This window comes from Panicum virgatum, chromosome 4K, assembly GCF_016808335.1.
Source record: "Panicum virgatum strain AP13 chromosome 4K, P.virgatum_v5, whole genome shotgun sequence".
Lineage (NCBI taxonomy): Eukaryota > Viridiplantae > Streptophyta > Magnoliopsida > Poales > Poaceae > Panicum > Panicum virgatum.
Genome location: NC_053139.1, coordinates 47,589,593 through 47,728,742, shown reverse-complemented (window position 1 = coordinate 47,728,742; position 139,150 = coordinate 47,589,593). Strand labels below are relative to the sequence as shown.

General features: G+C 47.9%; 10 protein-coding genes, 1 long non-coding RNA gene, 1 other non-coding gene and 1 pseudogene across 24 annotated transcripts in view; 8 read left to right on the top strand and 5 right to left on the bottom strand.

Moving 5' to 3' along the window:
- Positions 1–42,067: 42,067 nt before the first annotated feature.
- On the bottom strand, positions 42,068–42,968 carry LOC120704574 (cypmaclein-like). The gene is made up of 3 exons (XM_039989021.1): positions 42,740–42,968; positions 42,569–42,617; positions 42,068–42,483 (listed from the first exon to the last, which is right to left on the bottom strand). Exons 1-3 carry the CDS (start codon positions 42,821–42,823, stop codon positions 42,296–42,298), a joined length of 321 nt encoding a protein of 106 aa, XP_039844955.1. The 5' UTR covers positions 42,824–42,968; the 3' UTR covers positions 42,068–42,295.
- A 413-nt stretch (positions 42,969–43,381) lies between these two features.
- On the bottom strand, positions 43,382–46,550 carry LOC120704572 (delta(24)-sterol reductase-like). Of its 2 annotated transcripts, none has more exons than XM_039989019.1 (3): positions 46,319–46,550; positions 44,171–45,433; positions 43,382–44,066 (listed from the first exon to the last, which is right to left on the bottom strand). In XM_039989019.1, the coding sequence occupies exons 2-3, from the start codon at positions 45,410–45,412 to the stop codon at positions 43,623–43,625; spliced, it is 1,686 nt and encodes a 561-aa protein (XP_039844953.1). In that variant the 5' UTR covers positions 45,413–45,433; positions 46,319–46,550; the 3' UTR covers positions 43,382–43,622. The 2 variants fall into 2 exon arrangements, with proteins under 2 accessions (XP_039844953.1, XP_039844954.1); XM_039989020.1 differs by having other exon boundaries at positions 44,171–45,669; positions 46,319–46,491.
- Positions 46,551–50,332: 3,782 nt separating this feature from the next.
- LOC120702295 lies at positions 50,333–52,769 on the top strand. Its single transcript, XM_039986013.1, has 3 exons — positions 50,333–50,972; positions 51,047–51,101; positions 52,667–52,769. Exons 1-3 carry the CDS (start codon positions 50,453–50,455, stop codon positions 52,767–52,769), a joined length of 678 nt encoding a protein of 225 aa, XP_039841947.1. The 5' UTR covers positions 50,333–50,452.
- Positions 52,770–52,961: 192 nt separating this feature from the next.
- LOC120704571 lies at positions 52,962–56,050 on the bottom strand. 2 transcript variants are annotated; one of them, XR_005687605.1, is made up of 4 exons: positions 55,392–56,050; positions 55,227–55,303; positions 53,932–54,088; positions 52,962–53,725 (listed from the first exon to the last, which is right to left on the bottom strand). It is a non-coding gene; the product is annotated as an uncharacterized LOC120704571 (long non-coding RNA). The 2 variants fall into 2 exon arrangements; XR_005687604.1 differs by having other exon boundaries at positions 52,962–54,088; positions 55,392–56,035.
- Positions 56,051–56,546: 496 nt separating this feature from the next.
- On the top strand, positions 56,547–56,618 carry TRNAP-AGG. The gene has a single exon. It is a non-coding gene; the product is annotated as a tRNA-Pro (tRNA).
- Positions 56,619–56,834: 216 nt separating this feature from the next.
- LOC120704570 lies at positions 56,835–59,406 on the top strand (annotated as a pseudogene).
- Positions 59,407–63,174: 3,768 nt separating this feature from the next.
- LOC120704569 (uncharacterized protein At2g02148-like) lies at positions 63,175–67,700 on the top strand. Of its 4 annotated transcripts, none has more exons than XM_039989015.1 (8): positions 63,175–63,448; positions 63,899–64,022; positions 64,116–64,454; positions 64,533–64,695; positions 65,328–65,448; positions 65,516–65,578; positions 66,871–67,146; positions 67,429–67,700. In XM_039989015.1, exons 1-8 carry the CDS (start codon positions 63,323–63,325, stop codon positions 67,528–67,530), a joined length of 1,314 nt encoding a protein of 437 aa, XP_039844949.1. In that variant the 5' UTR covers positions 63,175–63,322; the 3' UTR covers positions 67,531–67,700. The 4 variants fall into 4 exon arrangements, with proteins under 4 accessions (XP_039844949.1, XP_039844950.1, XP_039844952.1 ...); XM_039989016.1 differs by having other exon boundaries at positions 63,179–63,448; positions 66,886–67,146; positions 67,429–67,684; XM_039989017.1 differs by lacking the exon at positions 63,175–63,448 and adding an exon at positions 63,469–63,651.
- Positions 67,701–71,868: 4,168 nt separating this feature from the next.
- On the top strand, positions 71,869–75,979 carry LOC120704565 (putative disease resistance RPP13-like protein 1). Of its 2 annotated transcripts, none has more exons than XM_039989008.1 (2): positions 71,869–72,041; positions 72,422–75,979. In XM_039989008.1, exon 2 carries the CDS (start codon positions 72,457–72,459, stop codon positions 75,697–75,699), a length of 3,243 nt encoding a protein of 1,080 aa, XP_039844942.1. In that variant the 5' UTR covers positions 71,869–72,041; positions 72,422–72,456; the 3' UTR covers positions 75,700–75,979. The 2 variants fall into 2 exon arrangements, with proteins under 2 accessions (XP_039844942.1, XP_039844943.1); XM_039989009.1 differs by having other exon boundaries at positions 71,879–72,038; positions 72,420–75,979.
- Positions 75,980–76,123: 144 nt separating this feature from the next.
- LOC120704567 (protein argonaute 1D) lies at positions 76,124–84,211 on the bottom strand. Of its 3 annotated transcripts, none has more exons than XM_039989010.1 (22): positions 83,885–84,211; positions 81,943–82,610; positions 81,636–81,844; positions 81,395–81,544; positions 81,186–81,319; positions 80,842–80,951; positions 80,160–80,266; positions 79,900–80,038; positions 79,649–79,765; positions 79,430–79,537; positions 79,200–79,271; positions 78,640–78,762; positions 78,391–78,556; positions 78,178–78,299; positions 77,966–78,103; positions 77,746–77,888; positions 77,596–77,658; positions 77,426–77,489; positions 77,195–77,330; positions 76,881–77,049; positions 76,763–76,794; positions 76,124–76,649 (listed from the first exon to the last, which is right to left on the bottom strand). In XM_039989010.1, the coding sequence occupies exons 2-22, from the start codon at positions 82,570–82,572 to the stop codon at positions 76,432–76,434; spliced, it is 3,150 nt and encodes a 1,049-aa protein (XP_039844944.1). In that variant the 5' UTR covers positions 82,573–82,610; positions 83,885–84,211; the 3' UTR covers positions 76,124–76,431. The 3 variants fall into 3 exon arrangements, with proteins under 3 accessions (XP_039844944.1, XP_039844945.1, XP_039844946.1); XM_039989011.1 differs by having other exon boundaries at positions 76,142–76,649; positions 81,943–82,654; positions 83,885–84,169; XM_039989012.1 differs by lacking the exon at positions 83,885–84,211 and adding an exon at positions 82,885–82,908 and having other exon boundaries at positions 76,142–76,649.
- A 3,322-nt stretch (positions 84,212–87,533) lies between these two features.
- On the bottom strand, positions 87,534–89,321 carry LOC120704568 (CBS domain-containing protein CBSCBSPB3-like). The gene is made up of 7 exons (XM_039989013.1): positions 89,258–89,321; positions 89,118–89,176; positions 88,920–89,029; positions 88,722–88,849; positions 88,558–88,640; positions 88,221–88,310; positions 87,534–87,893 (listed from the first exon to the last, which is right to left on the bottom strand). The coding sequence occupies exons 1-7, from the start codon at positions 89,304–89,306 to the stop codon at positions 87,591–87,593; spliced, it is 822 nt and encodes a 273-aa protein (XP_039844947.1). The 5' UTR covers positions 89,307–89,321; the 3' UTR covers positions 87,534–87,590.
- Positions 89,322–91,755: 2,434 nt separating this feature from the next.
- LOC120704564 (phytoene synthase 1, chloroplastic) lies at positions 91,756–95,173 on the top strand. 3 transcript variants are annotated; one of them, XM_039989005.1, is made up of 8 exons: positions 91,756–91,955; positions 92,047–92,176; positions 92,280–92,728; positions 92,804–92,854; positions 93,436–93,608; positions 93,995–94,230; positions 94,336–94,528; positions 94,645–95,173. In XM_039989005.1, the coding sequence occupies exons 3-8, from the start codon at positions 92,302–92,304 to the stop codon at positions 94,816–94,818; spliced, it is 1,254 nt and encodes a 417-aa protein (XP_039844939.1). In that variant the 5' UTR covers positions 91,756–91,955; positions 92,047–92,176; positions 92,280–92,301; the 3' UTR covers positions 94,819–95,173. The 3 variants fall into 3 exon arrangements, with proteins under 3 accessions (XP_039844939.1, XP_039844941.1, XP_039844940.1); XM_039989007.1 differs by having other exon boundaries at positions 91,833–91,955; positions 92,050–92,176; positions 94,645–95,169; XM_039989006.1 differs by lacking the exon at positions 91,756–91,955 and having other exon boundaries at positions 92,002–92,176; positions 94,645–95,169.
- A 38,993-nt stretch (positions 95,174–134,166) lies between these two features.
- Positions 134,167–136,956, top strand: LOC120705270 (MLO-like protein 9). 2 transcript variants are annotated; one of them, XM_039989721.1, is made up of 10 exons: positions 134,167–134,436; positions 134,548–134,778; positions 134,908–134,968; positions 135,102–135,190; positions 135,333–135,407; positions 135,494–135,847; positions 135,947–135,982; positions 136,065–136,132; positions 136,252–136,312; positions 136,470–136,956. In XM_039989721.1, the coding sequence occupies exons 1-10, from the start codon at positions 134,167–134,169 to the stop codon at positions 136,734–136,736; spliced, it is 1,512 nt and encodes a 503-aa protein (XP_039845655.1). In that variant the 3' UTR covers positions 136,737–136,956. The 2 variants fall into 2 exon arrangements, with proteins under 2 accessions (XP_039845655.1, XP_039845654.1); XM_039989720.1 differs by having other exon boundaries at positions 134,167–134,778.
- Positions 136,957–138,611: 1,655 nt separating this feature from the next.
- Positions 138,612–139,150, top strand: part of LOC120705269 (monosaccharide-sensing protein 2-like) — a 2,745-nt gene continuing 2,206 nt past the window's right edge. For both annotated transcript variants that reach the window (XM_039989718.1, XM_039989717.1), the window contains exon 1: positions 138,612–139,150. This exon is cut by the window's right edge. In XM_039989718.1, coding sequence (XP_039845652.1) covers positions 138,792–139,150 — 359 coding nt within the window. In that variant the 5' untranslated portion in view covers positions 138,612–138,791.

Genomic DNA, 139,150 nt, shown 5'->3' with positions numbered 1-139,150 from the left:
CTTGGCTCCAAATGAAAAAGTGTTGAATACCACTTTTGCTCAGTTTTTCGAGATCTACAACTTTCGTGTTATGCACTTTTTCATTAGAGCAAAGGTTTGAGAGTTATTTAATTATTTTCAAAAACTACCATTTAAAGTACTTATCATTTCATGTGAATTTTGGCACTTTTACTCCTAGGCCTCAACTAGGTTTTTGTTTATCATGACATGGTGAATATGTCTATTTATTTTCATATGCATGTTTGCATTGGTTTGAAGTTATTTTAACTTCCTTAACACTAGAAATAGAACTCCTATTTATTTGATTTGTTTAAATCTTGAATTTGCCAAAACGTCTTTTAATTTAAACTATGTGTCACAAAAATATGAATGTGTCTTTTAACTACATTGTTATGACAAGTTTAGCTTGAAAGTTTTGAGAATATTAAAGTAACAAGTTTTCTATCCACACATACTCCTATACAAGGATGCATTAGTGTTTTTTTTTTATAAATCTTTGTTATCATGAGCCAAAGGAATGTTTAACCTTTTGTTCGAATTTTTATTTTGTTTAAACTAGTAGCTCTTCATAAATCAAATAATGGTTCTATTGATCTTTGCATTTGAGGGCTTTCCGGTTTGGATTTGATTTGCACAGCAAGTTTATAGCTCATTATGAGAAGTATATTTATTTTTTTTTATTTTTGCCTTATTTACCACACATGTCAAGTCAAGTTTAAAAGGGTACCAATTATTGTGTTTCAAACACATTGCACTCAAACACATGCACACATACATTTACACACAGGTTTGCAAGAACTAGATATAGGGTTCTTATTTAAGTTTTCTTAGCTCATTTGTGTGTGAAGTTATGTTAATTGCCTAGCTTTGGTTAAACTGACACCAGCGGTGTCACAGCCTACCCCCCTTAAAAAGAATCTCGCCCCGAGATTCAGGTGAATAAACTAAGTGTGGACAGTGTACGTGCCTTTGGTTGGTGAAACCAGAAGGTAGACATTATTACCGACTTCGAGTTGCAAAGATTTTCTTCTTTTTATCCAAATAACTCATTTGGCTAGAGTGGTCAGCTCGAAGATTTGCTTGTATTACCTTTGGTAGTTATTCTGCCTAATGATCAAGTCTGGTCCAAATATTTAGTGGTCTTCGGTTTGTGACAAACCCAGTGGAGTTTGACACCTTTGTCCAAACGAGGCTTTAAATAGTGCCATTTTCAAGCTTGCTTGATAGCTGGGTGAGAACTCTGCTAAAAACAGGCGTTTGTGTTCATGGTTGTCATAATGAATGATGTAAGATCTTAACATGTCTTTTAAGATTCGGTCCACTTTTCAGTTTGGCCGTCGGTTCGAGGATGATAAGCTGAACTTAGGATCAGTTTGGTGACAGGAGAAGATTGCAAGGGATTTCCCAAAAAGTGTGCTAGGAGTTGAGCACTATTATTGAATTTAATTGTATGTGGTATGATATGTAGACCACAATGTATTCAAGAGGAATACCGGTACACTTCTTGGTAGTATGAATAGTGTGTAATTGAAGAAAAGGTGTTGGTTGTCGATAATGATCCAAATGGAATCAGGCCTTGGAGAGGTGCTTGGCAAACCAATCATGAAATCCATAATCGGCAAAAATTGGAGTGTAACGGATATTTATAAGTGGTCTCGTTATAGCATTATGATATATATTTAGCGAGAAATTTTGCCTAGGGTCTTGATATATTTCGTTAATACCCAAGTGACTGGAAAGCTTTGGAAGCGGGGACCTATCAAGAATTGGTTTTCAAAGATCACGATTCAGTTGATCCACTTTGGAGATTCAAACCATACAACTCTATCCTTGTTGCAGTAGGCTTCTCCACTCTTTAAGAGAGCTTGTACTTGATGATTCTTTTGCAAAACAGATTTTGGGTAGTTGATAGAATTTAGCATAACTGATGAATCCAAGGTCGAAAAATTCTCAAATTTTTACTGGGGTTCCTAAGATAATTGTGATCATTTCCTCTAGTCAACTCCAACTCAGAAACAGAGCTTAAGATAGTCAAATCCTTAAGTGTTTGCAGGAAGGTTGACCCAGATTTCAGACTGAACAGAGGGCTAGTATTTTGACTGTAAGTACCAAACCACTTGAAAACAAATTCTCAAAATTTTTCAGTAGCTTCTAGACTCAGTTCTCCACAACATTCATGTTGAACGTTTTCTCAGGAAAGGCGTTTAAGTGGGTCGAAAAATTCATGTGGCCAGACTGCTACAAGTTGACAGAATCATAGGGGTTTACCAAAAGACTGGATTTTGAGGGTTACAATTCTCCAAAAATTTTCAAAATTTTACAGAAGTAAGGAGATTTGTTTTACTACATTTGGTTCCACAGGGTCAACATATTTTGAGGTAGTTGGCCAGGTCTAAAAATTTGGATTTCTCTTTTGTACCTGCCGGTCCGCTTACATTTGACTGCGTTCTAGGATGGAGATTGCAATGTGGCAATGCAGATATGTGGTTAAATGAGTGAAAGCACCCATGGGAGATAAGTTTGTGTCGACCCATACTCCTAAGAAATATGCCCATGGATTGGTGCATTTGTCCTGAGGTAAGCTAGTGGATGTGCGGTTCATGGTGTGATGGTACACATGGTTTATGCACATAATGTGGTACACACAAGTGTGCTGAGTATGTGCCTGGGCATGCGTTGCACATGTTGCAATGCAGTGTACTGACCAAGAAAGTTATGCAAGTTCTTTATATTTCTGTTGACCTTCATGAATTTCTTCAAGAGTGGTGAAATTGATCCTTCCTTGTTCGACCTGATCAGCCTGTTTCTTGCGCTCATCCCGCAATCTTTTGCGCATGCTTTTATTTGTTTGGCTAGAACCTTGGTCCCGATTTTGCTGTGTGGCTTGAGGGCATCTTCGAGCGAAGTGGGTAGGGCTTCTACAGATGAAACAACGGTTCGTCTCACTCGGACCACTGTGCTGTTTGCATTGTAAGGATGTCATCACTGGCATATCTACTAAACCATTCTCGGGTATAGTGCACATAGCTGGGTCCAGGGTTTCACGGACAGGCGAGCGAGTTCTCGCTCTTAGGACTGTGTTGGCAACAATAGCATTGCGGGTTTGCCTTTTACCCCGGGGAACGAATTTCGTGCATGTAATTTCCCATCCAGTCAAGTCTATATTGCTTGAGCCATGCTTGGGGGTCAGACACTTTACTTGGTCATCCTTAAGTTTCATCGGAAGTTGTGATGGCGGCATTAGGGAATCCGCGTGAACATCCTTTATTTCTTGTGTCTCTTCCTGGAGCTCTTGATAGTCTGCAACTGGAGATTGGTGGACCTTGTGCCCATCTAGTTGAAAGTGTTGTTGCTGTAGAAAATGAGAAATCGCTTGTTGTCCCTGAACAAGTTGTCGAAGCAACTCATTTTGGGTGGCAAGTAATTCCTCAAGGCCGGGTGGTGGTGGCTGCGATCTGCTACCACTGGCACCGAAATTATCTAGAGTACTATGGGTTGCTCTCACCATCTGAAATATATGAGTTCAAGCATCAGCGATATGATTCGTATAGCTTCCAAGATGCAATGAACAAGTGTGCAACACAATAGAACACAACAAATGCTGTGTAACCAGTTTGTGCAGCGTTAGTCGTTACAAAGAAATTTGTAACTTTCTTTTGGTTCATCGAAACTTTCTGAAATTTTGATAGCAACTAGATAATTTCACGTGCTACCTCTTTGGTAGTCAACTCAGAGGCTAATTCTAAGAGTAAGATGGTCGAAAAATTCCATTACTACACCTCTGGTTTTCTGAACAGAGTCTCGGTATTTTGGCCATAAGTATTACTATATACATCTAATGAAGTTGAAATTTTGTAGGCATGTAGATTAGGATGTTTGTAGAAACTTTGGTATTCAACCCCAAGGCTGGAACAATGGTTAAAATGGTTGAAATATTCGGTCTTTGCTTCTCGGTTCTGGCTGTTTTCAGCAGGCCGGGCAATAGTGTTTTGCCTATAACTTGGAGTATTCTAACATTAAGAAGATGAAAATTTGTGAGAACCTAGATCATGTAATTTGTGACCACTTTGGTATTCAACTCATATCCAAGAAAAGTCATCTACAAGGGTGAAAATTTTAGCAATATCTCGTGGGGTTTAGACTAGACAATGAGAGTTCAATTGTTCCGGAAGCAACCTTAGAGTTTCATAACTCGAAATTTAGGGGTCCAAAAATTTTTGAAATTTTTTTTTTCTAGGACATGGATTAAGTAATTGTGCACAACTTTTCTACTCAAGACTAAGTCTAATTAAAACCTTATGATGGTCTTTTCCTTAAAAGTTTTCCTCACTGGATGTCCAAGAAATTCAGCAAATAGAGAGCTAGTGTTTTCTTCTCCAAGGACAATATACTTGGTCAAAAATTCTCAAACTTTTACAGAAGATGCCCAAGGTAGTGAGGAACATTTCATCTAGTCAACACTAAGGCCAGTTCAGATCCTAACAAGGTGATATGCTCAAGGTTTGGAAGTGATGTGAAACCAGAAAACAGATTGTCCAGAGAGTGAGTAAATTGACCATATCTCCCAAACCACTGGACAAAGATAAGTCAAAATTTTACAGTGAGTTCTATATTAAGTTACCTACAACTCTTGTGTTGAATGATTTTTCAGATGAGCAAATTAAGATTGTCGAAAAAAATTCACTTTAGACAGATTGCTCTAATTTGACAGATTTGCAGAAGGTTACTATAAATTTGAAAACACTAAGGTAGGAAGCTTAAAAAATTCTCAAATTTTTACAGCAGATTTGAATTTTATGTAGCTATATTTCATATTACAGACCAAACTTGATTTGAGCAAATCTTCATATCTTAAAAATTCGAGAAATCCAGATTTTCCAGATTACACAGATTTGCTAGATGATCCTTAAGGATGGATTTGTGACCTTTTCGATTACAATTTCTTCCAAAGGTTTCTTTGCTGAAGATTTGAGAATGAATGCAGAGCCTATTCGTCCTCACCAAGGAAAACAATTGCCAAGTAACCTTGGTCTTACGTGGTTAGCTTCGGTGGCATACATAATACGTCTCTCGCTATATAGCTACTCGATATAGATATCTAGCTTAGGATTCGATTTCGAGTTAGCGTACCTGCAGAAGATTGACAGTATATAAAATGAACCTTTCGTGCCAGCACACATGAAAGCGTTCCCATTCATTACCGATTACTATAGAACCGGCATCCATACAATTACCGCCGTATGGACAACGTTAAGCATACGTTATCGAAATAACGTATTGACTGTGTACCGTCTTTGACGGGGAATTGAATTCCAACTTTCGAACCATTACTCCCCATATACTCAACCGAAGTTGGTATATGGGCAGCAGCTCAAGTAGGCCACTGCTTGAGCTTCAGCGTTCGGCTCGCATCACCGAAGGGAAGGTCAGACTCCCTCAGCTGACTGAGTAAGCATACCTCCGCGGCGATGATGTAGTTGCAGAATTTAAATTACGGAATTTAAATACTGAAAAGTAATGTGCTGGAAGTTAGCCATACAAAATAAGCCACCTGATTATACCCATAAGATCCCCTAGGGCTTTACGTTCTAGACTTGTCCTTGGAGATCCTAAACTTTTTCAAAGACTTAAATAGTTTTTAAGTCAAGTTTTAAGTTTGTTGTTAGAAAACAAGGTTGTCATCTCTGGTAGGCTGTCTGCGAGCTCTGATGCCAGCTGTGGCGGAACCACCCAAAACTACTGGGCCCGGGTGCACTGATCTTTGTTGCTAAGCAACTCTGACCCAAATTGGCACTCACCGGTAGTTCCTCGAGTGAAGCCTCGATAAAAGCCACGCTCTTCCAGGATCAGCAGACAACACTCACACGAAGGTGAGCCCAGAGATTACAACACAGAACATTTCATATATCTCAGAGTGATTGCAGCGGAAAAAGAAATTTATTACAAACCATGTTCAGAGTAGCCAAGTACTACAGAATTCCTTCTACTCAAATTATTCAAGTCTCATTGTTCAGCGGAAGCAGTAAAAGATAACTAGCGAAATAACGTGACGCATCGATAAAGCCCGTACGAAAGCGTCACTCAGCGGGAGGGTGGTCAGCACCAGCTGAAGGACCATCCCACTCAAAAGACCAGCCCGGAGGAAAGGTACACGGCCAAGTAAGACTCGCAACCAGATCTTCAAAGTTAGTACCTGAAAAACAGTGCCACAAGCAAGGCTGAGTATACTAATACTCAGCAAGACTGACCCGTCACCGGATATAACATAGTCCGATAACTAGACATGCAAGGCCTTTTGGTTGGTGGGGTTTGTTTTGCCAAAAACGCCACTAAATGTTGATCCTTATTTTCAGATTTTATTTAGCCATCTTCTAGTTAGATTAACCATTCTAAGTTTGCATCCAACTCTACACAAACATGGTAGAGCAATCATTTAATCAACCAGCAGTATTATCATCATCATGTTCCACTTGTTACTCTATGTGACCGAAATCATTAAGCAATCTCATGCCGTGAGAGGCGGACGATTCCGAATCGAATTTCAACCTGGCCAGGGGAACCTAGACCACACGTATGGGAACCAAGTCACCCACACAACATTTCCCCTTTCTTTCCAGTCCGTGGATCCGGGGCACCCTCCCCGACTACAGAGCCCGACGTCTCTGCACCCGTACGTCCGGACAAAAATAAACCTACTTCTACCAAGAGGGTGCAAGGTCGTTCCACTCGCCGGTCCAATCAGGTACTTCAGCTTACCGATTACCATATTTCTCGGCATGTGGCTAGTACTTTCAAACGCTTAACGAAATGAGCCACACCCCGCGACCTTAGCCATTTTTGACTACACCAGCGGGGTATCACAACTACACAACCCCGCCCGTTGTCCTTATATTTCAGCAGGAATTAAAGTCAGTCAACTCCTATAATCTCGCGAAAGGCAGGAAACCTCTCGACTTTTACCGTACCTAGTTAGCGGGGCAACTAGTCGATAAAAAGATCCGGATAACAAACATAGGTACCTAGGGATCATGCATATAAGGTTTTCGATCAACTCCTAGAAAACGTAAATGTGCAATAAAAATTATTACAACATATACAAATAGTAAGATGAATATAAAGCGTAAAAATAATGGGATTATGCACCGGGGCTTGCCTTCTTGGGCACTGTTCAAAAGTAGCCTTGGGCTCTTCCGAACATTGGTTCGGGTCTTGATTCGAGCCAGTACAACTAAGGGAGACACTCTCCGGAGTGGTAGTATTCGCGGGCACCAACTCGTAATCACCGTCGAGTAGATTTACCGTTTCTATATGCATGCAGAAATGATATTGTTACAACATGATATAACATATTTCTTTCCTTCACTATAAAGTTGTAGTCCAGAATAGCACGTGTTTGTTGTGGTGGTCTTAGTTAACTTTATTTTCTGGGCAATCGTTTATAGAGTAGTTCTTAATTTCACTTTACTTCATAAAAGAGCTGTGTGTTTTGATTTTTATTCTTATCATTAAAACATAGCAGACTTTCACTATTTCATAGGAACAAATCTACTCATGAGCTAGTGATGAAAAATTAATGTAACACAGATCCGAATTTAAGCATTCATGTATAAATTTCAGCATCTAACCATAAAGCAATTACCACTACTAACTCATGTAGGTAGATTACTCTAGTTGCTTCACCTTTTTGCACAGAAGGTTTGACATGGGTTCTGGTGCTACAAATTTTATGGGAGCATCTACCAAGCATCTACTCAGTACTGTAATTTTTCCAGATTTTATTCACTTATACAGCTGAGGTAATAAAAAGAACAAAAACAACAATCCATTAACTAAGATTAATTCTCCAAAGAGTTGTGCTAGGGATATGATTCTCAAATTTTTACCAGAGCCTAAAAATGGACTAAGCATGCTTCAGTAAAATTTTTAGGCATTATTTTTAGAAGATGAATTACTCATGCATTAAACTAGATATGAACATGCATATTCATTTGGACTTTAACATGACTAGTACTGCATATGAAACTTTTACCATAGCTACTTATCATTATAACTAGTAACATGTCCAAAGTTGAAGGCCAAAAATGACATATTCCTTCCAGAACAAAAATAGCAAAACTAAACATGATATCTCAAGCATGGATTATAACTGTAATACTATTCAGTAAATGGTGCTCAAACTTTGTAGGAATGTTTATATGACTAAACCAAGGTTTCAGAAATAAACCTAGATTTTTCTAAGCACAGAAACTATATATCACAAATAAAGCCTACTTATCAAGCATTAACTCAAATATATAGTTAATTAGTTCAATAATTTCTCAAACTTGCACAACAGTAATGATTTAGTAACATTCATACACAGAAAAAGTTTCATACATAGATCACTAACATTTCTACCAGAATTAATATATGAGCAATACTAGTAGATTTAGGAATCTTGATCATTTGAGCAAGCAAACAACTTCAAAAAGAGCCCATATTTTTACCAGGTTCTTCTAACAGTACTAAGTTCAACATATCCAAAAATCAAGCATAGTTGCTGAACCAAACTCCTAGAACATTTAAGTGTCATTTACTTTAATCTTTTTCATAGATTAAAATGTGAGCAAAATATGAACATGTGACTGTAACAAAAGTTGTAGTTCTTGTTCTAAGGATTCCAGAACAGTTGAGTTTGCATTTTTACGATTTTTCTACGATTTTCTAGGAATTTTTGAAGTTTGCTGTTTTGAGGTTCATGGACATTTTGCAGTTGGACCCCTGGAAATTTTGGTTCTTCTCAAACAAGGTCCCTGGCGGAAGTTCACAGAACAGGGGAGGTTTGGCGCGGCGTTTCCCGGCGAGGAGGTTGGCCGGCGGCGAGGGGAAAGTGGGGGAAAAGGATGAGGAGCTCGAGAGCTACCTTTGGGTGGCCGTGGCTCGTCGGGAGAGGGTCTGAGGAGGCGGGTCCACGGTGAGGGGCGGCCGGCGGAGGTTCTGGTCGCCGGTGGCGCCACTCCGGCGAGGGAAAGACGGCGGGGCTGGGCCGGTGAGGTGCAGGGCGGTGAGAGGAACCCGTTCAGGGGCTCTATTGGAGCCGAGGAGGGGCGGAACGGCGGCTCCACGGAGCTCCGGCGGTGTCCGGCAATGGTGGCGAGGGCCGGCGGCCTTGCTGGGCACGCGCGAGGGGCTGGGGCTCGTTTTATAGGCGGCAAGGAGAGGGAGGGCGAACTGGGGAGGGAGCAGCCGGGGCAGGGCGCGAAGCCAGGGGAGGACGCGGGCTCGGCGCGTGGCGCGGCGGCCATCCTCGTGGCGCGCGCAGGAGAGGAAAGGGGGGGCGTGGCGAGCTCAGGGGCGCCCGAGAAGGTGGGTTGGGGCAATACCAGGGGCGCGGGAGCGGTTTTGGGCGGAGGCGCGACGCGTGGGGCGGCCAGGTGGCCGGCGCCGGCGTACGGCGTCGCCGTGGGCACGGTGCAGGGAAGCTGGAGGTAGGAGAAGACGGCAGGGGCAGTTTCGTAAATAAACCGAAGTTCAAAACTCCATTCTGTAATTTTAATTTTTCTCCCTCTTCTTGGCTCCAAATGAAAAAGTGTTGAATACCACTTTTGCTCAGTTTTTCGAGATCTACAACTTTCGTGTTATGCACTTTTTCATTAGAGCAAAGGTTTGAGAGTTATTTAATTATTTTCAAAAACTACCATTTAAAGTACTTATCATTTCATGTGAATTTTGGCACTTTTACTCCTAGGCCTCAACTAGGTTTTTGTTTATCATGACATGGTGAATATGTCTATTTATTTTCATATGCATGTTTGCATTGGTTTGAAGTTATTTTAACTTCCTTAACACTAGAAATAGAACTCCTATTTATTTGATTTGTTTAAATCTTGAATTTGCCAAAACGTCTTTTAATTTAAACTATGTGTCACAAAAATATGAATGTGTCTTTTAACTACATTGTTATGACAAGTTTAGCTTGAAAGTTTTGAGAATATTAAAGTAACAAGTTTTCTATCCACACATACTCCTATACAAGGATGCATTAGTGTTTTTTTTTTATAAATCTTTGTTATCATGAGCCAAAGGAATGTTTAACCTTTTGTTCGAATTTTTATTTTGTTTAAACTAGTAGCTCTTCATAAATCAAATAATGGTTCTATTGATCTTTGCATTTGAGGGCTTTCCGGTTTGGATTTGATTTGCACAGCAAGTTTATAGCTCATTATGAGAAGTATATTTATTTTTTTTTATTTTTGCCTTATTTACCACACATGTCAAGTCAAGTTTAAAAGGGTACCAATTATTGTGTTTCAAACACATTGCACTCAAACACATGCACACATACATTTACACACAGGTTTGCAAGAACTAGATATAGGGTTCTTATTTAAGTTTTCTTAGCTCATTTGTGTGTGAAGTTATGTTAATTGCCTAGCTTTGGTTAAACTGACACCAGCGGTGTCACACCTTTGGCTCGTAGGCAATCGAATGCGATCCTGAGATCAGCAACCAGGTCGTCTGCCTTCCTGGATTTCACAACGATGTCATCGACATATGCCTCTACGCTGCGCCCTAGATGGTCTCCGAAAACGTGGAGCATACACCTCTGGTATGTGGCTCCGGCGTTTCTGAGGCCAAAGGGCATCGTGACGTAGCAGTACATGCCGAAGGGTGTGATAAAAGAAGTCGCGAGCTGGTCGGACTCTTTCATCCTGATTTGGTGGTAACCGGAATAGGCATCAAGAAAGGATAAGAGTTCGCATCCCGCGGTAGTGTCTACAATCTGATCGATTCGTGGCAAAGGAAAGGGAACCTTCGGACATGTCTTATTTAAACTAGTGTAGTCTACACACATCCTCCAGTTTCCACTCTTTTTCTTCACTAATACTGGATTAGCTAGCCACTCGGGATGGAATACCTCTTTGATGAATCCGGCCGCCAGAAGTTTCTGCAACTCCTCGCCGATCGCCCGGCGCTTGAGCTCGTCGAAGCGTCTTAGGCGCTGCTTCACCGGCTTGGATTTGGGTCGGACATCAAGAGAGTGCTCGACGACCTCCCTCGGTATGCCAGGCATGTCCAAGGGACTCCACGCAAAGATATCTGCGTTGGCGCGGAGGAAATCGACGAGCACCACTTCCTATTTGTCGTCGAGGGTGGCGCTGATCTGCAACGCCTTGTCGTCGGAGTGGCTCGGGTCGAGGGGCACCCTCTTGATACTGTAACACCCCGGGTGTTTGCACAGTAATTAAATAAGTGTCCGCACAGTAATGGTGTAGGTTTGCTTTGCATCATGTGCTTGAAATGCTTAAAAAGGATCTTTTTGTAATTATGAAAGGGTATATGTGTAATTATGATTTTATGCAAGGTCCTTTCTGCAGTTGTGTTGAATGGGTTGTGTAATTATAGTTTTAGTGGAGGGTGTTTGTGCAAAATTTCAGTGCATTTAATGCATGGTAGTCATTTTGCTTGTAAGTCTACATTTGAAGTGATTTTGCATTGAAAAAGACAAAATTCCTAGAGTTTAAAATCCCTCTTGTGTTTTCAAATTTAGCTCTCTATCCTTTGGTCAAATAAATTTTTGCACAACATCAAAGTTGTAGCTCTTGAAAAATTGAACAACTTTCATGTTGGGCACTTTTTCATTTGAGCTTTAGTTTAAAAGTTATTGCTTATTTATAGAAAGGTCCCTGGAACTTTTGGAAATTGCAAAATCGCCCTTATGACCATATCCCCCTCCCTGCTCTGCTTCTCGCCGCCGGCCACCGACAGCGCCGCCGTGGAGCGCCTTCCCGGCTTTCCCGGCCATTACTTCGCCGTGCGCTGGCTTCCACGCGTCGCCGGCGAGCTCCTCCCCCTCCTGTTGCCTCGCGCTGGAGCCTCCACCCCTCGCCACGCACTCCCACCGCGCCCAGAACCTCCCCGACGGCCGCCACCGCGACGCCGCCGTGGAGCGTCCCCTGCAGAGCCCGCCGCTCTATTCTAGCGAGCGCCCGAGCACTACAAGAGCCCCAGAACTCGATTTCGTGCTTCCTTTCGCTCTCTCATCGCTCCCCCGCCGCAGAACACCATCGCCGCCCCGCTTGAACCCCGGCGAGCTCCACCCCGCCGCGGAGCCGCCACCCCAGACCCGCTCCACCCCTACAGCCCCCACCCTTAGCACCGCCTCGACCTCGCGCAGCTCCCAGGCCACTTCCCCTCGCCCAAACCTCACCGGAGCACCCTCGCCGTTGCTCGCCTCCGCCGCCGACCCGCCCTGCTCCGCCGAGCCGCCACTTCCGAGCCTCTCCCCGCGACCCTAGGCCACCCAGAGGTGCGCCTTGCACCCGTGAAGCTCACGCACCCCTCCACTCTCGCCGCCGGTGAGCCCCTCGCCGGGAAATCGCCGGTCAACCGCCGCCCCCTCTCTCTGACCCGGCCCAGGGACCTCGGGGTGGAAGAAACAAAACTTCAGGGTGTTATTTGAATAGACCTAGACTCATGTGAATAGTGCACTAAGGACTGCTTTGTAATTTTTTTTCAGTGAACTTTGAAATTCTAGATCAATTCATAGAAAATTCGTAAAATAGCAAATCTTGATGTTTTGGAATCCTTTTGGAGAGCTCTATGCAGTAGAACCATAATATGTTAGGCTTTAGTTGCCAGTTTTTGCTGTATAAATGGTTTTGTGTCACTAGATAAATAAATACTAGATGTTTAGTCTTTTTCTTATCTGATGCTTGAAAGCTGTTATTGCTATGAAATTTTGGTGGTAGTTTACTCATGTAACACTAGCTTTTCTGTAAAAATTTCATGGTCAGTTTCCTTGTGTAGCTATTTATTTGTTTTAATCTTTGTTTAGTATACTTTATTTATGGTAAATAGTTTCTGTTTGTAATAAATCATGATTTTATTTTGGCATGTTCTTTTTGAGTAGATTAGCTTGTCCAGGAAGTTTAAGCTTCAGTTCATGGCTAGAATAGGAGTTAAAATTGAATCTTGTTAAACTGGTGTCTGTTTTGTTTAATTTATCTGAATTAATTCCGTGTATATAAAATCATGAAAAATTCACAGTAGCTAGATCATCCCTGTGTAGATCTCCTGTTAAATTTTGAGCTTCTTTTTTGATCTATTTTGATCTGTTTAATTCAGGCTTGTACTAGGTGTTGCCTGCGTAAATGATTTATTGTGATTAAATGGTTATATGTCTTCATATGATTTTTGCAGGATAGCTTAGTATGTTCATGTTCTGTTTAGTGTAATTTTGGTGTAATTTATTTCTTTTTGTACTCTGAGTTGTTGTTTTATTTACAAACCATGACTTAATTGTATAGGAAATCACCCCCACTTGTTTATGAAGTTAGTCAACTTCTTTTGTGCTGTTGATCATGATGCCTTGTGTAGTTAAATTTGTTATTTAACTACTCTATAAACGATTGCCCATGTTTGTTTATAATGTTGTTCTTGCATTACATATAGATACGACTACTTTGTCAGACGGGACGTACGAGTTGATTCCGGAGTCTGACGGAGGTGATCTCGAAGCTCAAGTGAACACTGCGGAACTAACTGAAGCCCCGAACCAAAGTTCGGAAGAGCCTAGCGCTGAAATAGTTAGCAACTACCGAGAAGGCAAGCCCCGGACATAACCTATACTTCAAATTAATATCATTTACTGTATTATTTTACTTGTGCATTTACAGTTCATAGGAGTTGAATTGAAAACCTAGATGCATGATCCTAGGAACCAATGTACTGAACACTAGACTTGAGTTCGAGTAATTGCTAAGCTTATAGGAACGGTAAAAGTCGAGTGATTGCCTGTCACTCGCGAGCCTTATAGGAATTGCTTGTTTACTTTCTGTTATCAATATAAGGACGACGGACGGGGTTGTGTTCGATATCATGTCCTATGTGAGACCCCGTCTGTGTTGATGAACTTGCTAAGGTCGCGGTGTGTGGTAGTGTTGGTTAAGTTTTTGAACGTACTAGCCACATGCCGTAAATATGGTACGCGATAAGCCTAGTAACCGATTGGACCGGGGAGTGGATATACCTGACACTCTCTCTTAGAGATAGGTTTTATTTTATGTTGCGCAACACTACGACTTCTAGGGACAAGGGTGGACCGGGCACGGGTGGACCTTGGAGCCCTGTAGTCGGGGAGAGTGTTCCTATCCACGAGCCGGAAAGAAAGGCAAACGGTTGTTTGGAAATGACCCGACGGTATTCCAAACGTGTGTGTTGGGTTTTCCTTGCAAGGTTGAATTTCGATTCAGAATCGTCCGCCTCTCACGATGAAATGAGACTGCTTGATCTCTTTGCCACACCGAGTAATAAGAGCAACAATATTCTTATTAATCTTGATGTTTGTTTAGAAGTTCCACCATGTTTGGTTAGTAGATGCTTACATAGAATGGTTAATCAACTAGAATGTTGAAGCTAAAACTTGAAAGTAAGGACCTACTCTTTATTGCTTTTCAGCAAAGGAAAACCAGAGCCTTACAAAGCCTTGCATAGTCTAGCTAAGGTAGGCTACTTATACCCGTTGACGGTTAAGTCTTGCTGAGTATTAGAATACTCAGTCTTGCTGTTGAAACCCCTTTTTCAGGTATGAGTTTTGAGGATCAGATCGCTAGCTTAACCTATCCTTGCTCGTTGCCTCCTGGCTGGTCCGTAGAGTGGGATACGTCTTCGGCCGGCAATGACTATGACGAGTGATACCATGCCTGGGCTAGCCTGGTATCCTTTTTGCGACGTGTTGTAGCCGTCGTGTTTTATCTTCCGCTGTTTAAACTCTGAACTTACTCTTATGTTTTGTATAACTGGTTTACTTAAGTTGGTTTTGTAATAATCTTTTGAACTGGTTTGTAATCTTTAATATGCCTGTGTTGTAAAATTGTGGTTGTAATATCTCTGGACTCGCCTTCGTGCGGGGTATGCTTGTTCGATCCGAGAATCGGTGGTTGTATCGGGACGTTACCCGACAGACCAAAAATTGTTCCGTTTGAAGTGCGTTTAAGCTAATGTTGCCTTTATGGTGATGGTTTACGCACTTGAGCCAGGATAATTTAGGCGGTTCTGCCACAGCTGGCATCAGAGCTACAAGCATATACCAGAGGTGTTGGAACCTTAAAAATCGCTTTCCGTATAAAAAATTGGAACAACAGGGTATTTTGAAAAGCTACGTTGGATTCGTTAAGGGTTGTGCTTAGAACGTAAAGTCCTAGGGAATTTATGGGAATTACTAGGTGGTTATTGTTGTTTGGTTTATATTATCTGACTCCCAGCACTTTACATTTTGTCAAACCATACTCACAAGCAACTCTTAATTCTTGTAACGACGCACCTACGTTGAGGTAAGATGGTAAGGATCCTCAGTCAGCTGAGGGAGTCTGACCTTCCCGTCGGTGATGCGAGCCGAACGCTGCCCTCAAGCAGTGGCTTACTTGAGGTGCTTCCAATATACCGACTATTAGTTGACTATATTGGAAGTAAAGTGTGCTCAGTCAGCTGAGGGAGTCTGACCTTCCCGTCGGTGATGCGAACCGAACGCTGCGCTCAAGCAGTGGCCTACTTGAGCTGCTGCCAATATACCGACCTCGGTCGACTATATTGGGAATAAAGGAACTTGTGAATACGCCTCTGAGTAGCGTATGTTAACGTTGGCCATACGGCGGAAATTGTATGGCTGCCGCTTCTATAGTGAGCGGTAATGTTTGGGAATGCTTTCATGAGTGCTGGCATGAAAGGTTCATTGGATATATATATGTGTTCTGTCAATTTTCTGCAGGAACACTAACCGCGATTTGTTAAGATAAGAACGGTTAGAATGTATCGACTAGCTATATAGGGAGAGCCGTATTTATGTATACCACCGTGCTAACCACGTAAGCCCAACCATAGTTGGCAATTGTCTATCTTGTGAGGACGGTCAGGACGTGCATGCATATTTGGTTGATGTTTGATTGGTTTATAATAGTTGAAGTTGCTACATGAGCTTGTTAAGGAATTTCTAGTATGAATCCTTATAAGATAAGTGTTAGTATGCTTAAAACATGAGTGAGTGAAACTCTGATTTTAGTAGCATGCTTGTTAAAATGCTTAGGTTTCCTTGGATGAAAAATATGGTTCCGAGTCATGCCTTCCTCCTAAGCCCCATCTTGTTGTTATAAGGATCTTTTCATTCCTTAGAATCTCAAATGATGAACCAATACCAATGGTGGTTTATTATTATTTGAGTTGGAATCATATCATCTTGTGAATTAGAACACATTTGTTTACCGCAGTCTTCTTAAAGCTTTATTTGAGAAGTCTTGAGATAATTGCATTACTCACATTTGAATCCTTTTTGATTCAGATGGCGACTTGTTCCCAGATCTTTTGGGATGAGGAGGGAAATGCTCATACCGATTGTCTGTACTGGGAGGGTTTTCCGAGGATTCTTTGGGATTCACTTCGTATCTTCCACTACCCAGATCCACCCCAGTACACGGGACGCCAGTTTTCGGAAGATGGAATTAAGAAGAACAGAGTTAAGATGACCATTCCTCAGCACCCCACCTTGGAGTGGCCACCGATTGAGATCGAGGTGATTGGGTACCGTCTTGTGGATGCGTTTGAGAAAGCAGCTCTCAACGCTATCACCACTTTTTGTGAGCACCATCCCGAGGAGGTAGCAGCATATCCTATTGGTTTGTTCCCAGCAGTCAGTGCTGGAAATGCAGAGTGGCTGTTCAGGGTCACACACTTTGGACACTTGATTGGAGATGTAGCGGATGAGACTATCGAGGCAGTAGTCAGATATATGAATGCTCAGTCGCACTACCAGATACTTCAGCAGCGACACATGGACCAGGTGATAGACTTGGCCCAGAGTTTTCAGCGAGGCCTTCGTCTGAAGGATATTCAGATTGGGGGACTTCAGGATGCCGTTGCTGGGAGGGACACTGCTATTGCACAGTTTGAGCATCAGGCTATGGAGTATGGTGCTGAGATAGAGCAGCGCAACACAGTTATCGGTTTTCTTCAGGCGCAGGTGAATGAGCTGCAAGCAGATTGGGCTGATGCTTTAGCACATGTTGGTATGCTCCAGGAGCAACTAGATGCCCCAGCTGAGCCTGCAGCAGCAGAGGAGGACCCAGAGGAGATTGAGGGAGTATCTGACTTAGATTCAGAGCACGCACTTGTTGAGCCTAACCCTCAGCCGGACGACTCTTCTTCCGGTAGTGCCTCTTCTGTGGGCAACCTCGACGACTTCTAGGCGCCTTAGACCAGTCCTAGAAAGTTCGTGTTTTATCTTGTTGTAGCTTGTACATAGGAAAGAGATGTTGTAAGATAGCCCTAGGGAGGAGTACCACTTGTTGTATTATATGTGGTAAGGGTGAGTGATGTTAGGTTGTAAGAAAAATGCTGCTTTGGATGTAATATAAGTAGCGACTACCAGTTTGGAAATCATAATCTTCCTACTTATCAAATCTCTTCATTTGTGCATGTTCACGCCGTTTGATGAATACAAGATGTTGCAATTTTTGTGGCATATGTGCTCATCAAATGTTAGCATGTTGAATCTGTGAGACTAAATTTTAGTCCAACCCCTTCTATGATCTCTGTTGTTTAGCAACATAGCACATGGCGCTGAAGAGTGAATTGCTAGATTATTTTCTTTACCCTTTGCTCTTAGCATTGAGTATCAATACGATGGAGCATGAAGCTATCTAACAGCTGGCCTGTTCTGAGTTTGGTGGGTTGCGCAGTTATGTATTGTGCATATTGTGCTACACCGCATCTAGTTACATTTTTGCTGATTTTGTTTTATCCAAATGTATGATCATTGCATGTACCATTGATTTTGGAAGCGAGAAATATGTATCTAATGGATGTCTTCCATGATTACAGATGGTTGGTCATACACGCGGAACGCCTGATGGCTTTGGTTGTGAAACTGGCAGTGGATCTCAGCAACCACCGCCACCCCCATCAAATCTGGCCGAGTTAATGGCCATGCAAACAGAGTTGCTTCGCCAGCTAGTCCAAGGGCAACAAAATCAGCCACGCCAACAGTATGGAGGACGGGAGGCACAACCAGCGGGTTACCAGGAATTCTTTGGTACCCAACCTCCGCTGTTCAGCAAAGCTGATGACCCATTGGATGCCGATGCTTGGCTTCGTACAGTCAATTCCAAGTTTGCTTTGTTAGCGGTACCATGTATTGATGCAAACAAGGCCCCCTTTGCCGCCCAACAGCTTTGCGGTCCTGCACGTATATGGTGGGATAATTATTGTGAAATGCAGCCTGCTGAACATATCATATCTTGGGAGGAATTCAGAACTGCATTCAGATCACATCATATTCCGGATGGACTAATGGAAAGAAAGTTGAATGAATTCTTGGCTCTAGATCAGGGAACCCGCACTGTTCTTCAATATGCACAGACCTTCAATCATCTGTGCCAATATGCGGGTCATCATGCTGATACTGATGCCAAGAAACGTGATCGTTTCCGTCGTGGCCTCAATACTAAGCTCAAAGAACGTTTAAACTTGGTTCAGCCCAATACCTATAATGAGCTGGTTAATATGGCCATTACACAGGAAGATTGTATTGCTGCACATCGTGCTGAGAAAAAGCGGAAGGCACCAACAGGACCCTCGAGTGCCCAGCCACCGAGGTATCGCTTGGTGCAAAATACTCCACCTAGGCCTCCACAAAGAAATGCCCCAGTGGGTAGGTTTGTCTTTAGGCCGCCTCAGCAACAAGGAGGATTCAGACCTCCAGTGCCTCAGCAACAGCAACAGCAGCAGTTTAGCCCAAGGCCGAATGCCCCACAGTTCAATAGTGGGAATAGTAATAATCGATGTTTCAACTGCGGCAGTGCTTCTCATTTTGCCAAGAATTGTCCACAACCCAGAAGGAATAATCCAGGGCAAAACTCTAATCAGAACAACAACAACAACAACAACAAGGGCAAGGGCAAGAGGCAAATGATGCAAGTCCGGCAAGGGCGAGTTAATTTCACTACTCTTGCAGACCTTCCAGCAGGAGCACCAGTTATGACGGGTACTTTCTCTATCCACAATAAACCCACAGTCATATTATTTGATTCTGGTGCAACGCATAGTTTTATAAGTGCCAAATTTGGAGCCAGATTAGGATTGGATTTTTGTCATACTAAGGGATCTTTTATGATAACAACCCCTGGTGGGAGGATAGCTTCCAATCAAATCACTACACATGTACCCCTTAAGTTGGGTAGTAAAGTGATAAAGACAGATTTGATTTTGTTGAATTTAGAAGGCATGGATGTTATTTTGGGCATGGATTGGATGACTAAACATAAAGTACTGTTAGATATCTCTTCCCGAGCTATCGAGATAGATTCACCACATCAAGGAGCCACCATACTCTATCTGCCGCAACGAGAGTGCATTAACTCTTGTGCTTATGCCACAAAAGAAATTAAACTTGAAGATATCCCTATCGTGTGGGAGTATGCGGATGTATTTCCAAAGGATTTACCTGGAATGCCTCCTGATAGGGACATCAAGTTTGTTATCGAACTTCAACCCGGTACCGCCCCTATTTCTAAGAGGTCGTACCGAATGCCTCCAAATGAATTAGCAGAATTGAAAGTCCAACTCCAAGACCTTCTTGACAAAGGTTTTATACGTCCAAGTTCTTCACCCTGGGGATGTCCAGCCCTGTTTGTGAAGAAGAAAGACAATAGTTTGAGGCTATGTGTTGATTATCGACCACTCAATGCGGTCACTATTAAAAACAAGTATCCTCTTCCCCGCATTGATATTCTGTTTGATCAGTTAGCTGGAGCTAAGGTTTTCTCTAAGATTGATCTTCGTTCTGGCTACCATCAAATAAAGATCAAGCCTTGTGATATTCCAAAGACTGCTTTCTCTACCAGATATGGACTATATGAATATTTGGTTATGTCTTTTGGTCTTACCAACGCCCCAGCATATTTTATGTACTTGATGAATTCAGTCTTCATGCCGGAGCTGGATAAATTCGTCGTGGTTTTCATTGACGATATCTTAATCTACTCCAAGAATGAAGAAGATCATGCTGAACATTTGCGTATCGTTCTCCAACGATTACGAGATCATCATCTTTATGCCAAATTCTCCAAGTGTGAATTTTGGTTGGACAGTGTGAAATTCTTAGGTCACACTATCTCCAGTGACGGTATATCTGTTGATCCAACTAAAGTACAAGAAGTGATGGATTGGGAATCTCCTATTTCAGTTCATCAAATTCGCAGTTTTCTTGGTTTAGCTGGATATTATCGTCGATTCATTACTGATTTCTCCAGAATAGCCAAGCCTATGACGGAGTTATTGAAGAAGGGAGTAAAGTTTGTTTGGAATGATAAGTGTGAAGAAGCTTTCCAAACCCTCAAATCAAGATTAACTACCGCTCCAGTATTGTCTACACCGGACAGTACCAAACCTTTTGATGTCTATTGTGATGCTTCGGGTACGGGACTTGGTTGTGTGCTTATGCAGGACAACCGGGTTATCTCTTATGCATCAAGAGCTCTCCGGGATCATGAGAAGAATTATCCAACCCATGATCTGGAATTAGCAGCTGTCATTCACGCTCTTAAGATTTGGAGACATCATCTTATGGGAACTCACTGTAATATTTACACTGACCATAAGAGCCTCAAATATATCTTTACTCAAGCTGATCTCAACATGAGGCAGAGACGCTGGCTAGAGTTGATAAAGGATTATGATTTAGAAGTGCACTATCATCCAGGAAAGGCTAATGTGGTTGCGGATGCACTCAGCCGCAAGTCACAATGCCATTGTCTATCTGTAGAACCATTCAATGAAACTCTATGCCAGGAAATGATGAAGTTAAACCTAGAAATGGTACCTCAAGGAAGTTTGAACCATATATCCCTTGAGCCTACACTTCATGATAGCATCATCATGGGGCAATTACATGATGAGGGTATCAAGGTCATCAAGGAAAAGTTATCACAAGGTGAAGCAAAGTATAAATGTTTCAGAGTGGATCATAGAGGAGTTTTATGGTTTGAATCTCGACTAGTTGTACCCAAGAATCATGAGCTTAGAAAGCAAATCCTTGATGAAGCACATCTTTCGAAATTTTCGATTCATCCCGGTGGTACCAAGATGTACCATGATCTCAAACAAAATTTCTGGTGGACTCGAATGAAAAGAGAGATCGCCAGATATGTTTCTGAGTGTGATGTCTGTCAAAGAGTTAAAGCTAGTCATTTGAAAGTAGCTGGTACTCTCCAACCTTTATCTATTCCATCCTGGAAATGGGAGGACATCAGTATGGATTTTATCGTTGGTTTACCCACTACTCCTCATAAGCATGATTCTGTTTGGGTAATCGTTGATAGACTCACCAAGACCGCTCATTTTATTCCAGTACACACCACTTATTCTGCCAAGAAGTACGCAGAGATTTATCTCGATCAGATTGTTCGTTTACATGGCATTCCAAAGACGATTATTTCTGATCGTGGGCCTCAGTTTATAGCACGTTTCTGGGAGCAAATGCAGGAATCCCTTGGAACAAAATTGATTCGTAGTTCAGCTTATCATCCACAAACAGATGGGCAAAGTGAACGAATCAATCAAATCCTTGAGGACATGTTGAGGGCATGTACTATTCAATATGGCAAGAACTGGGTTAAGTGCCTAGCACTGGCAGAGTTTTCATACAATAACAGCTATCAATCCAGCTTGCAAATGGCACCATTTGAAGCATTATACGGTCGAAGGTGTCGAACTCCTTTGAATTGGTCACAAGCTGGAGAACGCAAAATTTTTGGGCCAGATTTAGTTTCGGAGGCAGAGGAGCAAGTCAGAATTATCCAGGTTAATCTTAAAGCAGCTCAATCAAGACAGAAAAGTTATGCAGACAAAAGGAGAGATCCTTTACAATTCGAGGTAGGAGACTTTGTATATTTGCGAGTATCTCCTACTAAAGGTGTTCAATGCTTTGGCTTAAAAGGGAAATTAGCACCCCGATACATCGGACCATTTGAAATTATCGAAACTTGTGGACCCGTTGCCTACCGACTTCGTCTTTCATCTCAGTTGGCCGCCGTTCATGATGTCTTCCATGTCTCACAACTTCGGAAGTGCACCAGGGTACCTACTGAGATCCTTGAACCACAGGATATTGAGATTGAATCCGATCTATCTTATAAGGAGTATCCGATCAAGATTCTTGACACCAAAGAAAGAAGTACTAGAAGGGAAAAAGTTAAAATGTACAAGATCCAGTGGAATCAGCATACTGTAGAAGAAGCTACTTGGGAAACTGAAAATTTTCTCCAAAGAAACTTTCCCGACTTCCTTAGAACCAATCCAGGTACCCAGTTTTTGTACCCTTTTCTTTCGGTAATCTCGGGACGAGATTTCCTTTTAGGGGGGGAGGCTGTAACACCCCGGGTGTTTGCACAGTAATTAAATAAGTGTCCGCACAGTAATGGTGTAGGTTTGCTTTGCATCATGTGCTTGAAATGCTTAAAAAGGATCTTTTTGTAATTATGAAAGGGTATATGTGTAATTATGATTTTATGCAAGGTCCTTTCTGCAGTTGTGTTGAATGGGTTGTGTAATTATAGTTTTAGTGGAGGGTGTTTGTGCAAAATTTCAGTGCATTTAATGCATGGTAGTCATTTTGCTTGTAAGTCTACATTTGAAGTGATTTTGCATTGAAAAAGACAAAATTCCTAGAGTTTAAAATCCCTCTTGTGTTTTCAAATTTAGCTCTCTATCCTTTGGTCAAATAAATTTTTGCACAACATCAAAGTTGTAGCTCTTGAAAAATTGAACAACTTTCATGTTGGGCACTTTTTCATTTGAGCTTTAGTTTAAAAGTTATTGCTTATTTATAGAAAGGTCCCTGGAACTTTTGGAAATTGCAAAATCGCCCTTATGACCATATCCCCCTCCCTGCTCTGCTTCTCGCCGCCGGCCACCGACAGCGCCGCCGTGGAGCGCCTTCCCGGCTTTCCCGGCCATTACTTCGCCGTGCGCTGGCTTCCACGCGTCGCCGGCGAGCTCCTCCCCCTCCTGTTGCCTCGCGCTGGAGCCTCCACCCCTCGCCACGCACTCCCACCGCGCCCAGAACCTCCCCGACGGCCGCCACCGCGACGCCGCCGTGGAGCGTCCCCTGCAGAGCCCGCCGCTCTATTCTAGCGAGCGCCCGAGCACTACAAGAGCCCCAGAACTCGATTTCGTGCTTCCTTTCGCTCTCTCATCGCTCCCCCGCCGCAGAACACCATCGCCGCCCCGCTTGAACCCCGGCGAGCTCCACCCCGCCGCGGAGCCGCCACCCCAGACCCGCTCCACCCCTACAGCCCCCACCCTTAGCACCGCCTCGACCTCGCGCAGCTCCCAGGCCACTTCCCCTCGCCCAAACCTCACCGGAGCACCCTCGCCGTTGCTCGCCTCCGCCGCCGACCCGCCCTGCTCCGCCGAGCCGCCACTTCCGAGCCTCTCCCCGCGACCCTAGGCCACCCAGAGGTGCGCCTTGCACCCGTGAAGCTCACGCACCCCTCCACTCTCGCCGCCGGTGAGCCCCTCGCCGGGAAATCGCCGGTCAACCGCCGCCCCCTCTCTCTGACCCGGCCCAGGGACCTCGGGGTGGAAGAAACAAAACTTCAGGGTGTTATTTGAATAGACCTAGACTCATGTGAATAGTGCACTAAGGACTGCTTTGTAATTTTTTTTCAGTGAACTTTGAAATTCTAGATCAATTCATAGAAAATTCGTAAAATAGCAAATCTTGATGTTTTGGAATCCTTTTGGAGAGCTCTATGCAGTAGAACCATAATATGTTAGGCTTTAGTTGCCAGTTTTTGCTGTATAAATGGTTTTGTGTCACTAGATAAATAAATACTAGATGATTAGTCTTTTTCTTATCTGATGCTTGAAAGCTGTTATTGCTATGAAATTTTGGTGGTAGTTTACTCATGTAACACTAGCTTTTCTATAAAAATTTCATGGTCAGTTTCCTTGTGTAGCTATTTATTTGTTTTAATCTTTGTTTAGTATACTTTATTTATGGTAAATAGTTTCTGTTTGTAATAAATCATGATTTTATTTTGGCATGTTCTTTTTGAGTAGATTAGCTTGTCCAGGAAGTTTAAGCTTCAGTTCATGGCTAGAATAGGAGTTAAAATTGAATCTTGTTAAACTGGTGTCTGTTTTGTTTAATTTATCTGAATTAATTCCGTGTATATAAAATCATGAAAAATTCACAGTAGCTAGATCATCCCTGTGTAGATCTCCTGTTAAATTTTGAGCTTCTGTTTTGATCTATTTTGATCTGTTTAATTCAGGATTGTACTAGGTGTTGCCTGCGTAAATGATTTATTGTGATTAAATGGTTATATGTCTTCATATGATTTTTGCAGGATAGCTTAGTATGTTCATGTTCTGTTTAGTGTAATTTTGGTGTAATTTATTTCTTTTTGTACTCTGAGTTGTTGTTTTATTTACAAACCATGACTTAATTGTATAGGAAATCACCCCCACTTGTTTATGAAGTTAGTCAACTTCTTTTGTGCTGTTGATCATGATGCCTTGTGTAGTTAAATTTGTTATTTAACTACTCTATAAACGATTGCCCATGTTTGTTTATAATGTTGTTCTTGCATTACATATAGATACGACTACTTTGTCAGACGGGACGTACGAGTTGATTCCGGAGTCTGACGGAGGTGATCTCGAAGCTCAAGTGAACACTGCGGAACTAACTGAAGCCCCGAACCAAAGTTCGGAAGAGCCTAGCGCTGAAATAGTTAGCAACTACCGAGAAGGCAAGCCCCGGACATAACCTATACTTCAAATTAATATCATTTACTGTATTATTTTACTTGTGCATTTACAGTTCATAGGAGTTGAATTGAAAACCTAGATGCATGATCCTAGGAACCAATGTACTGAACACTAGACTTGAGTTCGAGTAATTGCTAAGCTTATAGGAACGGTAAAAGTCGAGTGATTGCCTGTCACTCGCGAGCCTTATAGGAATTGCTTGTTTACTTTCTGTTATCAATATAAGGACGACGGACGGGGTTGTGTTCGATATCATGTCCTATGTGAGACCCCGTCTGTGTTGATGAACTTGCTAAGGTCGCGGTGTGTGGTAGTGTTGGTTAAGTTTTTGAACGTACTAGCCACATGCCGTAAATATGGTACGCGGTAAGCCTAGTAACCGATTGGACCGGGGAGTGGATATACCTGACACTCTCTCTTAGAGATAGGTTTTATTTTATGTTGCGCAACACTACGACTTCTAGGGACAAGGGTGGACCGGGCACGGGTGGACCTTGGAGCCCTGTAGTCGGGGAGAGTGTTCCTATCCACGAGCCGGAAAGAAAGGCAAACGGTTGTTTGGAAATGACCCGACGGTATTCCAAACGTGTGTGTTGGGTTTTCCTTGCAAGGTTGAATTTCGATTCAGAATCGTCCGCCTCTCACGATGAAATGAGACTGCTTGATCTCTTTGCCACACCGAGTAATAAGAGCAACAATATTCTTATTAATCTTGATGTTTGTTTAGAAGTTCCACCATGTTTGGTTAGTAGATGCTTACATAGAATGGTTAATCAACTAGAATGTTGAAGCTAAAACTTGAAAGTAAGGACCTACTCTTTATTGCTTTTCAGCAAAGGAAAACCAAAGCCTTACAAAGCCTTGCATAGTCTAGCTAAGGTAGGCTACTTATACCCGTTGACGGTTAAGTCTTGCTGAGTATTAGAATACTCAGTCTTGCTGTTGAAACCCCTTTTTCAGGTATGAGTTTTGAGGATCAGATCGCTAGCTTAACCTATCCTTGCTCGTTGCCTCCTGGCTGGTCCGTAGAGTGGGATACGTCTTCGGCCGGCAATGACTATGACGAGTGATACCATGCCTGGGCTAGCCTGGTATCCTTTTTGCGACGTGTTGTAGCCGTCGTGTTTTATCTTCCGCTGTTTAAACTCTGAACTTACTCTTATGTTTTGTATAACTGTTTTACTTAAGTTGGTTTTGTAATAATCTTTTGAACTGGTTTGTAATCTTTAATATGCCTGTGTTGTAAAATTGTGGTTGTAATATCTCTGGACTCGCCTTCGTGCGGGGTATGCTTGTTCGATCCGAGAATCGGTGGTTGTATCGGGACGTTACCCGACAGACCAAAAATTGTTCCGTTTGAAGTGCGTTTAAGCTAATGTTGCCTTTATGGTGATGGTTTACGCACTTGAGCCGGGATAATTTAGGCGGTTCTGCCACAGATACCCTCGGCGGGTTCGAAGCTCCCGGCGTGTCGGTGCGTGAAGTCCAAGGCCTCGCTTGCCATTTTGTCGAGGGTGGCTGCGAGGGCCTCGTCCTCCGCTTGAGCTTCCGCGCGCTCAACGCACTCGACGTCGCACTCGTAGGCGTGCTCGAACGAAGAGCCGATGGTGATGACGCCCTTCAGACTCGGCATTTTGAGCTTGAGGTAGGTTAGTTGGGGACGGCCATAAACTTGGCGTAGCAAGGACGACCAAGAATGGCATGATAGCACCCTCGAAATCCCACCACCTCGAAAGCGAGTACCTCCTTGCGGAAGTTGGCTGCTGTGCCGAAGCACACAGGCAGATCGATCTGGCCGAGGGGTTGGACCCGCTTCCCTGGCGCGACGGCATGGAATGGTGACTTGCTGGGGCGAAGCTTGTCCAATCCGATCCCCATGAGCTCCAAGGTGGGGGCGTACATGATGTTGAGGCTACTGCCTCCGTCCATGAGCACCTTGGAGAAGCGGGTGTTACCGATGATGGTGTCGACAACGAGCGGATACCGTCCCGGATGCGGGACGTAGTCGGGGTGGTCCTCGCGGCCAAAGGCGATGGTGTCCTTCGACCAGTCGAGGTAGGATGGCGTGGCTTTGGTGACGGAAAAGACTTCGCGGCGCTCACGCTTGCGCTGCTGAGAGGTCATATTCGACGTTGCTCCTCCAAAGATGAAGAAGGCGTTCTCCACTGGGGGGAACTCGTCATCTCCACCTTTGTCGCCCGCGTCCTTCTTCTTGTCTTCGTCGCGATGCGCGACGCGGTTGTAATAGTTCTTGAGCATTTCGCACTGCTCGAGGGTATGGTTGACCGGGCCCTTATGGTAAGGGCACGGCTTCTTGAGCATGTCGTCGAATTGGCCACCACCACCTCGAGGGGGGCCTCGAGGCCCTTTGCAGTTTGGGGCGGCAGCGAAGGCCTCCTCGGAGTCCTCTGCCCGCCCCGGCTCATGCTGGTTCGGTGGGACCGGGTTCTTTCCCTTCCTCCCCCGCTTCTGTTTCTTGGCGGGGGCGTTGGGCTTGGTGTTGCTGCCCTCCGCGGGCGCATCGTCCTTGCGCTTGCTCGATTTGTCGTCGAAGATGGCACCAACGGCCTCCTCCCCGGCGGCGTAGTTGGTGGCAGCGTCGAACAGCTCATTGGTGTCGACGGGTCGGCTTCTCGCGAGCTCATGCACCAGGTTCCTGCACGTCGTACCCTCGAGGAAAGCGTTGATGACCTCGACGTGGGTGACGCTAGGGAGCTCGGTGCACTGCTTGGAGAAGCGTTGCACGTAGTCACGCAGGGACTCGCGGGGCTTCTGGCGACACCCTTTGAGATCCCAGGAGTTCCCAGGGCGCACGTACGTGCCCTGGAAATTGCCCACGAAGATGTGGACCAAGTCGGCCCAATTGTGGATCTGATCCGCAGGCAGGTGCTCGAGCCACGTTCGTGTGGCGTCTGCAAGATGAAGAGGAAGGTTGCGGATGATGACCGCGTCCTCCGTCACGCCGCCTAGCTGGCACGCTAGGCGGTAATCATTGAGCCAGACTGCAGGATCAGTCTCGCCCGAGTACTTGACGAGGGTGTTGGGTTGTCGAAAGCGTGGGGGAAAAGATGCTGTTCGAATCTCCCGGCTGAACACCCGGGTGCCCGGAGGCTCCGGTGACTCACCCCTGTCGTGCTCAGGGTCGAAGCGTCCACCCTGTCGAGGGGTGTACCTCATGCCGTCGATGACGTTGCGGGCGTCGCCGTCGCCAGCGTGCCCGTGAGTGTCACGGATTCGCTCCCTTACGGGAACTCTCCCGATGCGCTCGTGCACCGAGGGCACCTTCGCACCGGGCGCTACGGCTGCCTTGCCCTTCCCCGCTGGGGGTGTGTGCACAGAAACCTCGCGGTCCTGACGCGCAGTCCCATCACGCTGCTCCGGGGCCTTCGAGCGCATACGAGACGCAGAACTCTCGGCCTGCTGCACGGCAGCTTGCTCGATGAGCTCCTGTGCCTCGCGGCGCAGGTTGCGGCCCGAAGGTGTCGATGGCTCGGGCATAGCTTGAAGTAGATAGGCCGCAGCGACGAGTTTTTCGCCGGCCATTTGCAGTTCCGGAGATTTGTCGACGTTGTCCTCGGCCAGGATGCGCTCCCGGGCAACACGTCCCGCCGCCTGGGCGTGTGCACCATGCACGGTACACTGCTGCTTGAGTGCGGCGCGTAGCTCCTGGGTTTGTTGACGCTGCTCGTCGAGCTTGGCTTGAAGCTCATTGAGCTGCGCCAGTTGAGCTTGTCACGCCGCAGAACTTGATGAGGAAGGGGCTGCAGGCGGGACCACCGGTTGCTTTGCCCGCACGTCCACCCTGCCGTCCCCGTCGTTGCTTGGTGCATTGTCGTCCTGCTCGTCCGCAAGGTCCGCCATGAAGCACTCCCGGGAAGGATCGAAATCCCCCTCGCTGGAGTCTTCGGAGCAGGTGAAGCAGTAAGCCGTCGCCAGCTGGAACGAGCGAAGAGCGTCGGGGTCGCGAACCCCGGAGTAGTCCTCGGCCGCGAAGTTGTTCATGAAGAAGTCGATGTCGTCGGCGATCGAGCTCGCCGTCTCGGGGTAGGATTCGTCAGGAGACGACGCGATGAGGCTGCAAATCGACCGAAGATGATGACCTGGCAGATCCTCATGCTTGACCTGCCAACTGTCGGTGACCCGACCTGGGGGCCTTGATCCCAACTAGTAAATGTTGCGTGTTTCCTCGTCCCAGATGATGATGCAAGAGGCAATCACAGTAACGCACGGTTTATCCTGGTTCCGGCCGCGGGGCCGTACGTCCAGCAAAGGGGGTGTGTGAGGGCACTGTATTATCTTGCACCCGGAGTGCTTGTAGTAGGGGATACAAGCGAGGCGAGAGAGGGAGGGAAGCTCCCAAGTCTCTACTAGGAGTGGAGTCGGTTGAAATGAGTGCTCAGTAGTGCTGAGAGTTCTCTTGGGAGATAGAAGCCAGAGAGCCCGCTACCAACCACCCGGCTAAAGGAATCCCACCTCCTCCTTTTATAGTCACAAGGAGGGGCGGTGCACATGAGTGGGGGCATGGAAGTCGTCGTTTTCCCCTGAATCGCGGGGGTACAGTGGTTGGACACTGTAGGAAGTACACTGTGGGAAGGCGGCGCGCGGCACTGTCGTCCTGGATTTCGTCCTTGGTTCTGCGAGGATCGCGCCGGTCGTCCTGCAGTGTCCCTGTAGGCGGCGCGCGTCGCCGATGTATGGTCTTCCATATACGGCGCGGTGGCGTTCGGTGGGCTCTGCGGACTAGAGTCCCGCACGCACCAGCGGCAGTGGGGTGCGTGGCGGCCCCGGGGCCCCTGGTCGGAGTGCGGGCGTGCACACTAGGAGGTCCGGGGGACGCGCGGCGGTCCCGGACTCCACAAGGGGGGAGGTCCGGGACTCCGCCCGTGCGTGCTGAGTGCCCCTCTTGGAAGGACACGTGACATCGCCTGACCCCTTCCCCAGTGGGAGGTGAGTCCGGATGGTCGGTGTCGGCAGAACAGTAACGGGAGCAGTGCCGGACCCGTCTTGTCCCGCGTCGCATGTCCCACAGTGCTGCTACAGCTCCGGGACGGCGGAGCGGTGACTGAAGTCAGCGGATGGGACCCCGGTCACATCCACTGTGGGAGTGGTGGCCTGACGCCGCATGTCCTTTGAGTCGTGGCGGAGTAGCTGGCCTTTAATGCCTTCGTACGGCGAGCGGTTGGGCGGCGGGGCCGTTTGTCCCTTGTGCTGAGAGACGGCCTCGAGCGAGGCGGAGAATGAGTCACCGCTGGAGGGTAGATCCGCTACCCTCGAGCGGGGCGGAGGTGCGTTGCGTGATCGAGGGTCCCGAAGGGAGCCCTCGAGCGAGGCGGAGAATGAGTCACCGCTCGAGGGTAGATCCGCTACCCTCGAGCGAGGCGGAGATCATTCCGCGGGCCCGAGAGGGACCCTCGAGCGAGGCGGAGATCGTTCCGCGGGTTCGAGGGGGATGTGAATGGGCCGCGTGCTGGGCTTTATTGAGTCCTTTCCTTTCTTCTAGATTGGAAGGAGGCCATGGGCCTAGTTGCCTTAACAGGTGTTTGTGTTTTTAAAAGCGGTCTTAGTACCCCGATTAGGGTGTCCCTAATTGTGATACCCGACAAGCTCTGTCATGGGCCGGGCAATCTTGGAAAATCCTTCAATGAATCTCCGATTATACCCAACTAATCCAAGAAAGCTTCTGATTTCACTAACATTGGTCGGTTGCTGCCAGTTGAAGACTGCTTCGACTTTCTCAGGGTCCACTGCTACTCCTTCTGCGGTCAGAATATGACCAAGGAAAGTTACTTTCTCAAGCCAGAAGTCACACTTGCTGAATTTGGCACATAGCTTATCTACTCTCAGCTTTTCCAATACTACCCGCGGGTGTTGCTCGTGTTCTTGGACGCTCTTGAAGTAAATAAGTATGTCGTCGATAAAGACTACGACAAACTTATCTAACTCGTCCATAAACACCTTGTTCATGAGATTCATGAAATAAGCAGGTGCATTGGTGAGTCCAAAAGACATCACCGTAAACTCAAACTGCCCGTAACGGGTGACAAAAGCAGTTTTTGGGATGTCGCTTTCTCTAATCTTGAGCTGAAAATATCCTGACCTCAGATCAATCTTGGAGAAGTACTTGGCTCCTTTTAGTTGATCTAAAAGGTCATCAATCCTAGGGAGGGGGTACTTATTCTTGATGGTAACTTCGTTCAGTGCCCGGTAATCTACACACAACCTCATACTCCCATCCTTCTTCTTGACAAATAGGATTGGGGCTCCCCAAGGTGACGAGCTTGGTCTGATGAAGCCAATTTGTTGCAGTTCTTCCAGTTGCTTCTTTAATTCTGCCAATTTAGAGGCTGCCATCCTATAGGGTCTCTTGGCTATAGGAGAGGTTCCAGGGACAAGATCGATGACAAATTCTATATCTCTATCTGGTGGCATTCCGGGAAGTTCTTCAGGGAAAACATCTGGGTATTCGTTTACTACCGGGACTTCTTCCAAGGACTTGGCTTCCATGCTAAACACCATTGGGTCAGATCCACTTTCCCGGGTACGGCAGGTCGCTCGTACTCCTTCTGGGTTCGTTAGGTGTACCACCTTGTCAGTACAACCTATGAGACCATTGTGTCGGCATAACTAGTCCATTCCAAGGATCACGTCTATTCCTTTAGACTTAAGTACTACTAAGTCTGCTAGAAATTCTACCCCCACTTAAATTGATTATTACCTGTAGACAACCTAGTTGACACTTGATGTCACCTCCAGGCGTCCAGGTTAATAGGGGTGTTTTTAGTAGTACTGTAGGTATATTGTGCTTTTCCACAAAACTTGAGGATATGAACGAGTGTGATGCTCCAGAATCAAATAGTACTGTTGCAAGAGTTGAGCTGACTAGGTACTCACCGAGCACTACGCCCTGAGCTCCTTGAGCCTCCTGCGCGTTGATGTGGTTGACGCGGGCTCGTTCAAATGACTGCTGGGGCTGCCTCATCTGCTGACTATTGTTGTTGGTGTTGTTGTTGTTGCAGATGGGCACTCGGTTGGCACCTGACAGAACTGGCCTTGGTCCATTCACCGAGTTGGAGAAGGCTGAGGCTGCCGGCTTGTTGTTGGCATATGGGCAGTTAGCAATGAAATGCTCTGTCTCTCGGCAGTTGAAACAGGCCCTAGCATTGCTGTTGTTGGTGGTGACTTGGCTGCCATTGCTCTGCGGGGCCTTCATGGTGTTTTGGCTTCTGAACTGTGTGTTAGGGGCTTGGGATCCTGTCACTTGTGACTGGGTTCTATACTGCATTGGTGCCTGATATCTTGGTGCCATATAGCTGGAATTCCTTGGTTTCTGGAAGCGGTCCTGCTGGGGGGCCTTGCTTTCCAGAAACTTGCGATTGTTATCCTTTCTTTCTTCCGCTTTGGCCCTTTCTGTGAGAATGGCCTTGTTCATCATAGTGTTGAAGTCCGGGTAAATCTGAGGGGTAAGCAAGGTCCGGAGTTCTGGGTTCAATCCCTTCTTGAATATGTCCTGCTTCTTTTCATCATCGTCCACTTCCTCTGGTGCATATCGGGTCAGCTCCATGAACTGGTGGGTGTACTCTTCTACTGACATGCTCCCTTGCTGCAGTGCGCGGAACTCATCCGCCTTACGCTTCATGGTGGCCGAGGGGATATGATAGTGGCGGAACTCCTTCACAAATTCTTTCCAAGTGATGGTGGAGGCATGTTCGGCCGCGGTGCAGTAATTCTCCCACCAGGCTAAGGCAGTTCCGGTGAGTTGGTGGGCTGCCAGAAGAACTTTGTCTCGATCTTGGCATTCGAACGGCTTGAGCTTCCTCTGGATCACACGCAGCCAGTCGTCTGCAGCCAAGGGGTTGCTGGATCCAGCAAAGATGGGTGGCTTGGTCCTCAGAAAAGCTGTCAGTTTGTCATTCATGGTCTGCTTTCGTGGCCGCTTGTTGACGAGGGCATTTGTAACGGCCCAGGGTTTTAAATAGCCAATTTAGGGTAATTAGAATCAAATTATGCATCATGTGCTTGAATTGCTTGAAAAAGGATCTTTTTGTAAATATAAAGGTTATATGTGTAATTATGATTTTATGCAAGGTCCTTTCTTTAGTTATGTTGAATAGGTTGCGTAATTTTAACTTTTGTGGAGGGTGTTTTCGCAAAATTCAGTGCATTTATTGCATGGCAGCAAACTTTGCTTTTAAATCTAAATTTGAAGTGAAATTGCTTTGAAAAAGACAAAATTCCTGGAATTCAAAATCCCTCTTATGTTTTAAAAATTAGCTCTTGAATCTTTGATCAAATAAATTTTTGCACAACATCAAAGTTGTAGATCTTGAAAAATTGAACAACTTTCATGTTGGGCACTTTTTCATTTGAGCTCTATTTTAAAAGTTATCGCTAGTTTACAGAATGGTCCCTGGAGTTTTTAGAAATTTCGTTTGGGTCCTTTTCCCCTTCCTCCAGCTCCTCTGCTCTCTCCCGCCGCCGACCGACGGCGCCACGCCGCGCGCCGCCGCTCTGGGCCGGCCGTAGGCCAACTCCAGCTTCGCCTTCGCTTCACGTGGTACTTCCACATGCTTCTGGACCCATCCCCCTCGTGCTGGTACCTCCTCCGCTTGCCACGCGCCCGCGCCGAGCTTCGCGCGGCTGCCACGGCGCCACCTCGCCGCCGCCAGTGCCGTGCGCCGCCCGCCCGCCGTGGAGGGCCGCCCCCACGCCACCTCCTGCTTGCCTGGTAGCTTCTACGCGTCGCGCTGCACCTTCACCGCCCTCCTTTGCCTTGAGCTGGAGCCTCCATCTCGCGCCACGCGCCCAGTGAGGCCACCGCCGGCCGCCACCGCAATCCGCCGTGGCTAGCCCGACGCAGTGCCCCAACCCCTCTCCTCTCGCGCGCATCAAAACCAGGAGGACCCCCTCCTTCTTTTCCCTTCGCGCTTTTGCCAGTTCCTCCACCCCACGCCCCGGAACGCCGCCGCCGCTCCACCGAACGCCGGCGAGCCTCAAGCCCGCCGTCGAGCCGCGCCTCCACAGCCGCTCCGCCCAAATCGACCCCACATCTAGCTTCGCCTCGACCCCGCGAAGCTCACCCACCCCTCCTCCTCGCCCAGTCCTCACCGAAGCGCCGCCTCCGCCGTCCTCCTCCGCCGCCGGAGCAACTGCTCCGCGGGGAACATCCAATCCGACCACCCCAAGCCCCAAGAAGACCACCATTGGGTTCGCCTTGGCCTGCTCTCCATTTCCCCCAACCCCACCCTCGCCGCCGGTGACTCCTCTCGCCGGTTTTGGCCGGTCAACCACCGCCCCTCTGCTCTGACCCGGCTGAGGACCTCGGGTGAGAAGAATCAAAAACTCAGGGGGTTATGTGAATAGGCTGTGACTCATTTGAATAGTGCCACTAAGGACTCCTTTGTAATATTTGCAGTAAACTTTGAAATTCCATAGAAAATCGTAGGAAATTCAGAAAAATGTAAAATTGGATGTGTTGGAATCCTTGAGAGTAGATCTTTGCAGTAGAATCATAATACGTTAGGCTGTTGTTGAAAGTTTTTGCTGTACAAGTTGTTTTGTGTCACTAGCTTCATAAAGACTAGTTATTTAATCTTTTTCTTATCTGATGATTAAAAGCTTGTCTTGCAGTGAAACTTTTATGGTAGTTTACTCATGTAACACTTGTTTTTCTATAAAAATTTTATGATCAGTTCTTTGGTGTAGCTATTTATTTGATTTAATCCTTGTTTAGTAGGCTTTAATTATGGTAAATAGTTTCTGTTCATAATAAATCATGAAAATATTTCTGCATGTTCTTCTTGATTATCTTAGCTTGTCCAGGAAGTTTGAGCCTCAGTTCATGGCTAGAACAGGAGCTAAAAATGAATCTTGATAATCTGTTGTTCTGTTTTGTTTATTTTCTCATAATTAATTCTCTGTAGATAAAATCATGAAAATTTCACAGTAGCTAGTCCTTTTCTGTGTCAACCTCCTGTTAATTTTGAGCTTCTACTTTGCTCTAGTTTGACCTGTATAATTCAAGCTTGATCTAGGTGTTATTTGAATGAAAGAATTGTTGTGATTAATTGGCTACATGTCTTGGCATGATTTTTGCAGGGTAGCTTAGTCTGTTCATTTTATATTTAGGGTAATTGTTGCTAAATTTATTGCTATTTGTGATCTGAGTTGTTTATTTAATTAGCAAACCTTGAGTTAAATGCTATAGGAATCAACCACCACTCATTTTATGAAGTTAGTATAACTTGCTTGTGCTGTTGATCATGATGCCTTGTGTAGTTAAATTTGTTATTTAACTACTCTATAAACGATTGCCCATATATGTTTATAATGTTGGTCTTGCATTACATATAGACACGACTGCCTTATCGGACGGAACGTACGAGCTGATCCCGGAATCTGTCGGAGGTGATCTCGAAGCTCAAGCGAACACTGCTGAACTAACTGAAGCCCCGAACCAAAGTTCGGAAGAGCCTAGAGCTGAAATAGTTAGCAACTACCGAGAAGGCAAGCCCCGGACATAACCTATATTTCAAATTATTATCATTTACTGTTATTATTTACTTGTGCATTTACAGTTCTTAGGATTTGAATTGAAACCCTAGATGCATGATCCTAGGAACCTATGTACTGAACACTAGACTCGAGATCGACTACTTGCTAAGCTTATAGGACCGGTAAAAGTCGAGTGATTGCCTGTCACTCGCGAGCTTTATAGGAATTGTTTGTTTACTTCTGTTATCAATATAAGGACGACGGACGGGGTTGTGATCGATATCATGACTTTATGTGAGACCCCGTCTGTGTTGATGAACTTGCTAAGGTCGCGGGGTGTGGTAGCGGTGGTTAAGTTTTTGAAAGTACTAGCCACATGCCGTAAATATGGTACGCGGCAAGCCTAGTAGCCGATTGGACCGGGGAGTGGATATACCTTTCACTCTCTCTTTAGAGATAGGTTTTTAAATGTTATTGTTGATCAACACTACGACTTCAAGGGACAAGGGTGGACCGGGCACGGGTGGACCTTGGAGCCCTGTAGTCGGGGAGAGTGACCCTATCCACAAGCCGGAAAGAAAGGTCAACGGTTGCTTAGAAGTGACTCGACGGTGCTTCAAGCGTGTGTGCTAGGTTATCCTTGCAAGGTTGAATTTCGATTCAGAATCGTCCGCCTCTCACGATGAAATGAGACTGCTTGATCCCTTTGCCACACAGAGTAATAAGAGCAACAATATTATTTATTAATCTTGATGTTTGCTTAGTTTTCTACCATGTTTGGATAGTAGTTGCTTACATAGAATGGTTAATCTACTAGAATCTTGAAGGCTAAAACTTGAAAGTAAGGATCTACTCTTTATTGCTTTTCAGCAAAAAGGAAAACCAGAGCCTCACAATCCTTGCATAGTCTAGCTATAGTGGGCTACTTATACCCGTTGACGGTTAAGTCTTGCTGAGTATTAGAATACTCAGCCTTGCTGTTGATACCCTTTTTCAGGTATGAGTCTTGAGGACCAGGTCGCTAGTTTGACCTATCCCTGCTCTTTGCCTCCTGGCTGGTCTGTAGAGTGGGATTCGTCTTCGGCCGGCAATGACCATGACGAGTGATACCTTGCTTGGGCTAGCTTGGTATACTTTTGCGACGTGTTGTAGCCATCGTTGTCTCTTTCCGCTGCTTTCAAACTCTGAAGTTAAAGTTATTGTTTGTATAACTGCTTTTTAAAGTTTGTACTTGTAATAATATTTTAGAACTGGTTTGTAATCATTTTATGCCTGTGTTGCAAAACTTGTGGTTGTAATATCTCTGGACTCGCCTTCGTGCGGGGTATGCTTGTTCGATCCGAGAACCGGTGGTTGTATCGGGACGTTACCCGACAGACCAAGAATTGTTCCGTTTGAAGTGCGTTTGAGCTAGTGTTGTCTTTATGGTTATGCCCTGCGCACTTGAGCCGGGATAATTCAGGTGGTTCTGCCACAGCTGTGCTTTGGTGCTTCAGTTGTGCTGCCTATTCGCGGTAGAGCTCATCCAGGCCGGTGAGGTAGATGGATAGGTGGGAGACCGTATCTTCTAGGTCTTCTTCTTCTCTCCCGAGTCCTCTCATCTGGGAAATCCATGAGTGTCCTCTTCCTCCAGTAGGCGGGAAAAATCCCATAGTAGTCCGCTGAAGATGATGCTTGTAGACCACACACAGGCGTCGCAGGGCTTTTCGGGCGGCCTTTCGGTAAGTGCCTGGGAAGCGAAAGAGAGTGGTGGAGATGAACCAGGGGTCCATGTCAGGGTAGCGAGTGCTTTTTCCCACAAAGATCATCATGTCGCACCGAAGAGTGCCCGAGTCGTACTCCCGGTAGATGTACTCTGGTGGGTCCACAACTCCGACGCGTTCCAGGCTGAGTAGCAATAACTTAGAAAGGCCGGGCTCTGCGTGGCAGATTCCGCCACTCCATCCATTGTCAGCCATCTGGAACATGGCAAGAATCAGCGGTGAGTGTTTGTGTGGAGAAAGAATTAAGCAAGGAAAGTCCTAATGTGGAAAGACTCGAAAACGGGGTCTCGCTCCTAGGGGTCACGTCCTACGGCCAACTTATGGCTCTGATACCACCTGACGCGTCCCCTCATAAGAGAAGACTTAAAAATGATACAATATCAGTCCCAAGAGCCTGATAACACTTTTATTACATCAGATGGTATATCACCGTACAACTCTACGCGGAAGTGGGCAGTGAAGCGCCACTATCGCGAGGATAACAACTAACACCCACACAACGATATTAACTACGAAGAGGGGGTCATCAGAGTCTTGCGCCATACGGAACTTCCTGCGGGTGACCCTATCCACAAGCAAAGTTGGGTGCAGGACGGAAACCCTACTCAACGTCTTCGGGAACGAAGTCCGGATCCTCCTATGTAAAAATTAAGAATGGGGTGAGTACAAACGTACTCAGCAAGTCCAACCACACCCACGGAGAGGGTATAAATAGAATATAATACACAAGGTAAACCAAGGATAAGGCTAGGGTTTAATTTGCGAAAAGCTAATTGTTATGCATGGGTTTATTTGAAAGAAAGGGGTTTTCAAAAGCCATTATCTTGCACTGAGTAACACGTAGGGTTGATCCACACATGATCCAAGTTTTAAATTGCTACCAGACTCCTCGTCCGCCGTAGCACACGGCACAACTGCCGAACACTTTTCCAAAACAACTCACGCCAACCCATCCATTTCCAGAAGAAACACTAGCCACCACGGGATCCACCAAGGGGTCATCGACCTATCACTGAGGTTTAACCAGGGCATAAGTCACCCAGAGCTTATCCCTTCTCCTTAGTCACCCGTTGCTCTCAGCTCTCCTGATGGCTATCAGACTAACTAGTGGGGTTTATGCTAAGCCGTTGCCCATACAACGGTCGAGTGGTTTGCACGATAGTAGAGTTAGGCAAGATGACACACCAACGCGGTCCTTAATTGTGACAAGATGGATATCTCTCTTCCTTACTCAACCACACAGGTTAAAGCACACCATTCGGCAAATCACACAAAAGTGCCATCCATCCTATCTAAACTCATCTTTCGAAAATTCTACATTTTTCCCTTCCCACACACTCACACATTTTCCCTTTATAAAACAAGTTGTATCGTAATTAAGGTCCTAAGCGTTCTAGCAGCGATTAACGTCCAAACAAATCACATTCAGACATTAATCTAGGTGGTCAAGGAATGATTACAACAATTCAAGGGGTGGCTATCCAACCATGTTTTCAGCAGGCAAAACATATGCAGTTTTGTAAAACAGGCCAATAGGTTGTGTTTATAAAAACTAGGACAAAACATGCATCAAAGGATGGGATTGAACTTGACGTCTTCAAAGCCTTCCGGGAAGTCCTGATCGAGGTTCTGTCCTTCGGGGTCGCGGAACTGGTCCTCGTTCGCTTGCTCGCAGTACTACTCGTCGAAGGGTTCTCCCTCGTTCACACCGTGATCTACGACGCACACAAACAAGCACACAATCAAGAAAAAGAAATAGAAGTTTTATCGCTGAGCTCGATTCGAAAACAATTAAAATATGAGGATAGGAGTAATATTTTTGGGCGGTTTTCTATTGGCATGGTCAAAATTATAATAGGAATGGCGTGGTAAAGTTTCAGGTCGATCGGAGATTGTTTGGCGCATGAAATGATAGGTTACAGAAAGGTTCAAGGGCCTTTTTGTAAATATTTTTGAGGGGCAAGGGCTTGGTTGTAATTTTAGAAAATAACCGGGCTATTCTGAAAAAGGTCAGGGGTTTATTTAGAATTAAGTTTATATGGTGGAAGGGTTTGTTTTGGAATATAATAGAGGGGAGGGTTTCTTTTGCAAAAGGGTTAGAAAGGTGGAAGGGCTCTTAATAGAATAGAGGGAAGGGGAGGGGCCTTTGGGCAAATTTGCACCTCCTTCTTCTACCTCCCGACAGGCAAAACAGGGAGGGGGAGCTGGGCACCGGCGGCGCCTGAACCGGTGGCCCTGGGGCACGACGGCGGGCGGGAACCGGGGGAAAAGGGAAAGGGGCCCGCGGGGAATCGTTTCCCCCTCTTGATTTGGGTGGAGGCGGTCTGCAGGGGCGGCGGCCGGCGTGTGCGGCGGCGGCACTGCGAGGCTCGGCAGCGGCTAGGGCTAGGGGAAAAACGTCGAGGGAGGCGAGGGCATTCTATTGCCCCCTCACCTTGGACTGGGATGGAGCAAGGAGGCGGCTCGTCGATGGCCTACGGCGGCGGGCGGAGGAGCTCGGAGTGCGGCGCTGTGCAGCTTGGGAGGAGGCTAGCGGCGGTGGTCGGCGTTGTGGTGGTGGTGGGCGACGCGATGGGCCTATTTATTGGCGGAATGAGGCGGTGGGGGAGCGCTACGGCCGGCCGGTGAGCTCGAGGACGAGCTTTAATGGCGGCGGGTCCGGTGGTGGCGCTGTGCTGCGCGGGCGTCGATGCGAGCTGGGGAGGCGGTGGCGCGTAGCGGGGAGGGTGGTAGCTGGGAAGGTGCTCGGCTCAGGGGGGTCGATGCGCGGCGGCTGTGCGAGCTCTGCTCGCAGCGTGCGTGAGCGCCGAGGCGGTGGCGCTGTGCCGTGCGGCGCGGCCAGTGATGGGACGGGTGAGCGGAGGAGGCGGCGCTGTTGCTTGGCGACAGGCGGCGCGGCGAGTGCACGTGGGAGCAGGGGACGGGCGCGCGTGGGCGCGTGGGCGGGGCCGGCAAGCGGCGCGTCGCGCGTGCGGGTGCACGTCAGAGGAGAGGAAAGAGAGAGAGGGAGGGAAAAGAAAAAGGGAAAAGAAAAAAGAAAAAATGGGAAAAAAGGAAAGAGAGAGAGATTCGCGGCGGAAAATTCGGCGACGATCACGGCTGTGTCGGGCACGCGCGGCGGTTGCGAGCGCGCACGGAATGAGAGATGGAACGGGGATTGGAATCGGGTGTTGGAAAAGGTTCCGGGGAATTAGGGCTCAGGGGTTTTAGAAATGATTTGAGCTCAACGATGACAGAGATTTGAAAATATTTTTAGCGCGCACTTTATTTGGTAGATTCTTGGGCTGTTACAACACTTGGTTGAAAAATAGTCCTTTACAGGATCAATACCCACAACTTTATAATATAGTTAGGAAGAAACATGATACGGTGGCTGATGTACTAAGTACACAGATCCCGAACCTCTCCTGGCGTAGAGATCTAATTGGTAATAAGTTGGTGATGTGGAACAATCTTGTCTCACGTCTATCAACTGTCGTTCTCAGCCAAGACAGGGATGACTTCAAATGGAATTTAGACCAGACAAGTGTTTTTTTGGTAAAATCACATTATCTGGAATTAATCAATCAGAACATTCCTAATCTAAATAAGAGAATATGGAAATTAAAAGCCCCACTTAAGATAAAAATATTCCTCTAGTATCTTAGACGAGGTGTTATTCTTACAAAGGATAATCTTGCAAAACGAAATTGGCAGGGAAGCCAACAATATTGTTTTTGTCATGAAAATAAAACGATACAACATCTGTTTTTTGACTGCCAATTCATGAGAATGGTATGGGCTTCGGTCTATGCGGCCTGTGGCATACCAAAACCTCATAATATGCCTAGTATGTTTGGGAGCTGGCTTATTGGAATTCCTAAAGAATATAAGCCACTAGTACTTCTGGCCGCGGCAGTCTTGTGTTGGTCTGTTAGGCTATGCAGAAATGTTGTGGTGTTTGATAACAAAAAAATCTTTCTTTTTGCAGGTTATCTACTCAACTACACACTGGCTCAGTACATGGGCTATCCTCCAGAAGCTTACTTTGCAGGACAAACTTGTAGTGGCTTCTCATTTTTTGGCACAGGTGGCCAAGGATTTTTTTTGCCCGGGCATATATATGGCGGTCTAGTGATTGACAGCCATTAGTGTGGAAGGATCTATATCAAACTTTTTTTAGGCTGTGTGTCGTTTTAGGTAGAGGTCGGGAAAATTTCAAGATCGATGTATCATCTTGATGTATTGTGCTTGAAATTAATAAAATTTCCTTTTTTTCAAAAAAAAAACGCATGCCGCAATGTTTTCACCAAGATAGAAACAATAATCAGATGTTGATTGTTGGTCTTTGGGCATCCGGTCCAATCTGCATCTGAATATGCGACAATGTATGTAGAAGCTGAGCGGGTTAGATGCAATCCATAATCTGGAGTCCCACTGAGATAGCGTAGAACCTGTTTGAGCAGCAGAAGATGTGGTTTCCTTGGATCATGCATGAATAGGAAATGTGTTTATTATAAGGAAATATTCCCATTTTTACTATCTTCCTTGTCATTGCAATTGAGCCATTTCTTGCTACTGCTGGTTTATGGTTCTCGACTTGTGGTTCATTCTTGTACACTGAACACTAGGAAATGTGTTTCTTTGTAAAACGTTCTTATAGAAGACTCATTGCACTCCTACTAGGGTATGTGAGCTGATTGCTGGTGCGAAACCTGTGAATTGCCAAAATTTTGGAGACCCAAATAAAGAGTTTGGAGCTGAGCCTGCATGATCTCCATCCAGCCTCTTGGTCTGTTGTATGCTCTCTACTTATATCGGTGCGTGCCATTATCATGTTGCTTTGGTTGTATGTAGATGTGTAAAACTTGTCTTGAATTTCAGGTATTGTGTCGCACTGGATTAGTCGGAGTAGCTCAGATAGTGAGATAGTTACAGTTTGATTTGTGTCATAAACATCTCTCTTACTCACTTACTGGATGGTCATCTTGAAAATGGTTTGAACTAGCTAAACGATAACTACCTGGTGGCATTGACCAAGATCCTGTCTTTTATTTGGCAGAAAACCAGCTGAACACGTTGAACCTTTACAGAGACTATTTTCCCCAATGAATCTAGTGCTCTTACTATTAAAGGTTCATCTTGAGCAGACATGAGAATTAAAAAGGACTCTGGGAGCTTAGTGGATCTGTGGAAGATAGCAGAGGGATCGGAGTTGCTGATAGAACATGAAGATGATAGCACGCGCTGCTAGGCTACGGGCACTTGAGCTTGCCGGTGTGCGGGTTGACCATGGTGTCGTAGCAGGGGCAGAGGTGGCGTGTCTCCTGGCCGGTGCCCGGCGGCACGCAGCTGCAGCGGTTGCAGCAGACATTGCACATCTTGTTGCACATCTGGTTCTTCCAGTTGTTGCCGCAACGCACCACGCAACTCGACGGGCAGTCTGCAGCAGCATCGAGCGATCAGCACACAAAGAACAAGGATGACGTGCAGGAGGAGGAGAGGAGTTAGCGGCACACTGTCGTTACCTATCTTCGGGGGAGACTGGAGCAGGGATCTGATGCTCTGCTGCTGCACCTGCATGCATCACCATCATACATAAGCCAGATCTGATTGATACTTTTTGCGTGCGTGTGTGTGTGTAGGTGGTGTTCCTGTGATCCACGAACGCAAAGCTAATGTCAGATCAACCAACTTACCTGCAGCTCCTGTGGACCATCAGCATCAACAGCAAGGGCCACCATGAGGATGATCAAGAAGAAGAGGATCCGCTGCTTCTTCATGCTGCTTCAACTCTGTCAAGGAATTAGCAAGGGTTTAGGCAGGGTGGGCTGGAGACACTCCTCTTCCCTTCCTCTCTATCTATGGTTGCCTGTGCTCGATATTGAGAGAGAGTGGGGGAGGGGGGGGGCAGGGTGGGTGGCTGTGAACTTGTGATGTGCTGTGAATTGGTTGGGGGCAAGGCAAGAATGAATGCAGGCACAACCAGAGATAGCTAGGTGGCAGATGCAAATGCACTACTGTAGCTGGCAATGCAAGCAGCACCATTCTTTTCCTCTTTGAAAAAAGGGTACGGCAGCCAGACAGCAATTCATGGATGCATGTGATGCGAATGGAATGGGGAATCAGCAATGAACAGGCAGCCCTGGAATGGTCGCAGAGGTCGGCGCGTCAGGACGGAGGGCAATGCCAATGCAATGCAGAATGCACAATCACCAGCAGAATGTAGCAAAGCAAAAGCTGGGGTAATCCGCATCCACCCACATGCTGTCACAAGCGTGTCACCAGTTTAAAACTGAAACCAGCAGTCACATCCCCCGTGGTGCCTCAAGAATTAGACAGGACACAAAACAGAGAGCCATGCATTTAAAGTTCAGCAATTCCATAAGAAATGATAAACACACAATCGCTACAACGGCAAAGACTCACCACCACAGACACACTACGGAATCAAGTTATTCTAAGCAAGCAGAATAAGAACCGAGACACAACATCTCGTTCCAATCCCATCAGGTAAACAAAACAAACTCTGCGGCGGCGGCCCACATCTAAATCACCAGACACCAACATTGCCAGCTAGGATTAGGCCTCGTCGGCATAGGCTGGCTCCAGGATGGCCGCCTCCGCCTCCTGCACCTCCTTCTCCGTCTTCCGCCCCTTCTTCGACTTGTAGTACACGCTCATAAACATCCCCACTGCTCCGTACTTGCGACGGCAGTGCTCATAGTGGGACGCGTCAAACATTCTCCAGAAGTCCTTCTCATTCAGCTCCGACACGGCGTACTGCGGCTGGTAGCTGTGGTTCTCGATCAGCCACTGCTCCAGCCGGTGCACCGCTTCCACACCATTGAACTCCTCGCCCCTTAGCACAGCAGCGGGGGCGTAGTACACACCCACGTCCGTGAACATCTGCGCATAGCTTGTGTCACCCTGCCTGTGCTGGTGCTCGAACCCAGGCTCAGGGTACACCATTGTCTTCACAGGCAGCTTGTACAGACGGTGAGGGCACAGCCACAGCGGATATACCTGCCAAAATAAAAAGTATTTAGTGACTCATCATTCACTGCCAAATAAATAAATTGCAGTGTGTGGTATGCAATAATAACAATCGCTAACAAGATACCACGCACCTCCATCTCGCGGTGGACAAACTCAAGGGCATCTCCAACCTTGTACAGCGGCACCAGCATATCCTGGATCACGTGGCTGTCATGGTAGTAGTTCCTGATAGCCTCACCCTGGGTCGCCTTCAGCAGAGACACCTTCGGCGGCATCAGCCAACCCAGCAGGAACCTGAACCAGAACTGGTCGCCGAAAGGCAAGATCAGCTTCCCCTCCCAGTACAGGCACCGGGTGTGGCGGTGGTAGTACTCTCTTGTCGGGATGTACTCCACAAACTCGCCCCTCTTCAGGGCCGTCTGAGCATGCTGGTAGAACCAAGGCTTAAACCACCACCCGACGCTGTTGATCTTGTTGCCCTTCCTCTTCGCCTCTTCTTTCGAAGAATAAACACCAGTCATCATCACAGCCTCGCTCTCTGTGTACACCATTCCTTCAACAAAGTCAGGGACCTTTGCAGGGTCACCGTCTCTTGGTGCGAAAGAATCAGCATAGGCCTGCGCAATTTCCTTGAGAGTCCCATTGACCGGAGTGTAGGTGAGCTTCATGTATTCCTTGATGGGAATGAGCTTGATCTCAGCAGACACAAGGAACCCAAGTGTTCCCTGGGACCAGGGAATGCCATAGAAAAGGTCAGAGTACTCGTTGTCCTTGGTGGCTCTAACAACCCTGCCATCTGCAAGGACAACTTCCATTGCAACAACCGTGTCAGAGAAAAGGCCATAGAGGTGAGAGCTCCCCTCAATACCATAACCATTGATGAGCCCACCAACAGTGAGGTCGTCGAGCTCCGCGACGACTGCAAGGGCAAGGTTCATAGGGCAAGTAGCTCTGGTAATCTGACCCATGTTGACAAGGGGCTCAACCTTAGCAACCATCCTCTCCTTGTCAATCTCCAGGATGTTCCTGAAGGCAGAAAGGTCGACCTCAAAATGCCTGGCACGCTTGTAGTCCACATTGCGCATGCCAACAGCAATCCAAGGCTTCCTGGCCGTGCAAACAAGACCATCCTTCTTTGGGTTCCTCTGCTTGAGCCGCTTGACAACCTTCTGCACATTGTCGTCATGTTGCTTCTGGCGCTTCTTCTCTGACTTCATGGCGGACCACATGTCGCCCAGATAGATATTGAAGTAGATGAGAGCTGAAACGGGAAGGACCACAAAGATAACGAGGATCCATCGGAACTGCACCAAGTAGTCCACCAAAACTGTCTTCCTCTTGCGGCGCACCAATGGTTCATGCACGTCCGCCATGGATGGAGGATGATTCTTCTTCTGAACAAGAAGACCAACAGTTGAAAAAGAAAAGAGCAGAGTTAGTTGAGCAGTGGTGTTAACCAGTAACAGCAAACAATCATCACTAAAACAGAAACAAATAAGTTTTTTTTTGGTCAGGTGGCATTCATGCAGATGGTTCGGGCTATTAAAAGGAAGTGGCACGGCACATATTATGTACTGTATGAGGTAACATGGAATGTAGGTAGCAAGAGTTGGGCTGGGCCTCCCCTCCCCTGAGAAAATGAATAGGAAAAAATCACTTTTTTTTCGTTGGATGGATTACACTTTGCAACCAAGAAAAAGTAAAAGCTGCCGCCTTGCGCGCAAAAAGGAGGGAATTTTGCCCCCTTTGGTGCTCCTAAAAAAGGGTGGGTTGCTGTTACAAAGGAAGCACGGTGCCCCTTTTGTAAAATAAAAATCTGTGCCTGCCGTAGACATAGACATAGTACTAGTTGAGAAGCAAAGTTTTGGGCGAATTCCAGTGTGTAGAGTGGCAGGAACTTGAACCAGCAGGTCATGCCGCCATTCCTAACTAACCAGAAAAAACGAAGAGAAAGGGGCATTCAAGATGTACGCATGGCAATGGCAACTGGCTAGCTTACAAACTAGGACTACTCCTAAGAAGGATGGATGGATTGGGATTTGGAGGAGGAGAATGAAGACACGAGAAGAGAAGGGGAGGCGTCGATCTCAAGGATGGGTGCAGGTGCTGCTTGGATTTGGGGGAGGGGAAGGGTGGGAGGCGCGATAGCCGATAGGGAGGGGTGTCTCAAGAAACTAGAGTAGTACGTAGTAGGGAACTCAACTACCCCAGATCTAGACTCTAGGATCCATGATGAAATGAAATGAATCGGAGGAGGAGAGGAGGTGCTGTTATCGTACCAGGCTTGGAGCTCCGAGTCCGATCTGCTGCAATCGCAAGGGCAAGGATCCGGTGGTCTGGTCGTCTCCCCTCCTCCGGCGCAGCGCTGCTGCTGCTGCTGCTGCTGCTGCAGATGGGGGGAGGAGCGGTGGGGTGGGGCTTTTAAACGCAAGCAAAGCAAAGCGAATCCTCTGGTACGGTGGAGTGGAGGGCCGGGGGAGAAGAATGAAGAAAGGGGTTTATGCTTCTTTTGCATCCTAGCCCTTGGGGATATCCGTATTTGTCTGTTCAGTGACAGACATGCTCCTGCTGTGATGCAGGCAGAAGACGACAAAAACAACGCTCTCCCTCCAATGATGCATATTATTTTGTTTTCTTTCTTTGCCATTGCAGGCTAGACGACCCGAGCAGGATATTTATTTTATTTTATTTTATTATTACTAGTGGGTGGCACCTATTTAATTTTTCTTCAATAAAGCAACGATGTTATTTTTTAAAAACAACAGTGCATGTCTTTATTTTTCTTTCATAAAATGATGACATACTATGGTGAATGCATATGTAAAAAAAAGTAAAGTGTATGTGCTAAAGAAAAGTAACAAGTGGGTGTAAGTGCAGGTACACAAAAACGCTTGGTGAAGAACATTTTAAATTTTGGTAGTTTGTTGTTGGATCAAATTAATTTCTTTCTCTTTTTCGTCAAATCTTTTGACAGACTTCTGTGAGGGGTATGGTAGATCTAATATTGATGAGAAATAAAAGAGTTTCAATTGTTTTAATTTTTTTATTATTAATAATAATATAATACTCTAAGACTCGTACATTAGTAAAAGGGGGGAAAGCCATTTAATTTAGTACTCGTGACAGGAGGCATCTGATCTCACGGTCACGGGCACACACCACACTGTGACCATGGACGGACGGACTGACGGGTCCCACCCCCAGCAGCTCTCCTGGGAATCTGGACCCACATGTCAACCTGCTTGATGCACGTGCATGTAAAGACGGTGTGAGAGAGATGAAGATCCGATCTGGATCACGATCAGAGATGCAGGCACGCGGCCTGATCCGATCTGGATCTTTTGCTTTGGGTTTTCCACACCCAAATACGTACAGGAGTACGTGGTTACTCTGAATTTGTTCGTTGTGTTGTGGCTGGTGCTAATTTGTTGTGAGAGAAAAATATTGCTGGCTGACTGGTGGCTGCTGATTGGTGCTGATTTAATGTAAAAGAGAAATATTATTGGCTGGACGCAGTGAACAGAGTGTCTACATATTTATTAGTTGATGCGCCTACCTACCGCGCATCACGTGTAGCATCCAGGGTTAACCGAACCGTCGGTAACCGGTCCGGTTTGACCGGTTACCGGTCAAACCGGTCCGGACCGGTACCGGTTTGGTCCGGTATGAAACCGGTCCAAATTCAAAATTTAAATTTGAATTCAAAAAAATGAAAAATTCCCAAAAAATTCCTAAAAATACTTCAAGGTGCAATGAATCTAATGGTGTCAAATTTTCTCCAAAATTCGTTCATTTAGTATGGTTTTCGGAATTTATAAGTTAAATAAAAAAAGAAAAAGAAAAAAACCGCGGCCCATTAAGGCTCATCGCGCGGCAGAGGTCATTTAACGTCGCGTGTCCCTCAGCCGAAGCCTCACCAGCGCCTCCCTCACCCGCTCCCCCCTCACTGACTCCTGTCCGCCGCCAGAAGTCGCCGCCCGCCGCTCGAGGCCGGTTAGCCGCTCTCAGATCCCGGCTAACCGGTCTCCCTCACCGGTAAGCCGGACCGGTAGCAGATCTACCGGTCCCGTCCGGTTTTCCGCCCGGGGAGGCCGGTTTACCGGTATGGGGAGGCGGTAAACCGCCGATTAGCGTCGGTAAGCCGCGGTCAGGTTAGTTTTTTTTTCCCTAGGATTTAGGTGTATTTAGATGTTTTGTTTTAGGATTTAGGTGTATGACTTAGGTATATTTAGAATTTAGGGAAGATTTATTTATATTACATGATTTTTTGCACTATGTAGTAGATTTTAGCTAGATTTAATTTAGGTGTATTAGATGATTTTTGACACTATAACTTAGGTAGGAGTAAGAATATTAGATGATATATTTTTGTTGTGCATGTATGCAGATAGACAATGGCAAGCAGAGATGTTGTGTGGGAACACGGTGAAAATCTTTATCCCGGATGGCGATGTAACTATTGTCGTACGCAGAAAGGAGGAGGTGGTGCGACTATATTGAAACAACATTTGGCTGGGCGCGGGGCAGAGGTGATCCATTGCAGGAATGTGCCACCTGATGTGCGGGACTTCTTTCAGCGTGAGTTGGATAGGGCAAAGAAGGCAACTGCTGACCGGGCCCGAGAGAGGTTGAGACGGGAGAAGGCTGCAGCAGAGGGAAACTATCCCGGTGATGAAGAAGATGAGGAGGCTCAGGTGCAGCGTGCCATGGATCTATCGAGAGCGGAAGCAGAGTTCCGACGGGGGGTGGAACAGAGAGGAGGTGCATATGAGCGTGGAGGGGGTAGTGGTTCGACGAGGGGGAATGTTATGCAGAGAATGTTTCGAAAGTCCACTTCGCAGAGGGAGAGTCCTGTGATGGCAAGTACCTTGATCAGAATGAGCAAGACTTGAAGACGAGGTACGTAAAGTTTCAGAAAGACTGGCCCTTATTTGGCATCACGTTAATGTGTGATTCATGGACTGGTCCGACGAGGATGAGTGTCATCAACTTTTTGATATATTGCAATGGGGTCATGTGGTTCCATAAGTCTATTGATGCGACTGGAAGAATTCAAAATGCTGCATATTTGTTCAAGGTAGTCCCTCAACCTGTTCCATTCACATTGTGTATGTTTTGTCATGTTACTAAAAAATCCGTCTTCCATTGCAGGAGATTCGAAAGGTGGTGGAAGAGATTGGACCGGAGAATGTCGTGCACGTAGTCACCGACAACGGCTCGAATTACAAAAAAGCATGCAATGAACTACTAAGTGATGTGTATGACCACATAGCTTGGACACCTTGTCTAGCACACACCGTCAATTTGATGTTGAAGGATATAGCTCGAAGGCCTGAACATGGTGTTATCATCAAGCAGTGCAAGCGAATTTCAAATTGGTTACACAATCATGGTCAGTTGAATACAATGATGAGGAACGCAATCGGTGGTGAGTTGGTCAAGTGGAATGCCACTCGATTTGGAACCAACTACATGTTCCTAGAGAGCATCTATCGGAAACGTGATCGTTTCATGCAGTGGATGGCATCTACTGAGTTCCAACACAGCAAATGGGCGAATACCGAAGATGGTAGATTTACTCATGCAAGTTTTTCAAGTATGGAGTGGTGGGATGCATTGAAATATATCATCGACACAGTTCAACCAATATACAAGTTCCTCCGCTTCGCTGATCAGGACAAGAAGCCGAACATGTGCGAAGTCGTGATGGCCTACCAGACTATGAAACAGGAGCTGAAGTCTTTCTTTGGAACAAATGTTTCCACACTGAAAGAGTATGTTGAGGTGGTGGACGAGAGGTTGGATGATGTGTTCATAGGCACGTATGTGGGTCCAGGTAAGCACACATCAGTCGTCTATTTTTAAACTCTATTGAAATAATGCTTATTTGAAGTGATTTATATTTTGCAGCTGCTGTCCTAAATCCGAGGTATGCCTATACGATGGAACCAACTCAACAAATGTTTCGTGGACTTAAGGATACATTTCAGCGCATGACGGATCTCCAGAGCGCCGTCCAGGCATTGCAGGAGCTTGACGTGTTTCGGCAGAAAATTGGCGAGTATAGCAGTGATATGGCAATGCGGATGGCGATGGACCCAAAGACATCCCCATGTAAGAGTTGTTCCGTATAAAATTGTTATTTTCTCTCTTCGAAAATATTGCTTACATACTCGGTTGCACATGCAGCGTCCTGGTGGATGATGTTCGGATCAAGTACTCCAAAACTGCAGTACCTTGCCATGAGGCTTGTTTCACAATGTTGTTCATCCAGTGGATGCGAGCGAAACTGGAGTACTTTTGCCTTGCTGCATACAAAGGTTCGCAATCGGTTGTCGCACAAGAAACTTAATAAGCTTGTCTATGTCAACTACAATCTTCGTCTCCGACTCGAGGAGGTCTCCGGCCCACTGATGCGTGAAGAAGGTGATTTCATTGACCAGCTAGCCCATCTTTCATTCTATGATGAGAAAAATCCGGTGCGGGAATGGATGGAATATGGTAGATCTAACCGGGCTCCAGTTCTGGACGAGGATGATGATGACGGCGACATCCCTCTCCCGTCCCATATTGTCAGAGATCAAATAAACGTGTCAGATCTACGTGAGGCTACGGGGAATGATTCCATCAGCGATTGGGCACGTCAAAATATAGGTGACACTCACCTAGGGAAGAGAAAGTTGCACAAGGGGCCTAAGAAGGGTGACTCGAAGCGTCGAAAAGGCAAAGGAACAGCAAAACCAGTGAGCAGCGACACCGAGACTGATGATGGCGAAGGTGAGCGTAGTCCTCCGTATCAGGAGTCCGAGGATAGCAGCTCGGCCGATGATGGTGATGATGGTGACGGTGCTCAGCCTAATGCTGGTGGTGGAGGTAGTGGTGCTGATGATGCTGCTGGTGGTAGTGGTCATGCTCGTGGTGTTCGTTTCACAGGTATATATTGCACATATAAATACACACATATTTCTGACTATTGACTACTAATTATGAAATATGGTTGATTGCAGGGGAAACTCAGTTCACACATGCTACTCAGGACACCGACCATGGAGCACCGCAATCGCAGAGGAGAACAGGTGGACCGACGGACTATGACAGTCCACAGAACTCTTCTTCCTCCTACAGCGATTCGAGGCACTCTTTTCACTATCCCATTCCTGACATCAGCATGCAGCCACCGACGAGATGGGTGTACGAATGGGAAGACCCCCATTTTTACACTATGTTAGTTCAGGAATGGCAGACAACATCGGCGTGGACGGGCCAAACTTGGCAACACTACAAGGCTGAGCTGCTTAGAGTGCGAGGTATCGCTTTGATGTCCACCGCCGAATACCAAACCGCATCTCAAATGGGGGTCTTCCCATTCCTACGTTGAACTTTTCATTTCATGTGTATAAGTGTATGACTCCGTATTTGTATGCACCCTATTACTATTGTATTTGTATGCATAATTATAACTCATTGCTTTGGTAGGGTCATTTACATTAAAATGTGCATAGCTCATGTCGAAATTTCCTTTTATTTCACACCGGGAATCAATTTTTCAAGCGGCGAAAAAATACTCTAAACAACCGGTATACCGGCCAAACCGGCCGGTATACCGGTGTAACCGGTCGGTATACCGCAGTGAGCCGCAACACAAAACCGGCCGGTATACCGGCCAAACCGGCCGGTATACCGGTATACTCGGCCGGTATACCGGTCGGAACCGCCACCACGGTAAAATTTGAATTCAAATTCACATTTGACCGGTTCCGACCGGTAACCGGCCTAACCGGACCGGTAAACCGGTACCGGAGCCCGGCGGTTAGGCCGGTCCGGTCGGGAAATTGAACCCTGGTAGCATCTCGCCGTGAATCAGATCCCGTCCAACAAAACCAATGACTTTTAAGAGTCTGTTTCGCTGGACTTGAGCCGGCTCCGGCTCCATCTTCATGTAGTGTTGTTTAGTTAAGTCTATTTTGTCTCTCCTCTTTTTCCTTCTCGTCTTTATAAAACCACGAGAAGCGATGGAGTCATAAATTGTGGCTCCTCTAACGCTAGCACGCTACAGTAGAGATCATTTTAACTTTTCAATGTATAGTATTTTTTATATATCTAAACATAACATATATCTAAATTCGTATAAAAATCCATACATAAATTAAAATAATATGTAATTTGGAACAAATGGAGTATATTATATTATAGTTGCTGCCGGCCTAGCCACATCATTACATACTACTTTATTTATTTTTACTACTACTAGCGCCAGCTGCGTGCACGACGACACACTACCTGCTGGCATCTTTATTATTATATATATCGTATGTGCAGCTGGACTATAATGATTATATATATAGGACACCGCTATTCCATACCCTGGTGGAATAGCTATTCCATACCCGAGCACACCCGCGAGCGGGCGCCTGGCTCCCGACGCATCCATGCGGGGGCACTGATTTTTTCGGTTCACGCGAGGCTGGTTCTTCCCATGACGGTTTTCCTCCATCACGTCGCATGTCTCCGTCCCGTGCGCTGTTTTTTTTTTTCTCGACGCCGGTTTTTTCCCTCGCGTCAGTTTTCCTGTCCGTCCCGTGCGCGCATGTCTCTGGTTTCTGTTTTTTTTCAATGTGCTGCCCTAGTTTGGTTTCACGGGGAGTCGGGACATACGGGCCGCATAGTTCACTCATTCAGCGAGGAAACAAAGACACTGATCAAGGAACTAACGAAGAAAGCACCGGTTAAATAGAGCAAGCGAGAGGTTAAATAACATTGAGACAGCTTAAAATGTGATTTATGAGTAACAAAGTTTAGGGGTTTTTTTCCGTCAAGCTTTGTCCAACGATAAACCTCCACAAGTTTTTAGATTTGCCGCATCATATTTTTATCGAACAAGAAATAGAGAATGTCAAGCTGAAAGTGGAGGAGAGGATAATGTGATACTGATGCAAGGGCCATTAATATTTTATAATTCCTCAATTGACTCAGTGTTTTTGCATTGCATCAACGCCACAAAGCAACAACGCCTCAGCTAGCCGTAAAGTTTGACATGCTATTTCTTGTGCCCAATTCTTCCGCAAGCCTTCACTCCATCTCTATGTTGTCACCTACGATAACCCAGCATCAATCAGCTGAGGACAACAGGTCTATGCAAAGAAATCAACCAAAAGAATACAGGCGTGGAATAAGCATAGTATAATGAACAACAATATTGTCAAGTCAAAAGCTTCAGAGCTTTTGAATGATTAGCAAGTATATTGATCCAGATATATTAACTTGCATCAGGCAATCCATGCCGCTCCTCCCGCCTCCTCCTCTCCGCTCGGCGCGGACGGCCGCGGGCGGAGCGGTGCGGGCGGAGGCGGGAGGAGCGGCATGGGTGGCACGCGGCCATGGGAGGAGCGGAGCAGCATGCAGCCGTGGGCGAGCGGAGCAGCGCGGGCGGACCGAGCGGCGCGCGCGGCCGGCTCATCGCCGTTGGATACGTATCCGTTCGTGAGTTTCCAGCATCACTGTTGCAGGGATACGCGGACACGCCGTGGATACATATCCCGACCGTATCCCAGGCGTATCCGTGTCGGATACGTATCCAACACGGGATACGCACCCTCCCTGCCGTATCCGTGTTTCTGAGAAGCTCATACTCTCTCCAGCTCTCCTGCGTGATCTCGAACACCACCCTGCTCGGTTGAGAACCAATTCTGCAAATCAACATTGTTTCAATGTCTGATGTGACACACAAAAGAACTGGGAAGGGGGAACTGGAACAAGGATCATGCAGCTACTGCTTGCAACAACCTAAAAGCTAATTTAAAAACTACACACTGGACAAATCATCAGCACCTACCAGGGGAATTCACCAAAACCAAGGGAAATCAAGGATGAGTGTAATAAAAGTAGGTACTACCTGTCATTTTTGTTGCATTCAAAGACACTGACAGCATAAACCATCAGCACATTTCAATGAGGAACCATGACTATAATGATCTTGGAGGATCTGGTCGGCAGTTCTGAGGAGGATCTCTTGGGGGCGACAGTGACGGGAGTTGTGGAGTGTACTGAAGCTGCAAGTATTATAAAATGTAAATACAAGATTCTGAAATAATATAACTAAAGCATGGCACCAGCATGATTTTCCAAAAAAAAAGGACGGATACAGAGAGGCTAGTATCAATTAGACAGCACTCCAAATTAAGTTACTTAAAGAATCTCACCGCCTTATCAATTTGACCATGCAATTGAATCCTCCCTCCAATACTACTATTTAATACTACACAAATTACAATGCTGATTTCAGCATAAGAAACTACAGTGTCGAACACTTGAACAGGACTAAAGAACATATATGAACTTCAGAAGTCATACTGACTCTGTATAGGTATTTTATTACAAAGAAACATGAACAAACTTAAAGCTCCAATACAAAGTTAAGAATATAACCGGGTAAAGGCCTCTATTTCATAAAGGCAAGGTATAGCAAGTCACAACTCTCAGAAAAAAAAAGTCAAGACATTGAATTGTTCTTATAAGATAAGATTGCTCATTTGAATGCCGTAATGATTAAATGAACACTCCTTTGAATAATGTAGTACTACGGGTCTAACAAATCCAACTATAATGCATAGCTCATTGATGCACCCAAGTTTACTCAGAAAGTGTCTTTAAGAAAAGGTTACCTCTGTTTGCATGTGCAAAGAAAAAAACTTAAAGGGAAGGATGAAAAAGCTAGAACAAAGTGGATACATTCATCAGATCCCAACCAGTAAATCCTAAGACATTAAACAGAAAGTGCAAACCACTAAACCAGAAGCTCACGACCACAAACAATGTTCAAGGAAACAGTTACTACTAATTTAATATCATTATATACCACATGTACAAACGAAACATTGGTGCATTATTCCATTGAGAGACACCAGTCTACTCTATTGAACAGGCAGTTAGGCCACCAACTTTTGAGGTGCTCCATGATCTTGCAGGGCAATAATGTCAAATTGCTAATACAGATTGGAAGCAAGCGAAAGAAGCCTTAATTGACTGGAAGTGATCCAATTCAATACGGTCGCACCAAGGCATGGTAACGCAATCTGACGGAAAATAAAAGGTTGTTATAGCTACGATCATTTAATTAAGCTGCGTTCAACAGCTAAATCCAGACGAGTTGCACTCCCAAATCCAATCCAGCGGGAATGCGTAACGTACCAATGTGACGCTTGGCCTTGGGCGACGCGGCGGTCTCCTCCAGGTCAGCCCACGTTTGGGGCTAGATCTCCAGGAACCTAGCATAGCATGCAGCGATTGTGGGTACTAATCAAAACCGGCGTGTTCATCTCGTCGAGTTAACGAATCGCCGGGGGAGCAGCGCACCTGAAGACGGGGCGGTGGAGGCAGCCGGAGTCGTGCCGTCCACAGGTCGGCGTCCGCGGCGGCGTCCCAGCCCGAGGCGCAGCTCATGGCGGTGGATGCGGCGTCGTGGTGTCGGGAGGATGGTGCAACTTCGGGAACGGAAACCCGATTTGCCCGCATCGGGAACGGGAGGAGGATCTCGCCGAGTTGACGAACCGCTGGGGAGCAGCGCACCTGAAGACGGGACGGAGGTGGCCGCGGGAGTTGTGCCATCCACAGGTCGGCGTCCGCGGCGGTGTCCGAGCCCAAGGTGCTGGTGGTGGCGGTGGAAGCGGCGCCGGGCGCGTCGGGAGGAGATCGACGTCGCGGGGAAGGTGCGGCGCTGGGGAGGGTGGTGAGGCATCGGGAGGGAGGAGCGGCGCCGGGGTTGGGGCGGCTTCGCCGACGGCAGGGAGGTGCGCTGGATCTGAGCTGCGCGGTTGGCGGGCGCGTCGGGAGGTGCGGCGTCGCGAGGGAGGAGCAGCGCTGGGGATGGGGCAGCGGCGCCGACGGCAGGGAGGTGCGGCGGATCCGAGCTGCGTGGTTTGGGTGGGGAGGCTTCGGGAGTGGGCTGGGGGCAGGGTTGGTGGTCGTGGGGAGGTGGGGAAAAACCAGGAAAAACCGGGAGTAGAAAAGCAAGCGCGGTGGATCGGGCGCGCTGTGCTCGGGTATGGAATAGCTTATTGTGCATGTTCAAAAATGACAATATCATCAAACGCTTCTGCTAGCTACTTAGATATTTGTGTGTGTACTCCCTCCATATAGAATTTAGATGTCGTTTTAAACAAAATTTGAGTCAAATATTGGAAATATAAATTATTTGAAAAAGTAAAAATTATATGAATAGATTTGTCTTAAAAACACTTTTATAAAAATATATATATATATTATTTTTTACAAATATTTTTATAAAAGTAAGTAGTTAAAGTTATGCTTTGAAAATCGTGTCACTGTTCTAAACGTCATCTATTTTCTATATAGAGGGAGTATATAGTTAAGAGGTGCCTAATCGCTTGCATTGCAAATGACGATCTTTATATAGTTTCTTGTGCCGAGCGGCGGTCGTGTAGGGTAGGGGATGCGACTTACACAAGAAACTAAAAATCCAATCACCAGGACAAAAAAAAGGACATAAGAGGGCATTTGGTCTAGTGGTATGATTCTCGCTTAGGGTGCGAGAGGTCCCGAGTTCAATTCTCGGAATGCCCCATTTGTTGTTGTGTGTTTTTCTTCTTCTTCGTTTTTTTTTGGGCCCAAGGTCCATGGTGACCACGGCCCTAGTTAGCATAGCAGCCCAGTCCTCCAACTGACAAATCACTCAAAAAAAAAAATGGCAGTTGAGTTGGCGCCACCAACGCCTCCTGTCTCCCGCCAAAAACCAAACACGCACCCGCCCTTTCCATTGAATCCCTTTCCCTTCCCCCGGATCGGATCAGATCAGATTCAGATCGATCCCCACAGCCTCCCAGTCTCCCACCCATGGCTGCGGCGGCGCCCACTGGGTGCTTCAAGTGCGGCCGCCCGGGCCACTGGTCCCGCGACTGCCCTTCCGCACCCGCCTCCGCCTCCGCCTCCGCCTCCGCCGGCCAAACCACCAACCCCTCCCGCTTCGCCGCCTCCTATCCCAGCGCCAAGCCCAGGCCACCTCCAGCCTCCACGGCGGCACCGCCCGAGGGGGACGCGGCGCAGGACAACACCAAGAGGAGGAAGAAGAAGGAGCGGGCCACGCGCCCCAAGCTCACCCCCGACCTCCTCCTCTCCGACGATGGCATCGGCTTCGTCCTCCGATACTTCCCCAAGGCATTCAAGCCCCACGCCCGACCAGGCCACGAGGTATCCAATTTTCTTCTTTCTCATCATATTACAACTTGCTCTTGCTGAGTTCCACCCCATCTAGATCTAGTGTGCCTGTGCTTCTGCTGTATCCTTTGGCACCCTAATCTTTACATTTATTTATTTGTTGTACCTACACACACACATTCCAGGTGGAGGACCTTGGTAATCTCATCAAGCTCTACACGGACTGGCACTCTCGCTTGATCCCTTACTACTCCTTTGAACAGTTTGTGCGCAAACTTGAGAAAGTGGGGGCCACCAACCGTGTCAGGGTAAGTGCTCCATCCATGATCACAAATAAAATGAAAGAACCTCAATTTACCACGCATGGCATTAACTTGGAAACTTTGTACGAAATGATTTGTTTTATTTAATCTCTCTCACTCTATCTCTAAGACTCCATCTAAGTGGCATTATCAAAAGGAATCTTTTATTTGCTTGTTGCTAACCACTCTTTGCTAGCTGTTACACAAGAGTTTATAAACATGATGAATGATGGATTTCGAGCACTGCTGCAACAAAGACAGTGAAAAGCTAGACCATAACAGCATATTGAAAATTTAAAATGGACATCTCATTATGTTGAGGAGAACCAGCAACTTAAAAGAAAAGCACTTGTTATGCTTCTTACCATGCCATGGCTGCCCGCACAGATTCGCTCCCATCAATCTATGCGTTCCTTTTCTTTTTGCGAGGGATAAATATTTCTGTTCTTGCTGTAGAATGATATGCTTGTGGAGAAAATGCCATTCAACTTTTCTTTGTTTTAAAGAATCTGTCTCTTCTTTCAATTGCGAAATCTGTTGATTGCTAAGCTTTCAAACTAAGCGATTTCAGTTCTCATGTCATTGATTTGTTTTTCGTAAAAAAAAAGCTAGTTACAAGCCACACACTCACCAGGAAGATGCATTTTCTTTCTCCTTGAACCTTGCCATAACCTTGTTCTTTCTGACCTGTGTGTTCCTTGTTAACATTCATTGTTCCTTAGAGATGCATTTCTGAACTAAGGGACAGGGTTGCCAGAGGAGGTGATCCTACAGTGCTGCACGAGGCACCAGGTGAAGAAGTCACGCAAGCAGGTGAACCTGGTATGAGCTCTTTGTTTTGTTACAACGTGCATGCATCGGGTGGATGGTTGGAGTCTGGTGATATAGGGTAGGTAGATGGTGGCATGGTGCCCATTATTGAGTGGTTTGTCGCTCGTCTCTGTTCTCACCAAGACAGGCTCCAACTCTGTCCTCTGTGAACCTTGAATTATGGCATAACAAGGGTTGATGCGTTACTTATAAAACAAAAACAGCGTGCTGCGTGCATGCATACTTGTTTAAAGTTTCACTACAGCTGCATTTTCCTTCAATGTTTGCTCCCGTGATAGTGATAGTCTAAGGTCTCCTGCAGATGGAACTGCACCTGAAGACCCAATTTTAGGGAATGAAGATAATCATGCCACCAACCCAGCACACGAAGATTTAATGGATCCACTGATGGAGAGCAATGATGTGGATCTAATGCAAGAAGATTTGCTTGATGAAATCTATGAAAGCAGCAGATGTAAGTATTCGTCCCCTAAATTTTTGTAAGCGTTACACAAGCCATAGCCCATAAGCTAATAAGAGTCCACTATATTCTTGCCTGGACATTGGATACACACTTGACTTGGGTAAACTGCTCAACAGGAGCCCCGAATCCCAGCTGGAGAGGGATCCAATAAAGAGGCTTCAGAGCCCTTGGCTCTAAAAGAAGCGAGCTCGCATGATGGTGATGCAGGCAAGACGCAGAAGCAGCAGGACGAAGCAAGCAGCAGCAAGCGTGCGAAAATTGAGCTGACCGAGGAGCAGAGGGCGCGCATGGAGGCTAACAGGCTCAAAGCCTTGGAGAGAGCGGCAGCGGCACGGGCTCGTGCCTCGCAGTCACATGCCACCTAACCAAGATGTGCCTATATATAGTGGGTTGAGATGCATCATTCTGTGGTGTCAGACGCCATGCTGGAACATGATCTAGAGTACTCTGGTTTCCGATAGATTTTGATGTTTTCTAGTCCCTTCCTCTTGATGTTACAGGAGAAAGACGTTAAGGTATGGTGTGCGTTGATCTTGAGCAGGGAATGGAATGTACTTGAAATTAAGCTTCGCGTATGTTAGTTAACTCCTGCTTTCCCACACTTGGCCACCACAAAACAGTGTGGAAGGATCTGGTGTTCTAGCATAAAAGGGGAAGGGTGAATTAGGCACTAATAAAAACTATGACTTATGATTCCAAAAGTTTATACAAAACTTAAACTAAAACATGCTATTTAGATGTGCAATTAAGTTGTTCTAGTATGAAACCTCTATCCCAAAAGAGTTTAGCAACCTATAGTCTTTCCTATCAAGAAACTATTCTATGAAAGTAAAGGCACACAAATTGCTAGAATGAAATGCGGAAGCTTAATGAGCGGGATAGGAGATAGCAAACTCTTGACGCGGGTGTTTATCCCGTGGTTCGGTTAGTCACAAAGACATACCTACATCCACGTTGTTGTAGCACTCACTAAGAGTATTGTTATTCGGCCACCAAGTCTCTTCCGTGAACACAATCATGGTCACCTTGGTCCCGGGTTCCACTAAGGAGCTTCTCCACAAAGGATGGAGGTCTCCACGCCCACCGCACAAAGATGTCGTCGCTGCTCCACACCAAGTCGGAGGGTCGATGACGTTGCCGGCGAGCTTCACGCTCCAAGGTGCCGGCGCACCAAGCTCTTGTTTTGGTTCGCTAATGAACCACAGCACAAAGTCTCGAAGCCTTGCAATCTCACTCACTAAGAGCTAATCCTTTACACAACACTCTCAAAGTGTGCTAAGGGCTAAAGATATGATCTTGATGCTTTTGTATGGCTTGGAGATGTTCTTGGGTGTGTGTGGGATGTCCAGCAACTCTGGCAATCTTCAAATGGTCGGGGTGAGGCGTATATATAGGCCACAAAGTCTTGTAGCCGTTGCTCTAACGGTCAGCAGAAAATCTGCGTATCATCGGATGAACCGATGCCTCTGGCATGGGTAGCGTCGGTTCATCAGGTCACTCTAAGCAACTGAAGTAGCCGTTGGCTTCTCTGACACAGTTGCAGCGACTCCAGGAACCATCGGTTAAACCGATGCTTATGGCGTCGGTTCAACCGGTCTCTCACAGCAACTTGTTGGGCTCTTCTCTTCTGCTGACGTCAATGCACCGACGCAATACTCCGATGCACCGTCGGTTGAACCGGTGCTGAAGAAACTTCTCCTGGGCACTTGACATCGTCTCTGGTACACAGTACGCCCAATGCACCGATGACCTTTCTTGGACCGTCGGTTCAACCGGTGCCTGTAGGCTGACTTGGCTTCGATTTCCTCCTGCACCAAACATCGTAGCGTCGGTTCTTCCGACAAGCGTCGGATGCACCGGTGCCCCTGGCGTCGGTTCTTCCGGTGCTCCTGATCCGAAGAGCTTTCAGCGCGCTGCCCTGAGACCCGCGAGGGGCGGCTCCCCCTCGACCCCCGTCCGCTAACCGGGTAGCTGAACCCCCGTAGGGGCTGCCCTTCGGGCCTTGCTACGCCTATTTTCTTTTTCTCTTTGTCATCACTTGAACCTAAAAGCCTGAGAATGATCATCTTAACAATCATATTAGTCCAAGTGTTGTGTTGTCATTCGATCACCAAAATCACTCGAAATGGCATAAATGGTGTCATGTTCGTTTCACAGTGCTCAAATGCTATCTACCAGAACACAGTTTTTGGATGTTAGTCTACTTCTGTTAATTGCCCAGTCAAAAACGGGTTCAGTTTCCTGGGATCTGTTAATAGCTTCAGATGTCATCTTTCAGCCTTCAAGTTTTGTAGATTAACGATGCTCTTCTTTGGAGAATTTGTTATTCTTATGGAGCAGTGTGTTGTGCCTCTTGCCAGCATTTCCAACTAGGAAGATTGGCGCGCCGGTGTTGCTTGTGAGTTATGAGCGCTGGTGTGTATTTTGTGCGGCAGTCCATGCAACAAAAATCAATGTCTTTCTTAAGGGCCGGCAAACTAATACACAGTACAGATATCAAGTAACAGTGTAACACCCAAGCATAGAAGTCAAGAACTGGCCACGGCATGCAATCATTCATTATAAAGATAGAACAATTATAGTTGTTAATGATGAAGCACAAATAACTGCATATGCAGTGGGTCTGAGGCTCTAAGCAGCCTGCGCAAGATAGTGGCCATTCATTGTCCGCCGCCCACTTAAATTGATACCTGAAAATGAATTAGTTCTCAATTTCTTGAAGATCCGACACATTATTATCTCATGACATCAATGCTTTCAGCAAGGAAGTCAAGGAGACAACATGAGATGAAAAACTATGGAATTGTGTGAGATATGTAATCGTTCAAATAAAAAGAACCAAGATTACTACCTTAATTCATAGAACCAGAAAACATGCAAGAAATAAAAGTCAGCAATGAGAAAAGAAAAGAAACCTTTCACCCAAAGGACCAAACCTTTAGAATCAAAGGCAAAACTAATACGACATACCAATTTCATGATTGCATCTAACATTTCAGAAAAGAAAAAGGAACTTGTTCATGGTTCTCACTCTTTGGGATTGAAATTCATGGGGTAAAGTCTGTAAAGGAAGATCGGTAGATGAAATCAGTAACCCCTTAATTTAGTAATCAATAAGAATAAAAGCACATCGCTGCATATGGTTGATGCCTTGTTGGTGCCTTGAAATGAGAATTCTGAAGGAAAAACAATTGAGTATATATGCTTAAATAAACTAAACTGATGTACCTTCTTATGTTATGAAATTCTAGTATACTAAAATCATATATACTAACTTTAGAGCACTTCAAAACATTGAGTAGCACAAATTGAGATAGAATTAGACACGTAACATTTTTGCTATGCTGACTACTTCAGAACATTGAATAGCACAAAGAGCTGCAATATATGTCGAAGTATGTTCTGAAACATTCTTTTATGCAAACATTTGATATCTGCAACTATCTCTTATGTAAATGTTGGTGGTCACTGTTCCATCTGGGAAAGCAGAGGTAAATGAAACTACAGGAATCAAAGCAACATGATGGGAAACAAAATTTACAAAATTAACAACAATGGACTATAAATTTGACTTTGACTATAAATAATTCTTTTTTGGGTTGAGTTTGAAAATATAAAAGTGATACAAGTAGATTCATTTTGAAATGTAGTTTCTTAAAAGTATATGTTGATTATATTCTATAAATTTTTTATAGTAAAAGTTAATGGTCAAAATTATTTTTTAGACCGTGTTGATGTCCTAAACCACTTTGGGAGTACATATATGTATGCTGGCGATCTTGGCAGAGGAATGGGGGGTGTCTATTCCTAACGCGCACGAGCACTGGCTCTCCTGTCGCAGAAGCAAGGCTCTGCGGACTCCCCACCGGCTGCATGCAGAGCAATTTATTCATCTCGCTATAAAAAATTATAAATATATTTGGATGGCTTATTTAATTAGAGCAATTTGATGGTAAAACACTAAAACTAGAACAAATTTCGTGTTCCACTCTAAAAGATTATAAATGTTTATAGAACAAATAAAAATGTTCTATATGTATTGCATCAAAAATATAAATTGTTCCAAGAAGAAAAATAAAATGTTCCAGAACAAAATAAGTTCCAAAAAGAATTGTTCTAGAACAAATTAAAATGTTTTAAAGAAAATATCATATAAACATAGTCAAGTATGGTCTAGTTTTGAAGATCTCATCGTAATAAATATAACTGTGCAATCAGAATTTAATTTGAGTGATTAGTTTGTGACAGAGAACATTTTTACTTTGATTGCGATGGGTTGGCGTGCGCTCGCATATACGATGAATAGAAATCGCCGCGGAATGGGCCAACATCCGAATACAATTGGGCCGGCCCAACGTAGTCTTCTTCCTCACGGACGCCATGGCTGCCTGCTCCTCCTGCCTCCTGGACTGGAGGTCGCCACCCCTGGGTGGGTTCTCTTGGCAAATCAAATCCCAGAGGGAGTGGGAGGCCTCTCGCCGCTCCCCACCCCCTCTTGCGCTGCTTTCCTGTGCGCGATGCGGGGCCGCGGGTACGACATCGGTGCCGGCTTCCTCGGCGAGGACGTCGACCCGGAGGTCATCACCGACGACGATGACGGCCGCCGGGAGGACAGCCTCGTCGCCGCCGACTCCGGCTCCGTGGTATCCACTCTCTTTCTCTCGCTCCCCTCTCAGCTGACGACTAATCTAGTGCCGACGGGGCTACGGCGCCACGGCTATTTACTAGGCCATTCTTTTTCCTTTTTCCTTCTCTCTTTTGTAGCACGATTGGTATCAATGGTATGGTGCGATTTGGCCATTTGGTGGAGGCAAGTGCGATTTGCTCGGACATTTTTTTTAGCGCAGTTAGTATTCTGCTTCCGCCACTCACCCGATCTACCTAGAAAATTGTTCCTTTTATGGCTGAAATACGCTTAACTTTCATGGGAAGGGGGAGAAAGTAAAGTTTGCATTGCATCGTCCTTGGTCTCATACAAGTATTTAGCTAAAACAATAGGCTGTTTTCTTCTGATGGCTGGAAATGGAACTTATTTCCTTTTAGTGATTTGTATATTACAACATACGACTAGCAACTGTTGTTTTCTCTGCTAGGATTGCATGCATGGATCGTATAGCAGCTCTTTGAGCCTCCAAGTTATCAGAGTTGACGATGAACAATCAGCTCTTGATAACAGCAGCAGGCCCTCTAGTCCTTTTGATATCCTCACACCTCAAGGTAGCGCCCTGTGAATTTTGTTTAGTTTTGTTGGATCATTTTTCACCCTCCCTCCCACGTTTTTGCTGTGACATTGTCCCCCCTTGGTTGCAGATGTTCTCCCTATTGAAATGGCAAGGTCTAGGTTCTTGGACCTCATTGTTGATTATTTTATAAGTGAGCATGTTGTTGAGATGGTGGAATGCTCTGGCTTGGACTGTAGCCAGGTGGGTGATAAATCAAGCAAAAGAAAGCAACAGGGGGTTCGATATGAGGGTGACCCTAGGCTTGCTTTGCCATTGATGTATATAGCAAATTTGTATGAAACCTTGGTAAGTGATGTCAATGTGCGTCTTGCGTCGTTAATTGGGTTCCGTGAGAAGACTATAGGGCTAGCTCTTGAAGCTTCCGGTGGCTTGTACAGAAAACTGACTCAAAGGTTCCCGAAGAAAGGTATGATGGCTCATCATAAATGTTGACTCTGTACAACATTAGCTGGTGTTATGTTCTTAAGTTTGATTCGATGTATAGGCCCATGCAGCTTCAAGAGGAGGGAGTTAGCAACTTCGCATGCAACTAGGACAAAGTTTCCTGAACTTGTGATACAAGAAGAAAAAAGAGTTCGGTTTGTTGTAATTAACGGACTGACAATCATAGAGAGACCAGACAATATGAGAATGGAGGATGCAGAATGGTAGGACTTCTAATTTACACAATCTCAGCTGCTTAGCTTTCTTTGCTTCTAGCAAGGTTGACTCGGTTTCTGGGGATAGTATATGGAAATACCTGAATTTACCCTTTCTGCAACGATTGTCCTTTTGTTATTCATTCAATTTGTGGTAGGGAGTTGGTTCAAGCAAACAAAATCTTTCTAGTGTTGGCATATTTTTTCACAAAATTGCAAGTTCTTGGACCACATGCTATGTTGTTAACATTCCTTTTGAATCATGATGGGCCATTTATCTATTTGTAACCATACATGGTACAGATATTTTGCCAAAAATTTCTAAGGCAAATTTTGGATAGTTCTATATTGCATTAATCTAACTGCTTCCATAGGGATAATCTATAGAATCGATTTCTTGTGGAAGGCCATTCATTGAAATTAGTCTGGCATGACACTGCTCTCACATTTTTCAGTTTAGAATGAACTTCAAATAAGAATTCAAAACTTTTTCAATAAAACCAAAACCTCTAATATGCTTATTTTCTAGGAAAACCTCTGCTTATTCTCTTGTACCATTTCTTGTTCTTTTAGTTGCACAAGAACCTCTGATATGCTGTTACGACTTTGATTTCCTTTTTATCTTATCCCAAAACGTGAAGGTTCAAAAGATTGACTGGTCGAAGTGAAGTTGCTATTTCTTCGAGAGATTATAAATTCTATTCACCCCGTCATAAGTTCAGGCGCTCTCCGCAGGCAGCAATTGACATCCCTGAGACAAGTGTAAGTTGAATACTGGGCTTCAGAGAATACAAAATTGCAGCCAGAATGAGTAGCTTAATTTTTTTAGGCTTTGGCAGAGGATGAGAACTCAACGTTGGTTTGTTCTTCGGGATTCCGCCCACCAAATGAGGTAACTTTATGACTTTACTTCACTCATTGGTAATAGAAAGTAGCAACGTGCATTTACAATGTTGTGGTTTGTGGAGACCCACAGCCGGGTGGCGTAGTGCACCCGCCTAATCCCAGAGTGTGAGTACTTGGGGAAGCGCTAAACGATTCGGCAGGTCTACCTAGGAAGCAAGAACACTCGAGGATTTAGAGTAATTCGGGCCGCCGGAGCGTAATACCCTACATCCACTGTGAGTTGTATTGCTCTTGCGTAAGAATGAATTTATCCTCTGCCCAGGCTGGGTACTGGCCTCTGCCGGGACTTCTTCGGCCTTGCCTTTCTCTAACGGGTGTCTCCCTTTTATAGTCCAAGGGGACGCGTACACAGGCGTTGAGACCCCGACAGGTGGGTCCAACGTGGATGTATAGTATACTGCGCAGAAGGCATTTATGGTGCTACAGTGGTTGAGAATCTCTCCCCGGATACGCTTCATCGCCCTGTGGACTCTCTGACCGAGGAGTGGATTCACCTGTCCCATCGGCGAGGCGCCCGTTGAGGTAGTGTAGGTTGCGGCGTAGACTGTTGGGTCTACCGCATAGGTATCATAATGGGCGAAGGCAAGCCGTCGTGTCCAACTGGCGTAGCAGACTGACATGCGTGGCGTGGGCGGCGCCAGTGGCTGCACTGTGTGCCTTGGTAACGCGCGATCAATAGTGCAACCTGGCAAAAGTCGCCTCGGGCTCTGCCGTGGCAGAGCGCACTTACGTCTCCCGTATTGAACGCGGTAGGTGGGCGAGTCTTCCCGAGGAAGCTTCGCGGCCGCGTGCGTGCCTGCGCCTGCAGACACGTGGCGGCTCCGGACCTGCCCCAGGCGGGGTGTCTGTTCCCTCCCCGCTGAGGGGTCCGGATAGTATATGGGGGTCCGGGACCCCGTGGGAGGTCCGGGGCCCCCGGCTGTTAAGGCGCGGAGCTTCCCCTCCTCAGGGACACGTGGCGTCGCCGGACCCGTCCCAGAGCGGGGAGCGGGTCCGGGGCCGTTGGCCTGGTGAGGTAAGAGCCGGACTCGTGGGGCTCGGCTGCTCCGCCCCTTATGCCGTAGTTACGGATGACTACGTGAGTCCTGCCTTGCTGCAGTAGGAGTGGGTATCCCTGTTACAGGATACCGACATTTTGCCTGCTGCCCTCCTGGTTTGGCAATTCTTATTAGCTTGTTTTTTTGAGACATCGTCAAGTAAATTCTTATATAAGTACCAATAGTCGGTGGCTTGTTCTTCTTGATCTATCAATCAAACTCAACTCACTAATACATATAGCTCAATGTGCTCCAGATACAAGATCAGCATCAGTCAACTTCAAAGAGACATATTGAACAGCTAGAAAGTCAACCTTATTTACACCTTTTCCATCAAGGAGAGGATGATACCATTCAGCAAGTTCAACATTGTACCCAGTTCCCTCCCATTCATCAATGTACAAGCGCCCCACATGTATCAGATAACCCCCAACACCAGCAACAGGCTTATTTATCTCAGCATATATCTTGCTTGCAAGTTGGACAAAGTCATCTTGGAGGACGCATGCATATTATTGTGAGTAAGCTTCTTCATTTAGCATCCGTAGCAGTTGCATGGTGCACCACTTATCAATTTCTTTGTTTTTTTTAGTTTATCGTGATTTGCACTTGAACTGTAATTTTGATCACAAAGTGTCATGTTGGCTGAAATTACTGAACAAGAGATTAGCAACTGAACACAAGTTCTACTGTCCCAATCCTCGTTTTGCCGTATCATGTTGCTGTTGGAGTTCCACTAGATTCATAGTTGCCTTGCCATGCTATCTAATGCTACCTTATTTTATCTTTTTCATTTCAGCCAACCAACCCTGCGAAGTTCTGTGATGAGTGTGGTTCCCCATATTTAAGGGCAACATCGAAATTTTGCTCAGAGTGTGGCACCAAGAGGCTAGGGATGTGACTGCCTTGATCAATGTGTATATTTGGATCTGCTAGTGCTGTATTCTATGTTTGATGAAGTTAGTGCAACTTTGAAGTTCTGTAGGAGGCCTGTCATTGAGATGACTCAAGAGACACTGATTATTTTCATTGGTGAATGGAAGGGAACTAAAATACATCAACATCAACAAAGCCTTTTAATCCCAAGCAAATTAGAATAGGCTAGAGTTGAAACCCAACAAAGACCATTATTATTCATGGTTCTGGCACGTGAATTGCGGCTTTCCAAGCACTCCTATCCAAGGACAAATCTTTAGGTATACTCCAGTCTTTCAAGTCTCTTCTAATTGTTTCTTTCCATGTCAACTTCAGTCGGCACATGCCTCTCCTCATATTACCGTTGTGCTTTAGGATACCATTATGCACTAGTGCCTCTGGCGGTCTTCGTTGGACATGTCCAAACCATCTGAGCAGGTGTTGGATAAACTTTTCTTCAATTGGTGTTATCCCTAACCTATTTCGTATATCATCATTTCGAACTCGATCCATCCATATATGCTCACAAATCCAACGCAACATGCGCATTTCTGCAACACTTAATTGTTGGACGTGCCACTTTTTTGTAGGCCAACATTCCGCACCATTCAACATTGCCGGTCTAATCGTCGTTCTATAAAACTTGCCTTTTAACTTCTGAGGTACCTTCTTGTCACAAAGGACGCCAGATGCTTGACGCTACTTCATCCATCCCACTTTGATTCTATGACTAACATCCTCATCAATATCTCCATCTCTCTGTAGCATCGATCTCAAATATTGAAAGGTATCCCTCTTGTGCACTACTTGGCCTTCCAAACTAACATCTCCCTCCTCATGAGTGGCGCCGAAGTCACACCTCATATACTCAGTTTTAGTCCTACTAAGTCTAAAACCTTTGGACTCTAGCGTTTGCCGCCACAACTCCAGCTTCATATTCACTCCCGCACGGCTTTCATCAACTAACACGACATCATCAGCGAAAAGCATACACCAAGAAATATCACCTTGTATGTCTCTTGTGATCTCATCCATCACTAGGGCAAAAAGATACAGGCTCAAAGCTGATCCTTGATGTAGTCCTATCTTAATCGGAAAGTCATCTGTGTCACCATCACTTGTTCGGACCCTAGTCATTACATTATTGTACGTGTCCTTAATGAGGGCCACATACTTTGTTGGGACTTTATGCCTATTCAAAGCTCACCACATCACATTTCGTAGTATCTTGTTATAAGCCTTTTTCAAGTCAATGAAAACCATGTGTAAGTCCTTCTTCTGCTCTCTATACCGCTCCATGACATGTCTTATTAGGAAAATTGCTTCTATGGTTGACCTTCCAGACATGAAACCAAACTGGTTCATAGTGACCTGCGTCATCCCTCTCAAACGATGCTCAATAACTCTCTCACATAGCTTCATAATATGGCTCATCAACTTAATTCCCCGATAGTTGGTGCAGCTTTGAATATCTCCTTTGTTCTTGTAGATCGGCACCAATATACTCCTTCTCCACTCTTCAGGCATCTTGTTCGACCGAAAAATATGGTTAAAAAGTTTTGTTAGCCAAACTATCGCTATATCACCTAGGCACCTCCACGCCTCGACTGGAATACCATCAGGGCCTGTCGCCTTACCTCCTTTCATCCTTTTCAACGTCTCTTTGACCTCAGATTCTTGAATCCTCCTCACAAAGCGTCCTGATGAAGAAAAAAAAACTCTTTTCGTGACTCCGTTCTGGGAACTGAAACAATCCGCTGTGTTTTTTGGGCAGAAGATCTTAAATTTGCCTTGTATAGGAACAGTGGATTGTTTGGTTCTCCACGGTACCTTTTAATCTTAACTGTGCGTCGACATTGATGACACCAGCTCCTCTATGGGCTGCTAGAAAAGGACGGCAAAACCAGGAGCGTTCTTGATGGAGACCTTTCTTCTGTTTTAAGTTGTTATAATTTTATAGGAGTAGTTTTCATATGGATCGTGCAATGCAATAAGAGAGAGAGGAATCAGAAATAAACTAGTGCAGTGTGATGCTGGCACAAACCGACTAGCACGTACAGGTCGGCAGATTGTTGGCCCCAATTTTATACTTCGAATCGTTGCGGCGTGCCACTAGGCACCACTCCGATTTCTTAATTACCTTAGTTTTAATCATGGACTCTTTGTTTGCAGCGGAAAGAATGCTGTTTAATCTGATCAGGGATGCAAACAAAAGCTTCTCTTAGTTATTCCCTACTAGTGGTAGTTACCAAGGATGAATGAGTTCCCTTGCTCATGGATGGAATCAGTCAAATTGTTGTACCAGGAAAGCTTTCTTTGGTCACCAAAATTCATTGACCCCATTCATTCCACGATTCCAACGTTTATTAATGGGAAAAGTCTATTTTACACCCTCGAACTAGCACGATGGTCCGATTTTCAACCCTTAACTACGAAACCGGGTAACCAGCGTCCTCGAACTGTCCAAACCGTGTGAAATACAACCTTGGTCACTGTAGCAAAGCGGATTTCAAGGCGGTTTTGCTGCCGTGGCATATGGGACCCACATGTCAGCTCCTACACACTTTCTTCTCTTTCAATGACATGTGGACCCCTCTCCTGCTTCGTCATCACCACCCCTCCCCCTCCTGCGAGCCGCCGCCGCTATGCTCTCTTGCCCGGCCGCCCTCCTCGCCCCCGGCCGTCCTCGCCACGTCCTCATCTGTGCCCACCTCCGCCTCATGCTCGGCCATCCTCACTCTCCTGCTCCTCCTCCGCCACCCTCGCTCTCCTGCTCCTCCGCCACCTCCATCGCTCCCCTGCTCCTCCACCGCCGCCGTCGCCACTGGTCCCGGCGAGCCGCACGTTGGTGGCACGGCTACGCAGCGCGGCCGCAGAGCGGCGGGCGGGAAGCGGGCATGGAGCGGGGGCAGCAGCGGGGCCGACTGGTCCCGGCGAGCCGCGTCCGCGTGCGGCATGTCCACAGGGATGGACGAGCGTCGGCTGGCAGTGCGGCTCCCTGCTGCCGTAGGCCTGCGTCACCACCCCCTGCTGCAGCCGTTGCCACCGGCGCTGCTCTTCTGCTGCCGCGGGCCTGCGTCGCCGCCCCCTGCTGCCGCCGGCTGCCGCAGCCTCCGCCTCCTCTGTCCGGCCGCCGCAGCCTACGCCGCCTCCTCTGCCAGGCCATCGCCTCCAGCCGCCACCGTGGGGCCGCCCGGTCGCACCTCCTTTTCCTCCCCGTCGTGCTCCATTCCACCGCCAGATTAGCGCCTCCAGGCGGCAGCCTTGGGGCGGGAACTCCGGGCCACGCCCCCATCCGCCGTGTTGCTCCGGCCCCCACCCGCCGCACTGCTCCGATAGAGGAAGGAAGACGAAGGCGCCTAGGGCCGGCCGCGCCCGCGACGCGGCAAGCTCGCAGGAGAGGGAGGGGTGGCTGTGGCGGAGCAGGAGAGGGGCCCCACAGCGTGCTCACGGCCGGTCGAGCGCCCATGGCGGCCCAAGCTTGGGTGGCGATGGCAGAGCAGGAGAGGGCCCGTGGAGAGCTCGCGGCCGAGCGCCCAAGCATGGCGGCCCGAGCTCGGGCAAGAGAGCATGGCGGCGGCGGCTCGCAGGAGAGGGAGGGGTGGTGATGACGAAGCAGGAGAGGGGTCCACATGTCATTGAAAGATAAGAAAGTGTGTAGGAGCTGACATGTGGGTCCTATATGCCACGTCAGCAAAACCGCCTTGAAATCCGCTTGCTACATTGATCAAGGTTGTATTTCACACAGTTTGGACAGTTCGAGGACGCTGGTTACCCGGTTTCGTAGTTAAGGGTTGAAAATCGGACCATCGTGCTAGTTTGAGGGTGTAAAATAGACTTTTCCCTTTATTAATTTGGTGGTGGAGTCCATGGCCATACCATACAAGGACATGGCTTTGCTGTCATCCGCATCCTTCTTAGTCCGTGTTTAGTTCCACGTGCAAATTTTTTTGTGTTGGAATCTTATTAATTTGAAGTACTAAATAAAGTCTATTTCCAAAACTTTTTGTACAGATGGGTTGTAAATCGTGAGAAAAATCTAATTATGCTAATTAAGCCATGATTAATCAATAATTAGTGGATGGTTACTGAAGCATCACTGTTGCAAATCATGGATTAAGTAGACTCATTAGATTTTTCTCGCGATTTATAGCTCATCCATGTAAAAAGTTTTGTAAATAAACTTTATTTAATACTCTATATATGTTTCGAAACATTCGATGTGATTTTTTTTACGAGGTGTGATGTAAACAGGGCCTTAGTTGTACACGCCTGCCTGCCACCTGCCTTGCCCTCAAAGTTGAACCGTTCCTGACAGAGACAATCAAAAAGGGCAGGCTCCTGCCTCTTCTTGCTTCCTTTTGACAGGGGAGGAGGGGAGGGAGTGAGGAAGGTGGTGGCCGTCGAGGTGGTGGCATTCGTTGTCGCCACCTTTAGGCCCTATCGCCTCCCTCTTCCTCCTGCTCCTGCTTGCCCCCGACCTTCTTCCTCCTCCAGGTACGCAATCGATCTCCCTTTTCCATTATTTTTTGCCTTCTAGTTCCATCTTCCTTTTTCGGCTCCATGTTGATTGTTGTTTAAGCAAGCTGCTCCCTTGATCGCATCGCTTAGAGGATTCTTCATTTTTTTTTCTCTTGCCTCTTTGGTCTGATCTTGATTGATAATTTTGCTATGCTTCCACGAATAGATTTTTTTTTTTACATCCCTATCGGTGCCATTTCCCGAAGATGAAAGTACTGAAATATCCTGTGCAAAATCGACATCCCAATCAATAATTAAGAAATTCCATGAAAACTAGGGACTTGCCTTTCCTCTTTGCTGATCCCTGCAGCGCCTCTGTGCTCGTCTAAAAAAATTGCAACTTTTCCTTGTTCAAGGGCTCGACACCTCCAGGAGCAAGCAGGGGGCCTCCATGGCGATGGTGCTCGACTCCTTCATCAAGCGATGCAGGGCGTCTCTGCAGGACTTCGCCGGCCAGGACGCCTGCGCTGCCCTCGGTGTCGGGGACGACGTCAGGGCCCTCCTGGCCACGCTCTCGCGCATCGACGCCATCGTCTCCCACGATGAGAGGAGGCGGATCCTCACCGCCAAGGTTGACGCGTGGGTGGCGCAGGTCAAGGATGCCATGTACGACATTGACGATGCCATTGATGTCTGTGTCGTCGAGGGCGGAAAGATCCTCGATGATGACGACCGCCCGCCCACGCCCAAGGTCCGATGCTTCTCCTGCTTCAAGCCTGCTGGCCCTCGAAAGTTCCGCCATGAAATCGGATTCACGATTAGGGACATTGATCTCAGGCTCAGGGAAGTCGAGGAGGAAATGCCCAGGCTTCCTGCTGGATCACGACATTCTGATGCAAAAAGGGATTGGTTCAGTCATAATAGCGTCTATAACAACTTTTATTACACGGTTAAGCCGCAAGCTGTCGGGTCACAGGTCCAGAAGGCTGTGGGTGGCCTTGTGCCAAGGATGCTTAGAGAGGGCAAGAAGAAGGTGGATGTCTTTGCCATTGTTGGCGCGGTAGGGATTGGCAAGACAACACTTGCTAGGGAGATCTACAATGATGACAGGATAACTGAAAATTTCCCCATTTGTGTGTGGGTCAAGATGTCCAAAGATTTATCAGAGGTAGCTTTCTTGAAGAAGATCATCACCGGTGCTGGTGCCAATGTCGGGGATACAGAAAACAGAGAGGACCTCCTCGGCCTCCTCAGTTCTGCTCTTTCAAAGAGGTTTCTGATTGTCCTGGATGACTTGGACAACGCAGGCATATGCGACAATCTTCTCAAAGATTCGTCGGGAGATGGTGTGGCCAGAGGAAGAATACTGATCACAACTCGGACTGAGGAAGTGGCGACAAGCATGAAGGCAACTATCCACCGTGTTGACAAAATGGACACCAAGAATGCTTGGGAATTATTGTGCAAGCAAGTTGATCCTGAACGCGATTCAGAGGAGCTTGCAGCATTGAAGGATGTCGGAATTAAGATTGCAGAGAAATGTGATGGCCATCCACTAGCAATCAAGGTCATTGCAGGCCTCCTGAGATCAAGAGGCAACAACAAGGCTGAATGGGAGATGGTCCTAAATAATGATTCTTGGTCCATGCCACCGATCCTTCCAGAAGTGCCACAAGCACTGTATATGAGTTACCTTGATCTGCCTTCTGAACTGAAGGAGTGTTTCCTCCATTGCTCTCTGTATCCAGAAGAATGCCCCATTCAGCGCTTTGACCTTGTTCGGCATTGGATTGCTGAAGGCATTGTAAACGCCGGAGATAACAAGTTGCTCGAAGAATCAGCTGAAGAGTATTATATAGAATTAATAAGCAGAAACTTGTTACAACCTGATCCAGACAATGTTGAACAGTGCTGGATAACGCATGATCTTCTCCGCTCGCTAGCCCGCTTTTTGATAGAAGACGAGAATATCTTAATTTATGGTCAGCAGAAATTGAGCACCTCGCTGTCAAAGCCCCGGCATCTCACGCTGTGTAACATGGAAAACAGCTTGGAGGATCCAATTTCACTGAAGCAGCAGATGAGCATAAGGTCAGTGATGTTCTTCAAAAGCCCAAATGTCAGAGCAATAGATATTCTGGTCGAGTCAGCTCCATGCTTGCGTGTATTAGATTTGAGCAAGACATCAATAGAGGCCCTCCCAAAGTCCATTGGAAACTTGGTGCATTTGAGGTACCTCAATCTTGATGGAACTGAGGTCAGAGATATACCTTCTTCCATTGGATTTCTTATGAACTTGCAGACCTTGAGCCTTCAAGGTTGCCAAAGATTACAGAGACTTCCTTGGTCCATCAAGGCGTTGCTAGAGCTTAGATGCCTTCGTCTCGAGGGAGCTTCCCTAAGCTATGTACCAAAGGGTGTCGGTGAACTGAAGCATCTCAATTATCTGTCTGGTCTAATCATTGGTCATGACAACAATGGACCTGAGGGTTGTGACTTAGATGACCTTAAAGCTTTGTCAGAATTAAGGCACCTTCATATAGAGAGTTTGGATAGGGCTACTTCAGGTGCTATTGCGCTTGCAAACAAGCCATTTCTGAAGGATCTATACCTCTCTGAGCAAGCACCTGTAACAGAAGAACAACAACAAAAGGAAGAGCAGGAGAGCCAAGAGAACAAAGATGAAAAAGGGAAAGAAGAGGACGAAGGACAGAAAGTAAGCAATGGCCAATGCAGTGGAGAGAAATTGGCTGAAGCCAGTGAAAAGATATGGAATGAGCTCACCCCACCCAAGAGCCTCGAGAAGCTAGTTATCAAGAACTACAAAGGAGTAAGGTTCCCAAGTTGGATAAAAGGTCCCAAACTAGGAACCTCCTTCCCCAGCCTTGCGCTTTTGGATCTCGAAAACTGCATGTCATGCACTAAACTGCCTTCACTAGGTCTCCTAAACCAGCTCCAGTTCCTACAAATCTCAAATGCGGACTCAATTGTCACCATCAGTTCGGAATTCCTGGGCACTACTGTAGATTCACCAGGCACTTCTTTCCCCAAGCTTCAGGTTTTGAAGCTCAGGAACATGAAGAAACTGGAAGAGTGGTCATTAACTGTGGAAGAGACCCAGATACTGTTACCTCGTCTAAAGTCACTGCACATACAGTCCTGTCCAAAACTGAAAGCTCTACCGGAAGGCCTAAAGCACGTGGCACTGAGTGAACTTCATGTGGAAGGTGCATATAGCCTAACAGAAATCAGGAACCTACCAAAACTGTCTGATGAGCTCCATCTCAAAGACAACAAGGCACTTCAGAGGATTTCCAACCTGCCCATGCTTCGTTCCCTCATTATTGATGACTGCTCAAAGCTGAAGCATGTTGCAGGCCTTGACGCGCTGCAGCACCTCAGACTTGTGTTCCCCCCATCCACTGAGACATTTTATTTTGAAGAGCTAATCATCTTCTGGAGCATTGCCTTCCCACGGTGGCTGGAACAACTGATTCAAAAGTGCAAAGGCCTGCGAAGGTTTGAGTTGCAGTGCAGCCTTTCGTTACTTAGGAGCTGCCTGGACGGTGGCAAGAACTGGCACATCGTCCAGCAGATCCCTGAGGTCCGCATCATAAGCTGTGATGGCAATAGGTACATTCGGTACAACAAGAACCGTCGCATCTATGAAACAAATGCCCAGTCTGAAGAATGAAGCAATTCTGAAAATATTTGCATGGTATATTCCTTACATCCTTTAGAATCTTGATCCTCCTGTATAAAATATCTCATTATATGTTTGGTTATAACAGCAGCTCACACATGTATTTTGTGTTCCTTATTCCCTGCAAGACACTATTTTGTTTTTGGTACAGCCACACGTTTTAGTTGTCCCTGTCGATTATTCCAGGAGTTTGTGTTTATATTGAAGAGCTTGTATTTTGATCATGACTGATCCATGAGTTTACATTTGTTTTGCGGGCCTTTTGTTTTTACCACTCAACCGATGTATGTAATGGAAATGGTATGATGGTTTGTGGAGCCCTGAGGAGAAGTATGGTTCTCTCTTTTCAGATGAATCAATCTGGAGATGCTATTGAGGCATGTTTAGCACCACAGATTGCAAGCAAAACCGACAATTCAAATGCAAGCCACAGTTCATAATAACAGCAGCACTGAGGCAGCATATATGATCCGGAATGAACATAATAGAGGTGCATAATAACACAACAGTGCATGGGAATTGTGCTTAAACACAACACCGACTCAACTAAATGCAATAGCTAACGTCCACAAGATGACATGACTAGCAATATTGGTAGCAAGCAGATTATTACTGAGGATCAATAAACAACCCCAACGGCCAACACCAAGCAACTCGAATTTCAAAGCAGTATCAAAGCAGCCTGCTGCATGCCTAGCTTGTAGAGAGGCATGGCATGCTCCATCAGCAGTAGAACATGACGCTCTTAACGCTGTCCTTGAGCGCGGGGAGGGGCCTGACAGCTCCACCGGTGGCCGCGCGTGTGCTGCGGGACGTCGACGAGCTGGACGGCACCCTGCCTCCTCGGGCGCCACTTGCCAGTGACCCGCTGTCCGAGCTGTCGGGCTCCATGTAGAATCGGGCACGGAATGCAGCCAGATGAGCGTAGTACGCTGGCGGGACTGAATTTTGGTTTGTTGGTCACAGATTAATAAGTCATTCATTCATCATAAGTCAATGCGTAGCTTCAACAGATTGATCAATTCAATTCTCTTTCTCTCGGAAAACGACTTACCAATAGATACAGAGCGCGTGCACCTCGCATAACTGCACAAGCAATTCGAGCAGTTAGTATCTCTTTAAGCAGCCAGGACACAGTTGACATCCAGATAAACAAGAATTGCCAGGCTTACGTGTAGCAGAGGTTGTTGGTAAGGGTCTGCAATGCATCAGCTGTGAAGTTGTTCTCATCCCACAGGACATGGTAGTGAGCAGGACGGCTTGTGCCCTTGATGCCAGCGTGGCTGCACAGGAAGAAGTCAAACTCTGTAGGGTGGCAGATCTTCGAGTCCACAACTGTACCTGCAAATTCAATTTGCCACAGAATTGCTCTCTAGTTAGACTAGGCAAATCATGGTCCCGAGATGCAAACATGCTAACCACAAAATTTTTTCATACAAACAGCATTACTGAAGTAAAATAGTTGTTCAAAAAAATTAATGCTCACCAGGAAGTATGTTTCCACTCCTGTCAACTGAATTCTGATCATTGTGGTTGTGTGCAAACAACCTTGTATGGTGCCGTTTCTGGACCACGATAAAAGTCACCTGTGGCTGGTAATTTGCTTCCAGCGATGCACACGCCTACAGCAGATACAAAATATCAAACTAGTAAATCTCAACAGCCAGTCTCTCCCTGTCTCTCTTGTCTCCCAAAAAGGAAAACTGAAAAAAGCTACCTTTCGGATTGCATCCAGCTCATGCAGTAGAACTTGGTAAAACTGCCCTTCACTCACACCATCCCTGCCAAAGGTAACCATATTAGTTTGCCGGGAATCCAGTCGCTAGCCAGTTACAGCAGAGTTTTTGCATCAAAGCATGAGCGCAAAGTTTCTGTAAGAGCTCACACCTGTAGAATAGTATCCGCTGAGGCTTTTGACCAGTTGACTTTTTGAAGGATATAAGAAGCTCCCTGCAAATGTGGCCCTCACCTGTATTATTCGCGCTCAAGGTAAAAAAGACAGACAAGAGGAAGGACATGGGGACCATGGTGGAATACCTGATCATGCCACCACAGATGGTTCCCCTCTGAGGATCATGTGTCACCTTATACAAATCCTCTATTAGCTCTTGCCTGTGAGATTGAGCAGAAACTAAACCAGCATACTTTGTCACCTCAGGCCAATCTTGGGAGGCCACAACCTGCAGGGTTATAAAAAACATTCGCAGGTTAATATTCGAATGATCAGTCATAAAAAATGTTTCATAGCTCAACTTACAGCAGCAATGGAAGGGCTGCTATCTTCACCAGGATGCGGATGGGTTACATCCGCACCAAATATGATGGTAGGCCTGTCAGTCACCAAAGGAATGCGTCTCGATACCGCATCAACAAGTACAGTGTTCCTTCCTCCAACCTTTGAAAGAAAAAGTGTTGGTTTCAACAAAAAAAAATGCAACAAAAATAAAAGCAGAGTCAATGAAAACCAACCTTGACATTTATCTTCAGAGCAAGATTTGCCAGTATCTGTTTGTTCATCTTAAAAACTTGCTTTGCGCAGCAGCACTGCGAAACTATCCCAAGGTCTATTTCGCAGACACGCTTCAAATCACCTGATATCAACAGAGAACATTTGACAGCAATTATATGCTCAATAGCACAGGAATAAATTTAAAAGTGGCGCACAGTTTTAAGTTTATATACCATAAAGAGAACCATTGTTGTCAGGAAGTATTCCTACAAGCAAATCAAGTTCCTTGCGCTGTGGTCCAAGCATGTTCATTGCATCATGGAACCTGGCTTTCAGAGCTCGCTCCACTTGATCAGGATGTGCATACATAGGTGGAAGAATAGGCTCCAAGGCAAAGTCCTACAGCCACATTAAATTATTACTTCCATAATCCAGTAGATGAAGTGGACACTAGCTATTTCAGTGTTTTGAGGGATACTTGCCATTCCTGAGGCCTGGCACATGTGAGCAAGTTCACGACAGAATCCACTAGCAACACTCTCTTGCACATTTCGAGCAAAATTGACACAGATCCAGCTCCTGACTCTACCACCATTTACCATTTTCTAGAAAATGAAAACGAAAATAAGTAGTAAATAATGCGGCAAAGTAAACATTTTTTATTGTCTAAGTATCTAATAATGATAATAATTAGGAAAACGCTCAGTGGAGTTATACAATGGCATGAATGATTGAACAGTATTTTAACACAGCAGAAAATTCAAGAGATAAATTGATACTGGTAGCTTGAAAATTAACTACCCGACACATGGTTCATTAAACGAATGCAATTATCTGAACATGAATGTTCAACACAATTGTACTCATAATTTACTGCATTGTGAAGCTAAATGTGAGAGAGGCAGGTGGGCAGCATCTTCAAAGTTGCTCAGAACACAAGGGCTTATGCATACAATTTCCTCAAAAAGATATAACGAATATAACCCTTTAGTTCTACACAATTTAGAAACTATTATTCAGAAAAAGTCTAAATGCTTAGTACCTTGTTCATCATATTCCACTGCCCAACCCTTGGCAAGCAGTCCTTCTCTCTGCCAGTTTCGTTATATTTGAGCTGCATCAATAGAAGTAAAACAAAGAAGATTAGAAATTTTACAAAGAATTATGTGTGTTAATCATCCACTTCCCACAAACATGAGTTGCTATCACAGAACGGTGGTGAGGAAAATGAAAGGTCAAAAGACATTTCAATATGAATGGGTTTCAACCTACCCTAGGAGCAGGTAAAATCCGTGCCTCAACTGAAGCCAAACGCTCACTGATCTTAATGCCAAACTCTTTAGCATAGGGATCTTCATGGTAAGAGTTATGATTCACCATCTGTGGGCACACAAAAGAAGGTTGCATTTTTTGTAAGCATGTGAAGTTGCAAATGGAACTATGGAAGGAGAACCCCCAAAATAACTGAAAAAAGGGGGAAATCAGCACTACCTGAATTATGTCACGCTCCCGATCATGTGGGCGTTGACATGTCTCCTCTAAAAGGGCTCTTATCTGACTCTGGTTTAATCTTTTGGAGTACCTCTGTCCCGCCACTATTTTGCAGACCTGAGTGAACTCATATTTTTAAGCACACATTAGAAACACATGTTTTGCTACCAAAGGTTAAATAGGGATCAAAACAATAGTGTAAAGCTTTGCTACTAAAGAGCAAGAGGAGCAGCTTCAGCCACTAAACTTACCTCCATTGGAAGGTAATTTGGACGCTGCTGATTGCCAACCTGCAGGCACGGCAGGTAGGTATGCTGGATGGCAAAACCATATGTCTCTTGAAAATATTGTATAACAGACTTCACTGTGCCCCCTTGATCAACAGGGAAACTGCAAAAAACAACGTCAGCTTCTTTTAAGAATCAGAATATTATCATGGGATCTTTTTCTCTGACAAATGAGTAAATGACCCAGAGACAGCAGTGCATGAAGAAACAAGGGATGACAGTACGTTAGCTCTCGAGTTGCCTGAGATGTTAAACCAGCTATTCGATACTTCCGCCGCATGTTACCACGGTGGGTAACTTCCACCTTCACTCCTCTTAAGGCCTTCTTGATCTAAAATTGTGAACAGTAACACATAAAACCGATTGTCAAGGTAGTACATAAAGTGGCAGATAAAAAAACAAATATTGGCAGCTCAGATATGGAAGACAAAATAAAACAACAGAAGCAAATATTAAGAATTGGAAAGCAGGAATATATGCAATAAATTAAAGTCTATTTCCAAGAAGAATGTGCTAGACATTTGTTGTGCGATGAACTTAGGTCTTCTGCATTACAAAAAGAAAGGTACCAAATCCCATTTGAGGACTATTTCCCTATGAATCACTGATACTTCACTAGCCGAGTCGTACCCGTATCCGATACTTAACTTCGATACTCTATACCACCACTGTATTGTTTTTCAAAGTCCGTGTTGCCGTACTCATATCACGCATAGGTGATTATTAGAGATATATTGTTGTATTTCCTTGTATTGAGTTTACTTGTACTCCAAGCCATACGGCAATATATAATAGAGGTCACCCCCCTCCTTTGGGTGTGTGGTGTTTCCCAATTCTCTACAGTGATACATAGCTATATCCTGGTGAACTGGTATAATGTGAACATGAAATGTTAGCTAAGCATACCTTGACACGTTCAGCATCTGAGAGGGGCCTTGAGTGGATATCAGTATTTAAAAGCAGTGCAACAAAATCTATCACAGGTAATGGCTCAAAGAAAGCAGTAGCCGACATATCTGAAAAGGCAGAAAAAGTGGAAAATGTAAGTGGAAGCAGAATGTATTTAATGACCAGAACTGTAAGCATTGGAGATGTAATGCTAATAGAAAGTTGTTCACAGAATTAAACATTTGCTTGGCATCACCCAAGTTGTATATCTATTGGATGGGCTTAGATTTGAGTGTTATAACAAGAGGACCCAGTTTAATCATGTATCCTATACATATATCCACAATAGAGAGTTTTTTTACCGATATTCAATGATAAGCCCATCTGAGTAGGACGAATGCTCTGGTAAAACCCACGCCAGCTTTCTATTCCCTCACCAAGGGATCGCCTCCTCCCCAGGTCAGGAGAGAAAAAAGATCGACCAAATGGTGCATATCTGTGAAACAAAGGAGTGGAAAGCATCATGGTACAATTCTCAATGATTATCTGAAACAGAGTTTAATTTAATCACTTTGCTGTTGGCAGCTCCCGCAGGACAATATCAAGAACTTGCAAAGCCTCTTGAGGAGCCTCTGCCTGCCTTCCGGCAATAAATTGCTCAAGACGATGGAGATCAGCTCTTGCAGCAAATCTAATGACTACCTTGTAAGTTTTCTGACGCCTAGATCATAGAAAAGACAATAAGAAATGTCAGACCAGTATGCTCATCCATAGGACGAGAAAACATGTCAACAAGAATGGGTCAATGGTACCTCTCAACGCCAGAACCATCATCTTCCTCAAGTAGAGTGATGTGAAATTCTTTTGAAGTGAATGGCAATGGGCCAGCCGTGTATAGGCTCTTTCTACCATCATAGGCTGGAAGCCGACCTCCCAAGTATGACATCTTGTGCAGCTTCACCAACTCTTCCATCACAGAACGGCTCCGAATTCGTGATGTAACATCTGGGGTGATTGAAACCTGATAGGATACACCGCCATGATTAAAATAAAATCAGGGTAAAGAACATTTAAGTTTATTCGGAATTCAAGAGAATACTGAAGGATAGACCGACACACATCATACTGATGAAGATCCTTGTCAGGCAGTTCAGCAAAGAAGTGATTTGCCTTCACCAAACACCTGGTTCCAATGCTTCCATTTCCTGGACGGTGAGGAAACTTATATGATTTGTGCGACACTGGAAATGCTTGCACAATCTCTTGGCCCGTATTTGATTCCTCCTGTACAGGCAAATCTTTCAGCTGATCTGAGACTTCCACAGTAGAAGCACGTGGTGATAGCTCTGGAGAGCCTGCTTCTGGTGAGATGTTATCTGGTTCATGTGAAGTTTCCTTTGCTTGGCGCAGCTCGGGAGCTATAGCGGACGGGCCTGCCCTGCGTCCAACTCTACCACCACCATAGTTTTGTGGTGGCTGCACTTCTCTGCAAGCCTGACCAGGGCCCAAATACCCTGCAGCAGGGCCAGCAGGACGCCACTGCTGAGACACCATTGCTCCACGAGGTTGAGATGCAGCACCGTGTCCGTGCTGGTAGTAGCCAGCTCCTCGACCACCTTGAGGAAATTGTTGATGGTAGGAGCCACCACGGCCACGAAAACCTCTTCCAGGACCTCTCCCACCACCACCTGGCTCAGCATCCTGTGAACCCTCTCCAAACCCAGGCAGTCTTGGTCTCCAAGATCCCATGTCAGGGATAATGAAACAGTGAGGTTGACGAGCTTGAACTGCCAGGAGAGTAAAACCCAGTTCTTAGAATTTGATCATGACTCTGAAATTTACACATAAAAAAGCGTAGCTTAAAAGAATTTTCGGATAAAAAAAGCTAGCATGAACAGTAGAGATTTGGTTTTGGGTATTAACTATTAACAAAAGCAAGCTAAGGAGGTTCATATAGGCTTTATTTTGACTGGAACAGTAGGCAGGCCCTTACTGAGACCCTTTTTATATATTGCAAGGTTCATATAAAACTTGACTTAGTAGTGTCTTAACAGTCAGTACCTGTAAGAATCTAGCTTTAGTTTAGATAGCATAAGAGAACATATGGCGTTCGAGCTATCATCAACAACAATTCAATGAATCTAGACAAGAAAAGATTGTGTTCGAGAGAAAAAAAAAAGACAAGAAAAGATTGGTCTTGCGAGGGACTCCATACTGAGGTCACAATAAATAAATGAATAAGTGTACTAAACTATTTCGAGCAACTCTAACAAGATACAGGATTACAGTATGAGAAAATAGTAGTAAACTTAAGCATGAGAAAACTTGAAGGGAAGAACGCAGCACTGGGCAAACATGTGTTTTTAGGAGTTGGGAATGGCTCCAAAACAAATAAGGTACATTTATGAAGAACCATAGTTTTCATAGTCCAAAATGCATGCTAAACTAACTAAACGAAAGAAAATCAGAAAAAACAAATAGGACATTGGCAGTTGACAACCCAGAAATTCTGTCATAATCATATCCTTGCAGGAACAAAAATGCAGAGTATTTCCAGAAATTGATGCCAAGAAGGTACGGACCATGGAGGAGAGAAAGGAATCAAGAGCGACTGAAATACCAGGAAAACAGAGAAATGTTGAGAAAAATGAATGTTTTAAGCTAAAGGCCGCAGCTTTTGGCCCCAAAAAGAAAAACTCACAAACCGAAATTTCATGGAAGGACTTGCAACACGCAAGAAAAAACAAAAGGTAACGAAAATGTACAGAAGGCTAAGCAACCATGGAATCGAAAGCATATGCACGATGAGAAATTAGAAAATAAGGTGGGGGAAAACAGGAGGACACAACAGAAGCACACGCATTGGTGTAGTCAAGGGCTCAAGGCCTGTTGTTGATCGAAACCAAAACACATGGGGAACAAACGCAGAATCAAGATTGATTTTCCAGGGAGAAGGACTGACAGAGCCGCGGAGAGGAAAGTAACTGAAAGGAAAGGGGAGGAATAGATGGAGGCATCAGAGAAAGGAAGAAGTTGGAGCATGAACCCCGCCCCGGATCACCTTGGGCAGATGGAGAAGAAGGTTGCAACAAGAGGAAGTAGAGCAGGACCGCTCCCTCTCTCCTTCCTCCCTCCCTCCCTCCCTCAGTCCCTCCCTCCCTGTTCTTTGATTCAGCGGATCGGAGCAGTGTCGAATGCTTGTCTGATATGGAGAGAGAGATGATGGGAAAACGCCAAGGAGAGCTATTTAAGCCCAGCAGTAGGAGTTTCTTGGCCTCGCAACCATTGCAATCTCTTCTCTGTGACCTTGTGTTGCTTTCTTGGTTGGTTGGCTCATTGGCCGGCTGGAGGTGTATTATGTTGGTTGCTGGGATATGTAGGATATTTTACAATGTTCCCTTTTTGCAAATGCGTGTTGTCTTATGTATGCAAGAATCTCTACCAACACCACAGAAATATCAACATTCTTGGTGTAGCGTATGTTGTTTTCGCAAAAAAAAAAGTATTATTGTTGAAAAAATGGTGTAAATTTTATTCAGCCAAATCAAGTCCGCATGGACACTGTCAGCTCGAAACGGCAGCCCGAGCAAGCCTGACTGGAGTGGACCGATTCATGACCAGGAACCGGAGACCCAGGTCCAAGTCCAATTATTTTTTTTAAGGAAAATCCAAGTCCAATTATCAGAATCAGACCGGCCCCCATCCATGTCCCTTTTTTTTTTTAAGAAAGCCATCCATGTCCTCTAGTAGTGCACCGGTTCAACAGTGGTTCAGTACTGTTCCTTACTGGCAGTGGGCCCCTTGAGGTACAGAGGGTGCCATGCCTGGCTGGGTGGCCTGGCCACTACAGGACTACACCAGGCTGCACTGCACCTGCTGCCATGAGTCAGTGAGTGACTATGAACGCACTAGCACTAGCACTAGCAGGACTAGCCCTAGTAGTCGAAAAATGATTTGCTACGCATGGTTAAACAGCAGTTAACTCAACGTTCTAGCTGGCAAAGAAACATGCACAGCAGTGCAGGTTCACTAACCATGTATCGATTCTAGGCAAGAAAAGCTCTCCAATCAGCATGGATAACAACAAGCATGCATCCATATAGTAGAATTTTCTGTATACCCATTAGTATAACAACAGATTGCCAATGCAGGTCGATAGGAGAATCCATTTTACCTCCTTAGCTCAGGCTTGAGGGCAGGTCAGCACTCAAAGCATGGGCGAGCGACGCATGAATCAAGATCCACGACAGAGCCCCCGGAAATGCAGCAGGTCCGAGTAGGGTCAGAATCCATCTCCTTCAATTCACAGATAGAGTTCATTTGCAATCTCCAATCAATGCAGTGGCAGCCGGCCTGACGAAGAAGAAGGAATCGAGGAATGAATGCAAGTGTGCACTGGCCCTCGCATAAAAGAGAAATGCATGCGGTGGATCAGATATTCAGATAAGAGCAACAAAGTCAAGCAAAGTTTTTTTTTTTGAAAAGCTCAAGCAAAGTTTCACAACGTACCAGTACCACACGTACATTACATGCAGTGTACTAGTGCAGATGGGGATGGAGGTTGTCCAAATCACGGGCGAGCCGGGCTGAGGTATGCTGTCTGCCATCATCCATGTGGCGGTGACAGACAGAGAACCGCACCTCCCACCAATTTCACGCCGTCCTTCCACCTTTGCAAATTCGCATTGAGTGAGTGGAGAAAAAAAAAATCAACCGATTATATTGCAACACAACATGCAGATTGCACCTGCACGACATCACATGCCTCCTCTGACTCAACAATTCGGTAGGAAAAAAAAGGAAAAACATATTTACAAGTATTTTAAAAAAAAACATTTTACAAGTATTTTACCTGCCAGTTAATTAACCATGAACCATTCTTGTAACAGCATCAACTCCCATAGCTCTGTGAATCTGATCTCACGAACCAAAATCATGCCAGTTGAAAGCTCGTAATGAGAATCCAACAAGCAGCAACCTGTAAACCATAAAAAAAACAAAGTTGACATGATGTTAATTGGCATAAAGGATAGCAGCCTTGTATTAAAAGAGACAAGCTCCACTGCTTTTCAGTTAATGTGACACGATATTTTTCAGTTTTCAGGCCACCATTGTACTTGGGTGATTCTCCAGGCATGGGCTTCCAGAGATGTACTAAGAAATCCAGTCTTATTGTCCCTTTCTTCTTCCATCATTTCAAATTTAGGTTATGTTGCAGCCACAAGATGTAGTCAACTCAACTCAAGCTTATTTAATATTGGTAATCTTCTCCAAAATGATTAGTATTGGAGCACAGGAAAGCCCTATATATACAAGTTTGTTTGTGGATGGGAGCCTTTATGTTGTGTTATCTCCTATGGCATGCCAGTCAGTCAAAACAGCCATAACTATGTAGAATTTTCCTCTGATCAGCCTTTTGTTCAGCTTTTAAACAAATTTTGTGTACCACGTGACAAGAACAGATGAATTCATGGACCACATGTGCAAGCATATCTCTCATTACCTCATCATCAGATATCCTATCAATAAGAAAAAAAATACAAAAATCAGATATTAATCCAGACCAGGTGAAGCATCTTGTCCCGAAAAGTATCAGAAACATTTTTTTTGAAAGGACAATTTTTATTAATTTCGGAAACATAGATCTTTCAAAAATAAAGGATCAATAAGATAGAAAAGGGGGAAAAGGAAAATAGGTAGCAGAACATACTTTTTTTAGGGACAGCAGTACATACTTAACCATATGATTGGACCTGTTCTCGATATCCTGACCAATCATCAAGACATCAAAACTTCTGATGCATCATATCTGCAGCCACAACAAAGAGCGGATCCAACTAATGGAACTTGATTGCACATTTGAGTTGAAGCAGCTTTTGTTTCAATTTTAGTGGTTCTTTCTTGATATCGTTGTCTTCCTGAATTAAAATGTGAATGTTACTTAAAAGATCACAGTCTGGATACAGTAAAGCGTGGTCTAGATGGAATGTTGATGAATTGATCTTCACATTTCTGGAATGTTATTCGTAGATCATGCAAAGCCACAGCATAAACCAGGATTTTGAAGGAAGGAAGAAGGAGAAAAGAAGAGAAACTGATGGGGAACATGCTAGGGAAGGCCCAAGTCATAGGATGATGGGCCGCACTTGCCCCATTTGCCAGTCAAAACTGTCTCCTGGAAGCTGTTGCTTTTACTTTGACGACAGTTAGCCCCCCTCTTCTCTAAAAGGATTGAGCAGGGAAGATCGATCTTTTATATATATATATATATATATATATATATATATATATATATATATATATATATATATATATAGGCCAGGGCTAATCTCTACCCTGGGTATGGAATACTTATTCCATACCCGAGACAACCAGAGCTACCGTCGCACTCCAGCGCCCAAGCCGCGCTCAGCCGGTTTTCCTCCCTCGCTGCAGCCCCACCGTTCCCATCCCGGTTTCCTCCCTCGCTGCAGCCCCACCGTTCCCATCCCGGTTTTTTTTTCAGACGCCAAGACGTGCGTCAGTTATGACTGAGGCCTCTCCGGTTTGCTGTTTTTTTTTCAGGTGCGCGTGCGGAAAGAGAAAAACAATCAGATGAATCCAAGGCCGCAACGCTCCTAGTTTGCTCTCTCAGTTATAACTCAATTGAATTGTGACATGCAACAGCGAGAACACAATTAGCTCATGGAGTAAACTCATACAAGACAATGTGATACTTTCCGGAGCTTGGATTAATTTTTTTAAGCAGGTCTTTTTAGCCTGCTACATCAATTACAACTGCAACTATAAAGGTTCAATATGAAACTACAACACATAGTTGATCTGTAATCTGCTACTACAATAAACACAACATAGCAAGTTTTCAAATGGGATAAACATAATTGGTGCTCTACTTCTACATTATGGCAACATGATTCCTCTTTAATAAAAGATCTTCCTTCTGGAGGGCAAGTCATCAGACCATAATGAACATCCATCAACTGAATTCCGTGGGATGGTTCTAGCTCTGACAATTGTTGTGCTGCTACTTTGTTTTTGGAATCAGAGTCGTCAATATGCAACTTCAAAGCCTGAAATTACAATTTTCACTCTATCAGTGAGGCAATGGGGTAAATAAATGCCAACTAGACTATTAATAAGCCGCCTGGCCAATTTTTCCAGACTCCAACTGAGTTGGGCTTGATTTGTCCAGGGCAATTCATCATACTAAAATAAATAGGTAAACAATATTTTATTGCTGCACATACATGACATCAATATTGTTTTGTACGGGGTAATGGATACACCTTAATATTAACCATGAAAACCAAAATCTAAAGTGCCACTGTATATGATACACACTCAAATGGCAGTACTTTAAGCAGACAAAAAGGATCCACATCAGAGAAAAGAAAAACCTTTAATCGAGATGATTTGGCATTGAGCACAGCACCAGCAAGATCAGAATCTGTAGTCAGGAGCACCTTGTCACCTTCATCATCCTCATACTGCATAGAACAACAGCATCAAATTTTAGCTGCTGCAATTATAGTATACACAGTATTCTAAAAAAGCTCACACATTAAATTCAGCAGTGCTTGACAACAATAGAATACACAATTGAAGTACATAATTCTTCATGAAGATGCAGTAGTGAATCTAAAATTTGTATATCAGACACAGAGCACCTGGTTCTTCTCTATAAATGCCTACACAAAGTTGAAAGCATAGGGATGTCAAATGAGTCAAGCTTACCAAAAGTTGAACTGTGCTCTTATCACCACCAATGCCTAATCTTTGCATTATAGAAGATATCAACTCATCTAAACTCTTAGACCCTGGAAATTGAACAAATAAGTTTTTAGCTGAAGCAAATGAACCACACTTACATCTCAAATAACTTCAGAGTCAGCACCTACCACAAGTAAATCTATGCAAACGTCCATTCTGATCCCGAAGTTTAAAGACAAATGAATTACCAACAGCAGGAGGATACATACTGCTCCAGCCATCCCCAGCCTCTGATGGCGTTACTAAAGATAAATCACTGCACAAAGCAATAGTTAAGGTAGGCATTGTATTTGAGAGGGAATACAAAAAGGAAATATTAACAAGACCTGTGACTATCAAAATCCTCGTCTGGAAGCTCTAGAGCAAGAGCGGAGTTCCAGAATTTCTGCATCATTGTGTTCGCCACATCATTTGCTGTCCCAGGACCTCCTTCAAACTTTAGACAGAAAAACATGCCATGAACCAAGATTACTAGGAAAGTCGACACAAAAAAGGGAGGGAAAGCATGGGCCATAGAGAGAGACCATTGAAATGGCTGCATGAGTAAGATGCAGAACATCCAAGCAAGCAGCGACCCGGCCATCTGTTCACAGTGGGAAAAAATCGGATGCTCAATATGAATACCAAAGGAGGAAACTTTAGGTCGAGAAGCATAAATGTTTACCTCCATCGAGAACAGGAATATGCAAGAATTTGCCATCATTTCCAGCCATTGCTCTCGGACAGGCCATCTTCCTCCTCGCAGCTGACGGTGGCCGCCAATGAGACGGCGATGCCTGATGTTGAGAAGTGGAGGGGGCCCTAGGGAGATCCAGACTGTACCTTTGATTCCGCATCCTCCCGGCCGGAATCACCGGTCCAGAGCTGCGCCGTGCTCATCCACTTGCTCTTGTCCCCGGCAGCGCCATCCTCCTCCGTTGCCTTGCGATCGTTCTTCGTCTTCGTCCCCGCCTCCGCCTTCATGATATCGATCACTGCGCACACGCCGCAGCATCGCCGCATAAAAAAACCGCCCCCAAAAAGGAAAGGCACAAGAACAAAAGAACGAAAAAGAGAGTAAATTTCCTCACCTTCGGCGAGGAGGCGCGCGCAGAGCGGGAGCTCCCACCTGAACATCTCGATCTTGCCCCGCTCCTCCTTGAGGCGGCGGATGCAGGCGTCCACGTCCGACGCCGGCACGTCCCTGGCCTGCTGGACTGCCTTGGAGGCGAAGTACCTCAGATCCAGGCTCAAATCGGAACCCATTCTGATCTCCAAGATGTCAAGCCCCATCGGAATGGATGGATTGAATTGAATTGAATCTACGCTGTCCTGTGTATTGGAAGGGGGAGCTGTGAGGCGGATGGGAACGGAGGAGGGTGAGTCGAGGACGCGGCACAGCAGCGACAGGCTACCACCGGGACGGCAGGAGGGGGGCAAGGGCACCCGACACTGGAGCTCGCCGGGTCGGCACGGGACGAAAAAATGACGCGTCGACAGAAGGGTGGGGCCGGGGCCGCAGCGCCTCACCGGGGAGGGCGCTAGGGTGGGCGGCGCAGAGCCTCACAGGGACAACAAGAGGAGAAGAGGACACCCGCCGGGGAGGGAATGGCGCGGGCCGGCGGGAGCAGGAGCTGCAACTCGCCGGGCGGCACGGACGCCGGCGATGCAGGGAATCGCGCGGGCCAGCGGCGCTGGGCGGGGCGGGCGTAGGGAAATAGGGGGCCGGCGGCGCAGGGAATCGCGGGCCAGCAGGGCAGCGGCGCTGGGCGGGGCGGACGCAGGGAAACAGGGGGGCCGGCGGCGCAGGGAATCACGGGGCCAGCAGGGCAAAACCGCTCGGATGTGGTGGCGAGAAAACCGGGCGGGGCCGCGGGAGGTGGGAACGGCGCAAGGGGGGAAAACGGATGTGAAGATGCGTGCGGGTCGGATCCGGGGGGTCGGATCGGGGGTTGGCTCGGGTATGGAATTCCTTATTCCATACCCAGGGTTTCTAATAGAGCTACTATATATATATATATATATATATATATATATATATATATATATATATATATATATATATATATATATATATATATAAAACAGGGAGGGTCGAGCAACAGCTTACGTACGTGGACTAATAATCTTTCTCACCTGCCCGTGTTTATAATTGACAGGAACATGAGTTTTGTTGTGTCCTAGGCTGACGGCTCCTGGGCTTCGGCATGCACCTGGCCTGACATTTTGAGGGACCAACATAATGACATGAGCTGCCCTGATGCAAGGAAACTAGTCTGATTCATCAAATGCAAAATTGAGGTTATTTCTCCCTACCCGTATTTATCAGAATTGGGTAGTGATATATAAGAGTCAACTGCACACTATACTAGTAGATGTAAGCAAAGTCTACCCTAGTCTGATCTGAAGAAAATAATATTAATTCTATATATAATAGTGTAATAACAATGCATGCTGGTGTCCGACAATGATGCTATAGATAGTATGGCTTTGCAGTGTACCTAGTTCAATTAAGCAAGCGGTCAGTCGATATATAGCGAAGCTAATCTATCTGAGAAGGCAGCTGGACTATGCAGTCCAGTCTACATCCACACACATGAGATGCATTGTACATGGATAGCTCCTGTTCTGAGTCCTGAGCCTACGGTCTACCCCAGGTCAAAGCCAAACCAAAATCCCAACCCTACACGTTTTCTGTTACTGCATGGAACCGTTTGTTTGTCTTGTAATCTTTCTTTCTGCACCACACAATGACACAAATGCAATTATGCAAGTGCTTTTTGTGCTTGTGCACCTCACACCCCACCAAGAGAGGAGAAACACTTTTCTGTTTGCTGTACGCGTGCTCCTACCGAACTTCCAACCACATTCCTACATATTGGATAGCTGCGCCGTATTTCTAAATGATGTTGCTAAGCAATGAGGTGAATAAAGAAAGGCAGGGATGATGAGTTACCTAGCTGCTGCTGAAAGCTCGAGAGGCAGGCGAATGGTAGCCAGGAATTGCATGCCATGTCAGCGAGTGGGGGCCCACCCACCGGCGCTCCGGGCCACGTCGGACAGGAGCAGCCGGGGTGAATCCGGGGCTTTCCAGGTGTCACCACTCAGCGGCCTCCAAAGTACGCCCGCGCAGCGCTGGCATGTGATAAGCTTATCTGTCCCCTTGCCGGCTGGCTGGCCCCTGTCCGCTCCACGTCTCTCCATTTCTTTCTTCCCTGGTGCCTGGTGCCTGGTGCCTGGTGCCTCTGCCTGAGTCCACAAGGAGACACATGCAGTTGCTGCTTGTAGCATGTCAAATGCATGCTGCCCTACAAGTGTGCAAGAGCAAGCAGCATATGCTAGCCAGCCAAGTAGGAGGAGCAGTGTGGTGGTGGCGATAAGAGGTGAGTGGCCTACTGTAAGCTGTTTGCTTCTGGCCTGGCCTCCATCCATGGAACCTTTTGCCCGATGCTAACCGTCACCGAATGCCCGCAGCAGCAGGCGCTCACGGCTCTCACCACCACTGACTGACTGGCCGGCCGGTAGTGCGCTGCGGCCACCACCCAGCGTGCAGCGTGCGTCGTGGTCTGTCTTTTTTCCCCTTTCCTCCGGTCCTTCCTTCCCAGTGAGTCATCTCATCCCTCCCAGTCCCAGAGTGCGTGGTGATTGGCCAGGAGGAAAGAGGAGAAGCTGCTCTGCTGATTGATTGGCCTCCTCTCCTCTTGCAGCTGCAGATAACAGACCCTGCATATGGCCATCATCCTTGTACGGGCAGCGTCGCCCGGGCTCTCCGACGGCGCCGTCGGCCACCACCAAGTCCATGGGAGCCTCCAGGGCTCCTCCCAGCTGCTCAAGACGAGGGTGCCGCCACGCCGCTGGATGCTCTGCTCGCTCAGGTACGCGTGCCTCGGCCTCCAGCCGGGGGAGGAGGTTGGCCGGACCTCCGCCGTGTACTCCAGCCTGGCCGTCAACCCGGCGGGAGAGGCCGTCGTCTCGTCCGAGCAGAAGGTCTACGACGTCGTGCTCAAGCAGGCGGCATTGCTCAAGCGCCAGCTGCGCACGCCCCCCGTCCTTGACGTCAGGCCCCAGCAGCTGGACATGCCGCGCAGCGGCCTCAAGGAGGCCTACGCCCGCTGCGGCGAGATCTGCCAGGAGTATGCCAAGACTTTTTACCTCGGTATGCACCAATCTTGAGTTCAATAATATCCACTTCTCTCCCAACCAAATGATGAGCCATGCATGTTGATGACAGGAACTATGTTGATGACAGAGGAGCGGCGCCGCGCCATATGGGCCATCTATGGTAGGAATATCTCAATAACAATCACCATGTCTTCCCCCTCCACTGTTCCATTGATTCCCTCTCAGTCCCTAGTATGTTCAGTTTGTTTGTCAATTTCTGCAACTGGAGCCAATATTATCATCAGATTAATGCACCTAATCTGCATGAACCTTGTGCTGCTGTAGACCTGTAGTAAAAAAGAAAAGCTGCTTTTAACAGTAAATCCCAAGAATCTGGATGAAAATTGGCACACTTTTAAAGTAGTGGTGTCAAGTAGCTCTCAGTGGGAATTAACATTGAAAAAGAAGAATCGTTGACTTCCACGCACTGCATTTGTGCATCTATATATATATATATAGTCAATGACCAATGAAGGCCTAATCTACTTTTTATGGCAGTATCTGTGGAAGCACTAGAAAATAGGCTTTCGGTAGGTTAAAACGCTGCTAAATGGCTCCATGGATACTTTTAGACCTTTGGAAAGCTATGAGAACATATTCTCACGCTTCAAACTACCTTAGAATATGAATCTGAAGTATAGGCGATTTTAAATGACCTGATTCAGGTATGACTTAGGAAATCTGATGGGTGTGTTCCTGCAGTGTGGTGTAGGAGGACAGATGAGCTCGTAGATGGGCCAAACGCCAACTACATTACGCCAACAGCTTTGGACCGGTGGGAGAAAAGACTTGAGGATCTTTTCGCGGGACGCCCTTACGATATGCTTGACGCCGCTCTTTCTGATACCATCTCAAGGTTCCCCATAGATATTCAGGTAGTGGCTGTTGTATCTGCACTTCTGCATATCATAATATCTAGTAGTCTAGTGGATGAAACTGACATGTCACTGCTAGTCTACAGTTGTTGTTATTCCTAATTAGCATTGGACTCCCTAGGCCTTGCAAATTTAGTGCAGTATGACTAGACCTGCTAAGTTGACAAGAACAAAATCATACGATTTTTTCAGCCTTCAGTCTCCAATGCTATTGTAATGTTCAATTTAACCGTGCACAACATGTTGTAGTGGGCTTGTGTAGGTAAAAGGACCAGGAGAGTTGTTGTGTCAAAGCTGTTTAGGTGGAAATGTAATGAACTATTTTAGGATGCAATGCAACATTATTCTAACAGGACTACCTCTCATGCAATGCGCATTTTTGGCAGCCCTTCAGGGACATGATTGAAGGGATGCGGAGTGATCTCAGAAAGGCGAGGTATAAGAACTTCGACGAGCTCTACATGTACTGCTACTATGTTGCAGGAACTGTGGGATTAATGAGTGTGCCTGTGATGGGCATCGCACCTGAGTCTAAGGCAACAACTGAAAGCGTGTACAGTGCTGCCTTGGCTCTCGGAATTGCGAACCAGCTCACAAATATACTCCGGGATGTAGGAGAGGAGTAAGTAACTATTTCCTTACAGCTTATTCCTAGGACCAAGGCATGAACATCTAAAGGTAGCATGTCTCTAAACATTTACACTGTTGTTCTTTCATGGTTTTTTAGTGCTAGAAGAGGAAGGGTATATTTACCACAAGATGAACTGGCACAGGCAGGGCTCTCTGATGAGGATATCTTCTATGGTGTTGTGACAAACCGATGGAGAAATTTCATGAAGCAGCAGATCAAGAGGGCCAGGATGTTTTTTGAGGAGGCAGAGAGAGGGGTGACTGAGCTCTCACAGGCTAGCAGATGGCCAGTACGTTGAACAACTTAGCAGTGAACAGCAGCAGAACACTTGTTGTTGTTTGTTTAGCATATACATATATATAGAAAGAGAGTGATGAAACGGGTTTCCTTGTTCCATTATTTCAGGTATGGGCCTCCCTACTGTTGTACCGGCAAATCCTGGATGAGATTGAAGCAAACGACTACAACAACTTCACAAGGAGGGCTTATGTCGGGAAAGGGAAGAAACTGCTAGCGCTTCCTGTTGCGTATGGGAAGTCGCTACTGCTACCAGTTTCACTGAGAAATAGCCAGACCTAGCGGCCATTGAAAACAAGACAAGGTGATCAGGAATTCAGGAGGATAGGCTAGATAGAAAATAGGGCAATGTCCTGGTGGAGTTAATTATGGTTCAGGTGTATCATATGAAATGTTGGGGGCAGGCAGAGATAGATAGATAAAGCAGTGCAACCAACGTAGATGGATATGGAACGCTGGCCTGTATATCCTTATTCTCTTAGGAGAGCGTATATACATACACTCGAGTCTCTGAAGGAAAGAACCAACATGTATACTGATTTCTGCCTTATCCCAGATTTGGGGAAAAACACAAAAGTGGTGATATTCTGTAAATGCCAATGCCAACATCGTACAAAGCAGTTGTCATGGGCTGAAATTTGTTGATGTTGTTCAGATTGAACCGAAATTTAGTGACGGATTATTATTCCCCCAAGCTAGCATATATGGAAATTAAATGCCCCTTCTTGTGACATGAGAATTATCAGCAAAACCGGGAGACTCCAGTGATAATAAGAATTCAGAAGTAGTGTACTCCAGTCTCCGGTATGTAATCTCCCCGGAGACTGGAGTGGAGGTGTGACGGAACCGCCAAATTAAATCTCTAATTAAGCGTAATGGCCGTCACTTAACACATCGGGCGCATTAGCTTAACGGCTTAATTTGGCGATTCTTTCTCAACCCACGGCCCGATCGAAACAACACCGGTAGTCCCACGCGAAGGTGGGCGCAGATAATTTACAAGATTAACACTTACATAGACATGTCTGATCCACCCCGACCGGTCGGACCGGTCCACCCAACCGGTCGAACCGGTCGGCACCACGCTGCCAACTCCACCGGTCAGACCGGTCTACGCAAAACAGAAGGGCTGCACACTCAGCCCACAAGTGTACAACTCGACAGCGCCCTAACCTAAGGGTCCCGCTCCTCGACCTGCCACCCCTCTGCATCCCGACGGATGAACTTGACACAACAGGGGCAGAAGTCGACGTCCGGGTGTCCTGTAATAATAATGTGGCAACAAACCCTGAGTATTCTAATACTCAGCAAGGCTTACCCGACCAGTGGGTATAACTTAACCCACATAATTAGACATGCAAGGCTTTTGGCTGTGGTTATTTTGCAGAAACCGCGGCTAAAGTAAGTCCTTACTTTCATGATTTTAGCCCAGATTGTATATATAATCTAACCATGATCTATCATTAGCATAAACTAACTATAGCAAACATGGTGGAGCAACAGGTATAAAATCAATATAGAGAAATCTTATATTAATCACTTATCATCCCTACTCGCACTACGCTGCGACTCGGTGATCAAGGTGCTCATATCCGAGAGCGATTGACGGCAAATCGATCCGATTTAACCTTGCAAGGTGGACCTAACCAACACGGCACGTATTTGCCCCGTCGGACTATACATGCCAACGATTCTCCTCCCCGCCTCGAACTACAGGAACCAGCCCAACGACATATGGTTAGCCGAGCTCAACGTGAGACCACCAAAAGTAAACATATGCATCCCAATTCTCCGCGACTACTCGACTCGCCCCAGGAGTTGGGTGCGGGTTCCTGTACTTTCGAATCAAGGCAGTACTCGGCTTACCGGTTTCGACTACCTCCTACTCCTGGTATGCGGTTAGTACAGTTCAAACATGATCAGCAGGGCCAACAACGGCTCGGTCCTTAACCGACACAGACGGGACTAAGACACCCAGGAACCCTGTCCTGCTGCCATACCTATACATCATCATTCCCCGTCCGGTCTCAATTCTTCATTCATTGCGTATCAATTTCACAACTCATGTACTGGAATATGACTATACCCTGTTTCTCGCGAGTAACCAGAAATTACTCGACTTCTAAACATCCTATATCCCGTGAGTGGTAAGAGGTCACTCGTCTTCTACCGGGAACTATTCAGCATAGCACTTCTATCGTCCTATACATACTAGTATAAACTCGAGGAAACCTAGGGATCATGCAGCTAGGGTTCTAAGAAATTCCTAAACCTAATGCACAAGTAGTAGAGACATATATAGGTGTTATAATTTGAAATAATAGGAGTTGCACCGGGGCTTGCCTTGCGTCTGCTGCTCAACACTAGGACGAGTTGGGCCTTGGGCCGACTCCCCGCGAACCTCCTCCTGCGGGTCTGCCCCCTGCGGCTCCTGTGGCTCCGCAACCACCTCGTACACGACCTCCTCCGCCGCGGCTGCTACACGTGTGCATATGCATATGACATGAGAATGCATGCATGAGTTATAAAAATTATAAGTAACTAATAGCCAAAATAATTTCTAACCAATTGTACCAACTACCCCGACTTTCACCTTCTCAGCCAACACCCCACCGGTCAGACCGGTCCATCAGACCGGTCAGACAGGTCCTACTGAACCTGTCGTGACACCGGTCAGACCGGTCCCTCCGACCGGTCAGACCGGTCCTACCCAGTCCAGAACCTAGAATCCTTGGCGCGGCAAAAATCGTCCACCAACTCCAAACACCCTCTAGGATCTAGTTCAGGAGTTCATGTGGATGCTTTTGACCAGAGGAAATCACCTAAAACCATCTAGAACAAGAGATCGATCCAAACCCCTAAATTACCTTGAATGAGCCTTTTTTCCCCCACAAGGACTTGATTCCACATCATAAGTTCTATCTAGGCTCTAGCTTAGAATGCAAGTGGAGGTTCATGACCAAAGGGAACCACCCAAATCCCCCTAGAACAAGAGATCAATCCCAACCCCTATATTATTTACCTTGGGTCCTTGCACCAAGAGCTTGAATCCAAGCCAACCAGGGAGAAAGCACGCGGAGAAGATGATTCCCCACCCAATTGAAGCTCCTTTGGGCCTTGAATCAATGGAGGATGGATGGATTTGAGTCCTAGGGTTTGGGGTGAAAAATGAGAGGGGGAAAGCCTGAGCTCGAGCTGAGCACGGGAAGGGTGAGGGAGAGGGTGGGGAGAAGAGAGAGAGTGATTTAAATGCTATGGGGCCCAAAACCACCAGCTCGGGTTAGACTGGTCAGACCGGTCGCCCATACCGGTCAGACCGGTCCGGGCTGAACTGGCCCAGGCTGTCAGAAACAATTTTTGGCGCTTTCTCGCGCGGTTTGAAACTAATGATCGTGATTAATTTAATTAAGCAGTGGATTAACACCTGAGTGTTACAATCCTACCTCCTAAAAGAAATCTCGTCCTGAGATTTGATAAAAGTGCTAAATGGAAAGTTAGAACTTGATGAGTACCTTGATAAACATGTAGCAATTCCGGACATTTAGTCCGAACAAATTCCTCCGTCTCCCAAGTAGCTTCCCGCTCAGAGTGATTACTCCACTGCACCTTATAGAATTTGCTGGTTTGATTTCGAGTAACTCGGGTTTTGAAATCAACAATTTTCATCGGGTGCTCGGGATACACAAGATCGGGTGCTCGGGATACACAAGATCGGGCTCCAATGGTAGCTCCTCTAGATCCACAATCTTGGTGGGAACACGAAGGCATTTTCTGAGCTGCGAGACATGAAATATGTTATGCACCGCGGATAATTGTGCAGGGAGTTCCAGACGGTATGCCACTGGCCCACACCGCTCAAGAATGGGAAAAGGCCCAACATAGCAAGGTGCGAGCTTTCCTTTGATCTCGAACCGCTGGACCCCCTTCATTGGAGATACCCGCAAATAAACCTGATCCCCCACTTGGAACGAGATAGCTTGCCTCTTTTTGTTCGCATAACTCTTTTGGCGGGATTGAGCCGCTTTCAAATTTTTCTGTATGAGCTGAACTTGTTCTTCAGCTTCATTAACTATATCCGGCCCAAAGAAATTCCTCTCCCCAGCTTCCGACCAGTTCAATGGATTTCTACATCTTCGCCCATATAAGGCCTCAAAGGGGGCCATTTTGATAATCTCCTGATAACTGTTGTTATAGGCGAACTCAGCCAAAGGTAAACATTCATCCCAGTTCTGGCTGTAGGTGAGCGCACAAGCTCGAAGCATATCTTCAAGAATCTGATTTATTCTCTCCGTCTGTCCGTCGGTTTGGGGATGATAAACCGAGCTGCGGATGAGTTGAGTACCAAGAGCTGCATGCAACTGTTCCCAAAAGCGTGCAACAAACTGTGAGCCCCTATCAGATATAATGGTCTTAGGAATACCATGAAGACTCACAATCCGGACAATGTACAACTCGGCATACTGGTGGGATTTATACCCTGTTTTGACTGGAATAAAATGATCGGATTTCGTGAAGCGATCCACTACAACCCAAGTGGAGTCATATCCCTTTGCAGTCTTGGGAAGTCCGACAATAAAATCCATACTAATATCTTCCCATTTTCCTGATGGAATAGTTAGGGGCTGTAGAAGACCAGCTGGCCTCAAGTGGCTCGCTTTCACCCTTTTACAAATGTCACACTCAGACACATATTGGGCGACTTCTCGCTTCATTCTTGTCCACCACAACCGCTGTCTGAGGTCCTGATATATTTTGTTGCTGCCAGGATGGATGGAATACCTAGAGAGATGAGCCTCATCTAGAATCTGCTTCCGAAGCCCCAAATCTTTAGGTACCACTAACCGATTCCTGAACCATAAAACCCCTTCACTATCTTGATGAAAGCATTGAACCTGAGGATCATTCCCACCGAGCCGTTGTCTGATCTTATTCATGCCCACATCATTTTTCTGAGCAGCAACAATTTGATCACGAAGTGTAGGGGTGATGGTAATATTAGCCAGTGTTCCCTCAGACACAATAGCCAAGTTCATCTTCTCCATCTCTTGGCACAAGGTTTCATGCAGGACTGTAGCGGACACACAGCTACAACTTGCCTTGCGACTTAAGGCATTGGCTACAACGTTAGCCTTGCCCGGGTGATAATGAATCTCCAAATCATAGTCTTTGATCAGCTCCAACCACCGTCTCTGGCGCAAATTCAGCTCGCTCTAGGTGAAAATATACTTAAGACTCTTGTGGTCTGAGTATATGTGAATGAGATTGCCCAGAAGATAATGGCGCCAAATCTTTAATACATGTACTACTGCTGCCAGCTCCAGATCATGAGTAGCATAATTTTCTTCGTGCCGTCTGAGGGCTCTGGAGGCATAGGCAATCACCCGCTGATCTTGCATAAGGACGCAGCCTAGGCCCGTACCTGGTGCATTACAACAAGTATTAATGGCCGAATAATATCCGGCGAAAACAAACAGGGATGAGAACGTAGTCGGGACCCGTACCTGATGCATCACAGTACACATCAAAAGGTCGGGTAATATCTGGCTGCGCGAGGACAGGGGCAGACGTCAGAAGCTTTCTCAAAGTCTGAAAGGCCTGCTCACATTTTTCGTCCCAACTAAATCTCACCCCTTTCTTGAGTAACTCAGTCATGGGCCTAGCAATTTTTTAGAACTCCGGTACAAACCGGCGATAATAGGCTGCTAGCCCAAGGAAACTCCGGATCTCTGAAACAGACTCTGGAGTCTTCCAATTCAGGACATCCTGAATCTTGCTCGGATCAACAGAAATCCCCTTGTCTGAGATGATGTGGCCCAAGAACGGGACTTCCTTGAGCCAGAAATCACATTTATTGAATTTGGCATACAGCTTGTGCTCCCGTAGGCGCTGAAGCACAATGCGGAGATGCTCTGCATGTTCTTCTTCATTCTTGGAAAATATCAGGATGTCATCAATGAAAATCACGACGAACTTATCTAGCTCGGGCATGAACACCGAGTTCATGAGATACATGAAATGAGCAGGGGCATTTGTTAGCTCGAAAGACATGACCAGATATTCAAAAAGTCCGTATCTGGTGGAAAAAGCCGTCTTGGGAATATCCTCAGCTCTTATCTTTATCTGATAATAGCCAGAGTGGAGATCAATCTTGGAAAATACTTTGGCCCCGAATAGCTGATCAAACAGAATATCAATCCGGGGAAGGGAATATTTATTTTTGATTGTGACGGCATTCAGAAGTCTATAGTCCACACACAGCCTGAGGCTTTCATCTTTCTTTTTCACAAAGAGTGCAGGACAGCCCCAAGATGACGTGCTAGGACGGATATAGCCCTTATCCAGCAACTCCTGCAATTATTTCTTTGACTCCGCCAGCTCATTGGGTGGCATCCGGTAAGGCCTCCTAGAAATCGGTGCCGTACCCGGTTGCAATTCAATGGTAAACTCCACGTCACGATCAGGCGGCATTCCAGGCAAATCATCCGGAAAGACGTCCGGATATTCACATACCACTGGTATATCTGCTAGCTGCTTACCCTCAACCTGATTCACCGTAGGTGTCAAAGACATATGGTCTTTCAAATGTAAAGTCATACACCCATGAATGGAAGATTTGATGTGCACGGATTGTGAGGTCGTGTCTAGACTAACTCTCTGACCCTCCTCCAGTTCATACCCAATATAATATCTATCCTTTGGGTTGGTAACATTATCACGGTCGTAGGAATTTTTTTTCCTTGCCACTGTAGGGGTACTTGGTTAACAAACTGATTGGTGATTAACTTTCCCCCAGGTGAGTGAATATGGTATGGCTTGGGTATGCTTTCAATTTTTAGTCCCAGTCTAACAACACACTCCTTGCTAATAAAGGTATGAGACGCCCTTGAATCAAATAATACCGTAACGGGTTGTTCATTTACTGAGAACGTACCCGCCATCACTGGAGCTCCCTTAGGAATACCCTCGAGGGTGGTGTAGTGCACCTGTCCTGGCTTGAAGTGAGCCACTTGCTGCTTCTGACTCTGCTGACCGGACTGCTGGCCCTGCTTGGGTGGCATTGGGCAATTCCATGCAAAGTGACCCGGCTGCCCGCAGTTGTAGCATGGAAACAAATTGAGGCGTACCCCCGGCTGCTGCACCCAGACCTTCTGCTCATTCTGCTGAGGAGCAGGAGGCCTGACTGTCCCCTGTGGCTGAGTGTACTGAGGGGGCCTGTATCCCCACTGCTGTTGTGGCTGGTGCTGAAAGGGGGCTCGCTGTGGGCCCGACTGCACCAAGCGAAACCTTTGAGGAGCACTGCTAGAAGATCCCGCTGCCGGCGCCTTTCTCTTCTTTTCTGCCTTGTGAGCTAGGTGGGCGTCCTCCTGAATGATAGCCCCATTGACTAGCTCACTAAAGGTATAAAACTTGATCATGGCCAGGCGATCCTGGAGCTTGCTGCTAAGCCTCTGCCTGAAGCACGCCTGCTTCTTCTCATCGGTGTCTACATGGTACCCAGCATACTGTGCCAGTGTGTTGAAAGCCTGGGAGTACTGTAGTACACTGTTATTGCCCTGCTTCGGGGCCAAGAACTCAGTGAGCTTCCTTCTAATCACCCCCACTGGAATATGGTGCGCTTTGAAAGCCTCCTTGAACTGAGCCCAAGTGAACCGGGTGTCCGCGGGGAACATTGCCACATGATTCTCCCACCATGTGCGCGCGGGACCCCTCAGCTGCTGGGCTGCCAATCCCGCTTTATCCCCATCATTGTTTGGGTGCAGAGTAAACTTGGACTCGATGGTCCGAAGCCAGCTGTCTGCCTCCAGTGGTTCATCCGCCTTATGGAAGAGCGGTGGTTGAGTAGCCATGAACTCCGGATATCCAGGAGCAGGCGGCTGGTGGTGATGTCCAGGCTGTGGCGCTCTACCCTGCGCCACAAGTTCACGGAGGAGTGCTGTTGGCGCTCCTTAAGTACCCATTTTATTATATGATTAGGAGAGGTTTTGGTAATTTCTTCGGGATGATTCATGTACTAACCCGCCACTTGGCACCCGAACTTGACCGTTTTAAATTTTGTCCTAGATTTTGGAGCATGTTGTGTTTTGGCAGGAAATTGGACATTTTCGGAGATGTTTTGATGCATGGTCACAACTGGGCTAAGATGAGGAATAAGGAGAAGAGGCCGCACACGAAAGATGGGACCGAAAGGGGCTAGAAAGGGCCCAGGCCGGCCGGCCTGGGGCCCTCTAAGCCGGCCGGCCCAGCCCATTCTGGGGCTCAATCGGCCTCAATTTTCTTCAGCGCGAAGTATGCGTCAACCCTAATCTGTGTTTTACCAAAACCGCCGACCAGAACCGCCTATATATACCCCGAAGCGGCCGTCAAAGGCGGAGATCGCGGAGATCGCAGAGAGGAAGCATCCAGAGACGAGTTTCAGAGATCCATTCGAGTTAGACACAAGAGAAAGGCGACACCGGAGGCCTCATCGTCCCTCGGCACCGCTGCAAGTTGGAGGACAGCAAGGGATCCATCCCTTGCCGGAGATTACATCACCATGATCGACTACGCTTCGCTTAGCTTCATGGGGTAAAGTCCTCGTTTGTTCATGGGGTTGTAAGGAGATCTTGAGTTGTAATTGCCGAATCCTTTATGAGATTGATCTATCACGATTCTTGTTGATGATGCTTTGATGCCTAATAGTTCGCAACTTGGCTTTGGGTTTGCTTTGCTCTTGCATGGTTTACTTAGATTACATCAACTATCATGTTCTTGTTGATTCGTTACCGATTATCCTCGTGTAGTGACAGTATGCGGGAGGGAAAGATTTTGATCTTGGAACACACCTTTGGTAGATTAGATCCGTTCTTCGTTGCTTGGCGATTACATCTCTAGTGATCCTAGATCCTATGGACAAATGCTCTTCATATTTTGTGCACACATCTATCATTGCTCACTAGTCTAGATTAGATTAGATTGGTTAGATTAGATCTATTTCACACTCAATCACTCAATATAGATCTTTTACCAACATTATTAGTGCTTAGTTAAGCATAGTAATACATTTGTTCCGTGGATTGATAAACCTTGGGGGAATACTCTAAGGGAAAAGCTACACGATCCGTGCGCTTGCGGTACGTAAATTGGCGCTCTAAGGAGCGTCAACAAGCTTTTCTGGCACCATTGCCGGGGAACAAGTGATTTTTCTACATTTAACTTTGTATTAATTTTTTTGGTTACTAACACCTAACCTTTTCCCTAGAAAAATTTTGTTTTCTTGTTTTCATTTTGATTGTCTAGATGGCCCATCTCATTCAACACGTGGAGGAAGGAGAAAAATCACTAAGGGATTATACAAGCCCGCGATCGGAGGACTTCGACATGCAAAAATCAGATTCGGTGTTGCGAGCCACCGAGTATGAGATCAAGCCTCAAATCATCAAGATGGCGGCGGCAAACCCATTTAGAGGAGATGAGACGGACAACCCATATAGACATATCAAGTGGTTCACAAAGCTATGCAACACGGTACAACAAGACGGAGTTCCGCTAGCTTGGTTTAGATGGAATCTTTTCCCATACTCACTTGCGGAAGAAGCAAGAAGATGGTTTGCACTTGCATCCTTCGAGGTAAAAGGAAATTGGGATGACTTGATGAAGAAATTTTGCGAGCGGTTCTTTCCGTTAAGCAAGGTTCAACATATTCAGAAGCAAGTGATCAACTTCGCGCAAGGAGAAAAAGAAGGGATAGATCAAGCATGAGATAGATTCAATGGATTGATTGAACAAGGACCGAAGCTCGGATTTTCCGGTGAAGTACTCTTGCATACCTTTTACTTTTCCCTAACCCACAAGTGCATGCAGTTTGTTCAAATGTGTGTAGGAGGAGATCTCATGAAGAAAACACTCACGGAAGCCGCCCAACTCCTACAAAAAATCAGCAAGGGTTCGGCCATGCGAAGAGATTGGGAAAAACGATGTTCGGCAAGCTCCGAGGAAGAATCTCAAGTGCGGGTGCTTGCTGGAATTTTCAGAAAAGAGACATCGGAAGTGAGGGAAGAACAACCGAAGCATGGGAAAGTCATAGAGACAAACCACGATGAAGAAGCATCGATCCGGATTGCATCGAAAGATGACCCGGAAAAGAAAGGAAGAACCATGGGCACCGCCAAATCGCTAAGGGAATTCGAACAAATGGATTGGATACCAATTGACTTCGAAAGATTGTTCGACAAAGCAAGACCGCATCCAAATCAGCGAGGAATTGCGAAGGTGATAGCGGAAGACTTCCCGCCGGATAATCACACGGGATATACATTTGGCAAGGAATCGGCCGGTGATATTATTCGGAAACTTTTTGAAGAAAAAGAGGAAGAGATTGACTTGGACGAAGTGCTGGAGGTCAAAAAGATCATGGGAGTGAAATCGGAATCATCACCCTACGTGCACATAGCCCAAGTATATGCGATTGGAAGCAATCAAGGCGAAGGTAATCCATTACCCACACCTCGTGTTGATTGCATGATAGACGGAACAAAATGTTGCAATGTTTTATGTGACGTTGGCGCCCATGTTAGTGTGATGAGTTCCAAGGTTTATGTTGAACTTTTTAATGAAACGCCAAACCTAGATGCCACAATCATTAAATTGATCATGGGAGATGGTAGATTAATCAAACCGCTAGGAGTGCTTAGAAATCTAAATGTTGCCATAGCGGGTAAAAAAATTCCTACCGACTTTTTGTGATTAATGCTAGTGATGATGAGCATGAAGGCATAATCCTTGGAAAACCCTTTCTCAAATTAGTAAATGCTGTTCTAGATGTTGGAAAAGGGATTATCACTTTTGATCTAGATGGAGAGAAGCGCACATTTGAATTTCATTCAAAACCGTCTTTTGCTTCACCTCTACCTCTTGATAACGAAGAGGTAGAGAGCATTTGTTCCATTGATTCTTTCAGGGATCCTCTCCAACGCGCTTTGGAGAATGGAGACGCTCAAGACGATCAAGACGGAGAACTAGTGGAAACAATGGAAGAGTTGAAGCTGCAACACGGGAATTTGGAGGAAGAAAAGTTTGAAGACATTGGAGAGATAGATCAAGAAGATGATGGTGCGCCCGATGTTGAGATGAAGCCACTCCCCAAGGGATTGAAATATGAATTTTTGGGAGACGGCAAGACTTTTCCGGTGATTATTAGCGACGAATTGAGCCGGGAAGAGACGGAGAAGTTGCTGAATTTATTGAAGAAGCACAAAAAGGTGATCGGCTACTCGATTAACGACTTGAAAGGTATTAGCCCCGCTTTTTGCACACATCGTATACAACTCGAGGAGCAATACAAGCCGGTCGTAGAACATCAAAGAAGGTTGAGCCATGCTATGCGTGATGTGGTGAAGAAGGAGGTTATCAAATTTTTGAATGCCGGAATAATATACCCCGTGCCACATATTGAATGGGTAAGCCCCGTGCATTGCGTTCCGAAGAAAGGAGGACTCACGGTTGTAAAAAATGAGAAGGAGCAATTGATACCGCAAAGAACCATCACGGGATGGAGGATGTGCATCGATTATAGAAAATTGAATAAGACAACGAGGAAGGATCATTTTCCACTACCATTCATTGACGAGATGCTAGAAAGGTTGGCAAAGCATTCACACTTTTGTTACCTTGATGGATACTCGGGATTCTTCCAAATACCTATTCATCCGGATGATCAACATAAGACGACGTTTACTTGCCCGTATGGAACTTTTGCATATCGGAGGATGCCTTTTGGATTGTGCAATGCGCCCGCTTCTTTTCAAAGGTACATGATGGCTATATTTTCAGATTTCATAGAAGAGATTATGGAGGTATTCATGGATGATTTCTCGGTGCATGGTACTAGCTTTGATAATTGCTTGGCAAATTTGGAGAAAGTTCTTAAAAGATGTGGGGAGGTTGATCTTGTGCTTAATTGGGAGAAGTGTCATTTCATGGTGAAAGAAGGAATTGTCCTCGGTCATGTTATCTCCGAGAGAGGGATAGAGGTGGACAGAGCAAAAATAGAAACCGTGGAGAAATTGCCACCACCTACGGACATCAAATCTTTGAGGAGCTTCCTCGGTCATGCCAGATTCTATAGGAGGTTCATAAAGGATTTTTCAAAAATCACCAAGCCATTGACACAACTTCTCCAAAAAGATGTGGAGTACAATTTTGATAGTGATTGTCTTCACGCATTTCGAACACTCAAGCAATCCCCCCATAAGTGCTCCTATCATGCAACCTCCGGATTGGAATCTACCTTTTGAAATCATGTGTGATGCAAGCGACTACACCGTAGGAGCCGTTCTTGGGCAAAGGAAAGAGGGGAAGGTAAATGCTATCTACTACGCAAGCAAGACTCTCAATGAAGCCCAATTTAATTATGCAACAACGGAGAAAGAATTTCTTGCCGTAGTATTCGCCTTCGAAAAATTCAGATCATACATAGTAAATTCAAAGGTGATAGTTTATACCGACCATGCGGCAATCAAGTATCTCTTGTTCAAGAAAGATGCTAAGCCACGCTTGATTCAATGGATCCTATTGCTACAAGAATTCGATGTGGAGATAAGGGACAAGAAAGGGGCAGAAAATGTTGTGGCCGACCACCTATCAAGGATGAACCATGGAGATGATGGAAAAGAACCGATCGAGGATCAAATGAGAGATGATCACCTATATAGAATTCTCGACAAAGATAGTTGGATGAATGAAATAATAAGGGCAATAAAAGGGATGCCCTTGGATCACTTGGACAAGAATGCAAGGAAAAGAGTGATCGCGGAAAAGAGAAAATACTATTGGGATCCACCATACTTATATAGATATGGAGAAGATGGAGTCCTAAGAAGATGCATACCATGGGAGGAACGTGAAGAAGTTCTAAGGAAGTGTCACTCATCGGGATATGGAGGACATTATGGGCACTTTAGAACTCAAGCTAAGGTATGGGCTAGTGGATTCTATTGGCCCGAGATGCATGAAGACACGAAAAGATTTGTTTCGACTTGTCCGGAATGCCAAAGGACGGGGAATATCTCGCAAAGGAATGCCATGACATTGAACTACAACTAGCAAATAGATCTATTTGATGTCTGGGGAATCGATTTCATAGGACCATTTGTGAACTCACATGGATTTGAGCATATATTGGTGATGGTGGACTATGTTTCAAAGTGGGTTGAAGCTATGCCATGTCGGAAGGCATCAACGAAGGAGTCCACGCACATGATTAAATCGGTAATCTTCCCTCGATATGGCATCTCGAGAATCTTGATAAGCGACGGAGGAACACACTTCACGGGCAAAGACTTTGGTAAATGCTTGAAGAAATTAGGAATTGAACATAGAGTGTCCACGGCTTATCACCCCCAAACAAACAGACAAGCGGAAACTTCGAACAAGCAATTGAAGGATATCTTAAAGAAGACCATGGTAAAATGAGGAAAAGATTGGTCGAAGAGACTAGATGATGCACTATGGGCATATCGTACGGCACACAAAACCCCGATTGGTATGACTCCTTATCAATTTGTTTATGGAAAAACATGCCACTTGCCGGTTGAGCTAGAACATAAGGCGTATTGGGCGATGAAGGAGATGAACTTTGATGCAGAAGCCGCTGGAATTAAAAGGAGAATCCAAATAAGCGAATTGGAGGAGTTAAGATTGAAAGCGTACAATAGTGCATCAATTTACAAAGAAAGGATGAAGAGGTGGTACGACAAGCGATTACAAAACAAGGAATTCAAAGAAGGAGACAAGGTCCTACTCTACAATTCAAGATTCAAACTCTTTGGCAAAGGAAAATTACAAAGCAAATGGGATGGACCGTACGTCGTACACCCAGTTTCACCCATGGGAGCGGTGACAATCATGGATGTGAAAGGTGACCAATATGTGGTGAACGGACAGCGACTAAAGGTATTCTTGGAGCTCGACGTCGTGCCCCTTCATTACATCGACATATACACCATGGAGGAGGAACCGGAACGTCAAGCCTAACGACGTTAAGCAAGGTAAGTTTGTACATACTCTCTTTTAGATTTTATTTTCGTAGCTTTATTTTTATTTTGGACGAACTTCGAGTAAAACATAGACTCATAATTTGTTGGAGGGCATCTCGGAAAAATTTGGAGTCCAGGGGCTGAAAAACCCCCTGGGCCGGCCGGCCCAACACCCCTAGGCCGGCCGGCCTGAGGCTCCTCGTGAGCTATTCGGTCTCGATTTTTGGTAGGTAAGAGATAAGGAAATTTCAAACCTGTGCCTTATAGATTTCGCATGCCAAAACCGAAGAGATATTGGACTTCTCGTCCAAGTCTTTTCGGGACATAAATAGAGGCGCGGGTTAGATCTATTCTCTCATACTTTTCAATCTACACCACCACCTCGTGAGAGACATCGACAATGGCCGGTCCAGTGAGCGCAAGAGCTATGATTGAAGCGATGGAGATCAATGAGAGGGGCATGACGCCCGACACCCCCACGCCAAGGACGCCTAGCCCCATCTCGGCAACAGGTGCGCAGCCCCTCCTTGTCGAAGCAAAGCGATGTGAAGCGAAGGCCCCTCCAAAGAAATTCAATACTCAAGCAAGGATGAGCGTCGGAGGGAAGGGCCTTCAATGGTGCAACGAGAAGCTAGCTCAAGCCCAAAGGGTGGTCGTCATCAGCAGTGACGAAGAAGAAGGCGAGAAGCGACAAGACAAAAAGCCACCCGCGCCTAGGCGTTCCTTGCGCCTCCTCGGAGTTAAAAGAAAGAACTACAACGAGCACACCCCGGAGCCGAAGGATTATGCGGGGGACAACGATTGGGAGAGCATCATGAGCCCTAGTTCATGGGGCGCCACCGGTCGTGACTACGATGATGATTGGCCGGGGTGGGCCGAAGAGGAGAAAAGGGAGGAAGACGACCCCTCCGAAGGTGACAGCGGCAAGAAGAAGAAGAAGGACAACGACGAGCCCGAGGACGACAGCCCCAACTGCAGCGGGCATCACTCCGGGTGCTGTTTCAAGTGCCGCAATGAAATCGCGGATCTCCGCGCCACCATCGATAGGTGTCACGATCGAATCGTGGCAATGGATCGAAGGATGGACGACATCGAGAGCTTGGTTAAGAGAGACTACAACTTCCTTGTCCGCAACATAAGGAAGTTATTCGGGATGGTCGGAGATCTACAAAAGCAAGGAGGAGGGCGCCCTAGATGCAATTGACCTAGGTGCCATTGAGAACACCGACGAGCGTCACACCCGTCTTTTATATCATTGCGACGAGGACGCCGCATAATCTAAGCATGGGGGGGGAGGTGTGACGACTCGTAGTTTGAATTTTGGTCTTTGTTTACTCGAAAGTTCGTCGTGTGCGTGTCTTTAATTCCGCATGTGTGAGAGTCATAGTTTAGCGTTGTGTGCTTTATTTTTCGCATGTCTGAGAGTGAGTCTTAAATTAGTGTTGAGTCACGAAAACAAAATAAAAAGAGTCTTTGTTTTTTTGTTGGATCGTGCATTTTATTTATGCATTCAGTTTTACTTTATTTACTTTAAAGCAATTGTTCACGAGCGTTGTCATGAAAATTAATTCATATTTGTGGAGCTTAGTAAATTATTCTTTCATGTTAATACCCACACTTGAGCTTTGATCTAGCGCTTGGTTTTGATTACGCTTGCGAGTAAGGCATGATTTGGAGGACTTTAATTTCATAAAAATAATAAAGCCCCTACAAACATAAGGTTGATCAAGTTCTTGACAAGTCGAGAGTAAAAATCCTATCATCCAAAAGCTATATTCGTTCCACCATAAGTATTGGATGTACATTGAGTTGAGTTAGGATTTCTTTCTCTTGGGAGCTTTAATTTTGAGCAATGATCATGTTCGTATTTTTTCATCTCTGAATTGCTAGCCACGTCAATATTCGGTAATGAGAATTCCTCATTGGAACAACTCATGAAATCTACCGGATTCCAAAACCCGAACCTGAGATTATCTTGTTTATTATCCTCTTCCTTGACCACAACCCAATTATGAGGATACGTTTTTTTTCTGCGCATGATTTGTATAAAACATAATTTTGGGATGAAGAAAGGAAGGAGTACTAGAAAAACGGACCGAAGCCGACCTGGGAAAGCCCCAGGCCGGCCGGCCTACACCCCTTGGGCCGGCCGGCCTAGGCCCCTCTGGCCTTGGCTCGGGCTCCAAAAATTCAGGGAGCCACTTCGGAGATTTTCCTATCTATGTTTTATAGAAAGTGTCCTATGAAAAGGTTCGGAAAAGAGAAAGAAAATTCGGGAGAAAGAAAGAAAGAAAAAAAAATGTATGAGAAGAAAAGAATAAATGAAGGGATTCTATGGTTAGAGAAGTGTAAAGAGATATCACCTTGTTGTTTGAGAACAATATCCTCAATTCCAACCATGTGCAATCCGACAACGAGGACGATGCTTGTGCCTTGAAGTCAATCTTTTTGTATGCCTTTGCACATGTCCACCATTCTAAATCTTCTTACCCTTGAACCCTTTACATTATGGAGAAACTCTCATGATCGTTGGCTCGGAAGGTAAGCAATCATTAGAAGGTTTTCTTAATTTGACAATATATGTATATACTTTGCTGAGCCTCACCTATAGCCCCACTTTATACTTGAGAGACTTTTGGGAGATGAGAGTTTGCAAATAATAATAGGATAGCCACTTATATCGAGAGACATGAAAGGACTTGTGCAAGAATTTTTGGTCTAACCTTTGTTGCAGGGTATTTTGCTTCTAAAAACTAAAAAAAAGAAAAACCTCCAATGATGGCAAGAAAAGCAAGTGTTGTCGATATTCAAGTTGCCGGCTAAAGGTAAGAGTCGTGGAGAAATATTGGATGAGTTTTTAAACGCCCATGATATGATTATCCTCGCTGCTCCTCTGACCTTTGTTTGAAGAAATATTGTTAGACTTGTTTGCATAAGTAAATTTTGCAGTTTGAGAACTCTCGAGCAACCCATGGAAGGATTTGATGATTTGATTTGCTCGAGGACGAGCAAAAGCTAAGCATGGGGGGAATGTTGGCGCTCCTTAAGTACCCATTTTATTATATGATTAGGAGAGGTTTTGGTAATTTCTTCGGGATGATTCATGTACTAACCCGCCACTTGGCACCCGAACTTGACCGTTTTCGATTTTATCCTGGATTTTGGAGCATGTTGTGTTTTGGCAGGAAATTGGACATTTTCGGAGATATTTTGATGCATGGTCACAACTGGGCTAAGATGAGGAATAAGGAGAAGAGGCCGCACGCGAAAGATGGGACCGAAAGAGCCAGAAAGGGCCCAGGCCGGCCGGCCTGGGCAATCTGAGCCGGCCAGCCCAGCCCATTCTGGGGCCCAATCGGCCTCAAATTTCTTCAGTGCGAAGTATGCGTCAACCCTAATCTGTGTTTTACCAAAACCACCGACCAGAACCGCCTATATATACCCCGAAGCCGCCGTCAAAGGCGGAGATCGCGGAGATCGCAGAGAGGAAACACCCAGAGACGAGTTTCAGAGATCCATTCGAGTTAGACACAAGAGAAAGACGACACCGGAGGCCTCATCGTCCCTCGGCGCCGCTGCAAGTTGGACGACAGCAAGGGATCCATCCGTTGCCGGAGATTACGTCTCCATGATCGACTACGCTTCGCTTAGCTTCATGGGGTAAAGTCCTCGTTTGTTCATGGGGTTGTAAGGAGATCTTGAGTTGTAATTGCCGAATCCTTTGTGAGATTGATCTATCACGATTCTTATTGATGATGCTTTGATGCCTAATAGTTCACGACTTGCCTTTGGGTTTGCTTTGCTCTTGCATGGTTTACTTAGATTACATCAACTATCGTGTTCTTGTTGATTCGTTACCGATTATCCTCGTGTAGTGATAGTATGCGGGAGGGAAAGGTTTTGATCTTGGAACACACCTTTGGTAGATTAGATCCGTTCTTCGTTACTTGGCGATTACATCTCTAGTGATCCTAGACCCTATGGACAAATACTCTTCATATCTTGTGCACACATCTATCATTGCTCACTAGTCTAGATTAGATTAGATTAGATTGGTTAGATTAGATCTATTTCACACTCAATCACTCAATATAGATCTTTTACCAACATCATTAGTGCTTAGTTAAGCATAGTAATACACTTGTTCCATGGATTGATAAATCTTGGGGGAATACTCTAAGGGAAAAGCTACACGATCCGTGCGCTTGCGGTATGTAAATTGGCGCTGTAAGGAGCATCAACAAGTGTCGTCTGCTCATCGCGCCCAGTGAGCATGGCCGTGATGGACTGGGCCAACTCAGGAGGGTTTGGTGATTCTCCCATTCTGCATTCAACCATGATTGGGTTAGTTACATTTTTTTATTACTTAAGAAAAATCTTGACTGCAGCTAACATCCGAATCATGGAAGAAATCGCCGAAAATTAATTATTTGAACACAACTTAGGGGTCTCTGTCTGCGCTCAACCAGGCAGACCGGTGCAACCGACCGGTCAGACCGGTATGCATGGATCTGCATGGGGTCTACGTAGATCAACCGGTCAGACCGGTGGCCAAGACCGGTCAGACCGGTGGCCAAGACCGGTCAGACCGGTCCCCAGCAGAAATAAACTTCTAAGTCCTAACTGTGCACCAACCCCATAATTCAAATTATTTTCTGCAAATTTGGAAATCACGATGCCATGATGCATGATATAATACATGAGCTCCTATACCATCTTTCAAATGCAAACAAAAATCTAAATGTCATGATGCATGAGCGCCTTACGTAAATCTCTTCAACCAAAACTAAACATCTATTACTACACGAACTCAGACTACATATATAGGGCTTAGTACGATCAACCCCCTCCCATATTAGTATACCACCTGATCCTAAGTCAGGACTCCATTTTTAATTTGTAATCTCTGAAAATTAGTCATGCTCGTACCACCCCCAGTGCGTTTCGGCTCTGATAACAGCTGTGATGGAACCGCCAAATTAAATCTCTAATTAAGCGTAATGGCCATCACTTGAACACATTGGGCACATTAGCTTAATGGCTTAATTTGGTGATTCTTTCTCAACCCACGGCCCGATCGAAACAACACCGGTAGTCCCATGCGAAGGTGGGCGCAGATGGTACAAGCATGACTCATTACTTGAAAATACAAGAGTGTTCACGACACGAAACATTTAGTTTTACAAACCGAGTTCCAATACATAATTAATTTATAAGATTAACACTCACATAGACATGACTGGAGTCGAATACAAAGATCCTACAACTACTCTAGCTTACATCAGTTCTGATCCACCCCGACCGGTCGGACCGGTCCACCCAACCAGTCGAATCGGTAGACACCACGCTGCCAACTCCACCGGTCAGACCGGTCCCACGGACCGGTCAGACCGGTCTACGCAAAACAGAAGTGCTGCACACTCAGCCCTCAAGTGTACAACTCGACAGCGCCCTAACCTAAGGGTCCCGCTCCTCGACCTGCCACCCCTCTGCATCCCGGCGGATGAACTTGACACAACAGGGGCAGAAGTCGATGTCCGGGTGTCCTGTAATAATAATGTGGCAACAAACCCTGAGTATTCTAATACTCAGCAAGGCTTACCCGACAAGTGGGTATAACTTAGCCCACATAACTAGACATGCAAGGCTTTTGGCTGTGGTTATTTTGCAGAAACCGTGGCTAAAGTAAGTCCTTACTTTCATGATTTTAGCCCAGATTGTATATATAATCTAACCATGATCTATCATTAGCATAAACTAACTATAGCAAATATGGTGGAGCAACAGGTATAAAATCAATATAGAGAAACCTTATATTAATCACTTATCACTCCTACTCGCACTACGCTGCGACTCGGTGATCAAGGTGCTCATATCCGAGAGCGACTGATGGCGAATCGATCCGATTTAACCTTGCAAGGTGGACCTAACCAACACGGCACGTATTTGCCCCGTCGGACTATACATGCCAATCATTCCCCTCCACGCCTCGAACTACAGGAACTAGCCCAACGACATATGGTCAGCCGAGCTCAACGTGAGACCACCAAAAGTAAACATATGCATCCCAATTCTCCGTGACTACTCGACTTGCCCCAGGAGTTGGGTGTGGGTTCCTGTACTTTCGAAGCAAGGCAGTACTCGGCTTACCGGTTTCGACTACCTCCTACTCCCGGTATGCGGTTAGTACAGTTCAAACATGATCAGCAGGGCCAACAACGGCTCGGTCCTTAACCGACATAGACGGGACTACGACACCCAGGAACCCTGTCCTGCTGCCATACCTATACATCATCATTCCCCGTCCGGTCTCAATTCTCCATTCATTGCATATCAATTTCACAACTCATGTACTGGAATATGACTATACCCTGTATCTCGCGAGTAACCGGAAATTACTTGACTTCTAAACATCCTATATCTCGCGAGTGGTAAGAGGTCACTCGTCTTCTACCGGGAACTTGTCGGGTACCACAATTAGGGACACCCTAATTGGGGTACTAAGATCGCTTTAAAAAACACAAACACCTGTTAAGGCAACTGGGCCCACGAAGGCCCACGGCCTGCTTCCCATCCGGAAGAAAGGAAAGGACTCAAAGAAGCCCAGCGTGCGGCCCATTCACATTCCCCTCGAACCCGCGGAACAATCTCCGCCTCGTTCGAGGGTCCCTCTCGGGTCCGCTGGGCAATCTCCGCCTCGCTCGAGGGTAGCGGAACTACCCTCGAGCAGGAGACCAATCTCCGCCTCGCTCGAGGGTAGCGGATATACCCTCGAGCGGGTAACTCATTCTTTGCCTCGCTCGAGGGTCCCTCAATCATGCAACGCACCTCCGCCTCACTCGAGGGTAGCGGATCTACCCTCGAGCGGTGTCTCATCTCCGCCTCGCTCGAGGCCGTCTCTCGGCACAAGGGACAAACAGCTCCGCCGCCCAACCGCTATCCGTACGAAGGCATTAAAGGCCAGCCGTCTCGCCACGACGCCCAGGGTGGACTGTGTCAGGCTGCCACTCCCACAGTGGATGTGACCGGGGTCCCATCCGCTGACTTCGGTCACCACTCCGCCATCCCGAAGGCTGTAGCGACACTGTGGGACACGCGGTGCGAGATAAGACGGACCCGGCACTGCTCCCGTTCCTGTTGTGCCGACACTGACCACCCGGACTCGCCTCCCACTGGGGAAGGGGTCCGGCGATGTCACGCGTCTTTCCGGAAGGGGGTGCTCATCACACACGGTCGGAGTCCCGGACCTCCCCCCTCCTCTCAGAGGTCCGGGACCTCCACGTGTCCTCCAGGCCTTCTAGTGTGCACGCCTGCACCCCGACCAGGAGGTCCGGGGCCATCCCGCGCCATAACTACCGCCGGAACACTGCAGGACGAGCGGCGCAATCCTCACAGGACGAAGGACGAAATCCAGGACGACAGCGACGCACGCCGCCTTCCCACAGTATACTTACTACAGTATCCTACCACTGTACCCCACAATTTAGGGGAGGACGACGACTTCCATGCCCCACTCATATGTCCCGCCCCTTCTTGTAACTATAAAAGGAGGAGGCGGGTTTCCTTTAGACTCTCTGGTCTGGACTCTAGTCTGCTTGGTCTCTCCGGCTTCTCTCCTCAAGAGGACGCACAAGGACTACTGAGCACTCATCTCCACTGACTCCACTCTTAGCTGAGACTTGGGAGCTTCTCTCCCTCTCTCGCCTCGCTTGTACCCCCTACTACAAGCACTCCGGGTGCAAGATAATACAGTGCCCTCGCACACCCCCTTTGCTGGACGTACGACCCCGCGGCCGGAACCAGGATAAACTGTGCGTTACTATGATTGCCTCTTGCATCATCATCTGGGACGAGAAAACACGCAGCATTCACTAGTTGGGATCCGGGCCCCCGGGTCGGGACACCGACAGTTGGCGCGCCAGGTAGGGGCTCGCTGCGTGACATTTTTTCTCTCTTTTTCCCATTTGATCTCCAGGGATGGCGAGCAGATCCAACCCATACCCTATGGGTGTCTCGGATCCGCTCCCCGCTGGGTTTGTGATCTGGTTCGGGAGTCTCGAGTTCAGAGCGACCGGCAACGGTTACCTCATGCGGCTCCTCTCGCCCAGACGCAACCCCATCGCTCCGACTACGCCAGCCCGGCGCGACAGGCGCTCGGGTCGGCGTTCGCGACAAGCGCACGCGGAGCGGCGTTGCGCGGCACGTCACAACTCCTCCACGTGGGTCGAGGCTGGCATGTCGCAACCCACCATCGAGGCGAACGGGGCCACCGTTTCGTCATCGCGTGCCTCGGCATCATCTGTGCCGGCACCGTCACCTGCAGCGGCGCTAGTGCCTCCCAGGGGGCCTCGACTTCGCCCTCGCCCTTCCCCTTCGGGATGCGCAACACTGCCGCTCGCACCTACGCCTCTTCAATCAGCACTAACCTCACCGAGTATGAGGATCTGCCGGGTCATCATCTTCTATCGATCCGCAACCTCATCGCGTCGTCCCTCGACGAATCCTACCCCGAGACGGCGAGCTCGATCACCGACGACGTCAACTTCTTCATGAACAACTTCGCGGCCGAGGAGGCCGAGGACTACTCCGGGGTCTACGACCCCGACGCTCTTCGCTCGTTCCAGCTGGCGACGGCTTACTGCCTCACCTGCTCCGAAGACTCCAGCGAGGGGGATTTCGATCCTTCCCGGGAGTGCTTCATGGTGGACCTTGCGGACGAGCAAAACGACAACGCCCCAAGCAACGACGGGGACGCCGGGGCGAACGCGCGGGCAAAGCAACCGGCGAACCCGCCTGCAGCACCTTCCTCGTCAAGCTCGGCGGCACGACAAGCCCAGATGGCGCAGCTCAAAGAGCTTCAAGCCAAGCTCGACGAGCAGCGTCAACAAACCCAGGAGCTGCGCGCCGCACTCGAGCAGCAGCGTACCGCGCGCGGTACACATGCCCAGGCGGCGGGACGTGTTGCCCGGGAGTGCATCCTGGCCGACGCCGACGTCGACAAATCTCCGGAACTGCAAACGGCCTGCGAAAAACTCATCGCTGTGGCCTATCTACTTCAAGCTATGCCTGAGCCGTCGACGCCTTCAGGCCGCAACTTGCGCCGCGAGGCACAGGAGCTCATCGAGCAGGCTGCCGTGCAGCAGGCCGAGAGTTCTGCGTCTCGTATGCGCTCGAGGGCCCCGGAGCAGCCTGGAGGGACTGCGCACCAGGACCGCGAGGTTTCTGTGCACACACCACCAGCAGGGAAGGGTAAAGCAGCCGTAGTGCCCCTTGCGAGGGCACCCTCGGTGCACGAGCGCATCGGAAGAGTTCCCGTAAGGGAGCGAATCCGTGACACTCGCGGGCACGCCGGCGACGGCGACAACCGCAACGTCATCGACGGCAGGAGGTACACCCCTCGACGGGGTGGATGCTTCGACCCCGAGCACGACAGGGGTGAGTCACCGGAGCCTCCGGGCACTCGGGTGTTCAGCCGGGAGATTCGAACCGCGCCTTTTCCCCCGTGCTTCCGACAACCCAACACCCTCGTCAAATACTCGGGCGAGACTGATCCTGCAGTCTGGCTCAACGACTACCGCCTAGCATGCCAGCTAGGCGGCGCGACGGAGGACGCGGCCATCATCCGCAACCTTCCTCTCCATCTTGCTGACGCCACACGAACGTGGCTCGAGCACCTGCTTGCGGGCCAGATCCACGACTGGGCCGACTTGGTCCACATCTTCGTGGGCAATTTCCAGGGCACGTACGTGCGCCCTGGGAACTCCTGGGACCTCAAAGGGTGTCGTCAGAAGCCCCGCGAGTCCCTGCGTGACTACGTGTGGCGCTTCTCCAAGCAGTGCACCGAGCTCCCCAGCGTCACCCACGTCGAGGTCATTAACGCTTTCCTCGAGGGTACGACGTGCAGGAATCTGGTGCATGAGCTCGTGAGAAGCCGACCCGTTAACACCAATGAGTTGTTCGACGCTGCCACCAACTTCGCCGCCGGCGAGGAGGCTGTTGGTGCCATCTTCGACGACAAATCGAGCAAGCGCAAGGACGATGCGCCCGCGGAGGGCGGCAGCGTCAAGCCCAACGCCCCCGCCAAGAAATTGAAGCGAGGGAGGAAGGGAAAGAAGCCGGTCCCACCAAACCAGCATGAGTCGGGGCGGGCGGAGGACTCCGAGGAGGCCTTCGCTGCCGCCCCAGACCGCAAAGGTCGTCGAGGCCCCCCTCGAGGTGGTGGTGGCCAGTTCGACGACATGCTTAAGAAACCGTGCCCTTATCACAAGGGGCCGGTCAACCATACCCTCGAGCAGTGCGAAATGCTCAAGAAGTACTATAACCGCGTCGCACATCGCGACGAAGAGAAGAAGAAGGATGCGGACGACAAAGGTGGAGATGACGAGTTCCCCCCAGAGGAGAACGCCTTCTTCATCTTTGGAGGAGCAACGACGAATATGACTTCTCGGCAGCGCAAGCGTGAGCGCCGCGAGGTCTTCTCCGTCACCAAAGCCACGCCATCCTACCTCGATTGGTCGAAGGATACCATTGCCTTTGGCCGCGAGGACCACCCCGACTACGTCCCGCATCCGGGACGGTACCCGCTCGTTGTTGACCCCATCATCGGCAACACCCACTTCTCCAAGGTGCTCATGGACGGAGGCAGCAGCCTCAACATCATGTACGCCCCCACCTTGGAGCTCATGGGGATTGGACTGGACAAGCTTCGCCCAGCAAGTCGCCATTTCACGGCGTCGCACCAGGGAAGCGAGTCCAACCCCTCGGCCAGATCGACCTGCCTGTGTGCTTCGGCACAGCAGCCAACTTCCGCAAGGAGGTACTCACTTTCGAGGTAGTGGGATTTCGAGGGTCCTATCATGCCATCCTTGGTCGTCCTTGCTACGCCAAGTTTATGGCCGTCCCCAACTACTCCTACCTCAAACTCAAAATGCCGGGTCCAAAGGGCGTCATCACCATCGGCTCTTCGTTCGAGCATGCCTACGAGTGCGACGTTGAGTGCGTTGAGCGTGCGGAAGCTCAAGCGGAGGACGAGGCCCTCGCAGCCACCCTCGACAACATGGCGAGCGAGGCCTTGGACTCCACGCACCGACACGCCGGGAGCTTCGAGCCCGCCGAGGGTATCAAGAAAGTACCCCTCGACCCAAGCCACTCCGACGACAAGGTGTTGCAGATCAGCGCCACCCTCGACGACAAATAGGAGGTGGTGCTCGTCGATTTCCTCCGCGCCAACGCAGATATCTTTGCGTGGAGCCCCACGGATATGCCTGGCATACCGAGGGAGGTCGCCGAGCACTCTCTTGATGTCCGACCCAACTCCAAGCCGGTGAAGCAGTGCCTAAGACGCTTCGACGAGCTCAAGCGCCGGGCGATCGGCGAGGAGTTGCAGAAACTTCTGGTGGCCGGATTCATCAAAGAGGTATTCCATCCCGAGTGGCTAGCTAATCCAGTATTAGTGAAGAAAAAGAGTGAAAGATGGAGGATGTGCGTAGACTACACTAGTTTAAATAAGACATGTCCGAAGGTTCCCTTTCCTTTGCCACGAATCGATCAGATTGTAGACACTACTGTGGGATGTGAGCTCTTGTCCTTTCTTGATGCTTACTCCGGTTACCACCAAATCAAGATGAAAGAGTCCGACCAGCTCGCGGCTTCTTTTATCACACCTTTCGGCATGTACTGCTACGTTACGATGCCCTTTGGCCTCAGAAACGCCGGAGCCACCTATCAACGGTGTATGCTCCACGTTTTCGGAGACCATCTCGGGCGCAGCATAGAAGCATATGTCGACGACATCGTTGTGAAATCCAGGAAGGCGGACGACCTAGTTGCTGATCTCAGGATCGCATTCGATTGCCTACGAGCCAAAGGGGTAAAACTAAACCCCGAGAAGTGCGTGTTCGGGGTGCCTCGAGGCATGCTCTTGGGTATCATTGTCTCCCAGCGGGGCATCGAACCCAACCCTGACAAAGTCTCGGCCATCACTCGGATGGGACCGATCCGAGACTTGAAGGGGGTACAGAGGGTCATGGGATGCCTAGCGTCCCTTAGCCGTTTTATCTCGCGTCTCGGCGAGAAAGGCTTACCCCTGTACCGACTCTTGAGGAAAACCGAGCGCTTCACGTGGACCCCCGAAGCTCAAGAAGCCCTCGAAAGGCTGAAAGCATCGCTCACTCGAGCTCCCATTCTCACACCGCCTACGAACGGCGAGCCCCTCTATCTGTACGTAGCCGCGACGACCCAAGTGATCAGCGCGGTGATCGTGGTCGAAAGACAAGAGGAGGGTCATGCTCTGCCCGTCCAACGACCAGTGTATTACATCAGCGAGGTGTTGTCTGAAACTAAGACACGCTATCCACAGATTCAAAAGCTGCTCTACGCAGTGGTTTTGGCTCGGCGCAAGCTGCGCCACTACTTCTAGGCTCATCCCGTCACCGTGGTCTCATCTTTCCCCTTGGGAGAGATAGCTCGCAACCGGGAAGCCGAGGGTAGAATTGCCAAATGGTCTGTGGAGCTGATGGGAGAAACACTCACTTACGCCCCTCGCAAGGCAATCAAGTCCCAAATCTTGGCTGACTTCGTGGCTGAGTGGACGGACACTCAGCTACCCCCATCGCAAATCCAGGGCGAATGCTGGACTATGTACTTCGACGGGTCGGTGATGAAAACCGGCGCCGGTGCCGGCCTCCTCTTCATCTCACCCCTCGGAGAACACATGCGGTACGTGATCCGCTTGCATTTCCCTGCTTCGAACAACATGGCGGAGTATGAGGCCCTCCTTGGTGGCCTCCGCATTGCCGTCGAACTTGGCGTCAAGCGCCTCGACATACGCAGGGACTCTCAACTCGTCGTCAATCAAGTCATGAAGGAGTCTAGCTGTCACGACCCGAAGATGGAGGCGTACTGCAACGCAGTACGCTGCCTCGAGGACAAATTCGACGGCCTTGAGCTCAATCTTGTCCCGCGCAAGTATAACGAGGACGCCGACGAACTGGCCAAGATAGCTTCGGGGCGGACCACCGTCCCCCCGAACATCTTCGCTCGCGACATCTCCAAGCCCTCCGTCGAGTTCAATCAACCGACGGAGCCAAGCCCCTCGTCCGCCGGGCCCTCCGACGGGAACCCCCCGGCAGACGGGGTCGAGCCCATGGACTTTGACCTCGGGACCACCTCCGCGGACGAGGCCGAAGCAATGGAAGTTGACGAGGCCCCCACTTTGCAAGACTGGCGCGTCCAGTACCTTGACTGGATAGTTCGAGGGATCTTACCCTCGGACCACGCTCAGGCGCGACGCCTCACCAGGTGGGCCAAGTCCTTCGTCCTAATCGACAATGAGCTACACAAGCGTAGCCCCTCGGGTGTCCTTAGGGGTGGTAAAGGGCCCAACATTTTGAACTAGAAAATCTAAGGATCGGGCCTTAAAAGGGCCGGGCTCTAAACATATGTATTTTTGAACTAAAAAATTTAAGGGCTTTATTGGGCTGTGAAGAGGCCATTAGGGCCATGGCCCATTACCACCCCGTGTCCTGCAACGATGCATCCCCATCCCCGAGGGCAAGGAGCTGATCCGCGACATCCATGCCGGCGTCTGCGGCCATCACGCCGCGCCACGCACCCTCGTGGGTAACGCGTTTCGACAAGGCTTTTACTGGGCCACCGCAGTCGCCGACGCCACTGACGTTGTGCGGACCTGCGAGGGGTGCCAGTTCTATGCTCGAAAAACACATCTTCCGGCCCATGCTCTGCAGACCATCCCCATCACGTGGCCGTTCGCCGTGTGGGGGCTGGACCTCATCGGTCCGTTGAAGAAGGCGCCTGGGGGCTTCACCCACTTACTGGTAGCGGTCGACAAGTTCTCCAAATGGATCGAGGCTCGACCCATCGGCAAGATCAAATCTGAGCAAGCGGTCCAATTCTTCACTGACATCGTCTTCAGGTTCGGGGTCCCGAACTCGATCATCACCGACAACGGCACCCAGTTCACAGGCAAGAAGTTCTTGGCGTTCTGCGACAGCTTCCACATACGTGTGGACTGGTCGGCTGTGGTACACTCACAGACGAACGGGCAAGTGGAGCGTGCCAACGGCATGATCCTCCAAGGACTAAAGCCAAGAATCTTCAACAAGCTGAACAAGTTTGGCCGGAGGTGGCTCACGGAGCTACCCTCGGTCATCTGGAGCCTGAGGACGACCCCAAGCAGAGCTACGGGTTTCTCTCCGTTCTTCCTCGTCTATGGCGCCGAGGCCATCCTCCCCACCGACTTGGAATACGGATCACCAAGGCTCAAGGCATATCAAGAGCAACGAAACCAGCGAGTTCACGAAGACTCGCTGGACCAAGTGGACGAGGCTCGAGACACGGCGCTCCTCCACTCTGTGCGCTACCAGCAGTCTTTGCGAAGGTATCAAGCGCAGAGGGTCCGCCGCCGAGACCTCAACGAAGGGGACTTGGTGCTAAGGCTTCGACAGGACAACAAGGGCCGCCACAAGCTCTCACTCCATGGGAAGGACCGTACATAATCGCCGAGGTGCTCAAACCCGGCACGTACAAGCTGGCCAACGAAAAAGGCGAAGTCCTCACCAATGCTTGGAATATACAACAGCTACGTCATTTCTATCCCTAGAAATTTCAAGTTTTTTGTACATTTGCCTGTACTCGCATCTTCAATTCCCCGATATAATAAAGTACGCTTTACTGGTTTATTTTTGGGAACCATCCGGGCCCTCGAAGGCTAGGACGCGCGCTGACGCTGAGGTATCTCGGCTTTACCCTCAGCAAAGCTGAGCCTCCCTCGGGGGCTACTACGGGGGGGGGAACCCCGAACGTCCCCAAAAAAAGTCGCCAATATTTTTCGAAATATTTCCGTCTCGACCCTAAGCTTCTCGTATCCTTGGAAAAAACCGGCGCGAGGCGTAAGCAACTACGGACGGGGCCGGCCGAGTCAAGGGGCCGCCTACGCCTCTGGGATACGGCACCCCCCTCACCACCTTACGCCTACGTTGCTTATGAACGCGAACCCCCTCGCAGACGTTCGTCCAAGTCGCATACAAGAACACGGAAATAAAGTAAAGAAATACAGGCTCGAACACGCAAGGCCTCGACGGGTCACGCATTCAAATTATGAAAACAAAATCTCTTATACTCATATACTCATAGGATGCGATAACAAAGTGCGACTATGACATAAACACTAATCTATTTACATGGGCTTCGAGGCCCAACTGTCCTACAGGCTACCATCCCCCTCGAGCTCTTGACACACACTCACGGCGGTCTGCTCCAGCTCAGCAAACTCCATCTGTGCCGCCGTGAGCGCGGTGTGGACCGCTTCCTTTGCCGCGGTCTCGTCCGCCACCTTTTGCCTCAGCTCTGAGTAAAGGAAATCAACATTATCTACGAAAAGAAACAAATCGACGGAAAATCGAAGGTACTCACCCGACATGTTCTTCTGCGCCTCCTCCCTCTGGGTACAGGCGGCCTCCTCGAGCGAGGACAAGGAGGCTTCTTTTTCCTTAAGGCTAGCCCCCATGTTCTGGAGGGCCACCTCCCTCTCTTCGAGGGCCACAACCTGTTCCTGGAGGGTCCCGGCGAGCGCAACCATGGCCACCTCTTTGTGGAGGAGCTCGGCCTTCTGCTACTCGAGAGTGGCGCTGAGGCGTTGCAGCTCGGCGCTCTGCGCCTCAGCCTCCCGAGCTCTTTCCTCGAGCGCCGTCCGAAGGCGCTGCAGCTCGGCGGCTTGCGCCTCGGCCTCCCGGGCCTTCTGCTCCACTGCCGCCCTCTGGGCGTTCCGCTCATCGGTGACCCGGGCCATTTCCTCCTCCAGCGCCTGCTGACGCGCCCCCAGATCGGCCATTTTTGTGTTGGCATCGATATTTTTGAGCACCAGCTCGGCGTTGTGTTGCCCGAGCTGGCTCATCTGGGAGTACAGCCGGTTCATCTCGGTGCTCTTCTCGCGCGAGATTTCCCTCAGCTGCTGCAAAGGGGGACGGCGTGGGTGAAGACACGCAAAAACTAAAACCAAATCCGATCAATTTTCGGCGGGAAATATTTACCTGGCTGACCTGGTAATCCGCGTTCTGATGAAGCTGATAAGAGCGGTCGAGGGCCTGCAAGATCTCGCGCCCAACGCCCATCTGCTTTTTCCAGGCCTCCTCCTCCTCCTGCTCCTTGCGAAGGAACTCTGAGGGGACACCGGACGGGACGATAACCCCGAGGTGGCTCCCCTCCGACGCCCCCGCTTCGAGCACGCCCGCGCTGGCCGACGCGAACTCGGCAATATGTGCGGCGGCGCTCGCCGCAGCAGCGGGGTCGATATCCATCGAGTCCCCGTACTCCTCACTGCTGTCTGGCAGCTCCACCACCGCCGTCGCGCCCTCCTGCGCCGTTGGCACGGGCACTATCGCGACGGTACCCTCGTCCCGGGCCTCGGTGGGCTCCGAGATGGGGGCTCCTTCTATCTCTGGCGCCTCTTGCGCCATGTCCTCTGCGAGGCCCTCGCCCTCGGCCCTCGGGGGCTCGAAGACGAGGGTCTCATCCGCAGCTTGACCGGCAGGGCGCTCCTGCGCGCCCCCGCCAGTTTCTCCTTCTATGTCCGGTCGGGCGGCGCTGTCTGCGTCGCCCTGACCGGCCTCAACATCAATGACCGCTTGGGCGGCGCCACCGGCACCGCCCTGGCCGGTCTCCTCGGCGTCGGCCGCTTGAGGAGCCGCCTCGGCGCCACGGTGGCCGGCGTCGCTCTGACCAGCGTCGCCCTCCTTCTCCCGGGCTTGTTGCGCCGCCTAGGCCCCTCGGGCCACGGCCTCCCGTAGCCTAGCGGCCGCCGCCTCGAGATCCACGGCAGGCGAGGGCTGCGGTGCCGTGTGCGGAGTGCTACGAGCCCCGGTCTTGAGAGCCTTGGCCGGGGCAAGACGCACTACATCCTTGGGAACGGCCCCGGGGCTGGAAATCAAGAGACGCGAGTTGAGCAGGATCGAGAAATTTGCCAAATACGTGACAAAAACGAGATCCGAAATACTTACCCAGATCGAGCACTCATACTCCGCTTCCTCGTGGCGGTCTTTCGGGCTCGGGGCATCGTGCTGTCCCTCGAAGAAAGCCCCGAAGCCGGCCCCCTCGTGTCGGCCCGGTGGCTCGAGGCTGCCAGCGCAGACGACACCTCTCCCGTCGCGGCCTCGTGGCCACGGATCAGCACTTTGGGCGCAGGCGACTCCTCGCCGGCCGCCGGCGAGGATGACCCCCGCGCCGCACCCTCGAGGGAGAGGTTCGCCAACGACCCCCCTGCGGCTCTTGGCTCCTCTCGTGCCACAGTCGCTCCCTCTTCTTCGTCCCACAGGTAGAACGGTGGGGGGCTCGCGCCCTCCCTGTCCCCCCTCAGAGCGTGGTCCTCGGCGTCCGAGGCCTCCTCCTCGTCCTCCTCCGAGGACTCAGGTGTGGCGGGCTGCGGCTTCCCCTCCGCCCGAGCGAGCTGGCGCGCTTTGTCGTGCGCCGCCTTCCTTTTCCTCTTCGTCTCAGCCTTTGCCTCCGCCGCGTCCTTCCGCCTCTTCATCTTCTCCGCGTGGAGGCGATTGATCAGGCGCTGTTCTGGGGCCAGGGGCCTCGAGATGCCGCACCTCAACCCCTGTACAACACACTCGAGATGGGGTCAGGAAAAGGGAACTACACGATGCATGACGAGTTCGAAGCCAAAACTCACCAGGGAAATATACCCCGGCTCGGGGCGCATCTTGATCCTCCAAAGATCCGCGAGATCTTGGGGAAACTCCGCCACCGCGTACTTCGCCCTCCGGGCGGCGTTGGTGTGGGAGAGAAGCTTGCTCGACGTCCTCGAGCCCTCGACCTTGCTCCCGGGGGTGAGCTGGTAAATCGGCAGGGCCCTCTCCACGAGAGGGATCACCCTCTGCCGGTGAAAGTTCGCGATGATGGCCGCCGCTGTCAACCCCTTCCTCGCCAAACGCGCCAGCGCATCGGTGAGGCCCTCGAGCCTGGCTTGTTGCGCCGGGGGCGACACCCCCCAGTCCCACTTCGCCGGACGCTCCCGAAGAACCTTGTTGGTAAACGCCGGGAGCGTGCCACTGAAGTTTCGAAGGTAGAACCACCCTCGGCTCCACCCGGAGTTGTTTGTCGTCATCTTGCTTGTGATGTAAAGGTTCCTCCGGTTCGGGCGGACATGGAGTGTCAGGCCACCGGCGCGCGCGAACCGCCCCGGCTGGTTCCGCGCGTTTTCGACGAAGAGCTCGCCGCGGAACAAGTGGATCCAGAGATCCTAGTGGACGTTGATGCCGAGGTACCCCTCACAGACGGCGACGAAGACCGCCGCCTGCGAGATGGAGTTGGGGCTGAAATTGTGCAGCTCCACTCCGTAGTACTCACACAGGGCCCTCATGAACTTGCTGACGGGGACGCCGAAGCCCCGTTCGTGGAGGCACACGAAGCTTACGACGTAGCCCTGCGGGGGCTTCGGCTCGGTCTCGTCCGGGTGCGGGGAAATCCACGCCGGAGCCCCCAAGTCCGGGTTCCGCGGCAGCAGCCGCTCGGCGACCAGCTGCTCCAGCACCGCCATGGTGGCGGAGGACTTCCCCCATGGCAAGGGCTCCTGGATGTCCGACACCTCCGAGAGTCGAGGGGGGATGCGAAAAGGAAGGCTCCGAAATGGCTAAGTCTCTCTTTCTCCTTTCTCCTTCTCGCTCTTGGCTATGGGTTCAGGAGGCGACGGAGGCGGAGAAGGCGAAACAGGATGAAGGCAAATGGCCAGGTAAACCCAAAACGCCCCCTTTCTCTTCGTATTTGTTCACCTAGTCGGGCGCATCCGTAGCCACGGCCTAAATCTACCGCATTGAAAGCAGTAGATTTTGCTATCGCTGACGGATGGGCCCCACGACCACGGAGTCTCCCACGCGCGCACGCCGCAATAAATGCGGCACGGTAACCGGCGGGCACGGCGCGACTGTTGCGCTATCCCATCCGTCAGCCGCCTCCCACGCCGCTTCGTCTGCCCGAGGCTGCCGCCTGAAAAGGCGCGCCCACACCGTGCCGCACAAATTGGGCCACACCGCCCGCTACCGGCGGAAGACCCGCGCACGCGCGTGGCCCGCGACTCTGCGACGTTTTCGGATCATGACGGAATATTCCTTCGTGGGGTCTCTTTACCCTCGAAGGAATCGCATTTTGAGGCCTTACTGATCAGGGGTTCGAAGCCTGGCCCTTCGGGGGGATCGACAGGCGCCCCGGATCACCGGAGTCAGGGACTGCAGGGATGTGCCGTACAAGCTACCCTTGAGCACGGAGTTCGAGACATCCTACGCAGTGTTCAGGGCCAGTCGAGGGTGCCTAGAAGGGGGATCCCATCGAGGGAGAGCATCGAGCCCTCGAACCCTACCGAATGGGTTCGAGCCCCGCCTAGCGAACCCTCGCGAGCGCTTTATGAGACGTGTCCATGGACCACGAGCCGACCCCTATCGAACGGGGCACGGACGTCCGCTTGAACAACCCGCTAATAGCTCACAGAAGCAGCCATGGCTCGCGGCCCGGGCATGGGTAGCATGGTGCGCTTCACCCCTCCTCCTGCGGAAGGGCGACAAGGGTCGTAATCGAATTCGAGGGTTCCCCTGAACGCCTTCACACGGGCCTGGGCTCGGGGGCTCCTCGCACACCACGGTACAAACCACACCCTCGAATAAGTCGACGACCGTCCATTGTGAAGCTCCATGTGTCTAATCAAACCCTCCGCTATTAACGTACGCTCCCCTAATGGCTAAGCTGAATGCCGGGTCGTTGTACCAGCACTAACAATGCCGAGGCCGGCTGAAAAAGTGCCGATGCCGGCTAAAAAAGATGCTGGACGGCCATCCCAGTAAAGCTACCCAGTGGGACAACGTTTGTAGCCCTTGGACGAGCACAAATGCTCCTCCAAGGCCTCGGGGGCTACACCCGCGGGTGCGCTGACGCGCCCCCGCGAAGGAGACTTCACACATATTCGAGGGTCGTAACTCTATGTACACCCCTATACCCTCGGTAATCCTCCCCATAGAGGACAAAGGGGACTTTATTGCTCAATGTGAATAAAGATTACAAACGGTTACCGGCGCGAAGCCATCGAAAGATACAAACACGTTGCCACCTACGTGGCAATTTTCCCTGTCTTGGGGAGGAGCGAGCGACGAAGAAAGGCACCGAGCCCCTAGCTGACACAACAGCGAGGCTGCTAGGGATGCGAAGACCAGCCTCCAGACCACACGGGTCCAGCGGGATGCTTTCCTCGCAAGCCTTCTTCTAGCGTCTCCTCCACCGAAGACCATGCGGGGGGTCGAGCTGGCGGACAGCGCCCTCCGCACCGTCTCCCCGAGAGCAACCTTGTCGCCTGGGGGGATGATGCAAAGAACAGCCGCCAAACCTGGCACGAACGCCATGGTCAGGCGTCTCCATCCCCCTTCAGGCTAGGGGACATCGCAGAAGCAGGATCCCACGGGCCCAATGCTCTTCTGCTGATCCCACTGAACCTAAGGGATGGAGCACACGCCCACTCCGGTCTGCCCCAACCGCTCGCAAGCATTCCTCTAGCGCCAAAATCCTAAAAAAGCCAGGCCACCCCATCTGGGGGCCGGTCACAAAAAGGCAAAGGAAACATTACAAGAGTTGGGCAACGCTGGAAGAAAGAGCTGGGAGGATGGAGAGGAAAGGGAACCTCACGATCCCTATTTATAGCTGCGCCGGGCACAAAGCTTCAAGCTTGGCGAAGAGCGGAGGCTTGTGTTACTCGTGACGGCGCGGCAATCCACCAATAAAGGATGCCCTCGGTCACCGCACCGAGACACGACCGAACAAAATAAAGTGGAGCTCAGCCCTTGGACGCTAAGCGGTGCAGCGTCGGCTCTGGCTGGCTGCCCTCGAACAGCGCGCCGCAAGGCGACCAGGAATGCGGGGGCCAAGGCTCTGTGTGCGGGACAGCGTGATGAAAGCACCAGCTGCCAAGCAGCGGGCGCCGCCGTCGTCCTGCCCCCCCTCAGCACGAGGACACATTTCGTCCTTCAAACAAACAAACAAAAGGGCACGCGCCTCGAAGCACTCTGCCCGCAGGCGGCCTACCCCGTCTGACGAGTTGTCACATCCGCCGGGCCGGCGCCCAGGCGCGCCTGGCGGGGGCACGGCAGTCTCCGATCACGTCAAGGGAGAAATCGCCGAAATACCCTTTGGTCGAATCCCTTGACTCGACCAAAGCCTCGGGGGCTACTGTCGGGTACCACAATTAGGAACACCCTAATTGGGGTACTAAGATCGCTTTAAAAAACACAAACACCTGTTAAGGTAACTGGGCCCATGAAGGCTCACGGCCTGCTTCCCATTCGGAAGAAAGGAAAGGACTCAAAGAAGCCCAGCGTGCGGCCCATTCACATTCCCCTCGAACCCGCGGAACAATCTCCGCCTCGTTCGAGGGTCCCTCTCGGGTCCGCTGGGCAATCTCCGCCTCGCTCAAGGGTAGCGGAACTACCCTCGAGCAGGAGACCAATCTCCGCCTCGCTCGAGGGTAGCGGATATACCCTCGAGCGGGTAACTCATTCTCTGCCTCGCTCGAGGGTCCCTCAATCACGCAACGCACCTCCGCCTCGCTCGAGGGTAGCGGATCTACCCTCGAGCGGTGTCTCATCTCCGCCTCGCTCGAGGCCGTCTCTCGGCACAAGGGACAAACAGCTCCGCCGCCCAACCGCTCGCCGTACGAAGGCATTAAAGGCCAGCCGTCTCGCCACGACGCCCAAGGTGGACGGTGTCAGGCTGCCACTCCCACATTGGATGTGACCGGGGTCCCATCCGCTGACTTCAGTCACCGCTCCGCCATCCCGAAGGCTGTAGCGACACTGTGGGACACGCGGTGCGAGATAAGACGGACCCGGCACTGCTCCCGTTCCTGTTCTGCCGACACTGACCACCCGGACTCGCCTCCCACTGGGGAAGGGGTCCGGCGATGTCACGCGTCTTTCCGGAAGGGGGCGCTCATCACACACGGTCGGAGTCCCGGACCTCCCCCCTCCTCTCAGAGGTCCGGGACCTCCACGTGTCCTCCGGGCCTTCTAGTGTGCACGCCTGCACCCCGACCAGGAGGTCCGGGGCCATCCCGCGCCATAACTACCGCCGGAACACTGCAGGACGAGCGGCGCAATCCTCACAGGACGAAGGACGAAATCCAGGACGACAGCGACGCACGCCGCCTTCCCACAGTATACTTACTACAGTATCCGACCACTGTACCCCGCAATTTAGGGGAGGACGACGACTTCCATGCCCCACTCATATGTCCCGCCCCTTCTTGTAACTATAAAAGGAGGAGGCGGGTTTCCTTTAGACTCTCTGGTCTGGACTCTAGTCTGCTTGGTCTCTCCGGCTTCTCTCCTCAAGAGGACGCACAAGGACTACTGAGCACTCATCTCCACCGACTCCACTCTTAGCTGAGACTTGGGGGCTTCTCTCCCTCTCTCGCCTCGCTTGTACCCCCTACTACAAGCACTCCGGGTGCAAGATAATACAGTGCCCTCGCACACCCCCTTTGCTGGACGTACGGCCCCGCGGCCGGAACCAGGATAAACCGTGCGTTACTGTGATTGCCTCTTGCATCATCATCTGGGACGAGAAAACACGCAGCATTCACTAGTTGGGATCCGGGCCCCCGGGTCGGGACACCGACAGAACTATTCAGCATAGCACTTCTATCGTCCTATACATACTAGTATAAACTCGAGGAAACCTAGGGATCATGCAGCTAGGGTTCCAAGAAATTCCTAAACCTAATGCACAAGTAGTAGAGACATATATAGGTGTTATAATTTGAAATAATAGGAGTTGCACCGGGGCTTGCCTTGCGTCTGCTGCTCAACACTAGGACGAGTTGGGCCTTGGGCCGACTCCCCGCGAACCTCCTCCTGCGGGGCTGGCCCCTGCGGCTCCTGTGGCTCCGCAACCACCTCATACACGACCTCCTCCGCCGCGGCTGCTACACGTGTGCATATACATATGACATGAGAATGCATGCATGAGTTATAAAAATTATAAGTAACTAATAGCCAAAATAATTTCTAACCAATTGTACCAACTACCCCGACTTTCACCTTCTCAGCCAACACCCCACCGGTCAGACCGGTCCTACTGAACCTGCCGTGACACCGGTCAGACCGGTCAGACCGGTCCAACCCAGTCCAGAACCTAGAATCCTTGGCGCGACAAAAATCGTCCACCAACTCCAAGCACCCTCTAGGATCTAGTTCAGGAGTTCATGTGGATGCTTTTGACCAGAGAAAATCACCTAAAACCATCTAGAACAAGAGATCGATCCAAACACCAAAATTACCTTGAATGAGCCATTTTTCCCCACAAGGACTTGATTCCACATCATAAGTTCTATCTAGGCTCTAGCTTAGAATGCAAGTGGAGGTTCATGACCAAAGGGAACCACCCAAATCCCCCTAGAACAAGAGATCAATCCCAACCCCTATATTATTTACCTTGGGTCCTTGCACCAAGAGCTTGAATCCAAGCCAACCAGGGAGAAAGCGCGCAAAGAAGATGATTCCCCACCCAATTGAAGCTCCTTTGGGCCTTGGATCAATGGAGGATGGATGGATTTGAGTCCTAGGGTTTGGAGTGAAAAATGAGAGGGGGAGAGCCTGAGCTCGAGCTGAGCACGGGGAGGGTGAGGGAGAGGGTGTGGAGAAGAGAGAGAGCGTGTGTGATTTAAATGTTGTGGGGCCCAAAACCACCAGCTCGGGTTAGACCGGTCAGACCGGTCGCCCATACCGGTCAGACTGGTCCGGGCTGAACTGGCCCAGGCTGACAGAAACAATTTTTGGTGCTTTGTCGCGCGGTTTGAAACTAATGACCGTGATTAATTTAATTAAGTAGTGGATTAACACCTGAGTGTTATAGGAGGGCTACTAATTATAATTAATGTGGCAGTGGATTTGTATCAATCTATCTAATTATAATCCTATTGCCAGGAAAGGAATCAATTGCAGTCGCAGTGCCGCCAGTGCAGAGGGAGGGAGGTAGGAAACGTACGGACCTCGTGGAGGAGCCGAGCCAAGGCCCAAGGGCCGCTTCGTGGTGGGTGGTGGCCGCGGTGGGGGAATGCGGCCGCCGGCGAGGTGCGAGGAGGAAGGAAGAGGACTCCCGCCGCTATGGCTGGGCAAAATACCTGAAACCCGAAGTCCGAACCCGAAAACCACGAGCCCGAACCCAAAAAAACCCGAATCCGAAAAACCCGAACTCCAATTCGGGTTCTAACCCACGGTACCCGAAATTATTACGGGTAATTCGGGTATTGGGCTACGGTACCCGAATTACCCGAACTACCCGAAATCAGCCCAGCCCATAGATGTGTTTACTCATTGTAGGCTTGCAGCCCAGCCCATGAAACCTCTTAACCCTAACCTAGGCACAGCGCCCCACCCCACCCCAGTCCCCCACCGCCCCACCCCAGTCACGCCGCCACAGGCCACAGCGCCCCTCGCGAGTCGCGAGTCGCCCGTCCGCCCCTCGCGCGCCGACCGCCGTCACCAGCTCACCGCGCCACCGCCCCTCACCCGCCGGCCGCCGTCACCGCGCCACAGCCTGCCGGCGCATCTCGTCCTCGTCTCAAGCCGGAGGTGCCCACCACGCCACCGCCCAGGGCCCGCCGGCCGCCGCCACCGCACCCCAGCCCAAGCGCCTGCCGGCCGCCACCATCACGCCCCCCGCCCGGGCGCACGCCGGCCGCCGCCACCGCGCCCACCGCCCATGCCATCTTGAAGCTCCTCCGCCTCTCCAATCTCCTCCTCCTCGCCCTCGCGTCCTTCTCCGATTCCCTCCGTCTCTCCCGCGCAGAGCAGGATCCTGAGTCCACGCCCGCCAGATCTGCCTCCTCCACGCCCCCTCAGCTTTTGCTCCTGCAGTCCCGCGAGCGGGTGGGGCTTCGGCGGCGGCAACAGCCCGAGTACGCGCGCCCCCTCCGCGAGCGCCAATCGGCCGCAACGCACGCAGGGAGGGATGGCGTCGAGCCGGCCGCGCGGGCTGCCTGCCTGCTTGGTCAACCGCGAGCGAGGAGCCGCGGTGTATTGCAGAGTCTAGGATAGTTCGGGTTGTTCGGGTAAAACCCGAACCCGAACCCGAATTATCGGGTACCCAAAATGTCGGGTTTCGATTATTTTTAGCAAAATTCGGGTTGTAGTTTTCAAAAGCCGAAATTTTTCAAACCCAAAAAACCCGACCCGAATTTTTCGGGTAACCCGAACGCCCAGCCATACCCCCGCGACATGGGCCTTGGTGGGCTCTCCATTAGTAATAGTTGGGCTGGGCTGGGCTGGGCTGGGTCCCCCGCTGCTCTAGTGAATGGCTAGGTGGTGGAGCCTCCGGCGTTCGCGCGCGGCCTCTTCCCTGCCTGCCTGAAAATGAAAATGAAAATGGAAGGCATGCAGCATGCAGCATGCAGCATGCAGCATGCAGCAAGCTGATCGGCAGCCAGCCAGCCATTGCCGTCCTCCTCCTCCCTTCCTCTCCTCCGATCAACAAAACAAATTAGCGAGCTAGATTTCCCCGACCGGCCGGCGATCATCAATAATCAACCAAGTAATATATATATAATAAGCTACTGCAGCAGGCTGGCATGGGGGGCGGCGGCGGCGGCGGCAACGCGCGCGAGCTCGACCAGACTCCGACATGGGCCGTGGCGTCGGTGTGCGGCGTGATCGTCATCATCTCCATCCTTCTGGAGAAGGGCCTCCACCACGTGGGCGAGTTCTTCTCGCACCGCAAGAAGAAGGCCATGGTGGAGGCCCTGGAGAAGGTGAAGGCGGAGCTCATGGTGCTGGGCTTCATCTCCCTCCTCCTCGTCTTCGGGCAGAACTACATCATCAAGATCTGCATCAGCAACCACGCCGCAGACACCATGCTCCCCTGCAAGCTCAAGGCCCTCGAGGCGGTTGCTGGTGGTGAGGGCGGCCAGGCGGCAGAGCACGGCGGCGCCCCCGAGAAGAACAAGGCCGAGCACCTGGGAGGCGTGGTGGCCTGGGCACCCCCCTACTACGCCGGCGGTGGCGCTGGGCACCACAGCAGCAGCAGGGTCCTGGCGGAGGCCAACATGGCGACGAAATGCCCCGACGGGAAGGTGTCGCTCATCTCCATCAACGCGCTGCACCAGCTGCACATCTTCATCTTCTTCCTCGCCGTCTTCCACGTCTCGTACAGTGCAATCACAATGGCACTCGGCAGGGCCAAGGTGCATATCGATCATCCATGGATTGCATTGCATTGCATAGCCTCCCTCCCTGCTCGATCTCATGTCATGCATCGTCAAATAAATAATATTAGTTCTATCATGTAATTAAAGAATATATTGTTTCATCAGATACGTGCATGGAAAGAATGGGAGAAAGAAGCGGCAGGCCAAGATTACGAGTTCTCCAATGGTATGCAGTACATATATAGTAGCATGAATTAATTAATTGATTCCTGAAATATATAATAATTAATGACACAATGCAAGAGGTAGGTAGCTAGCTAGTAGAGCAATTTAATTAAAGACATTGCATTGCATTGCAGACCCGACGCGGTTCCGGTTTACTCACGAGACGTCCTTCGTGAGGCAGCACATGAATGTGCTCAACAAGACCCCAGCATCCTTCTACATCGTACGTATATAATCCTCCCTGCTAATACTAATTAACTAGTATATACTGATTGCATGACAAGTGTCAGTATATCAGAACAACGACTAGTACTAGCTGATGGTGACTGCACTCAAATTAATGTATACATGAATTCATCATGCAGAGCAACTTCTTCCGGCAGTTCTTCAGATCCGTCAGGAAGGCGGACTACTGCGCGCTGCGCCACAGCTTTGTCAACGTACGTACTTATATTATTACGTGCATATATATATATATTATATATATATATAACAATGCAATGCAATGCAAATAATGGGCACGCAGGTCCATCTTGCCCCCGGCAGCAAGTTTGATTTCCAAAAGTACATCAAGCGTTCCCTTGAGGACGACTTCAAGGTGATCGTGGGGATCAGCCCTCCGCTGTGGGCGTCGGCTCTCATCTTCCTGCTGCTCAACGTCAACGGGTGGCACACCATGCTGTGGATCTCCATCATGCCCGTGGTCATCATCCTCTCCGTGGGCACCAAGCTGCAGGGCATCATCTGCCGGATGGCCATCGACATCACCGAGCGCCACGCCGTCATCCAGGGCATCCCGCTCGTGCAGGTCAGCGACTCCTACTTCTGGTTCGCCAGGCCAACATTCGTGCTCTTCCTCATCCACTTCACGCTCTTCCAGGTCCGGCCGTTAATTATTTGTTCGTTAATTATTAGTACATAGTATCTGAATATTATTGTATTGATTGATTGCTGCTGGTATCTGCGTGCGTGCATGCAGAATGGCTTTCAGATCATCTACTTCCTCTGGATTCTGGTATGTATGTATGCATAATTCAGATTCAGATATCCATCTTCATTCAATTAAATTATATATTCATGTTTCTGTCTGTCTCTAGTATGAGTACGGGATGGACTCTTGCTTCAACGACTCGGAGGAATTTGTCTTTGCGCGCCTCTGCCTAGGGTACCAGTAGCCACTCAAAATCCATCATATACCTATATGTATTCATCAGCGCGCGAGATCATCATTTTTATAATGCAATGCATTGCATTGCATTGCCTTGCCTTGCATTGCATATGCAGGGTGGTGGTTCAGGTGTTGTGCAGCTACGTCACGCTCCCACTCTACGCCCTCGTCTCCCAGGTCGCCGCCGGTCTTCTTTTTTATTTTATCTTTCTTTCTTACTTACTTACTTATATATATATATATATATATATATATATATATATATATATATATATATATATATATATATACGAATAATATTTATAATGCCCTCTTCTGCATCGTTCGCCATCAGATGGGCTCCACCATGAAGCAGTCCATCTTCGACGAGCAGACGTCCAAGGCTCTCAAGAACTGGCGCGCCGGCGTCAAGAAGAAGGCCGGCCCCACCAGCTCCAAGCACGGCGGCCAAGGCGGCGGCTCACCCGCCGGCGGCAGCCCCACCAAGGCCGACACAGACAACAAGGGCGACGCCGCCGCCACGGGGCTGCAAGCCGGCGCCGCCAAGAAAGCTGCAGGCCAGGAAGGCGACGACTACGAATTCATCAAGATCGACGAGTAGTAGTCGCCGGGCAGGGCAGACTAGGCCAACAGTAACAGGGTACTATACAGCACCATGCATGCACTGCTAGCGCCCATGCATCCTTCCATTCCGTTAAGTTGGTTCCATGCATTCGTCTAATTCTAATTTGTTTTTTTTTTGTTTACTTATCTAATTTGTACTACTACTACTGTACACCAGCAGCCAGTCCAGTCGTAGCTAGCTAGCTAGCTCTTTCTTGATACATCATACATGTGTTTGTACGTACGTATACATACATACATACATATAGGATGTACGGTAGGATATACACACACATATATATACGCGTTTTCAGCTGAATGATGATGATGGTTCATCATGTTTGAAACACGTACGCAATGATGTTTCGTTCCCGATTAATTTTCCTTTTCCTTTTGTACTAACTACTACTCCCTCCGTTCCAATTTATAAGTCATTCCAAGAATCTTGGAGAGTCAAACCATCTCAAAATTTGACCAAAATTATAGAGAGAAATATATAGATTTATGACACCAAATAGGTGCACTATGAAAATATAGCTAACAAAGAATCTAATGATACTTAATTGATATCATAAATGTTATTATCTTGTCATATAAATTTAAAAAACTTTGACTCTCCAAGATTCTTGGAATGACTTAAAATTTGAAACAGAGGGAGTAATAACTTGTCGTTGCAGTACATACATTAAAGAGACATTTGGATTTACTAGCTAGCTAGCTATAATTGGTAGGTAGCTAATTTTAGCTACGGTATATTCAAATTCAAACGGAACCAATGACTAATGCACAACTAAACCTCTTCTAATAACAAGCTAAATATCAATTATCCCTTTCTTAAAACAAACAATCACAATCAAGACAAATCAATCGGAATGCCAATCGAACATGGACAATCAATTCCCGTGCCATCACGACTTGTACCCGGAGTAACAAAAGGCACAAATTAATTAGTTGATAGTTTATATAGATTTAGATAAAATTTATATTACCCGTAGCAATGCACGTGTGCTATATGTATGCTACGATCGGATGGGCAGATACATACAGGATCGTCGATCAGAGCCACTGGAACGTACTGTACGAACAAACGTACGAATCTCTCCCAGGAGATGGAGATGGAGATGGATGGGAGTAGCAGCTAGTGTCCGTCCGGCCTATGCGTGCGTGATTGACGTTCTCCAAAACCGTCATGAGAAATCTGTCATAGATTAAATAGTTTCTTGTAGTGTGATGATGATGGTTCATCGTGTTTGAAACACGTACGTACTGATGTTTCGCTCCCGATAATTTTCTTTTTCCTTTTGTAACTACTAATAACTTGTCGTCGTTGCAGTACATAAGAGATATTTGGATTCACTAGCTACCTAGCTATAATTGGTGTATAGGTAGCTAATTTTAGCTACGGAACCAATTACTAATGCACAACTAAACCTCTTCTAATAACAAGCTAAATATCAATTATCCCTTTCTTAAAACAAACAATCACAATCAGGACAAATCAATCAGAATGCCAATCGAACATGGACAATCAATTCCCGTGCCATCACGACTTGTACCCGGAGTAACAAAAGGCACAAATTAATTAGTTGATAGTTTATATAGATTTAGATAAAATTTATATTACCCGTAGCAATGCACGTGTGCTATATATATGCTACGATCGGATGGGCAGATACATACAGGATCGTCGATCAGAGCCACTGGAACGTACTGTACGAACAAACGTACGAATCTCTCCCAGGAGATGGAGATGGAGATGGATGGGAGTAGCAGCTAGTGTCCGTCCGGCCTATGCGTGCTTGATTGACGCAGGATCGATCGGATCGGAGGGGAGAAGGGCCGTGCGGGCGGATCCATCGGGGCGATTTTCTCGGATCTGCCTGCATGCCTGCAAGCATCTCGTCAAACTCCTCCTCCCATCTGTTAGTTAGTTACTTCTTGTTAACCTTCATCGAATCGATCACCATCGTCTATCTATTCTTCTTCTTCCTTCGTCCTTGCGGTGGAGTATCCGATCGAGATCCGATCCAGCACAAGAAGCAGCGAGTTGGCCATGCAAGGCGCCGTGCTGGTGGCCATCGCTGCCGCCATCGGCAACCTGCTGCAGGGTTGGGACAACGCCACCATCGCCGGCGCCGTCCTCTACATCAAGCGCGAGTTCCACCTGGAGACGCAGCCCGCGCTGGAGGGCCTCGTGGTCGCCACCTCCCTCATCGGCGCCACCATCATCACCACCTTCTCCGGCCCCGTCTCCGACGCCGTCGGCCGCCGCCCCATGCTCATCGCCTCCTCCCTCCTCTACTTCGCCGGCGGCCTCATCATGCTCTGGTCCCCCAGCGTGGCGGTCCTCCTCCTGGCGCGCCTCGTCGACGGCTTCGGCGTCGGCCTCGCCGTCACGCTCGTGCCCGTCTA

Bases quoted from the DNA above. Each gene is read 5' to 3' on its own strand.
- LOC120704574 (XM_039989021.1), bottom strand. From the start codon at position 42,823: ATGAAGAAGCAGCGGATCCTCTTCTTCTTGATCATCCTCATGGTGGCC. The intron at 42,618-42,739 runs GTAAGTTGGTTG...TGATGCATGCAG, and splicing joins ATGGTCCACAGGAGCTGCAG to GTGCAGCAGCAGAGCATCAG. The intron at 42,484-42,568 runs GTAACGACAGTG...ATGCTGCTGCAG, and splicing joins CCAGTCTCCCCCGAAGATAG to ACTGCCCGTCGAGTTGCGTG.
- LOC120704572 (XM_039989019.1), bottom strand. From the start codon at position 45,412: ATGGCGGACGTGCATGAACCATTGGTGCGCCGCAAGAGGAAGACAGTT. The intron at 44,067-44,170 runs GTGCGTGGTATC...TTATTTTGGCAG, and splicing joins TTGTCCACCGCGAGATGGAG to GTATATCCGCTGTGGCTGTG.
- LOC120702295 (XM_039986013.1), top strand. From the start codon at position 50,453: ATGCGTGAAGAAGGTGATTTCATTGACCAGCTAGCCCATCTTTCATTC. The intron at 50,973-51,046 runs GTATATATTGCA...GGTTGATTGCAG, and splicing joins TCGTGGTGTTCGTTTCACAG to GGGAAACTCAGTTCACACAT. The intron at 51,102-52,666 runs GCAGAGGAGAAC...GTGCTGCCCTAG, and splicing joins GACCATGGAGCACCGCAATC to TTTGGTTTCACGGGGAGTCG.
- LOC120704569 (XM_039989015.1), top strand. From the start codon at position 63,323: ATGCGGGGCCGCGGGTACGACATCGGTGCCGGCTTCCTCGGCGAGGAC. The intron at 64,696-65,327 runs GTAGGACTTCTA...CAAAACGTGAAG, and splicing joins AGAATGGAGGATGCAGAATG to GTTCAAAAGATTGACTGGTC. The intron at 65,579-66,870 runs GTAACTTTATGA...TAATACATATAG, and splicing joins GATTCCGCCCACCAAATGAG to CTCAATGTGCTCCAGATACA.
- LOC120704565 (XM_039989008.1), top strand. From the start codon at position 72,457: ATGGCGATGGTGCTCGACTCCTTCATCAAGCGATGCAGGGCGTCTCTG.
- LOC120704567 (XM_039989010.1), bottom strand. From the start codon at position 82,572: ATGGGATCTTGGAGACCAAGACTGCCTGGGTTTGGAGAGGGTTCACAG. The intron at 78,104-78,177 runs GTTGGTTTTCAT...TTTCTTTCAAAG, and splicing joins CTCTGAAGATAAATGTCAAG to GTTGGAGGAAGGAACACTGT. The intron at 77,050-77,194 runs GTGAGCATTAAT...TTGAATTTGCAG, and splicing joins GAGTGGAAACATACTTCCTG to GTACAGTTGTGGACTCGAAG.
- LOC120704568 (XM_039989013.1), bottom strand. From the start codon at position 89,306: ATGGCTGGAAATGATGGCAAATTCTTGCATATTCCTGTTCTCGATGGA. The intron at 88,641-88,721 runs GTAGGTGCTGAC...TTCAATTTCCAG, and splicing joins TTTGCATAGATTTACTTGTG to GGTCTAAGAGTTTAGATGAG. The intron at 87,894-88,220 runs GTTTTTCTTTTC...TTGTAATTTCAG, and splicing joins CCAAATCATCTCGATTAAAG to GCTTTGAAGTTGCATATTGA.
- LOC120704564 (XM_039989005.1), top strand. From the start codon at position 92,302: ATGGCCATCATCCTTGTACGGGCAGCGTCGCCCGGGCTCTCCGACGGC. The intron at 92,729-92,803 runs GTATGCACCAAT...TGTTGATGACAG, and splicing joins TGCCAAGACTTTTTACCTCG to GAACTATGTTGATGACAGAG. The intron at 94,231-94,335 runs GTAAGTAACTAT...ATGGTTTTTTAG, and splicing joins CTCCGGGATGTAGGAGAGGA to TGCTAGAAGAGGAAGGGTAT.
- LOC120705270 (XM_039989720.1), top strand. From the start codon at position 134,167: ATGGGGGGCGGCGGCGGCGGCGGCAACGCGCGCGAGCTCGACCAGACT. The intron at 135,408-135,493 runs GTACGTACTTAT...ATGGGCACGCAG, and splicing joins TGCGCCACAGCTTTGTCAAC to GTCCATCTTGCCCCCGGCAG. The intron at 135,848-135,946 runs GTCCGGCCGTTA...GCGTGCATGCAG, and splicing joins TCCACTTCACGCTCTTCCAG to AATGGCTTTCAGATCATCTA.